Genomic DNA, 144,179 nt, shown 5'->3' on the forward strand with positions numbered 1-144,179 from the left:
GTTATGGGCTTACAATATTTTACAGGTAAACTGAGGTAAAATGAAAGCTGCTGAGTGATTGGTTGTTATGGGCTTACAGTATTCTACAGGTACGCTCTGAGGTAAAATGAAAGCTGCTCTGTGATTGGTTACTATAGGCTTACAGTATTCTACAGGTACACTCTGAGGTAAAATGAAAGCTGCTCAGTGATTGGTTGCTATGGGCTTACAGTATTCTACAGGTACACTCTAAGTAAAATGAAAGCTGCTCAGTGATTGGTTGTTATGGGCTTACAATATTTTACAGGTAAACTGAGGTAAAATGAAAGCTGCTCAGTGATTGGTTGCTATGGGCTTACACTTTTCACAAAATCCGTCCAAAATCTGGACGGAATAATCTATAGTGGATTTTTCCACAAGGATTCTGCCTCTATGCAAATAATATGGCTGCGGATCTCCACATGGATTTAGGAATTCCCTTTGCATTGGGAATTTCACACGCAAATTTGCCACGTGCAGAAATGGCACAGAATCCACATCAAGAAGTGACATATAATTTCTTTTCCTAATGTATGTGAATTTGGAATCTGCGTGCGGAAAACATCCGCGTTGTATAGACTACGGACATGCCGAAGATTTACTGCAGGTTTTTTTCACATTCGGCCAGCGCGGCTCCAGACGAGCGGATGCGTTTTGCTCCTCATTATTCAGTTCCGTTGTTTGCAAATACTTTTAGTTTTACTTACAAGGACAATTTCCCCGCTGAATATGCAGAGAAGCAGCATTAATTAGTCTTGGCCTGATTACAAGAGATTTTGACAAGGATACTGAGGAAGTGCCAGGATGAGATGGATGAGCGGCGGAGCCGCGCACAATGAAGATTTTGTCTCATTGTCGCGGTTAAATTGTTAGCACAATAAAGTGACAGGTTTTCCAAACATTCAGCGATGACGGCAGATAGAAATCAGTGTCACATTGTATCCCTGTGCAGCAGCGCGGCGTACAGTTATCGCATTTGTGCCGCGCTCGATTGGCCAATGTCTTACTGAAAGAGCATTTGTTCTTCAAGTAAATCACTGAGTTGGAAGCTGCTGCATGAAAAACCCATCCGAACATCATTTCTATCTGATTCGGGGAAAGCTGTGTAGCAACCAATATGGCGGCTATTACAGCTCCCTATGTGGACCCAGACAGTACTAGTCTCCTGCTTTATTATGTGGTGATACGGTGATGTACACAAAGTGGCCACTTTATTAGAGACCCCGGCTCTTCCACAATTGGAGCTCCCTGTATGAAAATTCTCCCGTGACCCTGGAGTGCAGCATAAAATCACATGACAAGTTTTCCGTGGATCAGATTCCGTGTGAATCCACATTAGATGGGAAAATCCTGCGATCGTATTGACTTCCAACAAGGCCTGGCCATCGGTGCTAGACTAGCCGGGGCCGGGATTTCACTGCCAACCGCGCGGGATTTTCTCATGCATTGATGTGGAGAGTACTGTGGTGCTTGAAAGTTTGTGAACCCTTCAGGATTTTCCATATTCCTGCTTATATTTGACCTAAAAGTACATCAGATTTTCATACGAGTCCTTAAAAGTAAATAAAGAGAACCAACTTAAAATTAGTTAAAAATATTAAACATGGTTATAAATTTGTTAAGGAAAATGAAGTGGCAAAAGTATGTGAACCTTTAGAATTAGCAGATAATTTGAAGATGGCACGAACAAAGGACCCTTTCCTTCTTCTTTGTCCTACATCTTCCTTCTTTTCCCTTCTTTTTCTCCTTTTTCTTTTTCATTTTGTCCTTCATTCCTCTTCTCATTCTTCTTCTTATTCTCTTTCTTCTCATTCTTTTTCTCATTTTTTTATTCTTCTCATTCTTTTTTCTTCTTCTTCTTCTCGTTCTTTTTCTTCTCATTCATAGCGCTCTTTCCTACGATCTATACACGACAACTGCATTTTTATATTTTCACACCTGCTCCGTATAAGCACCTGAATGGCCGTTTTTCCGCAATCATGGCGTTTTCTCCACCATTCACATGACCGCGAGCATTGTTTTTAGTGAAAACCCTCGCTCTGCCAAAAATCCTCGGAATGCCTTCCAGTGCCTATATAGAGGGACCTGTAAGGTGTTCGCAGCGTTGGACGCTGCAAAAAAGCCTCCCCCTCCCTTCTCTTTCCCTGCTCCCATAGGAGTCTATAGGACCCACCAGCGTATATTGGCCAAAACATAGTTCCAGAACTATGTTTTGGCTGAGTGTATAAGCGCCGGCCACATATATCTTCTATTTTTCACGCTGGCAGCGTATTTACGCGCCATATTTTCACCCATGTGAACGGCTGCATTGGAAACTAATTCTTCACATAGGTACCGTATATGTGTGTGGGCGTGAAAACGTAGTGTATGCGCTCGTGGAATAAAGCATTATTCTTCCCATTTTTTTTTTCTTCTCATTCTTCTTCCTTTCTTCTCCTCCTTTTTCTTCTTATTCTCCTCCTTCTTTTCCTTCTTCTTTTAACAGTTTCGGACAAGATAAACCACAAACTTTCAGCAAAGCTTGACCTGAAACAGGGTTCTACTATTTCGGTTCACTCAGCACTGTCAGTCAATTATAATCTAAATGGGAATAGCTGTGTAAAGGAGGCAGTCGGAAGTAAAGTAAACAGCCGGACAGGCACATACAGCTGGGCCGGGGGTGGTCAAGTGCAGTTCAGCAGCAATGTGTGGGTCCCAGTGATAATGCACTTCAGTCACACTTTTATGCCATGGGAATACCCCTTTAATGTCTTTAAGCCCTTAAGTTCCCCGTAATGGTGCCTTCATCTTCAGCACCTTGGGGTATGTACACACACTGGCATTAAAGATGACATCTATGTCACCCACAGGAATTCAGGGCTGACACCTGGATTTCTGCTGCAGACTGCCCAAAGTTTACATTGAATGCCCGTGAGGGCCAGATCCCGTTATCATTCAGTCCCTGACTTTCCCTTGTAGAATACGCAGAAATGAATGGCATACCACTTATTTCCGTGGCTGATTTTTTTTCCCCACAGTAGCGCGAAATATCCACCTGGAATGTTTCCTCTGTGCGTGATCGGAGTTATGGAAGCCACATTCACAGGCATGGGATGTGGATTGTCCTTGGATGTGACAGGGATTTCGGTGTAGATGAAACAGGCAGTTCCATGACAAAATACCCGTAGACTCCTCGCACCTTAGGTGTGAAGGGTACATCAAAACAGCAGTACATCATAGTTTCTCTTTGGCGCATACTGCCTCTGTAAAGTACCTTGCCATTCCGGTACATGTCCATCATACATCCCCGCATAACCAATACACATCCATAACCCCTGAGTGCCCTGTACAAGATAATGGTGATGTGCATCTTTCACAGTCTGCAAAAAGTCCATAAAAGGTTTGCAGGTGCCTGGCATCTTTGCATCCGGGTCCAATATGCTGTCCTCTTCCGGAAACCAAGTCCCGTGTGTGAAGGGAGCCTCCCTCTTCTTCCACACGGTCTGTGTCTTTCTCCGAATCATGACGTGTTCCTATACTCTGTGACCTCTTGGTGAACAAAGTCCTTCTAGTGTCCACAATAGTTTATTAATCAGGGGCAATGTGCCATGGGAACCAACACATGTAGAAACACTCCTCCAAGGGGTCGTGGGAGCCAAGCCCACTTCATACACTGTGGGTGTTGGCCAAAATCAGAGATAACACTGATTGCGACTGTTAACCTTTTAAATGCCCTGATCGGCATTAACGGTCCGTCCACAAAAAGATCGCAGGAAGCCGTCCCAGCTGTCGTGTCAGCCAGGGTTCTTCTGAAGGCCCCCAAGGCTGACATGAGTTGGCACCTATTAAGTCATGCCTGTGGCACGTCTTGATAGACTGCTATTCAGAATACAATATAATGCAATAGTATAGTATTGCATTAAATTGTCTGATTGTTCAAATTATCAGAAGTTCAAGAAAAAACGTAAAAAGTAAAATAAAGGATTTTTTTTTGTAAATGATCATAAAAAATATTAAAAGTGCTATCACTGTACCTGTAAAAGTTTGGTTTATTAAAATATCACATTAATAATCCTTCACGTTGAATGCCATCAGGAAAAAAAAAGCAATGCCAGAATTGCGCTATTTTTGTCTCCAAAAGAATTGAACAAAAACAAATCAAAACGTTATACGCAATCCAAAATGCAATCAATGAAAACCAAAGGTCACCTCGCAAAAGCTGATTGACGAAAAAATAAAAAATTTATGGGGGTGAAAAGATGGCAACAACCCCACCCCCAAATTGTGTTTTCTTTTCCATTTCACCTCATTTAGAATATCTGCTTCAACAGCAAGGGGTTAAAAATGGACCTTATAAACAAAGCTTCACACTTCACGAAATCACTGTCAGCATTCTGCACCGCAATACCCGCAGCAGTTTTGCATGAAATCCACATTGGCCCAAGGCAGATTTGGACGCATTTTTAATTGCGGAGCAGCTGCATAATTTAATCTTTGTATTACAAGGGTTGAATCTCGCAGCATAACTAAACATGCTGTGGATTTAAGAAAAAACTTCTGCATCGCGTGAGATCTCTGAAATCTCCCTACATGCCTTGCACTGTAAACACTGCGGAATTTCCGCTGTGATTCCACTAGAAGAAACTCTGCAGCGTTTACTGCCTGTGTGAAGGTGGCCTAAGGGCGCTTCAATACGGGCAGACTTTTTACATATTTGAACTGTAAACCTCAGTAAATTCCGCACCAATATCGGCACAGCGCCATGCCGAATTTGATGCGTCTTGAAAATTGGTTAATTCTGCCAGCAATTGCGAATCAAAATTCTCAATGAGATTTACAGATTTTGGTGTAGATCCTCACAACGGAGTGTGGAAAAATTCCGCCCATGTGAAAAGTCCCTATAAAAAAATGACTGAGCTATAAAACACCACCTGACCCATAAAAGATTCGCTACTGACACCCCAGCGTCGTGATATTAACCCTTTCCAATCCAATTTGTATCCTGGTTTTCCTAGGGGGCTTACTCTTTTTCTGCTGTTATACAACGGCGCTATCTGCTGGCTAAAGCCAGTACTACATGAGGTGACACGTTGCATAGGCTCCCACAGCAGAAAGGCTGGCAATATACAGTAAGAGAACCCCGACGGACGTCTTCCAACATCAGAGCTGTACAGCCTTAAATCATAATGTCTTCAGATGTCAGACAGTGGATTGGAAAGGGTTAAGGCCGCTTTCACACGAATGTATTTGTGTGCATTTTTGCCTGAAAAAAATACGCATGTAATACGCAGAAAATAGAACCCATAGATTTCAATAGCTTCGTTGACATGTGCATATTTAGCGTGCACAATTCCATCATGCAAAGAAGCGCAGCATGACCTCATTAAACTAAATGGCCATTCCAATGGCTGCCAGCATTGGTTTGTGTTTTTTCCCGTGCTCATTTGAACACACAAAATAGTAAAAAAAAAAACAAAACGCTGTTCCGCACGCAAATATGCAACACCCGAAGCGCAAAAACGCAGAACAAATGTGTATTTGCTCGTGCGAATCCAGCTAACTCGCATTTCTCTTTGAAGAACATTACGAGATTGAGACCAAAGTATCCGTAATTTATTGACTGTCTCCTACAACTCAAGGAGTCAATTCCTCTATGTTGCTGCCTCTAATTAATTATACTTATTGACCTTGCGTCTCGCGCTGTACGGGATCCGGTGAACTCGGCGACCCAATTTCTTGTATGTACATAATAATGAGGCAGTAAAATTGGAGAACAGGAAAGAGGGGTGGGGGTGGGGATGGGAAGATCGGGATTTTTAAATAATCAGTCAATGTGGCTAGAGCTGAGTCCTGCAGGCGGTGAAGGGTTAACCCGGTAACCTGCTGATAGGGTACAATTATGCAGGGTAAACAGTAAATTCAGAAAGACGAATTAAGTCCAGGAGGCTCCGTTCTGCTGCGGGTATAACATTCCTGTGGACCGCGGCCAACATCGCTTCATCAAGGCAGGTGTCTGAGGAATACAAATGAGATGTGTATAATAAGGGCGCACATTGCAGCACGGAACGCGCTCTACGGGTGTTTATTTCTAATAGGAAAATAAGAGGTCAGCTGCGTCTGCTTATCACACGCCAATTATTCCCGGTGTCTGCGGAGGAAGAGCGGCAAGGTCAGCGCGCATCTGTAACGCATTCACCAGATACTTCTATTAATGAAAACCATAAATTCCCACATTCAGAAACAGATACCGCGTAAAATATCTGCAGCTGCAGCCGTCATTCAGGACTCAGGACTGGTTTTAGGGGTGGATGGGGACCCCCAGGATATATCTTCCCCTCTACTATCAGTTCCAGTAATGCGGAGGTATTGTGTGTCCTGTGCACAGAGAGGCCACTTCATTAGAGACCCCGCTCTTTTCATAATTATCGCTTCCCTATATGGAAATTAGAGCCCGGAGTGCAGCATAGAATCACGTGACAAGTTTTCCGTGGATCAGTTTTAGTGTGAATCCACATTAGATGGGAAAATCCAGCGATCTGAGGGACTCCATTGAGGTCTGGTCATCGATGCCGGACTAGCCGGGGCCAGGATGTCACTGCCGACCGCGTGGGGTTTTCTCATCTAATGGTGTGGAGAGTATACCAAGAATGGCGCGATTGAGGAAAAAACATCCAGCAAAACAGGATCCTGTGGACAGAAACAACTCATCGCCAAAAGGGGTCAGAGGAGGATGTCAGAAATTGTTCTGATGAACAGCCGAATAAAACGTTGGTGCTTCAACTAGCGTGTCAAAACGCATAACGTAACATTCCTTAGCATGAATGGGCAATAACAACAGATGACTGGTCCCTGTGCCATTAAGAGCAACAGAGAGGCAATGCATTAGGGGGCAAAAGAGTGCAAAATTTGTATCACTGAGTGGAAAATATCACCCAGTCAGATGAAGGGAGGTCAGACATTGGCACGAGCAGCATGAATCGATGACCCCTTCCTGTCAGCTGGTCGGAACATGTCAGCATCGCCATCCAATGTGTAGCAATACAAGAAGCTTCCTGTCCGCAGGGGCCGATATTCCTTCAGAATGATTTAATCACCTGCCACAATGAATTGCTGCAGTTCTGAAGGCCAAAGGAAGGTCCAAGGCAGTACTACATGGGGGTCTTTAATAAAGAGGCCATTCAGTGTATTATTTGGACACATAATGGCAGTATTGGGTGGATGCTGTAGAGCAATATCTTGCATACCTTATAGAGATATTATTTTTTTTATATGCAGCTTTTTAATTATGCAAAAGCCTGAGAATGATGAGAGGGGGTTTTGTTTGATGTGCAAATAAAAAAACATTTACCTATTAGAACAAAGGTGATAAATATATGATCGTTGGGTCCCCCAGGGATCACGAAAACACTGCACCCAGAGACCCCCTAGTGAATGGAGCTGTACTGCATGGGCATGGCTGGCGTTCCATTCACTTTTATTGGATTCAGAGAGATAGCTGGGCGCATAGAAACGGCCACTCCAATCACTAAGGAGAACTGAGGGTGCCATTCTCATGATCCCTGGGGTGCCAGCAGTTACACCCCTAGAGATCAGACATTTATCACCTGTCCTGTGGCAGTAAATGATTATTTTTTTGTGTGGCATGACCCCTTTAAAATAGAAGGCCCCCTTATTTTTAACCCATCTAGAATTTTCGGTAAAACAGCATTGTAGCAGCTCAGCGTGCACAGCAAATAAATGGAATTCTGCAATTGAGGAAATTGCATTTCATCTCCTCTCTCCGGCTTCATAATTTCCTATGTTGATGGAGAGGTAATTGATGCCGGTGACATGGAGATTTGTAGTGCAAGACAAATAGCAGAAGAGGCTGCATTAAGTTCTTTCCAGCAGCTCGGGACTGACGCAGGTGAATGTAATGCTGTTGCACCCCCAGAGCTGCGGTTAGATGACCGTAATGCTGCTGCACCCCCAGAGCTGCGCTTAGATGACTGTAATGCTGCTGCACCCCCAGAGCTGCGCTTAGATGACCGTAATGCTGCTGCACCCCCAGAGCTGCGCTTAGATGACCGTAATGCTGCTGCACCCCCAGAGCTGCGCTTAGACGACCGTGATGCTGCGGTTAGATGATTGATGCTGCTACACGATCACTGTGATACTGCTGCATCCTCAGAGCTTCAAATAGACTATTGTGATGCCGCTGCACCCTCAGAGCTGTCATCTATGATGGACCCTGGATAAAGTGAACCCCTCACTAAATATCACCTGCCTAAGGCAGGAGAAAATGCAGAAGCTGGCTCAAAACCCCCCCATTAAAATCAATAAATCACCGGGCCCAGATGGAATACACACAAGGGTTCTAACAGTACTAAGTGATGTGATAGACAGACCGCTATTTCTTATATTTAGGGACTCTATTGAAACCGAGGTTGTACCACTGGATTGGCACATTGCCAATGTGGTTCCAATATAAAAATAAGGGGTCAAGAAGAGGGCCTGGTAACTACAGGCTGGTAAGTCCCACTTCAATAATCGGTAAAATATTTTTAGGGATTTCTGAGAGACGCCATCCTAGAATACCTCAAGGAAAACAACAGCATGAGTCCTCATCAGCATGGGTTCATGAGGGGTCGATCATGTCAGACCAATTTGATCAGCTTCTACGATGAAGTAAGCTCTAGGCTGGACCTGGGAGACTCTATTGATCTCATATATCTGGATTTCTCTTAAGCATTTGACACCGTGCCGCATAATAGGTTAATATATAAAAGGAGACAGCTCGTTCTGGGTGAAAAACGTGTGTATCTGGGTAAAGAACTGGCTCGTAGATAGAAAGCCGAGGGTGGTAATAAATGGTTTGTACTCTGATTGGGCCACCGTCGCTAGTGGGGTGCCACAGGGCTCAGTACTAGGCCCCATTCTGTTCAATATATTTATCAACGACCTGATAGAGGGACTACACAGTAAAATATCAATATTTGCAGATGATACAAAATTATACAAGACAATTAATACAATAGAGGACAATGTACGACTACAGAAGGACCTAGATAAGCTGGGGGCTTGGGTAGGAAAATGGCAAATGAAGTTCAATGTGGATAAATGTAAGGTTATGCACATGGGCAGGAGAAACGGATGTCACCAATATACACTAAATGGGGTACTGCTAGGGAAAAGTGAGATGGAAAAAGACCTGGGGGTACTAGTGGACTGTAGACTTAACTGGAGCAATCAATGCCAGTCATCTGCTGCAAAAGCAATTAAAGTCTTGGGGTGCATTAAAAAAGGTATAGGGGCGACAGACGAGAACATTATTCTTCCACTATATAAGGCACTTGTTGCAGCGTTTTAAGGGGTTGAAAGAATGGCAACTAAACTAATAAACGGAATGGGAGGACTGGAATACCCAAAGAGGCTATCAAAATTGGGATTATTTTCCCTGGAAAAGAGACGGCTAAGGGGCGATCAAATAACTATGTATAAATACATGGCGGGACAATACAGAGATCTCTCCCATGATCTGTTTATACCCAGGACTGCGTTGGTAACAAGAGGGCATACGCTATGTCTAGAAGAAAGCAGGTTTTATCACCAACATAAAAGGGGGTTCTTCACCATAAGAACAGTGAGACTGTGGAACTCTCTACCTGAGGATGTGGTGATGGAAAAATCCATAGAGGAGTTTAAGAGGGGACTAGACATCATCTGAGAACGCTATAATATTTTTTTTGTGATATAGACATTAAATAGAAGGGTTGCTGATCGGGATCTTCCGAATGCTGGACATGGAGTAAGGAAGGAACCTTCTCTGAAGAGTGTTGATGCAGGGATTATTCTGACTGTCATTATGGAGTTGGAAAGGAATTTTTTCCCTCAGGTTGGGGTAATTAGCTTCTGTCTCATTGGGGTTGTTTTGCCTTCCTCTGGCTCAACACGGGGGTGGTGGAAACAGGCTGAACTGGATGACATTGTCTTTTTTCGGCTTAGTATACTACATTACTATGTAAGGCGTTTCGTCTTTAAACAAATTGCTTCCTCAGGCCTGACGTCTTGCTTGGACGTTGCACCCTGGGCTCCAGATTTCTTCTCTGCATCAGTCTAAAGATGCACTAGATTTATTGAGCCACTGTGATAAACTGGTGCGTTTTAAAGTTTTCTCTATTAGAGATGGTAATAGTAAATCTAATATTAGGGTTGTCCAGTTGTAAACTATTGATGGCCTATCAGCAGGATAGGTCATCAATAGTAGAACAGGGTTCTGTTGCCTGGGACCTCCAGCAATCAGTTCTTCACTGGGCTTAGGTGCTAATGCACTGAGCTAATTTCTGCAGGAAGCATATGGCTCCATGCACACTGCATTGGTCAGGTTTGGTATTACAGGCCCTGCGCGCTCACAGAAACGTGGATACAGCAGTCTGACACGGCCTCCCCTGCAGCAGTCTTATAATGGCCTGCAGTTCTCCCATACCCCAAGACCAGATGACAGGCGTGGTGGAGGAGTAGATGCTCTTCTCTCCCCAGCGGTGCTCTGGAAGTGCTGAACGGCTGTGGAGGAAGTAGCAAATGTCCGTGGACTTTCTCCACTACAAGTTCATGCTCAGAACATACAACCTCGGCCTCCACCAGGACAAACAAGTCTACTTCACCTCTCTAGTCTCCTCATTATCGCACAACCCTAAACGGCTCTTTGATACTTTTCACTCCCTTCTCAGCCCTGAACCGCAGCCCCCGGTGATGGATCTTGGTGCTGAAGAGCTGGCTGCTTACTTCAAAAAGAAAATTGATGACAACCGTCAGGAAATAACTTCGCAATCCCAGACTAGCCCTGACCCTAGTCTTGTCAGCACTGCATCTAGCTCCTGCTCACTGTCTGTACTCAGACCAACGACAGAGGTCTCCAAATTGCTCTTCTCTGCTCGCCCCACCAGCTGCGCTAGCGACCCTCTCCCCTCACATCTCCTCCGATCCCTCTCCCCAGTGGTCATCTCCCATCTCACCAGTATATTCAACCTTTCTCTGACCTCTGGCATCTTTCCCTCTTCTTTCAAACACGCGATCATATCCCTACTGCTAAAGAAGCCGACTCTTGATGCGACTGATGCTGCCAACTACCCACCCATCTCTAATCTTCCCTTCAACTCCAAACTACTAGAATGCCTGGTTTACTCCCGCCTTGTAAGCTATCTATCAGAGAACTCTCTCCTAGACACCTTACAGTCTGGCTTCCGACCCCAACACTTGACAGAAACTGCCCTTAAAAGGGTATCCAATGACCTACTGACAGCCAAATCGAGGGGCAATTACTCCCTACTGATCTTCCTCGACTACTCCGCAGCATTTGACACCATTGACACACAAACTCCTTGTCAGTATGCTTCGCCCAATCGGCCTAAAGGACACTGCTCTCTCCTGGTTCATCTCCTACCTGACAGATCTTTCAGCGTCTCCTTTGCTGGCTCTACCTCTACTCTTCCTGTTGGGGTTCCCCAGGGCTCGGTCCTTGGCCCCCTCCTTTTCTCCATCTACACAGCCCCTATTGGACAAACCATCAAGAGATTTGGCCTCCAACACCACCTGTATGCTGACGACACCAAGCTATACACCTCTTCCTGTTACATCTCTGCACCTTTCCTCCAAAACATCACAGACTGTCTGTCCACTGTCTCTAACACTATGTCCTCTCTCTACCGAAAATGAAACTTCTCTAAAACTGACTTATTGGTATTTCCACCCTCCACTAACCGACCTCATCCTGACATCTCCATCTTAGCATGCCCGCTGCCTTGGGGTCATATTCGACTGTGATCTATCATTTACCCTCTACATCCAATCTCTGGCTCGAACATGTCAGCTGCACCTCAAGTACATCGCAAGAATCCGCTCTTTTCTCACTGTAGACATGCTAAAAACGCTTATTGTTGCCCTCATCCACTCACGGCTTGATTATTGCAACTCGTTGCTGATCGGCCTCCCCTGCACCAGACTCTACCCTCTCCAAACCATCCTGAATGTGGCAGCCAGGCGCATCTTCCTGTCCAACAGCTAATCGGACGCCTCTTCCCTGTGCCGGTCACTGCACTGGCTGCCCGTTAAATACAGAATTCAGTTTAAACGTGCTACCTTCATCCACAAAGCCCTTCACAGCGCAGCGCCACCCTATATTGCCTCCCTCATCTCAATCCATCACCCAGCCCGGGCTCTCCGGTCTGCTAACGAAACTAGACTGCGCACCCTTTTAATTCGAACTTCTCATTCCCTTCTCCAAGACTTTTCTAGAGCAGCACCGGTCCTCTGGAACGCACTACCAAAGGCTACCCGAGCAATCCAGGACTCGCAGAACTTCAGACGTGCTCTAAAAACGCACCTCTTCAGGGTGCGGGCAGACGAGCGTAGGCGTATTTACGTTCGCACGAGTGCAACGTATAATCGCCCGAGCGATCGTTTTTCACCAATCACGACCAGAGCTAGAAAGCGTATTTTCGTTTGTTCCTACTTTGCAAATGGTCTTTTCAGCCATCGAATATGCGCTGGCGCGTATTTCGGTCGCATATGTTCCGTTTTTTTTCGAATTGCCGTTTTTACGCGCTGTAAAATCGCCCATGTGAACGAATACATTCGAAATTATTGCCTCAGATGGTCACGTATATACGTTTAGTCGCAAAAACGCGCCGTTTATGCGCTCGTCTGCCCGCACCCTCAGGGAGGCATACCGCATTCCCTAAACAAACCCCTCTGTACTCCGCCTGATAACATGCTCCCTGACCTATTGACTGCAATCCCTGCTAGCCATCCCGTTTCTGCCATCACATGGCCAAATGTCTGACTATTGTCTGTGTATAGCATCCCTCACTCTCCACCCCGCCATACCGTGCACATCTCCAGCCCCTTTACCTTCTGCATCACCCCACCATTCGTAGAATGTAAGCTCGTTGGAGCAGGACCCTCACCCCTATTGTTTCCATCAACTGATTACTATGTAACCGTGGTTCTGTAATTTTTGTATACTTTGTCTTTCTGTATTCCCCGTCTATGTAAGCGCTGTGGAATATGTTGGTGCTATACAAAAAGATTATTATTCTTCAAGTGAATGGGAACTTGGTCTGCATTACCAAGCCTGGCCCTTGCAGTGGGAATGGAGCTGTCTGCTTACTGTAGAAATCTGCTCATTATATGTGTGCCCTGATTAGTGGGGTTCCTAGGTAGCAAACCCCCACCAGTCTACATTTGATTGTCTATCCTGTTGATAAACCATAAATAGTTTAAAATTGTACAACCCCTTTAATGGTGGAATTGTTCTTAAAGCCCATTAAAACAACAGGTCTTTCTTCTAGGAAGAGCACCACACCTGTCTATGGGTTATGGTCTGGTATTGCAGCTCAGTTTTATTGCACATACAACCTATAGACTGGTGTGGTGTTGTTTCTGTACAAAAGGAACCATGTTCTTCTAATCTTGTACAACCCCTTTAACCTAAAACCAGTTCCACAGAACTCCGCAATGTATTCCTACCAGTTATCGGTATGTACATTTCATGGGCTGAATGTGATCCTGCCGTCCCTAGAATGGCTACCTGCTGGGATAAGCTCATATTGCACTGCAGCTAAGTATATTGATTAAAGGATTCCCGGTTGATGCCGGGAGGTTTTGCACATTATTGAATTAAATGCCTGGTAAGCCTTAACGCATTTGTTCTAGTTTTTGGGTGTAGAAGACCGATCGCGTTTCAGTTAGGCACATAAGATACAACATGAAACCAGAGAAGGTGGAGAAACCAGCAGCTCCAATCTACCAACCACGAAGCATTTTCTGTTTTTTTTTCCCCACTAAGACAATGCAATACATTAAAGTGGTATGGCTGCCATAAAACTGCGAAGAGGCGAAACAGGACCCCTGTGTTCTCCTGATAAGTGAAGGTGTAAGGGGCGTCAGCCACACCTTTCGGGCATTTATGGCATATACTGTGAATATGATGTAAAGTTTAAGATGGAAACACTCCTTTAAGTTGGATGCTACTAATATTAGAAAGCACATGAGGTACCCACACACTAGGGGGTGCCATTTTATGAAATGAGCAACCCAGACTTCTACCATTATGTAATACAGGGGTTATGTAACCAGAGCTTGAAGGGGTAGTCCACTTGTAAACTACTGATGGCCTAACCTCAGAATAGGCCATCAGTAATAGATTGGCTATAGTCCGCCTTCCGGAATCCCAACCAATGAGAGGTTTATCATTTGTGGACCAAGCTGATTTCTACAGAATGCAGACAGCTCCGTTCCTACCAGTGCCGTTCCACTGAAGTGAAGGGAAATTTTGCAATACCAAGCACAGCCACTACAGTGAAAACAGAGCTGTCTGCTTCCTGCAGAAATCAGCTCAGCGCATGAACACAATAGTCTGGCAAACAACTAATCATCAGAGTTCCTAAACGGCAAATCTTAGCCAATCCACTATTGATGGCCTATTCCGAGGACAGGTCAGAGAGGTGCAGTGAGTTCACAGTCAGACTTATCACCTATTCTATGAATAGGTGATAAGTCAATTTTGGTAAAACCCCACTTGAAAGGCGATAGCCAGAAAGTTATGACTATCCGATTTGGATCCAGCATCTGCACTTTCAAACCGGTTTTGATACTGCCTCACGTGGTATGAAGTCTTCCTCCCCCCACTCATTTTCAGTGATGCCATCACACGGGTCTGGCTGTTTGGGTCTTTTCTTCGTTATTGATATAAGCCAGTTGGCCACACTCCTGACAACATCACCGACAAGATAGCCATACCACACGACCTATTGAATGAGTCAGGCCAGGTTATACGATTTTGCCGGGAAAACCTCTTTATAATGGGTTGGTTCAAGATGGAATCCCCTGTTTTTATGCCTTATCAAGCCATAGGAACATTAAAGTAGGGTCACCCGTTCACAGTGCCCCCTACGCTCGGGCCCTGGTGGACCTTCTGCCATCCTGAACTGCATTTTTTCTGGAAGAGCTTCCCCTAGCAAAATCAGCCATTTGTCAGTTGCAGAACTTGTGTCGATCAGCTAATTGCACCAAACCTCGCACAAGCTCATTAATGACAGTGTAATACAACAGTATCTTTTAATCCTTGTAATTTCTAATAGTAAGAAATGCAATTCAATAAAAACGTGGAAATTTAAATTCATTTTTACTATTTTATTTGTGAAAAAAACTACAAGCAAGAGATTCATAAATAGACATTTCTAATTAAAGCGGGAAACAAAAAGAGAAAATTAAAAAAAATAAAATAAAAAAAATAAAAAAAAAGATAAAGAGGCTTCTAGGACAGCCGTGCACATGCTAGCAACAGTAATATATTAACATCTTTTTATTTTGCTAGACAAAAAGCAGTGTTTAATAAAAATTTTCCGAAAACATTTAGAGACCTGTGAATTTTTGACCATTTCACAAAAAACCACCAATTGACACTTTAAGCGTGAAAAAGAAAAAAACAAATACCGTAAAATAAAAAAAAAAATAAAAAAACTGAAAACAAAACGAAATCCTAAAATGCTTCAAAGACTGTACAGTAGTAACTGTCAAAAGCAGAATACAAGCCAAAAGGTTTACAAAGATCATGTTTGACATAAACAAGCATTCTATAGGACTTGCCGGAAAAGAAACAAAAAACAAAAAAACTACAAAACCCAAAAAAAAAAAAAAAAAATTAAAATAAAGACAAAATGTAACCAGCTTTACACAGTAAATAAAGGTTACAAGTCATACGTAACAACAAAATTGATTGTGCACTGAAAACCTCTAAGTTCCAATGTCTTATCTAAATGTTGGCTCTGAAACCATGTTTGGTTACATACACACAAAGAACAAAAAAAGAAAATAAAAAAGTTCATATTATATAGTCAGCAATTATTAAAATTTTCAATAATTTAAGATACAATAAGCTTAAAAAGAAACAAAAAAAAATAAAATAAAATAGTAAGGCAGGTGATAAAGTTTCACACTCGGTGGGGTCAATTATTTAAAGTGCACCCAAAGCCGAAGCAACAGAGGCGGGTGTGATACTGCAACCTATCCATTCACTATAAACTAGCTCATTGCCTAAATTCTAAGTGAACGGACGGGCCAAGTATTAAAAGGAAACGCCATCTTGGAGACATTTGATTATAATGTGAAAACAATTCCCATACTATATCCGTGGAATTGCGGCTTATGCATTGTTAAGTGACTCCAAGGTGGAAAATGTACAGAATGAAGGCAACGGGTAAACTTTAAAGATATTTGGACCTAACCAAGTGTTCTGATGGAGGGGGGAGGAAAGGAGAAAAGATTGTTGAATGCTTTACTATTTTATGATGTGATGCCTCAACTTGCACGAAAATTGTTATCATCTGTGATACTTGAAGAAAAAAAAAAATTTAAACACTGTGCTCTGTGGTGTAGCCCTGTGCCAGCAAACCCTTCTATAGCCATAAGCACCCAGAAATACATGGTTCTGTTACCAGCTTTAATTATTATCAACCAGGGAAGGAAGGAGGAGGGGAGTGATCTTGACAGAAGGTCTTAAACCGGTCATCGAGAAAATGAGTTTCATGTTATAAAGTTTACAAAAGTTACCACACAAGAAACAATTTAGAATATAAACAGGTTATTGAGTTGTACAGGCCATTAAAAGGGTTGTCTAGTTCTTAACTATTCATGGTCTATCCTCAGAATAAGCTATCAATAGTAGATTGGCAGTGGTCCGCTGCCAGGGACTAACGATCAGCTGTTTGCTAGGCCGGCATGCTTGTGCACAGAGTCATTTTCTACAGGAAGCAGACTGCGCCATTGCTACTGCTGCAGCAAAGCTTGGTACTACAGGCAAAGTTCTCATTCATTTCATTGGGAACTTGGCATGCAATACCAATCCTGGCAACTACAGTCAGAATGGAGCTGCTGCTTCCTGCAGAATTCAGTTCAGCACACTGGCCTGATGAACAGCTGATCAGCAGAGGGCCTAGGCAACAAACCCCTGCAAGTCTACTATCGATAACTTAGGATAGACCATCAATAGTTTACAACCAGACACCCTCTTTAAATATAATGAGGATTAGTTAGTTGCCTTACTTAATACATGTTCAACCAAGAAAAAACACATTCATTGGCTTGTGCAGATACTACAATGGTCTAGATTCCTTCTAGAAGTTGATCAATCATATAAGTATATGCAAACAAAAGAACAATGTGGACCTAAGGCGTAACCTAGACTCAGAATAGTTTGAGGGATTTTCTGGGCGAATATTCTTGATAACCTATCCTTGGGAGCAAAGCCACCTATTACACTTCTGGCACCGCATTGGGATGAGAACAGAGAGTCTCAGAAGCAGCTTTGCTCTCATTGATTTCAATAGAAGTAAAACTTGCTTCAAGACCTCCTGCTCCTACCCCCTTGGCAATGTCCGGCCACTCTGTACTGACAGCAGGCCAGATCTGCTGATCGCCAGGGATCCTGAGCGGTGGATCCCCAGCAAGCAACAAAACTTGCCCAGAAAACCTCTAAGGTCCATGCTTGGATATTTACTTTGGAAGCTATCCAAATCATTCTATGCTTGTGGACGATTCAATCTTGTCCATTTTCAGTGTCCAAACACAACTATAAACCTAGTCTTAAAGTGTGGAAGGCCCCCCCTTTCACTTTAAAGAGGACCTGTCATGTCCTCTGATCATAGAGACCAGTTGCATATCGTACCTTTGCAGCCGTAGCCTCACTGACTATCGCACCTTTTGTTCCTTAGCACAGCCCTCTTTCCCCCCCACACCGAAATCCTTTAGATTTAACGCCAGGCACTCTGAATTTGTCAAGTGGGTGGTCTCCTCTGCTCACTGTTAATGGGTGACGTTAGTGGGCAGAGGAGACCTGATGTCACCCACATGACAATGAGCAGAGGAAACTGCCCACTTGAAAGATCAAAAGCACCTGAGCCATATCTAAAACAGGTCGATGTGGGGAAAGAGGGGTATAAAGAAAAGAGATGCAATAAAGTCAGTGGGGCCATCTCTGCAAAAATGTACAGCTGGCCCCACTAATTAGAGAACATGACAGGTTGTTTTTAAAGTTCAATGCAGTCATATCCAAGGCCTCTATTCCCCTCCAATTTTGTACTATTGGCCAAAAATGGGCATTTAAAAAAACCCTTGATTTAGAAAATAACATTAGTGTTTCATTTAGATTCAAGGATCCCAGTGCAGATGGGCACTTTCTCACAGTTAAACTAGTATGAAGTAGTAAAAACGTCTAGGCTGTTTGTTTACACGGACACGGTTTCCGATAGTACATGATCAATACTATACAAACTTTTTGAGTATCAAAAAGTTTACTTTATTGAAATGTAGATGTGGTTTAAAAGGTGTCCATATGCAGATGTAAGATAACCAAACCTGCCAATTTTCACTTGACCGATCCTACGATCTAATGTATTTGGGAGTGTCCTGACTCTTCCCCAAGCAGATGTCGTTGAAAAGTATCACGCATGTTGGACTTGAGCATGTCTCATCCTTTATTCCTACAGGAAATAAGTCGCTGCCAATGGACTCTGGCAGTGGCTTGCTCCCCATCGAAAACACATGCATACTTGGAAATGCTCAGTGTACATGTGTATGGGAGAGTTGGAATGGCTGAACAAGTGTTTTGCCCAAACGTATAATTTACCTTTATCTGAACTGATGGTATATTGAACATGGCTAAGGGCTTATTATTTAATTATAAACTAGAATTTATCCTCCACTCTGAGGGGAAAATAACTGTAGGGTGCACAAGCCAATAAAATTAAAGTTAATCTAAAAAGGTGGACAACCCTTTAGGTATATTTAGGAAATTACGAGGCAAATACTCTCAATGTTACGCAGAGTCCATCATCAGAACATCCTTTATCAGAATACAAGTTGGACAATTAAGTTTGCTTTTACAGTTCAATAAGTTTGTCATAGATGTGATGAGTTAGCAGCACACAGATGTGGGGAATTAAAAGGGTTTTGCAGATTGTGCTTAACCAGGATGTATGGTTCCATCAAAGCCTATAAGGTGACTTTTGACATGGAACTAAAGTCAAATTCAGGGTAGAGAAACACTCAAAGACTTAAGGAACGCTACCACAGCTTAAGTCACCTATCCATAAATTATTAACTAGTGTTGCTTGTTGCGAAATCGAAATGGCTAGAAAAAAAACCCATAAAATACAAGACGTTCCGAGAAAAGGCATTTCGGAACATTCAAAAAAGTTGAAGTCTCTCAATCCAAAATAAAAGCCAACTGGAAAAATCGGTTAATTAGGCAGATCGATCAGCTCACCTCTGGTACAAACTAGGAAGAATGGAAGCCTTGTGAATAAAGGAGTATTTTCCTCTTAATGATGATGTTTTTCATCGTCCAATCTGAAAAGTTCCTGGAACTTCAAAAATCAGTGATCTCCAACTTGTGGCCCTCCAGCTCCTGCAGAGCTCCAACTCTCAGCATTTGAAATTTCTCAACATCTGGAGATCCACAATGGACAACCTTTCGAAGGCTCTACCAACACAGAAGTCCACTGCAGTGAATAATGTCAAGTTATAACCACTATTTGTCAAGATATATATTAACTTGGTCTGAGCACTAAAGCCATTGAGATTTAGTTGGAGCCTCTGGCTTGGGCGGACCATGTGGCACCTTATTTAAACCCTATGCTCACACTGTGTTACTGATGGAACCAAGAACGAACACTTTGCTGGACGAACCACGCAATCACTATTGATTGCTAATCCCTTGTTGGAAAAACCCGTTGTTCCTATAGTGAACAGCTACAGGGCACCAATGATATTTAGGTGTTTGGAGCAAACAAGGTCATCCATATACCGTAAGATATGGTCATGACTGTGATAGGAAAACTATGACTTTTTGGTAGAGGCTAAGTTGGATGGACTGGTTGTTTTGGGCTTGAGGAAGTTTACAAGACAAGGACATCGTAGGGATGTGTTGCATTTCACTGTCCAAGAACATGGCCCAAACTCTTTCTATAACCTAGAGTGATCTATGCTGACAAATACCTTCACATCAAAATTCTTACCAGCAAGATGAATACAAAATATAGATACTTTCTGAATGTTACAAGCCAGCTTTTCTTTGTCTGGTAATGGCATTTTCCAAGGACAAGACATGACTTGCAATGGACCCAGTAAAGCTATGACAGTGGAGTATCTCGAGACCTCAGTCATATTGTAGTTTGCAGTGACAGCAAACACTGAATGCCAGATCTAAACATGGCTTCCTCCCTTCTCTGCATGTGACGAGCCCAATCCAAATAATTGAATGTTCAATAACTTAGGTCATGTCCTAGTTATAATTCACATGAAGTCTTCGGTCAAGTTACGACTTCCGACTAACAAGCAGATAAAGGATTTTAATCCTGTTACCATACTCATAAGTCTAGATCTAATATTCTAGTGACTTTTTTACAACTTGAGATGGGTTTCTATAGTGGCTTGATACTTCTATATAATTATTCATTATTAATTCAAATATCTACCAATAATAAAATTGGGTTGCTCTAGACTCAGGACTCAAACTCCATTTACACGCAACAGTTATCGCTCAAAATTTGCCCAATGTCTTGAGCGATAATCGTTGCATGTAAATGCTACCATCGTTTGCTTTTCGTCCAAACAACGATTTTTAGTTGAGTTTAAAATCCATCCAGAGAGTAGATAGCAGGGAACACACTGCGATTCTCCATGGGAGCGCTGATATTATATTCAGCTGCAGTCCCCTGGCAGAACAAAGGGGCTGTATGCAGGTAACAGACCACCTGCTGTTCCCTGCATACAGCTCAGGGAGGCTCATTTACATGCAAATGAAGCCAATAAGCTGCTAATGAGCATTAGTGCTAAAGAGCATCAGTGCCCATTAGCAGCTTATGCAAAATGATCGCTCAAACTGTCATTCTCCCTATCTTTAGAAACGAATTTTAAGCAATCATCTTTGTGTGTAAATAGGGCTTTAGATGAATAGGCCATTAATGCAGCATGACCCAATTTTGAGTCATTTTGTAATAGTCACAAATATATATGAAGTTTTGGTACATCTCCAGGACTTATAACTTACACCGGCACCAGCACTGGAATAGTCTGTCTCATGAAGAGACTACAGCAGATAGCAGCGACATCGAGTGCACTCAGCTGTTCGAGGTTGGGGATTGGCCACCTGTGACAAACGGCACTGATGCCGATCATGTGACCTTCTTTTGACTGGAGGAGAGTCAGGGACAGGTGGCCAATCCTGAACCACAAACAGAAGACTGATGCAAACAATAGCAGCAGCATTGAGTGTATTCTCTTAGCGAGTTAGGCTATAGTAAAACGTTGCTGATTATACCATACAAAGACTTTACAGTATGCAAAATCTGGTAAGTCTTTGTTGTACCACTTCTAGCTGTTTTGCTGCAGGAAGCAGACAGCTCTACTGACGTAGCCAGCAGTTCCAACCCGCACCACTGCACAGAGTTTCATTAACTTCACTATGACTCAGCCTGCTGTACTAGCCTGAGCCACTGAGCAATGTACGGAGGGGTCTTCCTGCAACAAAACAGACGGAAGTGGGACAGCCCCATTAAATCACAGGTAATAGATCCAAATGGCAATCTAGAAAATTATTGTACCACAACCAGACATTTCCCAATGCAATGCAACTAGAGAGCCCAATATTCATTAAAAGAATTGTTCTAACCTCAATTAGACCTGTGTTCTTAACCATGAGGTTGATTGGGTATTCCCCATTCAGCCACCTGGGCCCCATTTATTGACTTGGCCTACAAGCAATATAATATTGAAACCATAGTCAACAGCAACACTTTTATGCCAAAACGCTGCACCAACCCAGGTTTTCGATCCTCTTGGGATATGCTGTTGCCATTGCGTGGCTCAGAAGTATATTTCTAGCCACTAACCGCATAAGATTAGTACATGTAGGTCACTAGCTTCCGAAACACACTGCATAACTGTATATAGATAAAAAAAGAAAAAAAGTACATAAGTGGAAAACCAGCAACCCAACAGATGACCATGCCACCAAATAGAGTCTACAAGGATTGCCAATCCTACAAAAGTCTGTGCCACCGCATCACAGTATAAAGGTCTCTAGACTGATCAGGTAACATAGGGCAATTTTTCAAGCTTTCCACATACATATTTGTGAATATTGCAAGCTACCCTTCTATCTAAAACTCACATTTCCTGCTTAAATGGGTTATCCCGCTACTTTTTGAAAATTTCAGGTGCAGATGTGCTAAACAAAAAACCAGTAGTACTTACCCATTTTCTGCCCTGGCAATCCAGGGCTGTAGCCGTGCTGTTCACCCAGTCTGTTAACAATGGAAGTCAGGTGACTAAAAACTTTCAATCAGTGGCTAAAGCGTCACCACATTCACATCCTGGAAGCCATGATGCCAGGAGATCCCAATAGTGATGCTACAGCATTTGATTGGCAGACAACACCCCCCTAACTTCCACTGGGTGAAAATCGGGGCTGCAGCGCTGAACCGCCAGAGCAGAGAACAGGCAAGTACTACTTATTTTAGCACATCTGCACCTAAAACTTTTTAAAAAGTAACTAGACTACCTCTTTAAAAGAATTATAATTAATATAAGCCATAAACAGTTAAAATAACCAAGATCTAAGTGGACAACCTGGGTAACAGAAGTTGGTATAGCGGTTGGAACAAAACAGAAGGTTCACACTTTATTATCGCCATCTTTTTGCACCCTCCATTCTAAAGCGAGTAACACAAACTGCTGGCACCAAAAAGAGTTAATGTTCTAGTTTGCGGGCCTGTATTCAAATTTTCACTTCACAGTGTATCAAGCACCAGTGTTTTTTCTATGTATTGGTTTTAAATAACCATTTATTTATATATATTTATATATATTTTATATATATATAGATTGATGTATAAAAATTGATAATATGTTGTATTACAGGAAAGTAGCCGGGGAGTGGGCAAAACACATAGGGGGAGAAAAGAAAAGAAAAAAAATGTAAGAGCTCGGCAAAAAGCAAATAAAGGAGTCGTCAATGCAATAAATAACTTCAAAAATAAAGAAAAATAATAAAAACAGTAGATCTGTATAAAAAAGTAGATTTAGGTGCACATCCAATTACAAATGATCGCTAGGGAAATGCTATAAAATAATGGAATACGCAATTGTTAAGGGTCATTCTTGACGGTACGATGGTTACCAGGTTCCCAAGTCGAGCGGAAATGGTCCTGGGGAGGAGCACTCGTTAGGGTCCAGGAAAGGAACAAACCAAAGAAATTCAGTCTGAACGAAAAAAAAAATAATCCAGGAATATAAAGAGACGAGGCAGGCGGGCGTCCGGGAATTCCTGACCGCGATTCAGAGTCTCTTCTGCCCAATGTATTTGCAATATTTTGTGTTCCTTTCAGAAAGACTCGTCATTCACTACAGACATGTCGCCCTTAGGGGTTGAGGAACGGGAGGAACCCTTGTCTGTAAATTCTGAGCCAGAGCCGCTCTGGTTCTGCTGTTCTGAGCCCGCGCTGGAGGTGACTGTGGAGGACGAGGTGGAGGAAGAACGAGTCTTTTCTTTAAAGTCTGTGATAATTACGGTCACATTGCCCACCGTTACTGCGAGCTGTTGTGCAGTACTTCTGTCCACGTTCTTCAGCCTGGGCCTGGAATAAGGAGAAAAACTCTGAATGTACAGATTGATTATGTAACCCTCAAAAACTTCCCAAACTTAGACCAAATAGGAAAATGCGGACTCCACTGACCTCCACTCTCAATGGACATGTGAAGAGCATACCAAGAAGGGATCTTTGGGTCACTATGCCCTTTTAGGACAGGGTCACCCATCATACCGACTCTCCAGCTGTTGCAAAATTAAAAACTTGCATTGGGCTTATGAGAGTTAGGCCAAATGTACATGGGCGTATTTGCATTGTGTCCACCTCTGGATTCTTCAGCAAATACTGCCTTTAAACATGCATCCTTTAAAAATCACTTTTCCATGTCCACGAATGGAAATCCATTGCGATTTTCCGCTTACAGAGGGGAAAAAAAATTGCAGCATGTTCTATTCCAGCTCAGGATTCCACACAGAAGGCTTCCATTGCAGTTAATGGAAGCTGTCCGATTCACGGCCCTTCCGCAATCATTATTGCAGAAAGGTCGCGGAATCCACGTCACCGCCTAGCAAAGATGCGGCGTAATCTGTACTGTGCATGTCCACCAGCCGCACATCCGCAATACAGAACCGGAGAGGTACGCAGGGGTCCCTGGCTGGGCACAGGGTCAGGTTCCGCTGCAGGATCCGACCCGGCCGTGTGCATTCAGCCTAAAGGATGTCAAAGAATACTGGAAATTTTAGTTTTGCAACAGCTGGAAAGAAAGTTGTGAGGAGGGGTGCATGATGCTGCCTTGAGATGGAATACATGGCTGTACCGAACTTATATACATCTTAGCTTCCGAGGGCTTTCAGCTAAAACCTAGCACAGTAAAATTCAATTTACTGCCATGCTAAAAAACACAAAAATAATGCTAGGAAAACTCATGTAGCCAGTAGTTACAATGGTGACAACGAAGTAGCAGTCCCCTCTACGTTAAATAGTACTAATTTAAAATGTTTAGTGCAAGAGCAGCCAATTTTTGCAGTAGCACATCTTTGCTAGATGGCACTGTTGTTACATCATACAATTTACTCAGAGAGCAACAGCACCACATCTGCCGTAACACAATAGTATAAAGTAGCATAGTGCAGTGGTCTCATCATTAGCGATGAACAAACTTTTCAAAGTTTGTTGATGAGTTTAGTCAAAAAGTTTAGTTTGGTCCGAATATGTTCAAACCAAAACTTCACCAACAGCCCTGAAACTGGTGTATAACACTGTCTAAGAGCCATAAAAGCCCCGCATAACACTCTTAGGTCACCTAGGAGTTTAGTCAAGCACTTTTCAGCTGTTTTGAAGGCAAATTTAATGAAGGGAGGAAGAAGGCAAAAGGAGAATTATTTTAGTGGGTTGGCCAAGTTGAACCACCCAAGGTTTGGATTCACGCAGAATTTTTAGCAAATTTTGACCCAAAGAAGGCTTTGATTCACTCAACACTACTCATTATATATAAAATGGCGATTTGTCACTACTTCACCACAGATAGGGAGGATTCAAGTACTTGCCAAAACTTATCACATGCTGATGAGTTTGACAAGTGTTGAGCTTATTTTCACTAACAGTGAAAATAATGCTGCAGAATAATGTGGGGTGGAATTTAATACCATAATATGTCATTTGTAGCAGTGGATTAGTGGTGCGGATTCAGATAAGGGGGTGAATGCCACGTCACCGTTCGCACCAAATGGTGTGGATTTTGCGCTGCAGAAAATCTGCTATAAATCCAACCTATGTGGTCGTAACTTTATAGTGATGGCGGCTTCTGAAATGAGGGAAATTAATGCTTTGAACACATGATAGGTCTTTAAAAGGACTGTCAAAAAGTCATTTTTGTAGTTACAATTAGTAGGGACAAGATTTGGCCCGTTTACCTGGCCCGTTCCTCCAACTCACCTTGAAGTGTGGTTAAAGTTACTGATCTTTGTTGCATTTGCAGACTGAATACTGTTCATTTCGTTTTCAGGGTTTCTGTGTATATCCGGCTTTGGTCTGTTGGGACACAACCAACAACATTGTGTATTTAGAATCTGACAGTACAGCTTAATGTGCCAAGCTATCAGTATGACTAATGGAAGCTGGAAAGAGCCAACTGCTACCGTCATCACTGGGCGCAGTAACTAGTGTGCCCCATCTACATCACAGGAAATGTAGTAACTGCAGAAGGTCCTTTTATCTTACGGTACACCATGGCAACAAAGTCAACTCAGGTAAAAAAATAAATAAAATCACCCAGGGTTAACGCTGTCTGCTTATTGCTAAGGGTCCTTTTCAACAAGCTGATTGTTTGAACGACTGATGTTACCGCTAGATCGAAGTTCCAGACAACCCCCTTAAAAGGTGCCGTTTCAGAGACAACCCCCTTTTGCACCCATGGGAAATAGCTGATTACTGAGGGATCAGCTATTTCCGCCGAAATGGGCAAGTAGTATTACATGGTGGTCATGTCATAAATGGACATCTTGTAATACAACGACAGCGTGCATCTACCGGAACGGGAGGCACTGAAGAATAAAATAAATAAATAATTGGCTTTCCATTTTGGCTCAGGGGACCTCCCTGTATGTTGTCTATATGCCCTAATAGGGTGTATGGACAGGGATTGTCTTTATGAAACAACCCCTTTAAACCCCTTAAAGCGAGGGTGGAGGGGTATCTTAACTGTACTTTATCTTCTCTTCTTGGCCCTTCATTCATTGGTTCTGGTGGCCAGGATGTCTGAAGCCATTTTTAGACTACCAGAGCAGTCAGTGCATTGGTTGCGTTAGGACTAAACATGCACTGTAGCTGCTCTGTGACTGGCCAGTGCTGCTCACATGATCAGCACTGGCCGATAGAGTAGGTCACAATGTCTAATAAATCATTAGAAAGTGGAAGTGGCCATAATGGGTGCCCAAAAATGAAGCACCAAACCAGCGGAGCAGAGGGACCAGAAAGAGAAAAAGTACACATAAGTACATAAGTACACCCCCTCCAGTCTCAGGACAAAATTTGGTCCCGCAATTGTAGGCACTAACACTGGAATCAATGGGGGCCACTATTACTGATGGGGGCACCAAGAGGAGGCAAGATTACTATTGGGGCTGCTGCAGCCATCCCAAGTCCACTTAAAACTAAAGCCTTCACTTCTGTAGCCAATTAGCGAACTTTTAATTAGTTTAAAATTTTTTTTACTAGGTGTGTCTTGTAATCCGAAAAATACGGTACACCCCCTTTCAACCCTCATCGGAAGCTCTACGTTGGCTGATCGTTTCAGAAAACATGAGAAACGTCTATTATTTTCGATATATTTATAAAATCCTGGAAAACCCCTTTAAGAGTGCCTTCTTTATCTTTCCCTTTACACTCCCACTACTAATAATCCCAATTAGGCTGTCGCTCAATAACAATTTTTTCAGTGATGCCTCACGGGCCTGTGAAATGGGATTTAAAACACAAACTCCGAGCCAAGCACATTCTCCGAACGCACAAAAGAATCCTTCTTGTCAACATACAAATATCTTGTGGCCAATATATCCCACAATTCCCTGGCCCCTCTGTTTTGGAATGTAAATTAGCTATTGAAACCGTGGCAACAAATACACAGCCTCCAATATAAAGTAATTACGGGCTCCTCAGCCCCAAATTCAGAGCGTTTCTCACATGCGAGTGCAAACAATGAGACACTTTTATTCCCGAACAATAAGGGTTTTCACTCCCCGTCCTAATTCATACAGCTGCTCGGCCCGCCATGTTTACAATGATGCAATTTGCACTTATAGAAAATTGGAAGTTTGTTGTCAGTGATGTAAGCGGGGCCCCGTTTTCTGTTCCCAGCTGTTTATGTAATAATAAAAGGCTTCTAAATAAACCTGGACCAGAATTCAGACGATCAACCTCTTGGGACTAAGGAGAAAATTATAGTCTAGCAATTCTAAGAGTCACTGAACCATGAAATACACACATACACACGCTCTGTGGTCTCGGCCCGGGCTCATGTACGTGACAGAAGAGGCCACTCCATAGGAGGCTCTCTCCTGTGGAGAACACAATTTCCCAGTTATTTCCTATCCCTTGGATTACGGGGCCTACCAGACTCGTGTAGCTCATCGCATAGAAACCACATAAAACATTCAATATGATCCAACTTCTTTTTGAAAAAGTCTACCAAAAATATCTAACCTACCAAAGTGGTCCTTACAGCCAGGAACTTAACTCAAACCTCTCCAGTTTTGGAATGAAATTCTGTCTTAGGAATAGGGTTGCCAACGAGCCAGTAAACCGCCGGCCCACCTGGTAGTTTACTCTAGGGACCGGTTCTGGTATTCATTTACCGGCCATAAAAAAAATAATTACTTTGTATGAGCACCTCTGGCGGGGCAGCTACCATATCGAGGGCTACAAACTTACTCTCCCGTTCCGGACAGGACGCTGCTGCAGCTGTCACAGAAGATGCTCACTCCTCCCTTTGGAGTCTGCGTTCTTGTATCTACAGTATATACCGCAAAAGGCAGAAGGTGGAGGGAGGGGAAGAGTCATCTTCGAGCGCTGTAGCAGCGTCCAGACCGGAACTTCAAAGCGTTCTAGCACTAGAGGGTTCCTTATTACTGCTGGGGCCACTGAAGGAGATCCTACTGCTGCCACCATACCCCTAAAACCACTCATCCCTTTTACCCTGGCCTGTATTTTTTGGTGATAAAAGTGGTAACCCTAACCGGGTTGGGACAGAAGCAGCATGGGGCATGCCTACAGATTTCTTTCTCTGCCGCACCTCCAATCTGCCATCTTGTATGACTGAAAACCGCGTCTGAAACCAGCAGAGGCAATTTTCGATCAGGATATTGCAAACTGCACTGTTCTCCGATTTGCCAGCACTGATCACATGAGCAGTGGCCAGAGAGCAGGTGTAGTGCAATAATCTAAACACTACCAATGCACAGAGGGGACTGGGTAGTCTGAAGACTGTGTCAGCCATCTTGGATGGCTGAAAATAGGACCCAAGACAGAGATCAGAGGGACAGCAGAGAACAACTGAGAGAATACACACTCAGGCCCTCGGCGCTGAAACCAGAGAATCACTTTAAATATTCAGGCTGGTACTGGTGCTTCCAGCAAATCTTCATGGAAGCCCAGCAGCTCCTCAGACATCTTGCTGCCAACTGGGAGATAAGGGTGTGACAGGGGCATTCCTCCATGTGATCACTGTCAAACCCCTAGCTTCTGGTGGAGTCAAGATACACCAGTACCATTCAGTACCTATGTCCCTCACAGCATGCTGGTGGAGAGATGCTGTGTGTCTACAGTGACCCATCATTAGTAGGGTTCACCGGCCCCTATGAAACAAAGTGAATTTACATTGTAACACAAATTTTTAGGTCCAATATGTGCTCATTAATACAGTACTATGTATTTCTGGTCAGAACCTGTTTTTTCTGATATACAACTCCAAATCCCCTGCAGAAATAGGTAAAGGAGTTTTCCGACTAGTTTACCCCACCACAAACTTTTTTTAATTTCACTAAGGCCTCCCTTATACAGATGTTTTTGTACAGCGTTTAGCGCTGCCTTTTCAGCACTGCACTAAATACTGTACAACGCTCCAATTCATGTCAATGGGGCTGTTCACACAAGCGTCAAAACGCAGCATCTTCAATGCTGTGCTTTAACAGCGATGCAGGTTCTATCTTTGGCAGTTTTCAGCCCTGCGTTGCCTATTAAAACGAATAGGCAGCATAGGCAGCAGTTTCAGCGCAGCTAAAAACATGGCACAACTTGGTGCCACGTTTTTGGCAGCGCTAAACACCAGTGCTAGCTGCACTACCAAAAAAAAAAAAAAAAGAAATACCCACCCCAGCTGGTGCTGTCTGGGACTCTTCGGAGCTCCGTGTAGGCTGCTGGGCATCTGTCAAGCCAACAGGATCTTTTTCTGCTGAATGGGATTGAAATCCCCCGCCTCCAGAAAGAGATTGCTCTGATTGGCTCAGCGCTGCTGAGTGTCAGCTGGCCCCGACAATCACAGCCATGCATCCAGCGCTGGCTGTGATTGGCAAAGCCATCTGACACTCAGCGGCGCGCATCCAATCAGAGCAATCTCTTGCTGGAGCCACAGTCATCAATCTTTGTCACTAGCAGAAGACCCTCTTTCGGCGATGACCAGTGCCAGGAGCACCAGAGACCAGCGGCAGGGACCCGGACAACGCCAGCTAGGAGAATATTGATTTTTTTTCCCAGCATCTTTGGCTGAGTTTTCAGCTGTGCTGAAAAGTCAAAAAGTTATAAATAAATTTTTAAAAAAAGCATAACAAGGCTGTTAAAACCGCAGTAAACGCTGCGTTTTTCAACAAACACCTGTGTGAAGGAGGCCTTACAATAGCACCACGGTGTGTAACTTGCAACGTCACCAGATTACATGAGCTTCTAATGTAGAGGCCCTGGAATGTTTATGGGACGTAACTGATGACATCGCGGTTTGGGGCCTCTTATTGGCTGAAGCGGTCACATGACTAAACAACCACATGACACTATTGCAGTGAATGTAAACAATCTGGCTGGAAAATGATGGCGGAGGAAAAGGAGATCCACGGAAAGCAGAGTAATTTGGGGTTTTCCAGGCATTTACTATTGATGACTAGAGATGAGCGAATTACTCGATCGAGCGCCGCGATTTTCGAGTACTTCAGTACTCGGGTGAAAAGATTCGGGGGGCGCCGGGGGTCGGGGGGAGGCGTGGCGGCACAGGGGGTAGCAGCGGGGAACAGGGGGGAGCCCTCTCTCTCCCTCTCCCCACCACTCCCCGCTGCAACCCCCCACTCACCCACGCCCCCCCCCCCCATCTTTTCGCCCGAGTACGGAAGTACTCGAAAATCGCGGTACTCGGTCGAAAAAGGGGTGTGGCCGAGTAGGCTCACTCATCTCTATTGATGACCTATCCTCATAATAGGTCATCAATAGTAAATGCCTGGAAAACCCCTGGTTCCAGACCGGCAACCAATCGGAAGTGGCTGGTTGTCGGTCTGAAAGTGTAATAGACTGCTTCACTCACACTTCCGGCTCCTCATTAGAGCCCGAGCCAAAAGTTTGATGAAAGGCATTGCTCCTATTAATTTCAATGGGAGCAAAGCTTTTATATTACTTTCGGCTCTGACTACCGATGCGTACGTCCAGCATGGCGGCATTGACAGGCTAGAGGATCAATTGATGGGTAGGGGTTCTGAGCGGCAGTCCCCAACAAATCAAGTACTTATGATCTACCCGGAGGATAAATAATCAATAGTAAATGCCCAAAAAACTCCTTTAATTAGAGATTCAGAGTTGAATTCTAACCTTATTTTGAAATTTAATTAAAAAAAAATAGTAAAACGACATTCAAATCCTAAAGAACCAGAAAAAAAAAAAAAAAAAAAAAAAAATGTTCCAATATTCTTGTATTAACCCAGTGTGTCAAATTTCAAGCAGAATATTTGCCCTTCCACTCAAGGAGCAAAAAATAAACATCCACCAAGTTCCACCCATATCCACATGCAGCAAGTCAGGCAGCATGATTGAAAGAGATAGGTCGCCTGCAGACAACCGGGTCGGATCCGGCAGCGAGAATTCTCGCCGCGGGACCCGACCCGAGCGCCTACAGAGAGCAGCGCGTACTCACTCGCGCCGCAGCTCCAGATCTTTTCATGTGCCGGCTGCCGGCGCATGCGCAGATCGGAGACAGCGGCCGGTGAGTGACGTATGCTAACGCAATCCTATGGCAGCTTCCAAGGGCGGAAATTCCGCGGGAAGTCCCGCCGCGGAATTTCCGCCCGTCTGCAGGCGGCCAAAGTTTGTTCTTGGGCGATTAGCCCCAAATATATATTTGGTTGGTAGTGAAACACAGGAGAACTAGAAAAGTGATTGAGTGACTACTTTAGGACAAAATTATACAGTCGAGTCACATTATTATGACCACCAGCTAATATCCAGAGTAAGCGCCGTGTGCTGCATGGACAGCAGCTATACGGGCTGGGAGTAACTCAATAAGGTGCTGGTAGGTGGTCTCAGGTATCTGGAGCCATGCTGACTGCAGTGCATCCCACAGCTGTTGGAAGGTGCGTGGGGGTGGATCCATAGAGTAAACGTGACGATCGAGGTGATCCCACAGATGCTTAATTGGGTTCAAGCCTGGGGAATTAGAGGGCCAAGGAAGTACTTTGAAGTCTTGGTCATACTCTTCCAACCACTGTCAAATATTTCTAGCCATGTGACATGTCGAATTGTCAGATGAAATCTGCCCCAGGGAAGACAAAACCACATGTATCGGTGTATGTAAAATGAAAGGATGAAGTCATAATCAAATCTGATCAGAGTGCCTTCCACATGGGAGAGCGGGCCCAGAGAATACCACCAAAAAAATTCTGCAGACCGTAGCGCTGATGCTGTCACCAGCTTGTGTTCTTCAGCAATGGTTGCAGGGTGTTTGTTCTCTAATGTTTCTTGCCTGACACGCCAATGACTATCCGTTCAATAAAGCAAAAAACATGAGTCATAAGAGAAGGCAACCCCTCGCTAAGCAACGGTGATCAAATTCCAACACAGCTATGCAAATTGAAGCCTTTTCTTCAGATGCACCTTTGCTGGCATAGGTGCAGTTCTACTTTGGAGCCCCATATGCAGGAGGCTTCGCTGAACTTTTTGACACACACATCTAGTAGCCCTCTGGTTCATTTTCATGGTGAGCTGCTCCCCTATAGCGTATCGATCAGCCCTTGTGCACCTTTGTAGTTGACGTTCACCTCGCATATCATTGGCACATGGTGCTCCGCTGTTTCCACGTTGGTTATTTCCAATGGTGCCATTTCTTCACTCATGATACACTTTCACCACAGCAGCACATGAACGGTTCACAAACTGCACGGTTTAAGAAATAGCGACACCCTTGGTCCAAAAGCCAATAATCATCCCTTTTCGTAACTCTGATAAATCATCCCTTTTACTTGTCACAACGAGAGATGTGAGCATACAGCCTACCGCACACCTTATATACCCACCAAGTAGGCTAACCACGTCACTTCATTCATGGGCTAATGCTGCCGACATCTAAAGTAGGAAGTGGTCATAATAATGTGACTCAACTATGTATGTACTTACTAGCTACAAAGAGTTGCATATGTCGCATCTAACCAACCTATTTTGGAGCAAAGTCGTACGTACCTGAACCTATCCATACATTGCAAAATGCGCTCCAGCGGAAACCAAAGAATGGAAAGTCAGTTGAGAAGTGATCACCACTTCAAGAACCCCAGACACAAGAAGCAATCTTATATGCTGATAGCTTCCTCACAATTAGATTTCCCTGCTTCCAAAACCATCCATTATCTTTAATATATACTGTAGGTAGAAGACGGGACACTGTGCAAAAATAAGGCTTTAGCAGCAAGAGCTCCAGAAGAAGCTGTAAAGCGAAACTCGAGTTAGGTAGAGGAGGACTCTGCATGTTGGGTTGCTTTTTAACTTTGTTGCCTGAGTATAATAGAAGGGAGTGTCCCATATTTCTCTTGTTCTGGTCTTTGGTTTCCAATGAAGTGCATTCCGTAATGTATGAATACTGACTGAAAGTTTGAGACACTGTTTGCTGCACCCAGTAAACTTTAGCCAGCTGTGGAGAAACATTTTTTGTATATATGTACCTGAACCTGCTATTGGAAACAGACAGGGACCCAGTATAAGTTGGCCATTTCCCCTTGGGTGATGTTAACCTACACAAGGCTAACTAGTCTGCTTCATAACAGGATGGCAACTGGGCAAAAAGTTATGCAATCCTTCTCTCCTAAGAGGTCTTGTCAAAATACAGTAGGGTGTGACAGTAAAGCTTCCACCACCAAATGGAGGGAACCTATTAATTAGCGCTGTAAAGCCTCCCATTCTCTATGTAGGACTCTGTTGCATAGAAACACACAGTAAAATAAATGTTTTTGAGAAGCTGTAAAGTAATACCATATCAGATGTTCTGAAGGTGGTTTTGTGGGCATCATAACCACCAGTTTTTGATGACTGAAACTGGTGGTCGTATAATGCCCTGCACCTACCGTGTCTTTTTGTAAGTTGTCTTCTTGACAACACTTGTACTAATGTCCCGTTCTGGCTTTTCCTTTTCATGCCTCTCTCTTTCAACTTTCTGTTCCTTTTCAGGTTTCTCTTTATCAGTCTTATCCTTTTCAGTTTTTTCTCTGTCCATCTTTTCCTTGTCCAGCTTCTCGCGGTCTAGCCTTTCACGATCCAGTTTCTCCCGGTCCATTTTTTCCCTGTCTATCTTCTCACGATCTAGTCTCTCTCGGTCTAGCTTTTCCATTTTTTCTCTGTCCAGCTTATCCCTGTCCAGTTTCTCTCGGTCCAGCTTGTCCTTTTCAGGCTTTTCCTTTTCTAGTTTTTCTCTGTCCATTTTTTCCTTTTCGGGTTTTTCAATTTTCTCTTTTTTCTCCTTCTTTGGAGGTGGCGGGGTGGCATACTGCTGGGCAACTTGCTGTGCCACCAACTGCGAGTTTATTCTAGGCTTCCTAAAAAGAAACACAAAAAGGAAATATTAAAGACTCAAACAGGCATAGACAGATTATATTATGGGTTCACCAAGTTATAGGATTCATAATTAATGTAAAAGACTTAAAGAGGACCTGTCATGTCCTCATGCAAGTGGGGCTAGCTGCATAGCTTTGGTACCATGGTCCCACTGACTCAAACAAGGTCTTCTTACTTAAATTCCTCCCTCCCCGTTCCTATGTGAGCTCTTCTTTGATTGGGTTCATGATGCTTATATGTCAAGTGGGCGGTCCTCACCACTTACAGCACTTGATTGATGGAGAGCAGTCATGAACCACCCCACCTGACACATTCACAGCACTGGACGATTAATCCAAGAGCCCACACAGGGGAAAACAAAGCTAAACATGAATAAAAAGGCTGCGATAGAGTTTGCGGGGCCATGATTGCAAAGCTATGCAGCAAGTCCCCTGACATGAGAACATAACAGGTCCTCTAAGTCATGTTCCAAAATTTTATAATGGGCAAAACATTAATCCAAAAGGTGTCATGTGGCATTTCCATATAAACCGATTATGGACAACCACTTGCATACATTTCGCATGGAACATTGCCTAAGGTCTCCCTAAATTTATGACTTTCAAGAGGGACGCTCAAGAATGCTCAAAACACAAAATTCCTCAAAAATATATTGCAAGAGCTGCTAAGCATCCAAATACAAAAAGTTATCCTACAATAAACTATGAACTGCAAGCTAATGTGAATCTTCATACATGCCAAAGACAAATGCATCGAACTACAGTGCATACTCCACCACATTCACAACTCTGCCTGTCGTCACTGGAAACAGTCAACCACCCTCCAACAGCTTAGCAGAGATGCTATAATGCAATGGTACAAGTTACTGAAAAGTCCTAAAAGTCATCCTAGAATGCAAAATCAACAGTGGAGACAGGAGTGGACAAGGAATGCTGGGAGAATTAAAGGGGTATTCCCATCTCAGCACTTCCTGGCTGAGTGGAGAAACCTGCGGCTACTTTCCAAACCACTTTGCTGGGTGTTACGAAAGCAGTTGAGCGTGGTAGTCTTACAGTTTCCACAACTCCCATTGAAGTGAACACAGGAGTTGGGCAAACAGAGTAGCACACTGTGCTACATTGTTTCCATAACACCCTTTCACTTCAAAAAGGGAGTTATGAAAACAACGCAAGGCTTCCGCGCTCAACTGTATCCGTAACACCCGGCGACGTGGTTGGGAAAGTAGCCGCAGGTTTCTAATCTCAAAACAGGATGTACTTAGATGGGAATACCCCTTTAAATTCTAAATTCTGGTTATTTGTGAACACTGGATGTAACTACAAAAGGTTAATATAACGCGTTACTTAAAGCATAATTCCATATGTTGAAGGCAGTGGTAAGCATATATACCAACCTATGTGCCTACAATCTACATTTGGTTAGGTTTCATTGACAGTAATTCCAGGCAATTAAGAGTCCTCCTTGAATGGTTTAGCTTGGTATCACAAAGTCTAAGGTATTCCCCTGCCCCATATATTTATCGTTATATGTGGACACAAAAATATATATTTCCGCCATGCATCAAGCCCCGAATTCTTCGGATCACCAGGGTGATACGGTTTTGAAAAGATTCCAAGGATTCATATGGCTATTTGCGTCGGCAGCACATTACCCGGCAGCACCGGGCATCAGGAGCAGCTATAAAAGTATCAGCGGCGTTGTGCTACTTTCCAGCAGGGGAACAATTGAAAGAAGATACTTCAAGTCTGAGAGGAGGTGAAGGCGTCCAAAGCTAATCTACGATTCAGAGCACGTTGGTTTCGAGCAGTGCCTTCATCGCAGCACAGTATTACTCTACACAACAATAGCTGCTGTCGCTCGTCTCCAAGGAGTCGGAATGATTATTTTGTCTCGGGAATGACAGTTTCATACTTATTGACTAAAATTGTGAGAATGGAGAGCGCAAGGACTGGTATAACTGCGATGGATCTTAGAGGATTAGATCATTCATTTGAAACCCCCCCTCCCATGCAATGAACCCAAAAAGCATTCAGCATTCCCCTCCCCGTTTCAGCCATTTTTTCTCATTTAGATAGTAGTGTTTAATTGATGGGTGGTACTGATCTGAACCATTCTTTAATCTGGCGGTCTTCAAAAGCGGAGTCGTTAACCCAGAGGATATTCAATTAATTCACCGACTTTATGTTCCAGGAGATTTGAGGACAGTAAAGACTGAGCCTAAATAATCTCCACATGTAGTTTTAACGTGGCTAAAAGAGAACATGTGTAGCTCTGCGAGAACAAAGAAATTAATGGACATGCTGACATTGCCGTTTCCTCTTTGTTTTAAAGGGCAACAGACACCTAAAACACAGGAAAACGGCCATTTTGTTTGACTGATCTATTACTTCTACATTGAACGGAAGAAATTTAGATATTGGGAAAGTCCGTCTATTAACACATTAGCAGTAAACAAAAAACTCATGTTGATCAAACCAGCCAGATATTCAAAGGTGTTGTTGATGATCAGAAAAACATGGCTGCTCTCTTCCAAAAAACAAACACCAATCTATCGATGGGCTCTATTCGGTATTACGGCTCAGCTCCACCGAAGTGAAAGCTGAGCTGTAATACCATCGTAATACCATAGCCGGGTCGAGTTGCAATACCCCATATAACAGCAACAAGCCTATGAAAAATCTTCTCGACCTTGGGCAATTATATGCCACTAGAGACACCTTGGATAGTAGGCGAGCAATAGCAGACATTTGCAACATTTACCTCCACCATACATGACCCGACTTGTTGGACTGGTCAAGACTGCAAGAGTAAGCTGTTCCTTACAACACCCAGGGTCAGGGAGTCCATGGCAGGTCATATAACCTTTCTCACACCTGTGTATTTATCACCAGGGGGCGATTTCAGACAATGGAGATGAATGATCTATTGTGTGCACTACTGAGAAGAATGCAAATATGTCCTTGCTGATATAGTAAAAGTGAATTACAACCCCTCTTTTGGGCTATCTGTATAGGGTGGCCGTGTTCCCTCAAGGATAGGTGTTCTGTAATCGTAAACTGCCCAAGGGTCAAAGTGTAAGGGTTTGTTGACCTTTGACTAGACTGTGTGGGAGTCAGAAGTAAAGAAATTAGACTGCAAGCTTGACTGGGTGCCCCATGCTCTGAATACCTGTCTAGCTAATAAAGAAGTAATGGCCATCATGTGGTTGACTTTTAGGGCCTGTTTGTTCCCATTTTCATTGTTTTTGTTTCCTGAAATGGTCTAATGTCTTTATAGCGCCACCTATTAGATGGTAGAACTCCTGCAAGTTAAATGTCTGACCTCTTAACAGCTCTCATAACATGACTGGGAATATAAACCAAAGCCAGAGTCTTCTCCGGAAGAAAGAAGATAACCATGTATAGACAGCTGTTTCAGGGTTTTGGCCCCTCATCAGTGTACAGTAGGTTTCTGGCTTGACTAGAGAGAGGTCTATGATGTGGGTCAGGAAGGCTATAGTTTCTCCTTAGGGAGAGCAACTAGTAAGTGTGAGGAGACTTAAAAGGCCATGCATGCTCCTCTGGGAAATGTATGCATATTAGGCTGGGTTCTCAATCACCGGATTCCCGGCGGAAGTCTTGCGAAAAACCGCAAGATTTCTGCCGGGAGAAACCCCGCTTTAAAACCCACGGCACTTAGCCGCGGGTTTTGAAGCGGCCTGGCGGCTCGCTCTTCCGCTGTGGCCAGTGCTCCCATATAGGAAAAATGAACATGCTGTGGCCGGCGAATCCGCGCCGCAATGCCGGCTTTTGTCAGCCAATATTTATGAGAAATCTCAGCCACATGGCTGGCCAACCCAGGGATGAGCGGCCGCAGGCGGATTTGACCGTGGCGGAATTTCCGCCCAGTGTGAACCCAGCCTTAAAATGTCTTTAATGCAAAATAAACTTCCACAAACAAACAAACTTTCCAATAAGTTTAGTGCCTCGCTCCTAGGATTTGTGTCAACACAAACACCAGACATCATTTTCGGATGCGATGCTGACACAAAATTGTATCCCAAGTCCTTAGATTGCTTCCCCACCTTAAATGAAATAAGCATTAGTAGTCCATCACTACCAATGCACTGTGGGGATTAGGTAGCCTGAATATTTCATCTGCCATCTTGCACAGCTGAAAACGGGACCCGGAAACAGCAGACTGGAAGGGCATCAGCAGAAAATGCCAACAGCAATGTTGTCCTGAAACTGGAGGGTCACTTTAAAGCATAGTGGTTCACTACATAATTAAAGGGGTATTCCAGTCTATTTGAACTGATGACCTATCTCCTGGTTAGGTCATCAGTAGTTGTTCAGGGTTTGACACTTGGCACTCCTATCCATCATTGATCTCTCAGCCTACTACAATCTGCATCAGACGTAGTCAATGGTCGAAGGAAGCTAGGGAAGGCCCTGTTTCACTGTCACTGAAATCAATGGGAGTGCCTAGCTGCCCCTAAACTTCCTGCTACAAACAGGACGGTGACGTCCTGATAATCAGACGAGTGGGAAGTAGCGTAGAGCTCCTGTTGATTTCAATGGGTGTGAAGCCGGGTGCAGCGGCCCGGACAATCAGCTGATGAACGGGGTCGAGGCAGCGGTCTTCCATCTATCTATCTATCAACTATTGATGACCTATTCTCTCAATAGGTCATCAGTTAAAATACACAGGAGTACCTCTTTAAAAGATGTACCCAGCCCAATACATTGTAAGCATCTCGGGGAAGTCTATAATTGTGACAACCCCAATTAAAGCAAATTTCCAACCAAAAAACATAAGTCATTATCTATGCCTCAGTAAATTAGAAGCTAGAGTAGCAGCTAAAGTTTAACAATTAGGTTGTCAGAAATTAATGTATTTTTTATAGTGGTGGCCATTCTTCCATAAAGTGACAACAGGAAGTACAGCCATATTGTTTATCACATCATTTGAATCATCTTGTCAGGGCCCAACAATAAAACAGTTACCTTGTTATTGACTGAGCATACTGAGACATTTACCAGTATTTAAAAAGTTAATTGACAGACAACCAAAACGTCCGCATTTCCTGTTGCCAAATTTTTACAAAAATGGCTACATCAGACAAAATAGAAGAATGACAACACAGAAAAGTAAAGGAAATAATTAGGAAACTTTGGTTATTACCATGCCATCTTATTTACAGATATGACCAATGGGGTTTTGGGCAAATATCCTGAAGATGACAGTGTGCGAGTAAGCGCACATCAGCAGTTATTTCAGGTAAATCGATAACTATAAGTTAACTACCTATAAGGGAAACTTTCTCCCATGCAGTAAACTGATATCTTCCTGGGGAAGTTTCCAAATACTGACATCTGTAGTATAACACCCGCTGTTCCAAGGTCTGGATGAAGTACTGCACATTGGTTCCACCATATAGCGTCCAAGATGAACAGTCCAAAAAAATGTGTCACCCCTCAATTTACAGTAATGACATCTTATTTCATTACTTTCACTTCCCACTCGAAGCCTTTGTGTGTACAGTCACGAGTCACGACAACCCTACGTTCTTCTTTATCTGTCACAGTTTTATCTTAATATCAGTCATTTTGAAGTTGGATGCCGATTCATGTTCAAGTGTGCAGCGTATGTGGCACTTGGGGGAAATCTCTTCATTACATGCATAGCATGGATGTAAACCTTCCACATCTGACAAATTAGTCATCACTTTGAATAAAATGCATGATCTTATGTTTATCGCATATTTGGTTTTTGTGGTTTCCTTGTTTTTGTCAATAAAATATGGTATACCGAGAACCAGAAATACAGTAACAGTGTCGAGCAGCACGAGATATCTGAGCCATCGAAAAGGCATCTACATCATTAAAGGGGCTTTCCCAAAACTTTAAATCGCTTCATGACACCTCTGTCCTTCCAGATTGCTGACCAGGACATGTGACTGCTGCAGCCAATCACTGGCCACACTAGTGACCTTCTCGAAATAGGTCTAATCTCACAGGTTTTGGTCAGCAGCAACCAGGAAGAACACAGTGATGGTTAAGCAATTTTAAATTGTGGAACAACCCCTTTAAGTAAGGTTCTCATGGATGATGTGATAAAAGATTAATATATACAGTCTACCCATAGTGATGCATAGACTTAAAGTCTGAGCAGATATCAGGGAAAGACCCAATGCTTGATAATGCATCTAATTGACGCAACCATCAGCGCTACTTTAAAGTGAACCTAAGTTTTTAACAAGTTTTCTAAAATACACCAATTTCTCCTTACCCACTCATTTGCTGTTTGCACCTGGTTTCATATATTTAAGTTCTGTTTGCAATCCACTAATAGTGAAGGAGCATGTAGCAAGCCTAGCATTCTGCCAGCAGCTCACTATCCTGTACTTCCTTGCCCTCACTTTCGATGCTGCACTGCACAGTCTTCAGTCCAATCAGCAGAGGGAAAAGTATCTGAATGCCTACCCCTCTGCTCTCCCAAGAGGATTCAGGAAATGCAGCCAAATGGTGAGTAAAATCAATCAAGTGTTTACAAACACACACACACAAACCCTGGGAGAGAGAGAAATGGTGAAACTTGTTATCACAGTGTCTGTAGATCTGTCAGTCTGCAGTCTGTGAGTGCACAGGAACGACCTGTGGAGATAGAAATCAGAGGAGGGGCGGGGAGCAGCTAAGGAAACGTCCCTTTGTCCTTAGTACTACAGAAGCTCTATAGCTGACAGACAGCGTATTGCAGAGAAGCTGGATGGAAGACCCCTAGTGGCAGCCACTTCAAGCATGATTTACAGTGGTAAAAGCAATAATATTTTTAATGCAAGTGTATTACAGAAAGCTAGTAGATGAGCAGAAGCTGTCTGAAAAGTCAGTGTCCCTTCAACCATACAGAAAATAGCACATCTGTACCGAGCGCGCTGACAGTAGCACCACCTTCAACTGTATCAACGTCCTCAGAATGCAAAAAAAATAAAAACAAAAAACTTCTGAGTTCAGCGGTCACTTACCTGGTCACGCATCTGTTGATGCCGGTAATTGATCAGAGGTGATGTGCTTCAACAGGCAAGTGACCACTGGACCAAGAAGTGAACAGGGATACCACAGAGTAATTCACTCTGCTAGACTAGGTATTAGACTCCGTTCACACTACACCCTTTTTGCTTCTTTCTGGCTGCTCTGTTGTGGGTGCAGCTAAACGGAGAGAAAACGTTTGTTTTTGTGGCTATAGACATGCACTGAAACGGATGCTCGGTTTAAATCAGTTTCTCAATTTTCTGTCGCCATTCAGTTCTTAAAACTGCAGCAAAAGTGTAGATTGCTGAGCTTTTGTTACCAATGGGGAAAAAAACGGCTTTCGATTTTGTTTTTTTCTAAGCCCTTAGTGACGGCTAATGCACCTTTTTACTAACCTCACTAATGGGCTTTAAATCTGTACAACACAACAGTGGCTTTGCTGACTGACAGCCAGACTCCTGCTCCAACAGCCAGATGTGGAGAAACCTCAGATCCTATCAGTTTAACCCCTCACGTCACAATCAATAGCAATTGCAACATTTAGGCCCCCTGTCCACGGCCGTTGCGGAATATCGCCAGTGATATTCCGCCGTGGGGGACAAGGGGGGAGCGCCGACAGTTCTCAGCGGTGAGCCCATCTGACAGATAGGCATTGCGACATGCCACGATTTAGATGCCGCGAGCGGAGAATCGCTATGATTCTCCGCTCATGGACACCGTGGCTGTGCTTTCCATAGCAACGCTATGGAAAGCTTCACACAGAGTGATCCCCTGGCAGATTTACGCCCGCGGACATGCAGCCTTAAGATGACATGACAAGGAAAAGGAAGAGGTTGCTTCTGCCACCCATTGGCACTACAGTGTGATCACAAGGTCATGGCAACAGGAAGCCTGACAAAGGCCTCCATGTCTGCCATGGAAAGCCATCCGTTTGCTTCAGTTTTCTTTACGTTTAACTGTTCCCACAGTGGAACAGATAGATGGAAACAAAAAGGCACTACTGTGAATTGGCCCCATATTTTTATTTTTGTAGAGGGGGGCAAGGAGATTGTGTAGTGGGGCATCCCATTTTAATACATGCATAAAACCCACTCAGGTATTAAAAACATCCTTGCAGCCACCACTGAGATATGCCCTGCCCATCATCTGGGAGAACCTCCATAGATGGCTGTACATACAAGAGAACAGCCAGCTCCTCTGTTCCTTCCATTAACAGGCTGACAGGAGAAGAAAGGAGTCCAAGTACTGTCAAAAAAATTATGACAAAAGAATCATGCACACTGAAATTAAACATGCTTTCCAACATGCTTGATTAGATATTAGGAAAAAAAAAAACAACAACTTTCAGACAGTGAGGGGGATCAATGAGTGGAACAGGTTGCCACGGGAGGTGGTGAGTTCTTCTATGGAAGTGTTCAAACAAAGGCTGGACAAATATCTGTCTGGGATGATTTAGTGAATCCTGCTCTGAGCAGGGGGTTGAACCCGATGACCCAGGAGGTTCCTTCCAACTCTACCAGTCTATGATCCTCATCTTCCCATCATTAGGGGACAATCGAGTAGTCCTCATACGCTGACTGTCTTTCTCAGTCTCTTCTAATTTACATGTCCCCCCCCCCAATCTACACGATCAGGGGATTTGGACAACATTGCCCTCTAATGGGGACCACACACATTGCAGCAATTTACCCCTATGGGCAACTCAAGATTCAGGTGGCTCAACCTGGTGGGAATGCATGCTTAACGATTCCATGCACTTCTGACCTAAAAATGTCCATACAAGGTCCAAATTTACAGCAATGATCAGATCGAGATGAATGGATTACACCAACATGTCCTATGATTGGAAATAGTTGGTAACCCTCAAGTTGGCATTGCAACATTTTGGAAAACCTGTTATGTTTGAACACTGAAGGAGAACGTTTGTCACCCTGAGAAGGATACAATTTACCATTCTTCAATGGAAAAAGATGTACATTCTGTCTTTGCTTGATACTCCAGAAGGTTTGATAATCCAGCACCTATGCCGTTGATGCCAAATTGAAGGAATTCTGCTGTATAAATGAAAAGCTCTTCAAAAGTGGCAGAGTGTTTATAGACTCAAAAGTTCTCTCTGCTACCATTTGTAAGCCTCAGATCACCGCCATCTAGTCTACGGTATGAGGAGTGCTTTTAAGCAGAGCCCCTACGATTCAACGTTAAAAGAAAGGAAACATGGAGTCAAGGGTAATTGTCACTGAGTGCTTAGCAACTCGCTGCAGAAGAATCTTGTTACAATGGCCTATGCACTTGACCCTACATTTTTAATTAGTGCTTTCCTATAGATACAGATAAGGACTGGAACAAAGAACGTCTCTGGAAAAGAAACTACATCTGTGACATTCTTCCTGGAGCAAAGTGCGTTCTCTGAGCCGTTGAGACTCCGCGTTATAGCTTGTCATCAGAAAACCAGAAACGTCTCGCTTTAACTCAGTAGGGAAAATGCTGGAATTCTCTAATTGGAAAAGATTTCCAAAACTGTGGAGGCAAAAATGAAAATTGGAAAAATATTACTACTATTTACACAGCTCAAAAAAAATTTGGGGAACAATTTAGCATCGCAGTATAACCCCAAGTCAGTTACTGGCCTACACGGGCCGAATTCTCATGCTGATGTAACAAGTACTGATTGGCGCTTGTTTCTTTCCCTTATAAATGGGTTACGGGGGGTTGAACCCCTTGCCCGGGCCGGCTGTGCCCCCTTGCCCGGGCCGGCTGTGCCCCCTTGCCCGGGCCGGCTGTGCCCCCTTGCCCGGGCCGGCTGTGCCCCCTTGCCCGGGCCGGCTGTGCCCCCTTGCCCGGGCCGGCTGTGCCCCCTTGCCCGGGCCGGCTGTGCCCCCTTGCCCGGGCCGGCTGTGCCCCCATCTGTTCAAACAAGCAATTTCAGGTTTGCATAAATCTGCTGCTTAGCCAATGAGCAACTGTTTGCTCAATGATTTTTGATCCCTTTAAATGGCCTGACTGTTGGTCGAACAAATGTTTGGAGGAAAGCTTGGACCCAAAAAACTGGTCCACGTAAGAAGGCGCTCCACGGGTATCACTGCCTAATTAGGAAGCAGAAACGATTGTGAAACCATTTCACCTGCTTTGGTGCAAATTAAAGTGACACCAGGTGCCCTGGAGAGAAACCCCCAGAAGAAGGAGATGGAGACAATTCCTCTCTCTTCATCCTACAGCCCCATCAGGTTACACAGGTAGTCCTGGCCCTCCATGACAGCACACCCATACATACGGTATTGTCACAAGGTTTGCCTGGACTCCCAGCACAGTCCCAAGAGCATGGAGCAGATACCAGGACACGGGCAGTTACATGAGGAGAGCTAGACAGGGCGGTAGAGGAGCATCAACCCAACAGCAGGACCGTAGGAACACTGCCGAAGCGCTACAAAATTACCTCCAGCGGTTTACTGGTCTGCATGTTTCTGGTCCAAACAGTCAGAAGGACTTCATAAGGTGGCATCAGGGCCCAACATCTTCTTGAGGGACCTGTGCCAACAGCCCAGCACCGGGCAGGTGGATTGGCACTAGTCAGAGACACCAGAATTGGCAACTCCGCCATTGGCGCCCTCTACTCTTTACAAAGAAGAGCGTGGTCACACAGAGAACATGTGACAGATGTGAAAAAGTCTGGAGATTCATCTCTCGTAGTTCATCGAGATCCAATGTGTGATTTAAGTGTTCTCTTAATGTTTTTGAGGAGTCTATAAATGCCCGATACAAATGGCATAGCAGCTGTAAGGATCATCTTAATGGGAATGACAATCGGAGTCTGGTAAATGGGCCTTTAATTGTATAATTCACCTGGATCTTGTGATATATCATGTAGACGTTCTATATATAAAGAGAGCAGATGTTCTAGAAAACCATTAAGATAGCGGTCAGCGAACGGAACATTTGACTTCTGGCAATGCAGGTTATGGCTGAGGCAGTCCTCGTGTTCAGTCCCTCAGCCGTACCCTGGTAACCACCGTGCCCCATCGCTCGGAGCGCAGCTGCCAGATTCCTGCAGGGGATGGATTACTTAAAAATAATTCAGATTCTTTATGCATCTGGGTTAAGAGGATTAGCTGGGAAACCGTCAGACCGCACGTAAAATGTAAATGCTACAGGTAGGAACAGACTCGCAGGTCACTTCATAAGCGATGTCAAGCTGCTGGCTGCAATCTACTAGGTTTGCGGAGGATGTGTGGAGTGGGGGCTGGTGACTATTGAGGGCGAAATTGAAGATTTTCAAGTATTGGTAGAAGCCCTGCACCAAAGCAGGCGGGGACATAATTTTGGTTATGCTATAGTGTAGTACCTTCTCTGTACTGTGAGGGGCTCCATACAATAATGACAATTAATGGAAAATATGGCCTCTAACATGTAGTTACCGTTGCCGGTCATGTTCCTTCGTCGCAACACAAACTGGTTAGCTGAACTGAAGCAGCCTTTGCTTGATAAGTCATAAGCACGAGCATCATGACTTCTTTCCTGCCATTAGATTGTAACTCAAGCAGAGACGTTAATATCCAGTGCTAATCTGGTCCGCTGGTCTGGCGCCCACCCAAAAAGAGATCGTTGGCTGTCAGGTGCCAGAATTCTGTTTTTCCATGTATGAGACCGCAGACTCTTCTAGACTCCTGCAAACCATCTACACAAAGCCAGAAGCCCTAAAAGTCAGTCCATTGGATTGTCGACTATTGGAGCTTTGTTGTATGAAACTCACAGAAGTCGTAGAGATTTGAGGCCCATTGATGCCACTTATACCATTGGATCAGTCTATGAGTAATTGTTTGCTAATAGCAAAACAAGACTGCTTTAAATACATTAAAAAAAACAAAAAAAAAAAACACAACAGCGTCACACTTGCTGAAAGGTTGTGTATGGTATTGCAGCTCAGCCTATTCACTTTGATAAACACTTCAATAGAGCTTAAAGGGGTTTTGTCATTAAAACAAAAATCACGCTGAAGTGGTCATACCTGGAGAAATAGTCTTAAAATGTTCTTGCGCTATACGCAAATTAAGCAGAGCCTGCTGGCCGGAGTTTGCTTGATAAACACACCCCTTTTTCCTGGTGTGCCACGACGACATCTCATCCACGAAGCGCTCCCAGTCTCGTGCTGGTGCATGCGCAGATCTGTCCCTTTTGAGGGCATAGTCAACGCTCATCTGTGCATGCGCCAATTATCACCCCACTTCCAGGAGATTGGTAGGATTATCAACATCACACCAGTACAGATGCCAAGCAGAGATCTACAAGGGTGGCCACGGAAATGCAACCCAGCAGCACACTCCTATGAAAGCAGTCAAAGAAAATCTGTCTATGCCAATAGCAACCAATCATAGCGCAGCTTTCCTTTTTCCCTCCGCAGTATAAAAGCTTATTTAGACAATGATTATTGCTCAAAAGATGTATTTTGAGCGACTTCTAAGCGATAATCGTTGTATGCATTCAGCGCAAGGCGATCACAAACCTTGAGCGATCACCTTGCGCTGCGAGCGGGGAATGCAGAAGACAAGCGTAGCATCCAGCTGTTCCCTGCACGCAGCGCCCGGCTGTTATGTCTTCTGCATCCAGCTGTTCTCTGCTTGGAGTGCCCAGCTGTTATACAGCAGAGCACTCCGAGCAAGGTATGCAGAACACAGCTGGACCGCTCTGTTCTTCATGCCCCGCCTGCCATAAGGAAGTGGTATACAACTGAACCAATAGTATCAGCTGTATCCCGCTGTAAATCCCTGATCAGGCTCATCATTGTCTTTCAGCATGCTGAAAGACAACGATCAGCGACGGCATAACGAAAACTGCACGATGTCAGGGCAGTTACGATTATCGCTTAAAAAGACGGCTTTTGAGCGATTATCATTGTGTCTAAATGGAGCATACGAAATTAAAATTGCGCTGTGATTTGTGGTGCTGACTTACTTCTGTGGCCCACTTGTATTATGGCAATTGCTATAACTTGATTACTGATTACTCTAATGGACAGAGAACTACTGATAGGTCATCAGTGAAAAAGGCGGCAGACAACCCCTTTAAAAAGATTTAAAAGCATTTAACCCATTGCAATATTTATGACCAATCCTAAGGATAGTTAATCAACAGTTGATTGAAGGGTCTGCCGCTCAGGACCCCCAGAGATCAGCTCACTGCAGTAGGCCAGATATTGACAGCTCTGTCAGAGCCAGAAGTGCAATACAAGGATTGATTTCTATGGCAGCAATACCGTCTATTAAGCTTCCGGCTTCTACTCTAATGCAGAGGTCTAGCCCTGCTACAGTGAATGCGGGGCCTGAGATAAGCTGATCGCTAGAGGCCTCGCGAGGTGGATCCCTGCCAATCAACTATCAATGACCTATACTCCAGATAGAACATCAATACTGTATGGGGTTAAATGTCCAGAATACCCCTTTAAAATGGTTGGACAGAAAGACATGGCTGCTTTCTTCTGAAAACAGTGCCACAGCTGTCCACAGGTTGTGTCTGGTACTGCAGCTAAACCCTTTTTATTTAATACAGGTTGGGCCACTGAAAAGCAGTCTCAACACCAAATTCCTGTCTAAAAGAAAGTCCGTTTTTCTATTCCACGGCACTTTATAAATCAGTGGATACATGTATAAAATCAGACATTACATACATTATTAAATTAAATTTCAATGGGGGCTTTCGGTACTCCTATGTGACCTATCCTCAGGATAGGTCATCAATATCGCACCGCTTGGGCCCCCACTGATCATCTGACTGAAGAGGAAGTTGGTCTTGGGCGAGTGCCAGGGCCTCTTAGCGGCATACCAGGCACAGTGCCATACATGGTATAGCAGATAAGTCCCATTCAAATGAATGGGACTGAACTGCTCTCGGGCCATGTGACCGATGAATGCGACATCACGTGTCTGAGATGAGGCCACAATGCTCGAACAATTGCCGTGGCCTCTTCGAACAGCACATCAGTGGGGGTCACAAACAGTGGACCATCACTCATCGAATACTGATGACTTATCCTTCGGATAGGTCAATCAATACAGTCTCGGAAACCCCTTTTAAGAAGTTGAATAATAGGGGTGGAAGGCTCTGCTCGCAATAGCTACAATTATTTAATCTAGCAGAACCACCAGACAACCTATGGAAAAAAGTGTGTTGCTGTGTCTGGAAGTAAAAGCCCTGAATAATACTCTGACAGAACTATACACCAGTTTAAAGGTATTGGTGAAGTTTTGGTTTGGTTCGTACCAAGCTAGTTGCCCAAATAAGGTGTACAAGCTGAATCAAACTTCTGAAAAAAGTTCAACATTACTCCTCATGTGCATAGCCTCATAGGATATAATGGGCCAGGGTGCTGTACGCAGAATGCACGGAAAAAAATGTAATTGCGAATCTGAGTGGGTCCCAAACCAGAATTGTATCCACCTACGACATAGAATGGGCATTCTGTCATTGTCCTATAATATCCCTATGCGACTGGTGGAAGGGTTGAATAGAAATTAGAATTAAACTACTTGTCTACCAGTTTTCGCGTTTGCAGACAAAACACCAAATGCAACCTCTTGGGACAAGTAGGTTAACCAAACAAACGTGGCCTTCACCTGCAGAGACCACAAGCGCTCACAGCGCCTACCCCGCTGCATGTGTCACCATGTAAAGACCACGCACACGGTTTTGGCATGTGTAGAGTTTATGGTTCCTGAACTTTGTCACCAGCACATCAGTAAAGCACGCTGACAGCAGTGTGCAAACAGCCAACACAACAAGTCTTTCATGGATTCGTGAAAATGAAAACCCGGCAGGAGAGTTCCCCTCCAACCTAACAGAGTCTGGGCAGACAGAGGTAACTACACATCTGCAGATGCACCAACCCGCAGCGTCGGCCCGCGGGCGTAGAGCCAGAACAGGGATATTGGAATAGTGGTGCCCGTACCATTGTGCTCGCCTCACAGAAGTCACTCAGAATTGTACTGGCAACACAGCAGTGCCATAAAATAGCTCCAATCACACAGCAGTGCCAACAGTGTAGAAACTGCCACAACAGTGCACATAAAAAGTCTGCCAGCCTGTACAGAGCCAATACAAAGTGCCAGCCACAAGCCGCTCATCTCCTCCATGTGAGCTGCCAATTAGCAACTACTAAAATGCAGCCATCTCTCTGCGCCAGTCTGCCGTCAAAGACCAGAAAAGGATCACGGGTGCTCCATGTCAGTTTTCAAAAAAGTAAGAACACTTGTTAGGTGTAGGGCTGGGTAACCACAAGCTACATGAAAGAGGTATTCCAAAGTTGGATCATGGTCCGCAAGGCGGAACAGAGTCCCTTTGTATCGGTATTGTGAACCTGTAGAAACTCAAAGTACCGCTATACGATGCCTAGGTTGATCCATATTACACTAGGACTACATGACGACTATATGCGACACAAAAGATGTGGGTTAAATTCTGGTTGGACTTGGGGCTCATTCACATGAGGGTATACAATTTGTCTGTGAAAAGCTGACAGATTTCACTGCAAGGGTATGCACACGTTACATGAATGGATTTTTCATGCACGCAAAAAAAAAACAAAAAAAAAAACACGCAAGACGATCCGAATGTCGTCGCATTTTAGTCTTACCATTTTCTGGCAACATGTATAAAACAGTGTTCGGTGCAGTTTTTTACGCTCCAATAGACATTCATAGGCAATTTCAGTCCATGAATATAAACCAAAGCAAGACGCATGGATGGCCTTATAAAGTCCCATTTACACAGGACAAATGTCAGACAAATGATGCCCGACACTCCTCCCTCTGTCTTCGCGCTCTTGTGCTCCTGCACGGGAGCTAGCAGAGCTGGCTGGGTCACGAAACAGCCAGCAGGGGGACGGGGCAGTGCAGGAGATTTCTCTCCTCTCGCTCCCCCGCCCCTCTCCATTCACATAACACAGCGGCCGTTCACTACCGCTGTTTCAACTGAACGATGAGCTTCATCGCTGACCTTTCATGCTGCATAAACGATCAGCAATGAAGCTCATCGGGCAGTTTAAACAGCCGCCGTTCAGTAGTGAACGGCTGCTGCATTATCTCAATGGAGAGGGGCGGGAGAGCGAGAGGAGAGAAATCTCCTGCACTGCTCTGCCAGCTCGATGAACCAGCCCTGCTCTGCTAGCTCCTGTGCAGGAGCACAGGAACATGGAGACGCAGGGATAAGTGTTGGGCATCGTTTGCCAGACATTCGTCCTGTGTAAATGGGGTTTAAGTCTCCTCACTCACCTTCTACGAGCTCTCCTTAAAGAAGTTTTTTTTAAATGACAGGTCAGTCCACTTAACTCATCATCTCCTCGCTGATTTTCTCCTGTCTCCTGCAGTCCCAGGGAAACGGGGAGGAGGGGGTTCACCTCACCTTCTGCTGGCTGCTTCCTTTGACAAAGCGTCCATTCACAGGCATCTTCTACCTGCCCAGCAATGTACACTAGCTCACTAGTGATGTACTGCATCTTTCACAGTCTAGCAGGGAGTGCCAAACTGTTGCAGAGACTGCGCATGTGCGCTGTCTCTGTAATAGATTAGCATTCCTTCCTACCTTTACTGACCTGCCGGAAGAAGAATGCGAGGAATGCCGGCTTCATAACAAGGAGAAAAGGATTCAGTGAACTGACCTGCGGGACTGGAGAAGAACAGTAAAGGAGAAGATGTGGTAAGGAGTCTGTCCAGGGAGGAATAGGAGAGTATAGAACTTTTTAATGACAGAACCCCTTTACAGACAAACGATACCCTTCCTGACCCACGTCACAGGCCTCTCACTAGCCAAACCAGAAACCTACTGCACACTGATGAGGGGGGCAAATACCCCCAAACAGCGGTCTATATGGATTTTGGCTTGGTTTTCAATTCGCAGTCATTGTTATAAGGCTTGTATAAAATGTCTGACATTGACTTGCATAAATGTTGCATTCCAACGGGTGGCGCTTCCATCTTCCCTATTTACACATTTCCCAGAGGAGCATGGATTTTTGATTTGACCAATACATTTAAAGCAAATCTTACACTAGGATTTGTGGACCATCTATAAGCTCCCCAAGCCCTTCATGAACAGTACAGCTATGGAACGAAACCCAAGACTACCGCGCTCTGTAGAAAAGTTTAATGAGCTCCATACTGTATACTACGATGTAAAATATGTGCTAGATGTTATAGAACAAACACACCAACCGGATCGGAGCAGCTTTCACATAGTCTCCGGCAGAACAGTAAAATCTTTGGTTATTTTAATAACTTCAAGTCCGTCGCAGAAGTTTCTAACAACGCAATTTGTAGAGTATTTCTCCTTAACCAAACACAATCTGCTTTCAATAACCATCCACATGTGCGATGTAACAAAACCCACTGCATTATATGTGGGGATTATGTTGTCCTCGTATATTGTTTTTGTAGTGTAAGTGACTGACTGCATACGGAAGACGTTCACTTGGGTAATGGTTTACATGTGCCGGCTATAGCATATGACTGCTATGTAGCACAATTCATGACTTTCTAGACCATGAAAGGGCTTTTCTGGTTACCAGACAACTTTCCCGCTACAGCATCAAGTGTCTAAAACTAACAATAAGGGCAGCATTCACCAGTCCTCTGGCATGGAGATCCAGCAACATTACCCGGTTGTCCTCCCGGTGATTGTTGAGAAGAGGACATTACAGGAAGTCATCCTACCACTGCAGCCAGAAGCTGCAGGGTCACGGTTCTAAACACCCGACATCGTGACGCCCAGGATATAGGTGCTGATGCCAGAAGAACGAGTGGTGATACCGCAACAGTCAAGCAACTTCCTATGATGTCATCACAACAATCTCCGGGAATTGGCAGAGCAATGGTGCTGGCTCCCAAGGCAGAAGACTGGCAATTACTATTTTTATATTTTTTATTTTAAGACATTTGAAGTTATAGCAGGAAAGTTTTTTTAGTAAGTGGACAACACCTTTAAGGGTGGCCATACAGATTGGCCAAATTTGTTGATATCAGTGGGAGTGTACAATCAGCTTAAGTGTATGGAGACCTCCCGACTCTCCCATATTGGCAGATGCTTGTTGAAAAATAAGGATGGTACACTTGAATTTCAACTGTATGATCCTTTTATTCGCGGGAGGTAAGCCGCTGCCTTCCTCCCCTTTCATCCTTCTGAACACATGCAGGCTTGGCAAAGCCAAGTGTGCATGTGTATACGAGTTGGGAGAGATAGCTGTAGGCAGAACATGAGTTTGTCCGACAACTATCTACCGTGTATGGGCAGCTTAAGGCCCCCATACCCACTGATTTCAGTTGGCTGGATGACTATCATGTGTATGGGGGCCACTGACTCTCCCCGTTAGAGGATATGAGAGGAAAGAAGAATAGGTCATGCTTAATTTCAAAGTCCAATCCTCTTCTTCTCCCCAGAGAGAAGTCGCTGCCAGAGCTGTAGCCCTCTACACTCTACCCATGGAAAACACAAGAACTCTCGGCTGAACAAGTAATGAAGGTGTATGTGCACCTTTAGGCATCCACATACTGGCATTTGGAGAGTGGAAAGGCTAAAAAAAAACCAAAAAAAAAAAAAACCGGTTAATCACCTGGATTTATCGGTGGCAGCGACCACTGGTGCTGGACTATGGACTTCTAAGATACACTTAACAGTATAACTGTACGTATACCAATGTTGAATGTTCTATAGGGTAGGAAAAGTTTAGCTCCTTAGTAAACCTGTCACACAAACGCTAGTTTGGTAGAAGATCTTCATAGCTTAAGAGATAAATCATAACGTGGTAGGATCACAAAATATACCTTTTTCCAACTAGGAAAGCAACATGTAAAGACCCATTTACAAGCAAAGATAATCTTTCAAACGATTGAAAGTTTTAGCGATCTTTTTGCATTAAGTGTTAATGGATACTAATGTCCATTAACAGTTTGTCTTCATTTGCATGTAAAAGCCTCCAGGAGCTGTTTGCAGAGCCCAGCGTGTGATTAATCACACATGCAGCTGTGCACACAGCTGCATTCTTCTCCACGGGAGCCGGAGATTACATTGTATTCTGCCAGCATCATCCCAAGGCAAACACAGCATGCGGGCTGTTGAGAGATATTTTATCTCTCTGCGGCTGAAGGATTTATTTTAAGTTCACCTTAAAATCATTCAGACGAAAAGTGCACAATGCTTGCGTTTACAGGTAACGATTATCGCTCATTTGCGGTCCTTTGAATGAATTTTGAGCGATAATCGTTACGTGTAAGGCCTTAAGCAGAAGATTGTAATTATACTCAGAAGATGGTCAGCAAAGTTGGCCATATACTTTGAATAGCTGTTGGTCAAACGCTTGTTCATATGACAGCTATTCATTCCGACAACTGCCCGCCCCCTTATATACATATACACTGGGCTCGGCTAAGCATGTATGTGTTCTCAAAAGGAGAGTAAGTCAACGTCAGGATCCTCTGGTGGTGGCTTACCTCCGATGAGACCAATATGATCAGGCATATTGAAACTCGCTCCCTGTCAGCTGCCGCTCTCTGGTCCGACGTGCTGCCATGAAAACTGCTGCCGCCGCTGTCTAGGTCCCGCATGCTGCCATGAAAGCCACTGTCGCCGCTGGGGGAGGCGGAGAACAAGCCGCTGTGCCTCCAGGGAAGAGCCGCTCTTAGTGAGTAGCAGGACCTGAGAGCCTGAGCAGGGGGAGGCAGCGCTGCAGCCAATCAAGTACTGGGGGTGTGCCCAGGCTGTCAACCAGACTGTATCTTGTCACCCACCCACACTTCCGGTGGAAACAAGATACAATATTACCTTGAAACTAAACATTCCCGGCACCCCCCCCCCCCCCCTCAAACATCTGCTATCAGAAGGCAAATTGGGACCATCACGTACACAGATGGTCAGCTGGTCTCAACAAAATTGTCAGGTTCGGCCAACATTCATCTAAATTTGTATTACCACCTTAAGTCTCCCATCATATGGGTATACTGCTTAGTGTATGGTTCTGATAGGAGTGAGGGTACTTTATCATGGCATGTGGACACAATTTCATCAAAACTATACGAATTTACAAGAATATCTCATGTTTGCATACATCTATCTTAATGCCTTCAGGATGCAGCTGCAACATCTTGGTGTTTATTTTCGAGTCAGAAACAGACGGTGGTTACCAATTCTTTGGGAAAAACTACAGAGTGCATTCTATCTTCACACATATTCGAGTCTTCAGATTGTACAGAGATGAGAAAACCGCTGAATTTTTTATCCTATAATTTATATTACTTACAATAGCCCATTTGGGTCCATAATTACCGCTGTACTGTCAGTGCAAACATCTCAAGTTGATTGACGTAAGGGGAATGGGGAATGAGGGAGGGGGGGGGGGGACTGAATGCGCACAAGAGCAGCACTGTGGACAGACACTTGAAGAGGACTTTCACCAGAGTCATTCTAAGAGCAGTCTTGACTATAATCTGTTTCACAAAGGCAATGCAGCCATTAGCTGCGTCGCTGAGTGTATCACTCTGCAGCTTCTGGTTGGGGACTGGCCACCTAGCCTCTCCTCTAGTCAACAGACGGTCCAGTAATGTTTGTCACAGGTGGTCAACCCCTAGCCAATGGTACACTCAACGCCACCGCTATCCGCTGCATTCTCTTCACGAGACAAAGTAACGTGCAGGGTGAATCGGAGAAGTTACTTCCAACTCCTCAATTTAACTGCCTCACAACCTCCTTACTCTTCGGGGAAGAATAAACAAAATACACGGAGTCAGAAATAACAATCCTGAGACGGTTGTAACCAACATAACCAAACAAACTCCATACTGCCATCATCCATATAGACAACATAAATTATACTGAACGAGAGACTGGACAACAGAGGAAGTCCTTGGAGCTACAAACTGGTGATAAGCCGCACTAAATTAGTTTACCTCCAGCCTTAACCCAGTGTGGAGGCACCAAAGAGACCTCTTGCAGCCACAACAAAATACCACCCTAAAGAGACCCAACATCCAGCAAGATAATGCAGACCACCTCCAATCATCTTAGGGGGGAATGCATAGCCAAGAAGCATCCCCTCACCCAATTTGGCCACCAACTCCAAGGACTACTCCCACAGTTGCCATGACAAGAACACTACATATATGCCACACCACTATCACACCCAATCTCCCTGTGGCCTCACAGCTATCCTTTAGTCCAAAATAACTAGTGATGAAGGGCACAGGCAGCGGTGAAGACAACTCCGGGGAGGACAGGTGGGGCTATGCCTCACTAGCTGCCACCAGTGGTCAGAAGCTCACAGCTGGATTAGCCAAGTTACCAATACGACTGCCCCAGCCTATGACCTATCACCACCTCTCCCACTACATCTTCTAGCCTCCTCTAGAACATTCCCTCTCCACAGCTCTGTTCCAGCCATGGAGGCTTCTTCTACACTGCACCATGGTGGCCCGGTCTCTCCTATGTATCCAGGAAGCCCAAAACCCAAAAATGTTCACCACACTGCAAAATTATTGCTCATCTTATTCTCATCAGCCAGATAGCACATGGACATACGCTGTGCAATCCAAGTTGCGTCCAGGTTTTTCCAGCACAAGTCACAGACGGCTGCAAGAATCCAGCCTTAAGCAGCCGTCCATCAGAAGAACTTGTAGTATCTGCTCACCTGCAGATAATTCAGGAATACCAATTACGGAGAGATCTCTGCAGCCTCCATTGTTTCCGTACAATTAGGTTACCACTGCTTTCACTGGAAGTACTCCAATAGCAAAATAAAATGGATGCTCAGGGGAACGCTGTATTTTTCCAGATGGAAAATAAGTCTTCAGAAACCCTTCACGTACCAAAGACATTCAGAGCATAGATAAGAGGACATCTACACAAGGAGGAGGTTTGTTTCACACACAGGGACATTTTTGGGGGAGTCGTAGAAATACTCAAGACTATAAAATCTACACAAAAAATTCACCGATCTGATCACTGTTCGCGCTGTGGGGCAATTATGTTGATTTTATTTTTGCTGAAACGGGAAGGGATATCTCTGCATACATGGTGCTCAGTCTGATGACCCTCTAACTGGTTATAATGGAAGTACTGGAACGTCCACCATATTTGATCTGGTTTTACATGAAGTCAATCATGCACCACTGATCAACAATTAGTGTGCATGTCTATTCATTAAGACTTTGGATTATACCCAATGAACGGAACAAGAAGCCTTCATGGGTGCAAAGTAGATCCGTTTTGTTTTTCTCTATGGATGATCAGTTTCACGATCGAGTGTGATAAAATGTACAGTAAATGAAGTTTACAAGTCAGTTAAAAAAAAAAAAAAAAGGCCTCTATGGTGCTTACTTTTTGTTTGGTGGCCACGCGTCTATTGCAGGTGACAGTACTCAAAGGAAACACATTGTAAACCTTATATGGGTTTTCGAGGATGTTCTATTGATGGTCTTTAAGGCAAGATAGGTGGGGAGATCCTATCCTTCGGCTCCTCACGGATGAAAACAAAGGGGCAGCATCTCCTCGACAGCAGTACTTCGTTCAGAGAAGTCCATACAATTGCGGCCGTGTCTGATACTGCAGCTCAACAAAGTATGGTCATGCCAAGCATAGACCATCAATGTAATATCTAAGAAAACCCCTTTAAAAGAGGACCTGTCAGCAGGACTGGCTGCATCACTCTGCAGCCATACCCCCATTGACTATCCCCCTTTTTTTTTCTCCAGTACTACCTCCTCCTTCGCCGGGATGGGCTCCTCTTAGGTCTAGCTTCTTGGGGTCTCAAAGTGTCAAGCAGGTGATCCCTGCTGCTCACTCTCAACGGGCGACAGATTGTTAGTCAAGTCAAACGCCACCACCTTTGTCACCCAAAAATACTGGCCAAAGTAAAAGGGGACACAATGTGGGTGTGTGGCTTACCACAAAGTAAGATTTTACCTCTGTTCTTCCATTGGCCACAATAGTAATAGTACTCCCTCTTGGTGATCCCTAGAGTAACAGTGCCTCCTCTCAGTGACCCAGTAGTAACAGTGCATTCTTTAGTGGCCCTTGCAGTAACAGTGCCCCCAGTAGTAATAGTGACCCCCATTAATAATTCTCTGTGTCCCACCACTGTACCTCCATACGGGCAGAAACCACACCATGAAGTACTTTAACTCACTCTGTAGCTCGGGTCCAGCCACAGCATATGTAATCAGAGCCTCTGTCCCCACCCCCCAACATCTGCACTAAGTGCAGGAACGCAGAGGCTGGGTGGAGGGGTCAGAAGTCAGTCTTTAATTACATCAGCTGTGGCCAGACCGGCGTTAGAGAAGGAGTTAAATACTTCATGGCTTGGTTGCTGCTCGGCCATGCTCACAGCCAACACTTGTCACCTGGCCTTTCGACTTAATTACTGGGCAGGTGACAACTCAGTGAGCGGTGCTAACTGTCTAGCGGATACATTGAGAGCAGCGGGAGACAGACCTAAGAAGAGCTCGTCTGGGAGAAAAAAGGGACAGTCAGCAAGGCCCATGTAGCCATCTCACGACAGGTCCTCTTTAAGGTCAGCTTCACGAGTGTAAACATATTTCCATGCCTCTTAGCGTAGAGTTGTTGGGGAATGAACGCTTTTTTGTGTGCATGCATCGGCATATTTTACTGTAGTTTTTGTGGCCGCAAAGCATGCTCATTTGCGCATGGCAAACAAAGGCACACTGACTGAAAAGCCCAATTAGCCTTAACGCGTTCCGGAGGTGCTTTTGCCTGTCAGTTATGCAGAGCCTCATGCATCTTCACGTGCATTTCCGCACCTCCAACATTAACTTCTATGGGGACCTTTGGTGCGCAAATTCGCAGTGTAGAATATATATTTTTTTGGAACGACTGACATGCATTCGCATAATACAGAAATGTGAACGAACCCATTGAAATCAATGTGTTCTATTCTCTGCGTATTGCATGCACAAGTTTTGCGAGTGTAAACACGTCCGTGTGAAGCCGGCCTAAGAGTAAGAAAAGGAAAACGTGGAGCCATTAATAGCTATAGTAAGATTGATTGCGATGGGCAACACCACAGATCACATGTTCTCATCTTAAAGGGATACATGAATTCGTAAAGACAAGGAAAGCCCCCCCCCCTCAGCAAACCCCAGGCCATCTGAGTGAAGGTGCGGACGTATATTACATGGATGCCCCATTGCTTACCAAATGTCAAGCAAGAAGCTACGCCAATGGTCTATTCAGTTAGGTTGCGGTTTTTGCTGTTTTCTTCTCAAAAAGGAGCTAAAAGTTTTGCTAAATTGCTCAGGACCAATATACATGATGGCTACCACTAGTGCGCAGTTTTACTCCACTAGCCCATAACCCAAGTAAAACCCCCTGCTTTAGATCCCAGCTACACCGAGCGCCTGCTTCACAACTATTAACTTTTTTTTTGGATTGGCGCCCACGTTAAAAGATAAACAATTAGTGAACCCAATAAAAATGTTCTTTCAATGTTACAGCACAGAAGGTGAAATTGTACAGTTCACATTAAACTGCATTTATGGAACAGACTTTAATATTCTTAGTAGTAGCCCATAAATTCCCTCTAGAGAATAGTCAATAAAGTTTATTGAAAATAGGCACAGGACATGCTCACACTTTATAAAATATTACGTGCCCCAGTGCAGTCTAAATACTGTGACAGCAGGCAGCGCGGAATACATGGAGTACACGTGTAGGGGACCATACATTCATCATCTGGTCACCAAGATCAGAACTCGACGTAGTCCTGGACAATCCCTTTAAAGGGGTTGCCCAGTTTTAAACTATTGATGGCTTTTTCTCAGGAGAGGTCATCAATAGTGGACTGGTGGGCGTTTTTTGGGGCTGATCAACAGTTCTGAGTCGATACGTTTATGCAGCAAGAAGATTTCTGCAGGAAGCAGACAGCTCCGTCCTCTCTGCAGTGGCCAAGTTTGGTATTACGGGCAAAGTGCCTATTCACTTTAACAGGAGCTTTGCCTATAATACCAAGCCTGGCCACTGCAGAGGGGATGGAGCTGTCAGTTTTCTGCAGAAATCTGCTCGCTTCATGAGCGTATTAGTCCAGAGAATAGTCGATTGGTGGAGGTTCCGGGGCAACTGATGCCTACTAATCAACTACTGATGACCTACCCTGAGGGTAGGCCTTCAGAAGCTAACAATGGACAACGCCTTCAAGGAGGATATGTTACCTCTGGACAAGTCTGTTTAAGTTAATACTTGTGTTGGGAGTATCTTTGCTTAGATTTCTACATTGTACTGTTCCTCTGTTACTCTTCCTGGAAAGCAAATTGCAGATGGCAACTATTGGAAGGCGACTTTCCTATAAAAGGTGGTACTGCAGAGGTATTTTGTATACCAAAACTTCCCAGATGAGCATTGCACAGCCTGTCAGTCTCCTCATACCACAAGGAGAGACTGTACAAACCAACTGTCAAATTTATTCATACATTTTCAGGCGTAGCAACAGAGGCACATCACAACACAGTTCTAAGACAAGACGCCCCGGGCAGAGCCGCAGAGAGTTGCAGCATGTAGTTTGTAAAGGTGACACCGACTGACTCAAACTTACACTCCTTGCCAATAGGATACAAAGTTCAGGCTGATGGGCGGATTTCACTGTTTACAATTCACTTTCAACTCAAACATAGTAAAACGATTTGCTCAATATATGGATCGCTTTTTAAAAACATTTAGCAGCACTTCAAGATTACTATAACAATGATTTAGTTACCGCGTGATGTACAGATTGATGCCAGCACACATTCATCTTCACGGTTTCTAGTAAACGGAAAAACACTTCACGAGGGGAAAGAACGGACAAAACATTTAGCATGCTTAAAAGAATTGGCCAAAAATGAAAAACAGTGCCCCTCTTATCCACAGACTAAGTCTGGTATTGCACCTTTCAAGTGATTGTGACTCCGCTACAATACCAGACATGGCCATTAGGCAAGAGTGGCGCCATTTCTGAAGAGAAAGGAGGTGGGGGGAATTTTGTCTCCCGAATCCCTATAATCAGATTAATATGCGTCAGATCAGAGTTGGGCAAAAAATATAAATTTGGTTGGGGGGGGGGGGGGGGGGGGGGCTACATATAGAGGTGGCCACACACATGCAGGGTCCTACACTGCAGTCAGAGTAATCAAAAATCGATGAATACATAAGATAGGCGATAACTTGCTGATCGGTGGGGGTCTCACTGCAGAGACCCCCAACAACCCCAAGAACCAGGGTCCGGTATCTCCAGTCCGCCTCACTTTGGGCTTACCGCCCCCCTGCAGTGATGAGGAGACTGGATAGAAAGCTGGCCGCCCAAGCGCTCCATTTATTTTCTGCATGACTGCCGGAGATAGTGGAGTACAAGCACTCTGGGATTTTTAGCAGCCCCATTGAAATTAATGGAGTGCCAATTGCGTACGCTTGGCCAGTGCAATGTCACTGTGAGGGGATGAAGTGACCCTGCAGTGACAAAAAGAGGGGCACAGAGGACCCTCTTTCTCAAATAAGTTCTCAGCAGTGAGACCCCCACTGATCACCAAGTTATCCCCTATCCTGTGGAACATAAACGGGGCCTTTAACTCCAAAAATGTTTTGTGCGCACGTGTTAGCCGCTCTATCCTCCAGTGGATAGAATCACCGAACCGCGGTCAGGGAGGGTAAAGCCTCTAGTCAATTGCCCCATGTGCCCGACCTATATAAGGGTCTTATCTTTAAAGAGGTTGTCCCAGAATTAACTTTTCCTATGGATAGGTGATAAAAGTCTGAGTGTTGAGGGTCTTCCCGCTGAGACCCCCACAAGCCCTGAGAATTAGGGACCTTCTCTATTCGTCACTGTGGGGATGATTCTCCCACCCACAGCGACGTCACATTGAATGGAGCAATGCCTCCGCATGTCCGGCCGCCACTCCGTTCATTTCAAGCTGGACGCTTGTATTTGATGTCTGGCAATCCTTTAGAAAATGAATGGAGCGGCACCGCGGATGCGGAACCTCCTCTCCAATCTCCTCACTGCGAGGGGTGCAGTGAGCCCACAGCGAGGATAACCAGGAAAATGGGATCGGTGAGGGTCTCAGTGCTAACTCCCACAGATAGGGGATTATAATTAATTCTGTCCCAACCCCTTTAATGGAGGATTATGTCAAATGATTGTGTTAAAAAGGGTCATGCAGTTTAGAAAACCCATTTCCGTATACCTAATTTGTGATCCTGAGTCAGTCAAGGGGTTCTTCTTCGTGCAGGATCTTTGGGCAAAGTGAAGAGTAGTTGCAAACAAAAAAAAAAAAAACCATCTCCTGCTCCTGTCCTGCATAGAAAACCCTATGATATGTATATACAATGTGTAATGCTTCATTTCTCCTGTGGAGGCACTGTAGGGAAACTGATCACTTACTGCCAGGCTCTGAACAGATCGCAGCTGATCAATTGCCTTTTTTGTGATTGAGTTGTCAATGGACCCTTTAACAAGTAGGAATTGTCCAAAGTGGAGAACCCCTTTTAAAAAAAAAAAAGGTAGTATACAGCAATTAGCTGGTCACTTTATACATGCAGGGATATTTTTAGGCAAATACGGAATTTTTACTCAGAACGTTGTAGTATTTCTACGCCAATCTTCAGTTCTCCCAACCTGTATTACGCTGTGTGCTGCATATGCTTAGTACGTGCTACAGAAGGCGTGGGGGAGGGGATGTGGCTGCTAGCACTTTACGAGCGAGCGTGCTGCAGTGAACAATACATGCAAGCACTGGGAGAATGCAGGCCGTGTACACAGTCCAGGCTTCTTGCTGCACCCTGCACACAGGGAGGCTGCGTGTGAAACCTCTTAGTATTCTCCGCCTGTCCTCGGCTGACCCTTACCCAGAGAGAGAATTTCCTGTTACACGATCTGCTCTCCGGCTTATTAGATGAGCGCTGCTCCGGGGCCGAGGAAGGCTGGCTAATCATTGAGAACCTCTAGTATTAGAAAGGACAAAGAACACGGGCCGCAGGAACCAGCGGACACAGCGGTCGCTTCACTGAACCCTGATTGTATCATACGCCATTTGTACAGTACCCATTAAAAAAATGACAAGGGGCAATCTGTAATTAAGGCGGCCATAGATACAGAAAGATATACCTAGCAATCCCTTCTCTATATTTATATAAGAACGTCTAGAAGAAAAATTCTCTATGGCCCATTTCAGCTAGCAGTGTCTGATGCTGCAGAGTGAAGTTTGTTATTAGGTTCAGTTATTGGCAGGGGCGTAGCTAAAGGCTCATGGGCCGGGGTGCAAAAGTTTATCTTGGGGCCCCCCAGCTTCTCTTAACTCCTTAACACAGAGGCGTAACTTGAAGCTCCTGGGTCCCAATGCATAATCTGTAACAGGGCCCCCAACTATAATGCTTTATTCATAGTACTGGGCTCACTATATGGAGAAGAGAGGCCTTATGGGCCCCCTAAGGCTCCTGGGTCTCAATGCATAATCTGTAACAGGGCCCCCCAAGTATAATGCTTTATTCATAGTATTGGGCTCCCTATATGGAGGAGGGAGGCCTTTTGAGCATCCTAAGGCCCCTGGGCCCGGGTGCAACCGCATCCCATATAGTTACGCCAGAGGTTATTGGTGATATAATCAGGGATTTCAACAAAAATGCATGAAAAGGGTTATTTATTCCCATCTCAGCAAGTTATCACCCATCCTAAGGGGTAAAGACTCCTGCACACTGACGGTTGCGATATTGCTGCGGGTTTTTTTTTGTTTGTTTGTTTTTTTAACGCGAATGCCAATAGGACTTTATCATGTTAAAAACGCATGGCACAAAAATCACAAAGCACAAACATGCGATTTTTGGGTGATGCATTTTTAACATTAGAAAGTCCTATTGACATTTGAGTTAAAAAAACGTAGTGACATCGCAATTGTCAGCGTGCAGGAGCCCTAAGGCCGGCTTCACAAAGGTGTATTTGCGCTCGCAATACCCAGAGAATAGAACCGATTGTTTCAATGGGTTCATTGACATTTTCGTATTTTGTGCATGCATTTCGGTCACGTAAAAAAAAATTAAATTATAATATATTACACATACATACACGCTCTATGTTTCATGCATGAAAATGTCCCCATAGAAGTGAATGGGGAGGGTGCGCAAATGCACATGCAATATGCAAGGAGATGCATGAAACATTGCATAATTGTGCAGGGACACATCTGGAACTCATTAGGCTAATTAGCCATTTCCACCAGTGTGTTTGTTTACTGCAGGCACATAAACATGCCTTGCAAGGGCAAAAAACTACAGTAAAATACACCAATGCGTGCAAAAAACCCCCCCCAAAAAAATAGTTCATTGCGCGATAACTTCGCACTTAGGCGCACACAAATGCAAGGTGACCCAACTTGGTCAGTGAGGGTCCAACCACGGGGACCATTATCAAGCCAGAAAAAAACATGTTCACGGCACAAATGTTCTGAAGTCAGTATCGCACGTGCGTGCCATTACAATGGGAATTGCTGGAGATTGCCGAACGCTTGTACAAAGCCATCTCCAGTGGTTTATTGAAGTGAATGGTGCACATGTGTGACCACTGCCGTCAAAATTTCTGGACACAACGGGGAAGATTACTCTAGATTGGTAGAGGTCCCAGCGGTCGGACCCCAACTGCTCAGCAAGTTATCTCCTACCCACAGGATAGGGTAGTAAATAGCGGAGATGGGAATACCTCTTTAAGGGGTTACTCTGAGCTCTATACTGAGTCCACCAATGACAGCCCCTACACTTTCCACACCAGTTTACATGGTTTGGACCTCTTGTTGAGGAGGTCAACGCATGGGGCTAGCTGTCTGGCTCATTTCAATAATTAAGCTAGCCTCGTCTTTTTAAAAGACTTGTTTAAAGGCTCTGACATTGATTTGAAGAAATGTCATCCCATAGGTGGCGCTGCAGAGGTCTTGTTCCATCTTCCTTATTTGCATATCCAGAGGAGCATGCATGACCTTATGTGTCCTCACTCACCTAGGTGCTTTCCTTAAGGAGAGATGATACCCCTGCTGAGCCTACATCAGCTGTAACAGAGGGTTACATTATTGAAATGAGATACTTCTGAAACATCCCAAGCGTGAACCGGTGTCAAAACACTGTAGGAAGTGGGAGTTTTCAGCAACCCTGGTCACCGGGTACGTACACTATCTTACCAAAAGTATTTGGACCCCCCCTTATCAGTAGAATGGACCATGTCTTCTTAGCAGCTCACGTGTCCTAAATCATGCTACATAAGATGCCGACCCTTGGAGGCGTCAGCCATAGCTTGTGATGGGAACTACACACAATTGAATATATGGGTTATGCCGCTGCACACGTGCCGTCCATCATGAAGCGCAATGCATCATCCCGTCTACAATGGTGCAAGGAGCTTCGTCATTGGACCGTTGAGCAAGTGAAGAACGTTCTATGAAATGAATCCCACTACTCCATCTTCACATCAGATGGAGGTACCTGGGTGTGGAGGATGTTGGGAACACCGCCTGCCTGAGTGTGTTGTGCCAACAGGTAAGTACGGCGGAGGTTCTGTTATGGTCTGGGGATGTGTTACATGGCATGGTCTCAGTCCATAGGTTGTAGTAACAAGAACCATGAACACGGAGTTGAACCCTGACATTCTACACAATGTGCTGCCAGCAATGTGACAATACTCTGGGAATAGTCAGCCATACGTCCAACAAGACAACGCACCTTGTCTCAAATCCAATGCCGTATTCCATTTGAGGATACAGATGCCCAACGATTGGATCACACAGAGTCCTGACCTGAACCTTACTGGACATCTTTGGGACAAACTGGAATGCCAGGTCAAGAAATATGAACAGCGTCTATCTTCTTTGTGAGAATTCGCCAAACGTTTGCAGAATGAATGGAGGGAAACACCGACTCAGACATTAGTAGAAAGTATGTCACGGAGAGTGTCCGATGTCATTAGGGCCAAAAGAGGCACCACTAAGTATTACCATATGGAAATAAAGAAGTTATCTGATGCTTGCTCAGGTTTTAGTAGAATAGTGTATATCTCTCAGGATATCACCTTTAAGGCAACAACAATTTTCCATATGCTCCATTAGGGCAAATAGACATAGAAGATGGTCCTCCAGCTTGGCTTGTCCATGTATTACAGAACTCCCATGTAATACTACATTTGACCTGTAGTGGCCACTGCAGAAAAAACCTATGGCAAGACGCTGCATCTCAGTAATCAGAAGCAATCAAATGATCACTGGAACAACTGCTATATACAGTGGGGTTGTCTTCAAGAGACAAGCCCCGTAGGCCACATTCAGTCATGGACTTTTCTGCACTGAATTGTAGCACAATAAATGTGAACGGAGTTCTCACAATTCCGATCCGTTGGGACTCCATGAACACAGACAGATATACCATGTGCATGAGCCCCTATACAACAAGAGGTACACATTAAACTCTGCTACATCTAAATACATCTTCCCACAGCATGTTAAACCAATTCCTATAAAAAAAGTCTCAGCATTTTTGGACCGGAGGGGTACAGGATGGGCCACCATACCGGGGCTCCTTCCCTACTGCTTTTATAGTAAATCTCCTCTGTTGATTTCTCGGTCTTACACTTTTTCGTTCACTATAAAATCTAATTAGTAAAGAAAGATTCATCTTTAAGCTGCTAAAAAGTCACCAGAGAATAAATCAAAGCTTTATAATTTCAGGATAAACGATAATGCAACGCTTGATTAACCCCTACTGGCCCATTACTAATCAGTCACCGAAAAGTTGTAAAGTAATTACGGATTAACCCATTATTGGCTTGTAAAATGTAAAATTATTATATCCCCTGACTCTGTCCTTAGAGACCAGGTGAACACAGGAGTTTATCTACTAAATCTGACTAATAGTTGACTAGACGGTCTTAAAATGCGCCAGTTCTATCACAGTAGCTCTCCTGAATTAGAAATCTGTCGAATTTGAATACGGTCTCACCTACATTCAGACCACCTATTAGTTGGCCTAGCTTATGCCAAAAACTAACGAAAATTCTGCCACAATTTAGGCCACGCCCCTTTTAGTGACGGTATGCTTTTTTTTTGTTGGACACCGCAAACAAAATTAAAAAAAATTCCAAGCATATAAAAGCTCCAATATACAGCGAGCTCGGCACAAAGGTATGGTAGATAGTTTTCTGGTATAATTTGCGCCAGGCAGCTGTCGTAATTTCAAAAATCGCACATTATTTTTATATGTGGTTTAGGGCCCCCTGCACACAGCAGAGCCATATTCCACATGTGGAATCCGGTTTTAGCAGCAGCAGTGTCCGTGCATACTTGCAGTGTCGCCGTCTTTTGTACTGCGGATGGACCTAGGGGCTCGCCGATGCACATGCACAGTACAGATTTTTTTTTCTTCAAAATTTCTTTACCCCGCGTCGCTGTAGAATACGCGACCTGTCCACAATAATTATTGCAGACGGGACTGCTTCCACAGACTTAAATGAAAGCTGTCCGTGTGGAGTCCACATGAAAATGGAGCATGCTGCGATTTTTTTTCTCCGTGAGCGGAAATCGCAATTGATTTCCGCTTGTGTGTAGGAAGCAGCGGATCTCCATAGGAAGTAACGGTCGTAATATATGGAGGAGTGTCAGACATAAGACATACACACTCTTCGCCCTAATGCAGGTTCAAAAGACCAGCTTCAGGCCTGAGGGTCCTGGCACTTCCTTGCCCTCAAAGTGCCTCCTCACCCGCTTGCTAATGCTGGGCAGTCTATAAGTGTCACTCACAACCCTATGGTGGGAGGTAGGTCACTTGGACCTCATTTAGGCCCCATCTCTCCCTGCAAGCCCTTAGGCAGCTGCAGGGACTGCATTCGATATCCTCCTAGTTGCCATTTAACAAAACGCCCCTATAAACACGGCCTGCCGCACGTTCCCTCTGCTGTGTTACAGACGGCCGTCGCGCTGCAGAGAGAACACAAGAGAGCCCCTCGTACCGGCATTTAAAGTGATTTTCAATCTAAAGAAAAAAAGGAAAAAAAATTGACACATTGAAGCCAAGGAAACCTCTCATTACCCATCCCACTTAATACCGGCAATCTCCCCGCAGTTCACTCGCTCGGGCGGCTCTGACCGTGAGGCGCGCACAGACGGATGTGCGGCTTACTGGGAATCCTAATGCTTATTTTTTCCTGCTGGCTAAACACAGAACTCCTGGCTGTTTGCCTGACCCACAACATGTGTGGAATTGTACAGCCAGCACAGCGTGTCATCTGGAAGGGGAAGCTGGAGTCGATCTTAGGCATTGTCGTTTTTATAACAGCCCCGGGGCTCGAGAGTCTGCAGCCACTAACAATTTAAATGTCACTCACAAGAGAATAAAAAGGGAGTCATGGTGGCACGGTGGTTAATATTACCGCCATGCAGTGCTGGGGCTGCGGGTTCAGCGCCGACCTTGGCACATTATCCATGGATTTTCTGTATGATAGCAACATTTGCATTCACTTCCTGCAGATTTCTCCTAAAGGCAGACTGGCGGAGTACTTGGCTTACAGAGTACCAACACTGCTGAAAAAAAAACATAGAGGTTGTTCTGTTGTAAACTATTGATGTCCCTATCCTCCGGATAAGTCATCAATAGTAGATTGGCAGGGGTCCACCGCCTGGCAACCCTGCTGATGTACTTGTGCACAGAGCCAATTTCTACAGGAAGCAGGCAGCACTGTTCTCATTGCAGTGCTCAGGCAAAGTTCCTATTGAAATGAATGGGTGCAATACCAAGCCTGGCCACTGCAGAGAGAACGGAGCCGTCTGCTTTCTGCAGAAAACAGCTCAGTGCATAAATGCAGCACAGCAACAGCCAGCTTATCAGTAGGGGTGTCATGGCAGTAGATCCATGCCAATCTACTATTACTGGCTTATCCTGAGGGCAGGCGATCAATAGTTTGTAACTAGACAACCCCTTTAAGGGAACACACGAGATATCAGTTAACGAACTTGAGGCAGGGTGGGGAGGCTGTGTTCACACATGATGTTTTACTGTTTTTGAAACCAAGGGAGGGGCATGGAGGAGTTCCAAAACGTATGGAGATTTTAAATAAGCATGCGTTTTTTGACAAATGCATATTGCTTTTGAGAATTTTTTTTGAATAGGTTTATTTTGCTGCGTTTAATTTGCAGCTGTGAGACACTGGGCGTTAACGGTCTTGAGGCGCAACAATACTTTGGGTCCTTTCATACAGAGTAACTGCCAGGGACTTAAGAGCCCAACAGCCCTCCCAGCAATAAATCGCTCCAGTGCTTTCCCATGGGAGGGGATCACTCAGTGAACGGAGGTGGAGCGGGCCAGAAAGTTTCGGCTGCCCGCTCAGTTTACAGTAAACAGGCAGTCGTTCAGAGATAAATGACTGCCTGTTTACGTCGGTCGATCATAGTTTGATTTTTATGCCTGTAGAAGACAAATTATGGTTGGCTAGTCACTACCAGCATGTACACACTGAACGATCCAGCGAGAATGTGAAGATTATTGTTCAATGTAAAAAGGCAGCCAAGGTTATAAGACACCCCATTGTGCAAAGTTGCAACCTCATGCGTAAGACTGTCGCCTAAAGGTGGCCCTAGAAGTGTCCGTGGGCAGAAACATGCAATTTGGTGGTAACTGTTGGCTCTGCGGGTCCATGGTAGGCCATAGATGGAAGACCAGCCAAAAACCTGCTGGATCAGCCAACAATCATCGATATCTATGGCCACCTTTGGCCCAAAAGGACAACTATTGCCATCAGTGCTTGCTTAATGAAACAGTCTTCAACAAGACAGCAAACTTTCTTTCTTGCTTCTTCATATGACAACCTACTTCCAGCCCCTAGAATGAGTTGCCGTTTTGCATCAAAGTTCGGTATGCCTTTACATCTCAGGCAGATAGGAGTTGTGGCGTGATTAGATGAACGGTCTTGCCACCTGAAGCCCTAAAAGTGGTTCCCCCTTAATGTACAGCTAACATGAACTCACAGTAACCAGCCAACAAGCTATACACACAGTGCTGCTAGGACTTTTGAGAAGTCACCAAATCGTGAGCTAGGGGTGTTCCTGCATCCAACACCTGTCACACCCTTAGCTTCCTGGTGGCATCAAGATACACTAATAGCGGCCTATAAAAGGCTCTCAGAGGCTCCTTGTGTTGAGCTTGTTGACCACTAGACTCCTCTACGACACAAACCAAAAGATTTCATCCAGTTAACAGTCTGAGAGGGGCGCATTATTGGAATGCGAGAAGCCGAATGGTCATATCGACAAATAGCCTGCCACCTGGGTAGTTCTATCCAGACTGTGTTGGGATCAGTGGATGTGTGAGGGCACACAAGGTGACTGGGATCAGGACGCCCTCAACAGACCACCAGTAGAGGGGATAGTCTGCTGGTCCGACAAGCAGCTCCAACTGTTCCATTCTCCGCCATCCAGAGACAGATGGCGCCATCGTTACACCCCTGGGTCTGTCAGAACCGTTTCCAGGTGTTTGGCTAAAGGACATTTGATCACACTGCACCCATTATGTGTTCTGCCTTTGCCATAAACATACTGTCACCTCCGTTGGTGTCATGAATGACAAAACTGAACTGCTATGGAGTGGAACATCTTCAGTGATTAATCTAGTCCCTCTCATTTACTTATACAGTGAATGTGAAATATTGCGCAATTCTCGTTTGAAGGAGCCAATGATGCATTTGCGCGTATTGATTACACGAGAGTGAACGAGCTAGCGGTTACATCGCTTGCTTGTTCGTTCAAATGAGAATAGTCTCATCTAGAAGGACCCAATTGCTCAGCTGCGCACACAAGGCTGTCATAGGAATGCCTCCACAACATTGTCACACTGCCGTGGCGGTCCGGTCGCCAGATCTAATGCCAGTAGAACACGTATGGGACCATCTGGGACGCCAGCTTCAACTGCCTACGGGTTTATATGACCTAGAGGCTCCATTACAGCAAATGTGGATGGTACTATAGCCTCCATGCCCACCTGTATCACATCTTGTATTCAAGCTAGAGGCGGTACAACAGGGTACTAGAGCCTCCATGCCTGCTTGTATCACATCTTGTATCCAAGCTAGAGGTGGTACAACAGAGTACTAGAGCCTCCATGCCTGCTCGTATCACATCTTGTATCCAAGCTAGAGGTGGTACAACAGTACTAGAGCCTCCATGCCTGCATGAATCACATCTTGTATTCAAGATAGAGGCGGTACAACAGGGTACTAGAACCTCCATGCCTACATGAATCACATCTTGTATACAAGCTAGAGATGGTACTACAGTGTAAAAGAGCTTCCATGCCCACCCATATCACATCTTGTATCCAAGCAGGAGGCAGCCCAACACAGTACTAGAGCCTCCCTGCCCACCTGCACCACATTTTGTATCTAAGCCTGTGTCGGCCCAACAGGGTACTAGAACCTCCATGCCCACCTGTACCACATCTTGTATCCAAGCTACAGGTGGTACAACAGGGTACTAGAGCCTGTATGCCCCCCATATTACATCTTGTATTCCAAGCTAAAGGCGGTACAACAGGGTACTAGAACCTCCGAAGGAGTCAGTTTTCCACAATAAGTTCTCCTTTTGCTCTCATATTGCAATCACTTACATCAACGTTACAATCACACAGAGAAAGTTCTATTAGATTCCGACAACTTCTGGGGGAGGGATTGGTTTTGACAATGAATGTATAAAGCTTCTCCATTACAGAGCGTGGTGAAACAGCGAGCAAAGCCTATTAGTCAAGACATTCCTGCCTGTCGCCTCCATCAGTCCATCCAAGTACTCAAACTCGTAAAGTAATATCACTTACTCTAGTTTCATATGGACTTTGTCCAATAGGCTGGCTCCATCCCAACAATAACCATAACTATAAGTGGCGGTTGGAGACGCTGACCACAACTTAGTGGCTGATGTTAAACCAAAGCCTATTTTTATATTCTGTGAATTTCCCAAAGTATGACAATAGCAGAGGAGCCCTGACAATGCGGAGGTCCTCCTCCCATCAGTCTCTCCGGCTGCTGCTGGGTGATGACAGTCCTGAACATCTGAGACCATCACTTCATATAACACAGATCCTTTATGCTCCTTTACAACATCTCCAGTAAATTCATTCAATCCTCAAACTTTTGCAGGAATTAAAGAAACCATTATGTCTATTGCAGTTTGTGAGGGGATGGAAATAACAGTTTCTAACATGAGGCTTTCAAGTCAAGTCATTAGACATTGACGGGGTAAGCTACCTATAGATGTCACTATAAACCAGTTTTGCTCTTCCTGGAGAGCTAATTTACATATTTTTCCCATAAAGCATTGCTTGTAAGTTTTCAGACTTCAGCTGGATCTCCTCAATGAGAGTCCGTACCCTCCAAAGCTGAATGAAAGATAGCCAGTCTTCACTAACCTTTTTTATTCTTTTTAAGGGGATTGTCAAGAAATTCAATAAAATGACTAGCATGTGTGGAGCCTGTGGAAACCCAACAGGTGCAAGCATGTCTAGACAAAGAAGAGAAAGGGGCAGAATCCCTGGCAGAGCCAAAGGGTCCTTTTACACGGGACGACTGTTGGGCAATTAAGTAGCTGACTGTGGTCCCAGCCATTATCACTCCTCTGCCTGATTGCTCAGTAAACGAGTTTACGCTATCCGCCCACCTCCATTCACAGTAAACAGGTAGTTATTCATAGATTACTGACTGTCTGTCTACATGGGCCGATCATTTGATTTCTGTGCCTGCAATAACTGAAGAACTAATTATCGTTTGTTGTTCAGTCACTGCTGGCATTTAGATTGAACGATCATCAGATTCCCGCGATCCAGTGAAAACCTGAATGATCATTCAGTGTAAAACGGTCCTTTGACTACACGGTTCCTGCTAGGCTGAATGGGAAACATGACAGGAACCAACCATGTGGCATTAGGCTCCACCCAGAACTAATCCCCACCCACTGCTCCATTCCTCCGTTCCTGACCCATCCTATACTACAATCTACATTTTTGGACCGTCAGATTCTGTATCAGCGGAGTTTACCGTATTTCATAAAAAAAACACAGGCTAAAAGGAGACACCCCAAAATTAATAATTGGACCATTACAACCAAAAACTACAGTGACTCAGGGTTACATTCTGTAGTATGATGGGGATAAAACACCTGTCATCATCCAATTAAAAGTCATCTCGCCTGGCCTCTTTTACCCCGACCATATTGTAAAGTAGTCCCTGCATGAACCCACTTAACTATTCCTGTATCTCTCATTCACGACATGGTCTATGCCAAGAAACCCCTTGCTCCTGGCATCAGTGGATTATACCAATGGAAATCCCCTTAAATATATTCATGGTACTGAACGAATTGCACATAGTAGCTCACAAGACGAGGCATTAAGAGGGTCCATTACATCTATAAACACCAGGATATAGAGTAGTGATGGTTGAGGGGCTCCCTTAATAGTTCACAACTAGCCCGCATTCAGATTATGACTTGAGAAGTGCTTCAGGAAGTTTGGGGAATGCGAATGAACTCTTGGTACTCCATATAAAGGCGGCTTGGAGATGTTCTTCCGTTTACCCAGAGGATGTTCTGCTGCAGCAGGTAGAGCGATGATTCTGCGGCTTCCATGGAAAGTGACAGACGGCTGTCAGGATAAGCCCCTGGTGACCTGTTACAAGTCTGCTGTTCTGCCGGAGATCAGAGGAGACGTGGAGGGGAGGATTGCTGTTTGACTCCTCATCTGGGAGAAGATACACATTTGTTTGAATTTCAGGATGCTTCCCTGACCGCCTGGAGGAACGGCTTCTATCAGACGGAGATGTTTACAGCTGTCAACAAGGCGGCACAGTCGCGTCCGCGTTATTGCCTCCAATTTCATAAACGTCATGTCCTCTGTGATCAGATGCGCTCTGTTGTCATGCAAAACCTAGAATCTGATCCGTTCGGAGAGCATCAAATGAGCGAACGCCGACAGCTCAGACTTTTATTCCCTCTTCTCCTCCAAATCAATAGTTTTTATGGAGACTTATATTAGAGGAAAGCTAACATACTTCATCGTAGTGGCAAACGGCCAAAGATCATCCATCCACAATGCCCGCCAAGCCGTTTTTTTGGAAAATCGGCCATTAGGTTGGTCACAGTACAGTAAAGCAGGTGGCCAAAATCTACCCCATATACCTTATAAGGTCAACCTATGCCACATAAGGGATAACTAGCTGATCATTGGAGGTCTAACCGCTAGGACCTCTGCTGATTGGAACAGGGGTCCAGGGCATCCTTGAGTTGAGCTATAGTCAGACATGCACACCACCCCTCCATTAAAGGGGTTTTAAACTATTGATGGTCTATCCTCAGGGCAAGTCATCAATAATAGTTCAGCAAGGGACCCCCGCTGATCAGCTGTTTGCCAGGCTGGCATGCTTGTGCTCTGCAGGAAGCATATTGCCTGCAGTGGGAACAGAGCTAAGTTCCCATTCATTTCAATAACAATTTAGAATGCAATACCAATCCTCGCTACTACAATGGCCTGGCAAACAGCTGATCGGCAGAGGGCCTGGGCAACAAACCTACTACTGGTAACTTATCCTGAGGATAGAACGTCAATAGTTTACAACCAGAAAACTCCTTTAATTTCAATAGGATCGCCAGAGATGGCTGAGCACTTGAACTGCATTCATTTCGGGATGCTCTGGACTGCTGTTCTCATGATTGGCTGCGTTATTGTTTTAATCCCACAACAATCGGCTAATTATCCCTTAAACTGTGGACAGGAGACACATTTTATTTCAAGGAACAATCAATATTAGGGAGTTGTCCAGGATTATAAAGAATTGACCCCTTCCCCCTCAGACAGTGCCACTCCACAGAATAATGTACGACACTGTGCCTGCACCAGCAGAATAGTGAGTGCAGCTCTGCAGTATAATACAGGATGTAACTCAGGATCAGTACAGGATAAGTAATGTATGTACACAGTGACACCACCAGCAGAGTAGTGAGTGCAGCTCTGGAGTATAATACAGGATGTAACTCAGGAGCAGTACAGGATAAGTAATGTATGTACACAGTGACTCCACCAGCAGAATAGTGAGTGCAGCTCTGGAGTATAATATAGGATGTAACTCAGGATCAGTACAGGATAAGTAATGTATGTACACAGTGACTCCACAAGCAGAATAGTGAGTGCAGCTCTGGTGTATAATACAGGCTGTAACTCAGGATCAGTACAGGATAAGTAATGTATGTACACAGTGACTCCACCAGCAGAATAGTGAGTGCAGCTCTGGAGTATAATATAGGATGTAACTCAGGATCAGTACAGGATAAGTAATGTATGTACACAGTGACTCCACAAGCAGAATAGTGAGTGCAGCTCTGGTGTATAATACAGGCTGTAACTCAGGATCAGTACAGGATAAGTAATGTATGTACACAGTGACTCCACCAGCTGAATAGTGAGTGCAGCTCTGGAGTATAATACAGGATGTAACTAAGAAGCCGTAAAAGATCAGTAAACAGGTTTTGAAAGAATGAAGTCATTTAATACACTAGCTTTTATTGAAACTCAGAAAAACTTGCAATGTGAAAAATGTAAACTTTACTGGGTGATTCACTTTGTTTAGATCCAGTGGGGGCAGAGAGTACTAGAAATATAACAGAGTACATAGAGTTCTGCATCGGTGTCCAAAAATGTTTAATATATTTTCTAAAAATAAACTGGAAAAGGCCAGCGCTGCCTGTAATCTGCATATCAGAGGCAATTAAGACAAGGAGGATACAACATGGGGGCTCCTCTTACAAAAGGAGTCCCCAACTTTCATATCTCCAAATTGCCACCTGTGACAGGAGAGTCTTTGTGAAAGCTAAGTTGACTTATCTACCATCCCAACTGTAAGAAATCCTGCCATCTCCATTGCATTCAGTATATTCCCTATAAAACAATTCAAGGGCCTCTTTATTCCTAGAAATGTATCACGAAATTGACAGTCGACTGTAAGGCCTCCTTCCCACGAACGGATTTCCGCCGCGTAATTCGCGGCGAAAATCCGCTGCGTTGCCCGCAGCTATTAGGTTCTATTGAACCTAATAGCACAATGCTCACGATGCGTAATTCCACCGCGGAATTACGCACCGCGATTTCTCCCGTCCTCACCCGCAGCATGCTCTATTTTCTGCGGGTGAGGACGGGCTGTACGCACTGACGGCTTCCATTGCAGTCAATGGAAGCCGTCCGTTCACGCTATCTCCCGCTGTAGCGTGAAAAAACGCTTTCCCGCCCACCGCCGCGCGTCATATGACGCCATATGACGCGCACGGCCGCGTCACGTGACACGGCCGGTGACGCGCGGCGGTGGGCGGTGACGGGCGGTGAGCGGGGAAGCGATTTCACGCTATCTCCCGCAGGTAAGTATAGGGGCTCTGGGGGGCGCCGTGACGGGCTTCGCAGCGGAATATTACGCGGCGGAGCCCGTCACGCTCGTGGGAAGGAGGCCTAACTATTCACCTTGTTAATAGCAAGTCTCTCCCTACACAGTTTTGCACAGTGAGCGCTTACTGGACGATGTCAGACTGTAGGAACACAGGTCATACCAGCAACAATTAGTTTTCAATTTATTTGTACATTTCCAGGAGGAGTAATAGAGGAACAGTATAATGCAGAGTTCTAGGAATAGATGCTGCAGAATTATTTCATGGTATTGCATAATATTTACTCAGACACGAGAATGGACAAGTCCTCTTAAAAGGGGTTTTATGGCAATAACACAGTGAGACTTAAACTTGTGGTTCTGCAGATACTGGGTGGGACTACAATTCTCAGCAAGCCATGAGATCCATAGGGTCCGCTGACAAAAATTATACATTTATTACACCATGCATATACAATGCAATTAGTGATGTCCTGGGAAACCCTTTGGTGACTGATAAGTACCAGTTTGGTGCCACAAATTTAATGAATGATTTGAAGCCAACCGGTTGCCCATTCAGTGCCCTGCTGTTTTGACCAGGGAAGCAGAGGTGACATCTTGGCCCTGGTGCTTGAGGGAATGGCACATTAGAAACCAGCATTGGAAATGGTACGTGGTAGGCGTAGTGGGGTCGTATTACAGATTTTGCATCTGGTTCAAGACACCTTAAGCAGCAGAGTTGCACCGGTATTTGCCCACAAAAGTGATTCTTCAATCTCTGGTGCTGTCACTGAAGTGGATGGCACAGCAGCCCCCGCGCCATTCAATCAGGGACCGACCAGTCCCCTGCTCTCTAGATCAGTGGGTGTCCCAGTGGTTAATTCCCTACTGATCACAAAGCCATCCCCTATTCTATGGATAGGGAAAACTTTATGACTTGGCATGACCCCTTTTTAATGGGGCACTTCCACCACACATCTACTCCAAGAGTATGCTGTGTGAGCATACAGAGATTTTCCTAAAAGTTGGTAACCCTCTGTGTGACACAGTGGTTCCTGTGTGGGAGGTGGTTTGGGGTCAAAGTTGGTAAAGCAGCGTTAGTTGAGGGGTCTCCAGGGCAGACAACCATCTTCAGTCTTCATGGCCAATGCAGTTTTGAACTGGGAGCAGCCTGGACAACAAGATGTTAATCTGAAAACAGGAGGAAACTAGACTGGCATTTAGTGAAATGGCATCAGTGAAACTGTGCGTCACGATGACAGCTGTCACCGCAAGGAGTTATTACAACTCACTACGTTTCTGGTGATAGACAAGGTGGAGAGTAGAGAGGTGCCAGCGTTACCGGCATCCGCGTCAGCCAACTTCATGAAACCTTACAATTTAGAACAGCGTGATGACATATCCCAACCAGTCAGTAATACTGCGGGTCATAAAGGGGGTTTTGGGGAGTCAGTGAAACTACATTTGCATCACAATAAATAGAAAACGACAACCCAAGGCACTTTGTCACACTTTGCCCCTATTTCTAATCGACCGGTCAAGAGACCAGATGAACATCTGGATAAACAAGTCCAAATCGGACTGATCACTTGCTACATATGAGCTTTTGGAGTCTTGTAGATTTGATTGGGAGGTTTTTAAAGGGATATGACATACATGCCAGATAGGTGGGAGACAGGATATTGGCAGTCCTGGCGTAGGGGTTTCTGCATAGACTATGTATGGTATTGCAGCTCATCCCCATTCACTTAAGAAAAAAAAAAATTTGCTAAGAGAAAGCATCGCTGATTTACAAGCCTGCCATATTCTTCCTGTCTGGAGAAGCACACAGGGTCACAGGGCAAAATATACCCATAAATAAAGTGCTGACCCTGTGACTGCCCCTCTTTAAATTTTACCTATGCAGTCTTAAAAGTCCAATCAAAGGCTATGGTAAACAAGCGCGCCAATGACACGCACCTCAATCCATTTCTGCTGTAGCGGCGTAAAGGCCCCACTTTATACTTCTACACCAGGAATGGATTGAAGTCGGCATCATTAGCGCGCTTGTTGTTTACCATCTTTTTTTTTTTAAAAGAAGCTATCTTTTTGTCTAAAAGATGGACAGTTGTTGAAGACGTATGGGGCAACTCGAAAAGAGTGCAATTATAACCAAAAGTTCAGCAACTTTCAAAATAGGCTCAGTTTAAAAATCTCTGCTTATTGCCAATGAATTGAAACAATGTTCATTATGTCTGAATAGGCCCAGATTAGACCGCATTCAAACAGCTGTATGCGAGTTGCACACAAGAATCTTAAATCTAACTCGCATCGGACAGTCCATAGACACCTCATCCATGTGCAGGGACAATGCAGCAAAAGATGCCCATATAGAATAGATGGAAATTGGCACGACTGGCCAGCTATCAAATGTGCACCTACCCTCATGCGATGAAAAGTGTTGCAGAAAACAAGGAAAGGACATGTTTTTTGCCATGAAGAATAAGTAACATAGTATGTTAGGCTGAATGAATGAATGGAGATAATATCCATCTAGTTAAGCCTCTTTCAACCCCCACCCACCCCTCTTGGTCCAGAGGAAGGCAAAAAAAAAAGCCAATTGAGCTCATTTGGGGGGAAAAAAATTCCTTTCCGACTCTGTATGGCTGTCAGAATAATCCCTGGATCAACGTTTGAGTTCCTACCCAACTCCAAGACCCGAATCAACAACCCCGCTGGTCACCTAATAGGTATATCCTGTAATATCGTAGCACTCTAAAAGAAGTCTAGTCCCCTCAAACTCCTCTATGGATTTTGCCATCACCACGTCTTCAGGCAGAGAGTTCCACAGTCTCACTGCTGTTACAGGAAAGAACTCCCTTCTGTGTTGATGATGAAACCACATCGTGGCACCACATATCCATGGTTGTACTGATCTCCTGGTTGAACATTGAATATGGTATATTAAAATCCATCAAGTCAAATTTTGGTTTCCTCATTTGGGAGTTATCGTCATACACATTAGATGTTTGCAACATCATGATGCCATCAACAAAAATCCTTCATGCATTATATGGCACTGTTATGCAGGACAGCATCCCTACTGATCGATCATGCACTGTATCTGGATCCAATACAGAACATTAGGAAGACCTATGCAATAACAGGTTGGTCCACATTTTTGGGCAATCACGGCTTTCAGATTTCAGGGGAACAGGTTCCATAAGGTGGCGAATATCCTCCACACTAAACTCAACCCATGCCCGCTGCACCAGCTCCGTCAGTTGGTGTACATTCAGTGGGAGTAGATCTCACAGCCCTTTCCAGCAAATCCTAGAGATGTTCAATGGGGTCACAGTCCGGTGAGTTTGGGGGCCAAGGCAGTGTGAACAATTCATTGATTCATTCCTCCAACCACTCCCTAGTGATTCGAGCTTGATGACAAGGAGCATTGTCCTCATGAAAGATGGCACTGTGGTCGTGAAAATTTCTGGAAGATATGGGGGCAGAAGGTCAGCTAACAGACCACGACAACACCACCAGCTTGTTGAACCTTAATTGTGCACCTGCAGAATATGGTTTCATGCTGCTTATGCCAGATGCTGACCCGATCATCTGTATGGTTCAGCAGAAAATGGGACATTCTGTATGTGTCCATGGTCCAATGAACTCTTTACTGCACCGATGTGAGGCAGCGTTGTTGATAACCTGGGTTCCTCAAGGGTACCCTTGTTGATTTTCAGCTACTGAACCCCAGTCAACGCAAGGTACACCGCATGGTCATTGTGGAAATTTAACTTCTCCACTGTTGTATGCTAGGTCAGCTGGCACATCATTGCTGTGCTACCAGATGTGCCAAACCAATGCTCGCCTCTAGATCAATCACACGTGGCCTGCCGTTGAATGATCTTCTGACAGATCTCGGTCCATGGTTCAACCAGTATTGGTAGACGCTTGATACAGTGGTTCGGAATCACCAACAAGTGCAACAGTTTCAGAAATACTGGCATAGCACCTCTGGGAACCAATCTGCCCGCGGTCAAAGTCACCAAGTTTAACCATGACTACCAATTGTTGGCTTCTGCTCCGCATAGGAGAGCTCACCATGATACAACCGTCACGTGGTACCGCATTACTGGTCACAAGATGTCACGTGCCAGCTGTTTCTAATGCAGAGATCAATGTAATATGGTTTGTTACAATTGTATCCAGCCAATGTAACATCTGGGACTCCTGACTCCCATGCTACAATGTATCCATGAAGCTACACACACGTTTCAGAAGTCCAGTAATGATTACGTCCTTTAGTTTCCTGGCAAATATAAATGCCGACAACCCCTCTGCGAAGTATTAGCCCCATGACAGTAATAATGTGCCCTCTAACTGCTGTGGAAGACTAAACCCTTCTTCACCTAGTCTGCACTCCATCACCCATCTGAAAGCAGATGCTCACGTTTACATAGAAGGAAGGGTGGGGGGGGTTAGGAAAATCTAAGATATTTCCATCCCATTTCCTCAGCATTTCAGCCTAATTCTTGACGCGGCCTCTTTCTAATAAAATCAAAGTGCATTTCATTTCATGGTTCGACTTCACGCTTAGAATTATTGTAACCGGGCCCTGTGGGGAAACTCGCCACAAATAATTACGCTGATTTTTGAAAGTGCTCTCTAAATTATCTTTTCCCTGCACTTAGGATATGGAGCCGCCACACTCGCTATGGTGGGGGGAAGGGAGGGAAGAAAAAAATATATAAAAAATAAGAATGATATTGTAATTTGGCTGATCTATGGATTTGGCCGGTAATTGAACAGATCGTGCCACTAATGTAATAGTTTAAGAGTAGTGAGATTGTCTCCTAGTAATATGTGACATGAGCCAAATGGAATTATCTGCTATTGTAGATGAGAACAGCGAGCGTGGGGCCTCTGGAAACACTACATGGTAAGAGAGGCACTTTACAGACTAATAATATGCTGCGCCTCAGTCCTCCTGAGATGGAGAGCGGGAGAAATGACTCCGACAGACTGTTAACTCCTTCAGCACACTGGAGTCACCGTCAGCCTCTGTGCGGAGCAGACAACAATACGGTAATTAACCACTAAAGTTAGTGAATAGGGTTGTGTGTGTGTTTGTGTGTGGGGTGGGGGTAACACATAGGTTACACTGTGCTCAGAAAATTAAGGAAACACTTAATTCATGTTCTGGATCTGAAGAAAAAGATGTCACTCTGCCAATTCTGGTGAATGCTATAAAAGCTGCGGGTGCTGGGCTGTGAGCACAGGTCCTACTACAGGACGTTGGACCCTCATGGAGTCCATTTATGACAGTTTGAGAAGACGCAGAAAACATGTGCTGTATAAAAGCATCATTTCTACTTCAATCGTTAAAAATAGAAAAAAAAAAAAAAAAAAAGCTCATTATACCCAGTTTACATCTTATGTACTAATCAAAAGGTATTGAATATGCGGGGTAGCCATCCTGAAAAGGACGACCCCGCCAGGAACCTAGGTCCTAATCATCCTTTTCACCCTAATTTCATGGGGAAAGGTTAGAAGAAAAGGACCTAGTTATATTAATACCTACAAACCGTACCAAAGATACCACAAACATATGTATCCTACATGGATATATTATACAACATATGACCAAAAAAACTCTATTGTACAGATATACCCATCAATTCACATAGTTTCTTATTAAATAAACTGAAGACAATGACATCTTAGGGTAATGTTATGATAACGTTCATACTAAATAGTCCGTAAAAATAGTGACACTCCAAAAGATCATATCAATTCTCCATATCAACGCGTTTTGCACTACCAATCGCAAAGGCCGATCAGCGACCAAACTAGTCCAGCTCTTCTCGTCTTATGGCCCATGTCCTGGGAGACACAGCAAACCTCCTTGTGATGGGTCATCCAGGAGGAGCGGGACGACCTGTACAACCTGATGCGGCTTCAGGTACCCGTCGTATACCAGTAGTGACAAGGACACCACCAGCAAAACACAGAACTAGAGACGAGTCAGTCAGGATGGAGACAGGAGAGGAATGGTCTCCAGTCCCTTTTCGGGGTGTCTTGCTGTCACCTCTTTGGTGCTCCTGGTCCCCTTTTTATTTGCACTAAAGAAGGTGAAATGGATTTACAATTGCTTCTGCTTCCCAACTATACCACAAGAAAGTGAACGGACCCAATTATAGACAATGGGGTCGATTCGGTGCTGTTTGGTTCCGTTTTGAGATGAAGTTGCTCGACCTTGGGGATTCCCCTTTCCTGCTCTCCGAACGGAGCAGAAAGCGGGTCACTAGATGAAGGTGTGAAACCACCCTAATTGCTGCGCTTAAACTGAACAATTGAGAAACCTACAGTTCTCGTTCCTCAAGTCTTGCACAGTGGAATTTGCCTGTGCAAATCTAGTAAAATCCAAAGCAATCCTGTCCTGTGTGGACCTATCCTAAAACAAACATCTAAATCCACTCTGATGATAACTTCCTTGTAAGAAGATCTGCATCCACATGATTAGCACAGACAGTCTCATCCTCTACAATGAAGGGTGACATCCAATGACTACAAGCAGAGGTTTTGCAACCCATGAGGAACTGATATAAGAGGTACTGAAAGGTACATAATATTCCATTATAAGCTTTACTTGGAAGTAGCATCTTAAAAAATATACTCAACTGGCTCCTAAAGTCTCCAGTATGTGAGTATCCCTTGTTTAAGACCCCTTAAGAGTCCTGTCCAGGTCAGGCTCTCCACAGCCATTTTTTATTCTCACACCCAATACTCAGGCTTTCTTCCTCAAAATCTCAAGACCAAATAACCACTTCAAGTCCAAACTCAATGTAGATATATTGTTCAAGGGGTCCAACCTTCAACATTTATAGCACTTCTGTGACGAGTAAACCGATGTCTGGTACCGCCATTGGTCAATCACCATCGCAGTCTCCAAAAAACTCGATGGAGAGGAGGTCAAGCATCTGGTTTTCTACAACTTCCTACACATTAAAATTGGAAAGGGGGAACCCTTTTAAATTCTATGGAGATTGAAGTGGCCATGAATGAACGAATGTGGCCTCTGTATTGTGAACTTCCAGAGCTAGTGCTCGCCCCAATCAAGGATTTATGGTATGTCCTGTGTGAATGGTGTAAGTGGTTTTGACGATTTAAATAATCCTTTAGAATCAATGATGGGCCAAAGGTTGCCAAACCCGTGTAAGAGCCCGCTTAACTTATCGTTCAATTAATCGTTAAATCGTGCAAAAATGAATACTCATTCAGTGTAAAGACAGCCAACTATTGAATGGTGAGCGATAAGGTGTTTACTTCTAATTCACAGTTCGTTTTATGCAGGCATAAAAGTCATTATTCGTCATTTGCCAGTCGTTGTGTAAAAGATGATCCTTCAGTCGTTACCAGACTCCCCTGGTTGCATTTTCCTAAAACAGCACCACACTTGTCTACAGGTTGTGTCTGGTATTGCAGCTCAGCTCCATTGATGTGAATAAAGCAAAGCTACCAAACCACACACAACCTATGGTCAAGTATGGAGTGGATTTTGAAATCTAGCAGCCATGGACAACCCCTTTAAATTCTCTTACAGAGCCAAGTTTGCTTGGCCTGATAGCAGTTGGGAACCTTCAGCAATTATTTATTTCCCATGACTTAAAGCAGCTCTCCAGTTGCAGGACAAAACTGTGTTGCGGGCCCGGAGGGGCAGGGGTATATATTACCTGCAGCTATTCATCTGTGCCGCACCTCCTATCCACCATCCACCAGTTTCAAGCTCCATTTTCACCTGTCCAAGATGGCTGCAGCAATTTTCCAACTAACTGTGCGCTGCCCTTTGCTTATGTGATCAGTGTTAGCCAATCAGACAGCAGGTATATATTCATTGGTAGACCAACACTATCAATGCACTGAATAGATTAGGTAGTCCGACGGTTACGTTGGCCATCTTGGATGCCCAAAAACAGAACCAGGAAACAGTGGATCGGAGGGACAGGGAAAAAAGCACTATAGGCAATTACCCTCCTCTTCCAGTCCCAGGACAGAATTTTGTTGCTTTAATCTATAGTAGTGCTGTATAATATTCACCCCAATTCCCAAATAGTATCCTGAATGTTATTGTTCTACGCATGCATTAATTCTCTTGACAGCGCTTCAACTTTCTGTCCCTTTTCCTTCACGGCCTGCTCGTCCGCCTTCAAGCTGTGCAGCGTCTGGATAAACAACGCTTTTGACAGGAAAGGAAAGAACGCCACCGTGGTGTGAAAGCAAATCTACAAGGGACAATGGAAGAGCACAGAATATATAGTCCTGCTCATCCAGAGCTTCCCAGTTCATGGAGATGACTTATCAACAGTTTAAATCAACTCTATTAGTTTTTTTTATATATTTTTGATCACAATAGCAGCCCAGTATGTAGCACTACTTTTAGAGCCCTGACGGACCCAAATAATGTGTGGAGTCCATAGTCATCATCAGCCCATTGGGGTTAAGGGCACTTATCTAGGGCAGGTTCAGTGCAAGACACCAAGAAGCAAGAACCTCCATCGTCCACCGCCCCTCATCAGACCTTACGCAACTCATTAAGCCTGGACAGCTCCTTTAAACCGTCCCAAATCCCAGACATCCCTTTAAAGGAGAACAGTTTTATTTCTTAACCAGCTGCTTTAGAAGTTATTGGCACGCGACACGCATCCATCATTGAGTAGATTTATAGGGATGCTCAATCTACACTTCTCAAGCTGTGCATATATTTAAATGTAATCCAGATGAATGATCGGAAGGTTGTGGAAAATGTAATATAGTGTGCATTAGAGACTGCAAACATAACCACAGATAAATGAGCCGAACGTGCTGCGGAGGTGAGAATTTGTCACCATTCTAATTGCTCTATACAGTGCAAATGTATCTCAGTTACGCCGTGCGGTGCAGGCTCCGGGAACACGCGGCTAGAGTGCTGTATACATTTTTATGGAGACAGATTAAACCGGTTGCAGGGGTATACTCAAAAATCATGGCAAATTCCCCAGCTCTCTATACAGCTACTGAACCTGAAACCTTACAACAAACATCTCTGTACATTCTACCAAATTTACTTTAGCATGGTGCAACTTGATAAACCCTTTAAAATCCTGCCCACCTTCACATAAAACCAATGCCACTAAGCCAGGGCTTTTACCCATGTACTTTTAGTTTATTCACATGTTCCCTACTGTTGTCCACCGGTTGTTGGCTTTGTTTACAGTCACGACCTCAAGTCTCAGTTATTTATGCTTGCACATCCTGCCTGGCATGCGCGGTTGCAACTCTAAAGTAGGCTTGCAAAATCCACTCTCACTACCAATGCAACATGAAGGGAATGAGTGGATGGGAAGATGGCCTGAGACATGACATCAACAGAAAAAAAGGCCCTGAAAGAGGTGTTACATGACCAGCATGGAGTGGATCCCTGCATATTTCCAAGTATATATTACAAATTATCTTAAAGTTTAAAGCAACCCTCCAGTTTTGGGGCAAAATTCTATCCTGGGACAGGAGGGAGCAACGGGTATATTATGTGCAGTAATTCATTCTAGCCGCTGATCCTAGCCACCAGATCTGAGTCCTGTTTACAGCCATCGGAGATGACCAACAATTTTCGAACTACCTAATGCAAACTCTGCACTCTTATTGGCTAGTGCTGATCACGTGAGCAGCTCTGGCCAATCAGAAAGCAGGTATAATGCATTAGAAGTCTAACTGTCAATGCACTGTGGGGATTAGGTAGTCTGAAGATTGTATTGGCCATCTTGGATGGCTGAAAATGGGAACTGGAACTGTGGCATTAGAGGGACTGCAAAAAAGAAAACTGCCGCTAAAACACCCTGTCCCTGTACTGGGACAGAATTACATCCCAAAACCAAAGGGTCGCTTTAGTCTATAGCAGCATTAATAAATACATACTTTTATATGGCTCAGATAACCCCTTTAAGAATGGATCAAGAAAAGGGTCTTATACAACAACTGTTGAAGAAACTACAACTGTTTTCCCCGGCTTCTCCATAGACACGAACATTCAGATCGGCCGAGCATTTACGAAGTTAATTGACTGGGAAGCAACAGGATTGGTTGTTGAAATGCAATGTCCCTGATCCTGCTTTCCCTCGACATGATCACTCAGGGGAATGTTTATCCACCAACATACACAGTCGTTGGATCGTTACTGGCGAGGTTAGATAACTTAAGTCTGAAAAGTGTACAACTGCTTAAATTTACACAAGCCCCACCTTCTTTGCAGTAGTCTCCTAGGACTGTCAACTATGCATTGGAGATCTTCGTCCATCACCTGCACAAGTCCTAATAGGGCAAGAGAGTGTTTATATCAGACAACACCTACTCGAAGCCAAAAATCAGGGAAGTCTAGACTAATTCTCCTTTTTTAAAATTCATTTCTTCTTGGATCAATATGTCTCTGGCAAGGAATGTGTTCAAAGCACAATTAGAGAAATGTACGATGCTGATCTACGGCGTCTGGCAATGAGTGTAATGGTTATGTGCCATCTGGGGACACATTGGTGAAAGAGTCCTAAAAGAGAAGATTCGGGATAATGAGTTCATATTTAGTGTTTTGTTTTTTTTCTTCTGTCGGAAAAGCAAGCAAATGTCTCAAAAAATTCATTAAAAAGTAACAGACAGCCATTAGCCAAGGGCAGCCCCGCCACCATTAAGAGCCGGTGGCCCATGGCCATGAGAGCGTAGCCAAATCGAATGTGAAAAAAGTTCTTCCCCAGTGTAATGCTCAAGAAAATGACAAGTAGTAAGCCCAATATATAAGCAGAATGTACTGTGAAGTACATTGGTCAGCTTCCACCAAGCGCGTATACTTACCACAGAGGTAAGCCATTGTGCTGCTATGGGGCCCATGAAGAGAGGGACTCCAGGGATACTTGGATCTACCCGGTTTTCTACCGGACGTCTGGAACCAATGTAGGACTCCCCTCTCCAAAAGGAAATTAATTGCTCAAAAAACAAGGTGGTTAGGAAAAAAAAGTCTTAAGGGTCACGGAAAAGCAGTGGAAAGAGGAGGGGCATTTTGATCTTTGTCATGTGACCTATATAATCACCACGGGCCTCCACAAGGCTGCATTTATTTCAGGATGTTTATATGGAGCCAATCTCATAGATCTCCAAATCCATTGGTATGTTTTTGGTGTGTAGGAAGAAAGCAGAGAACCTGAGTACACCTACAGAAATAAAATCATGCAGATATTGCCCCTAATCAAATTTGAACCCAGAACCCCAATGCCACAGCAGAGCTAACCACTGAGCCACCACATTTTTTTTTCAAACATTAAGGGGTTGTCCCGTTGTAAATCACTGATGGCCTATCCTAAGGAGAAGCCATCAATAGTAGATCAGTAGGGGTCTTCCACTCTGGACCCCTGCTGATCAGTTCTTCACTGGGCCAGTGTGCTCATGCACGGAGCTGATTTCTACAGGAAGCAGACAGCCAGTGGCTACACTTTGTATTGCAGGACCTTTGCGTCAATAGGAACTTTGCCTGTAATACCAAGCCTGGCCACTGCAGAGAAAACCAAGCTGTTTGCTTCCTGCAGAAATCCACAAGTGCAACGACCTGGCAAAAAAAGTGATTGGCACAAGGGCCGGCTGGTAGACGCCTGCTGATCTATTATTGATGGTCTATACGAATGCTAGATCATAAATAGTTTACAACTGCACAACCGCTTTAACTATTAAGCATTCTAGTTAGGTCTTTAATTACTCTTGATAAGACATATGGAGTAGAAATATAAAGGTTACAGTTTGTCCACATGCTTATAGGATTCAACAAAAAGCAAGAACAAGATTCTATCACCAGTCAATCATTGAGGATTATGGCAGGAGATGCAACCATCGGATGAACATATAAAAAAGGTCATTACATATTACTTCCTGGGGTTCTGATACAGAAGCATGGGGCATATGTACTTCACATTTTGCACCAGAATTCTTGCACAAAGAAAGTTACAATTGTGATGCAAATGCCAAAATTGCAACTTTTTGGGAGGTCTACTCCAGGCCCTGCCATTTTGACAAAAAAGTGGAGTTGAGCCTAAAGTGAAAGGGCATCAGATTTACTATAATTTTTGCCAGAAGCTGATGTAAATTATAGCTGAAACCTACACCAGCTCGTAGCTGGCATAGGTTTGTTTGGCGCACAGTGATGTCACAAGATGCAGTAAACACAAGGGTTTGTGACAAGTCAAAGTTTTCCCCTATCCAGATGATAAAAGTATACCCTATTATTGGGGATATGGGGGGGGGGGGGGGGCGCCTGACAGGCGGAACACCCACCAATCCCAAGAATGAGGATACGGTTAGTCCCCACGTGAATGGAAAAGTTGCGCGGCCGTGCTACTGCTTCATTCACTTCAACAACCGCTCTGGAGATTGCCGAAATGCTTGAAATCTAATCTCCAGCAGTTGTGCGTCTACACGACCTCCATTTACTCAAGAAAAGACCAAACCCTATTCTCAGGATTGGTGGCTGTCCCAGCAGTTAGACCAAATCAAAGTTAGCCCCTATCCTGTGGAAAGGGATAACTTTATAATTCAACACAACCCCTTAAGTTTTCCTTCAACATTTTGAAGACTTCCTTGCAAGGATTTCCTTGACAGAGCAGAAGAAAGTCTTCAAAATGTTGAAGGAAAAGAAATGTCCAGTGTACTTGCAGAAGCCGAGGAATGGAAGCATGTGACCCAAAGCAGCAGAAAGATCAGGAGTCAGCCAGCACCCATACTGCTTGGGAACTAGTACCTGGTTGTCACACAGGGGAACCTAGTACTGGTTGCGGAGCAGAAGGAGAAAGTTACAGCAAGAAAGGACACTATCCACAAAGAACTGCGTAGTAAGCACACAGAGTCCTCTTGTTAACGTGTTGTTGTGAAGAAGAAAAGGAGAGTGGTGGTTGTGGGGGATTCCCTATTGAGAGGAACAGAAGCCTCTGTCTGCAGACCTGACACCTCACGACAGGTGTGCTGTCTTCCAGGTGCACAAATCAAAGATGTGTTCAAGAGGCTGTCAAGACGCTTCAGTCCTACAGAACACCACCGATTCCTACTAATACATGTAGGACCAATGACGCTGCAAAAAAGGACCTTGCAACTATCTGCAGAGACTTTGAAGACCTTGGAAAGAAGGTGAAGGAACTAGGAGCACAGGTGGTCTTCTCATCCATCCTCCCAGTGGATGGCTATAGAATAAGAAGATGAAACAGGATTCTAGAGGTGAACTGGCTCTACGATAATGTCGTCAGCAAAGATTTAGATTTAGATTTCTGAACCATGGAGTGAATTACCTATACAATGGACTGCTTGCTAGAGATGAGTTACACCTTACAAAAACAGGTAAGCAAATGTGTGTTGGGCGCCTGGCTTCTGAGAGCTTTAAACTAGAACAAGGAAGTGAAGGGAAGGGAAGTGAAAGGCCAGGTAAAAATATACAGCTAATGAATACATTTCAGAACTTTGCTATTAGAAGTGGGAAGAAAAAACAAAAAGGCAACCACAATTCAGGGATGTATTAAGAGAAACGGAGTCTAGATCACGTGAGGCAATTATCCCCCTCTATTCTTCCTTAGGCCACCTGCAGACGGCCGGGTCGGATCTCGCTGCGAGAATTCTCCCAGCAGGACACGACCCGGGCCCCTGCAGGGACCAGTGTGGCACTCACCTCTCCCGCAGCTTCGTGATGTGACGGCTGCCCGCCAGCCGGCATAAGCGCAGAGCAGAGCCGGGGTGCGGGAGTGACATTTCTGTGCAGGCCTCTGCGAGACCCGCACAGAAATAGAGCATGCCAGGATTTGTTTTCCGCTTGCATTTTCACGCGGACAAATTGCGACCGTCTGCATAGGATTGCGTATTGTAATGCAATCCTATGCAGGCAGGGGCGTAAATTCTGCGGGGAAACCCCGCCCCAGAATTTCCACCCATGTGCAGCGGGCCAGTGTCAGACCTCATCTGGAATACTGTGTCCAATTCTGGGCCCCAACTTTAAAAAAGACAAATTGGAGCAAGTTCAGAGATGAGCTACCAAGATGGTGAGCGGTCTGCAAATCATGTCCTATGAGGAACAGTTCAAGGATCTGGGAATGTTTAACTTTCAGAAGAGAAGACTGAGAGGAGACTTATTAGCTGTCTACAAATATCTGAAGGGCTGTCACAGTGCAGAGGGATCAGCTCTATTCTTATTTGTACAAGGAAAGGCTAGAAGCAATGGGATGAAACTGAAAGGGAGGAGGCATAGATTAGATATTAGACAGGGAGGGTGATCAATGAGTGGAACAGGTTACCACAGGAGGAGGCGAGTTCTCCTTTAATGGAAGTGTCCAAACAATGGCTGGACAAATACCTGTCTGGGATGATTTAGTGAATCCTGCACCGAGTAGGGGGTTGGACCCGATGACCCTGGAGGTCCCTTCCAACTCTTCCAGTCTATGATACACCACACTTACACCCCTGGTCCAAGTAAATAGGTCTCAAAAAAGAACCATATGTTATGGAGGGTCATTAAAATGAACTATCTAAAGGAGACCCAGGAAGACAAGACCGGACTCCATCTGTAGCAAACAGCAGTTTAGGCTGTAAAAAGGATGTCATAACATTGCTTTTATCTTTCCTCTATTCCTTCCTGCTCCATTTGCCATTTCCTTGATCTTATCTGACTTTTCTCCTGACCTTTCAACCCGACCTGGAAGGTCAAGGACCTCAGAGATGAAATTGCCCACCGAGCCAGAAAGCCATAAATCTAGGTTCATAAGAACAGCTTTGGATGTGATAAATGAAGCAGAGCGTTGATAATCATCAGTGGGAGATCGGGTGTGGGGCATAAAGTGCACCATCATATGGTAGTAGGAACAAGACCTAAAGCAAATCTTTATTACTGTTCTGCACGGTTAGCCACAGGAGCATGAAAGGAACAATTTACTTATAGAATTGTTCTGCTCCCCCAGTCTAAAAACTAAACTAGAGGCCATGTACATCGGCATATTGCAGGACGCATAACATGGCAATCTAAACAAACCCATGCACATTAGATGAATACGGGTCAAACTCGCCAATTTTAGGCAGGACTGGCCGACCATCTAAAATATTTGAGGTGTTTCAAAACTATCCAGAAGTAACTCAGGAAAAAAAGTAAAGGACACGATGGGTTTAAAGAGGACTTGACACGTCAAGGCAGCGGGGCTTGCTGCATAGCTTTGCAACCACGACCCAGTATCGCTGTTTTTTTCCATCACATGTAAGAGAGATGTATTTTTTTTATTGTACCAGTCAGCGCCTTTTCCTTGGTTTATTTATATAGTAGACTGAATTGTATTGTATTATGGGCTATTGGCGCCTTAAAGACATGGTGGGGTGATGCCCGGGGAACTAAGGAAGTATTGCAAGAGGAGGAGTCTGGTTATGAAAATGGAGTTCATGGATTATACTTGTGAGGAAGTAGTGAAGAGTAGACAGTAGTATGGATAATAACATTGCCCAGAGACTTTGCGAGACCTGAAAGCTTCAGCTATTGGGGGGGAAATCGCGCCCCATCACTCCTGCCAATTTGCAAAGTTGTAGCGACTAAGGTCAGATTGCTTAATAAAGTTAGTATGTTATGGAGTCATGTGGTCCTGTTCGATGCGCCCCATCACCATGCCGCTACTTGTTCTCTACACAACATGTGTGCCCTAAGGAGTAAACCTGGTGGTACCTTTGCCGTGCGCACTATTGTTCCTACTCCCATACCCATCTGGTTTCTCATACCTTCCACCCACACATACTCGCCCCTGTTCTCCCGTACAGGCCCCTCTTAGATGCAGGTCCTGGTGCTGCAAATCTATCAAGTGGCTTGTCCCCACCGCTCATTACCAATGGGTGACATCAGACTTGGCTGTCCACAGGAGAGGAGCTTGTACAGGAGAATAGGGCTGAACAGACAGGTTTATCGGCAAACATGCCCGACTGTTTGTTCTCATGGGAGGTAAGCCACCACCAGAGCGGTCCTGAAGCAGCTTATTCTCCTTCCCATTTTGAGGATAAAGTGTATGCGTTCATGGTAAGAAACAGCCACCGGTCAACAGCTTTAAGGTGTATGATCACCTTTAAGAGCACATCGACCCATACTGTAGTGCTGATCTCCTGGTCTATTCGAATGCATGCTCTTTAATAGTTGTATTGCCTATGGTCCATAAAAGAACAACCCAAGGACTCCTTGAAGCACTTTACAGATTCCATGCGAACGCTGAATGACGGAAAGAGTGGAAACGCAAGAAGATACCTCGTCGGTCATCATCTCAACAAAGTGCATGGTTTTTGTTTGAAATGTTATATATCGTAAGCGCTTTTGGGGTGGGAGCATGGATTGGTGTAATGATACCACGAACCAGAGGGGTGGTAACAGGTGTCACTAGAGAAGGCCTTCAGAGTTCATATAAAAAGTGCTAATTGAATGAGGGACCAGAAGTGTGGAGGCCAAGAAGTGGGCTCTGCCCTTCGCAGGCTAGGATGGTAAGAGTGGCTACCCTATAAAAGGAAAGATGAACATTGGAATTGTGCTTCTGAATATTCCTCTGGAGTGGAAAAAGTTTGCCTTTACTGTTGTGGCATTCTAAGCCTTTCCATGCCGCAGTTCCTGAGAGAAGAAGCCCAACTTGTTGAAGTTCCTGCTCCGCTGAATCATAACATGGAGCGACTTCCTCCCCTAAACATTATGCACAAAACCAGGGCCATTGAAGCCATTCGATTTTATGTTCGCACACAGGTCCCCAGTAACCAGTCATTCCATGCCTGCAATGACCATTTCATCCATTCCATCTACCGATCCAGCGAATGCTGCATCTACTGCCGTCAACCCTAGAATGCCGAGAAACTGTTCTGTCTCAACCTTTGCCTACCGGCATCCCCGTTGCAGTAGAAAAGTAAAAGGTAGATCACTGGGGGGGGGGGGGGGGGGGGTCATGGTAGAGGCCAAATCATGTCCGAAGGTCACTTGCCACTGAATGTGGTTATGATGGAGACAAGTTCAATTCTAGGTTTTGCCATCAGGGTTGCTGACAGTAATCACATGGATAACTACTTTAATTTACAAACCCATTCCAGAAAAACTGGAATCTGATAAATGACATGAAGACCCATGGGTGGAACCCATTAGGCCTGCAAAGTTATTTTTGAGTACAAGTAATAAACACTAATGAGACAAACTCCATAGAGCAAGTCAAAAATGCATGAAACAAAGCTAGATCAAGACCCAAAAATTTGAGTAGATTTCTCACTCCTGGCGCAAACCAATACAGCATAATATCTTGGTTACGGAACTCTTCAATCCTTGTAGATACAGACATCACTAATAAAAGGGATACGATCCCTGGCTTGTATCAGCCAGATCACAATTCCCAAATAAGACATCTGAGGTCTTAGTCACGTTTCCTTCAAGTCTTTTCCTACATAGGCTCTTGAACTGAATTTGGGCTTCATGAGGCTTGTAGGCCCCCAGGCACATGAAAACATCACAAGGTAAAGAAGCTTCCTGATAACTACACAAGTCAAGAAAGGGAAAGTGATGCACCGGAGTGTGAAGAGGACAGTGGGGATTTAGGGGCTATGCTGCTCTTGCCAGGGGCTAGATAAAACGGAGTTGAGAAACAGAAGATGGAAATCTAGGAACCAACGAGATTTTCTTAAGTTACAAGAACAGCCCATGCGCTGACTAAGGAAGTAGACTGAGTATTTTATTTAAAACTTATATAAGAAGCCAAAATACACTAGAAAGATGAGGACGTACCTTGCCTGGAGGAATCTTACAGTTACGAAACTTAAAGGTTCATAAAGCATGTAGCTCCAGATATTACAACTTTATATTCCCACGGTTAGGGCTTAGGGGTGGTACAGGTAAGAAAGACATGGCTGCTTTCTTCTAGAAACACACTTGTCCATGGGGTGTGTCAGTTCCATTGAGGCGAGTCAAGAGGGGTGTGTCTCTCTCCTTAAAGAGAGCACCCAAGAAGTGTGTGGAAACACTTAGAGGGCGAGTGGGTTAGGGGGATGGCATAATCTCTCCCCAAGGAGAGCACCCAGAAGGGGTATGAGAAGACCCCCCCCCCCGAGAGGCGAGTGAGGAAACTTATACGGCCATACGTGCTCCTCTGGGTAATTTATGCAAATAAGGAAGATGGAACAATACCTCTGCAGCGCTACCTATTGGATGCCAGCATTCCTTCAAATCAATGTTACCAACTTGTTTAAAAGTCGTAAACAATTATTGGGAATAGGAAACGAAGCCAGAAAACCATTCATAAAGGTGAATAACGCAAACAACCTATACAGAGGTGTAGCGCTTTTTTTTTTGAGGCTATGAGTTAGGGGATTCAGTTTTCCTGCTTCGTTATAGGAACAGAAAAGGGGATTCCGCTGGCCAAAGCGATCCGTTTTAGGACAGAACTAAACTGACCCCACTGACTAGAGGGGTCCTGCTTGGTTTCTGTTGAGTCTGGCATATTACTGGACGCAATAGTCCTGTATGCTGGACTTTTTCTCCCAGCATTCCCCGAATGTAGATACAAGCATAGCATAAGACAATACCAATGTTTTTCTAATCCTGGGCAACATATAGGAAACCACCTTGAACATATATAAACAGTAAACTAATCCAACATCACACAAAGTCAATGTTTTCCCGAGAGAAGAGTCCTCAGGAGATTATACTCCGAAGAGCGAAAAGAAAATCCAGAAAACATGGAGTTGCAACAACTCGATGGAGACGACACACGCTGCGTCCACAGATCAATTAACGAGCGGAGTCCTCGACTGGAGCAAACTAAAGTGATTTTCTATAAGAATGGTTTGAGAGTCTCACCCAATGCATCATCTTTTCGTCACCTTGTTTGCCCTTGTCATGCAGTGTTCACTGCCAGCCCCTGACAGTGCGAAGCGACTGCGTACAGCTGGCTTTACGTGGGTGATTGAAAAGGTAAAAAAAAGCAAAAATAAATAGCCCAAAAACGCGCCATAAGAAAAAGACCGGCTTCAGTGGTAGAAATTAATATAGACATTTACATAGATGTTAACAATGCCCTTTGGTAACGACGGCAGCATTTAATTAAAATTGGATTTAAAAGCTAAGTAACAAGGAAAATTTCACACGCCTACAGAAGGTTTTTATTTTGACTACACCTAAAATCATAGGAGGGTATGCCAGTATCGCTTCTGCATGGTATAGTAAATACCTCATTTGTATCTGCTTTGCAAGTACTTGAATGGGACATATCCAATGGAAGACAATAGTTTAAAGAGGTAGCGTCATGTACCATATTCTTAGATTTGGCTTTCAAAACTGTAAATGTATCACGTGGGCAGTGCTCACTGCTCAGCATCAATTGGTGATGTCAGACTTGATTGACAGTAAGCAATTGGGACCGCCCACTTGACACGGTCGAGTCAGCGGGGCTGCAGCTGCAAAGTGCTGCAAAGCTACGTAGTCGAGCCCGCTGACATGGGGACATGACAGGTCCCTCCAACCCCCCCTTAAAGTGGTAATCCGGAAATTTTTGCATTGACCCAACCTCAGGAGGCAACCAGCTGATCCCCAGGCCCCATATCAGTGAGGACAGCATTGTCTGCTTTCAGTGCCGTCGGTACTGCAGTGACCCAGGTTGGTATTGTAAGCACAGTCTTCATTGAATTCAATGCAATACCAGCCCAGGCCACTACAATGTTGACAGCGATATCTGCACAGATGGCGGCCCAGTGATCAAGTGTTTGGAGGGGTTCCCGAGTGGCAGACCACTGCCGATCAACTCTAAGTTGTAAGAATAGATCATTAATAATTAAACTCCCGGCAAAGTCCTTTAAAAGGGGGGGGGGGGGGGGGGGCTGCCCGGGTCTTAGCTACTGATGAACTATTCTCAGGATAGGTTATCGATAGTCAATCTGTGGAGGTCTGCCCCTCAGAACCCCCAGTGATCAGTTATTATTGAGCCCACTCATTGTGGACAGAGCTGAAAGCAGATCATTGCAATGGCCAGGACTGGTATTGATTTAATTAAATTCAATGGAAGCTGTGTCTGCATTACCAGCCCAGGCCACTGCAATTTGCACAGAGCTGTCAGCTTCTGACTCAGTCCACACTGACAGCGGGCCAGATAACTGATCGCCAGGGATCCCAAGCTGCTGACACCTCCAACTAAGCATTGATGAGGGTCATCAATAGTTAAGCCCCAACCAACCCCTGCGTTATACCAAGTCCAGGACCTGAGGGTGTGCAGCATGGCAGAAGGATTCACAGACTAGAGAATCCCTGTGCCATGAAAGCATCTCCTCCGGGCCCACACTGGGCGTAACAGTGTACCAGTACTGGCAGAACCCATTTCTCACATTTGTTAAGGTAGCAGGAGAATGGAAGGACTGCAGAATCAGCCTAGACAGGATTTACTTGTAGCCTGTAGCCATGGAAACACATAGATCTGCATAGGAGCTGTATAGCCGTAATAGTAGAATAGGTTTAATCAAGACTAGTTATTGCTCCCGGAGCGCTAACCGAAAGGCAGCCACCTCTGCATTCAGATTAATACTCATACATAATATAATTGGACAGGGAGACAAAGTGTTAACAAGATGAGTACAGCATCAGCCAAACGCCGAACGAGTCGGATCATCTTACTCAAACACCGAGAACCCAACAAGCAACATCATCTGAATAAAACATACAGGTGTCTCCGGCTTGACATCTTAGACGTAATGTTCATCAATCATCATGACAACAATGAAAATACCGAAATAAAAAAACAACGAGAAAAAAAAAAGTTCTAAAAATAAAGATCGGCGAGCGGAGGCAAAAATCATTAGCCGACGCAGGGCTATGCGAGACGGAGGAAGGAAACGCAGGAGCCGCTTCGTGCATTATCATATATATCAGCAGGTTGGCGGTTTTACGTTACATTAGGCCAGCTGCGCACTTACTGCGTGTGTTGCGCCCAAAAGGCTGGGGGCACAATTCCCATTGACAGCACATGGACACCTGTCGGTGTGTAGTCCGGTTTACACGGACAGAGGTCATACACATGCATTGGCATGTCTTATTTGTTGTCCGTGATACAGACAGGAATAGGATGTGCCAGGAGTTTTCACACGGGACCAACGGTCTGCATTAAAAATCGCCAATCTGTATAGCCCAAGAGGCCATAATGGGCCATGGAATCAACATGGACAGAACACGGCCCCAACTACAGCGTGTGCCAGAGGCATTACCGTGGATAAACCCTGAGATTACCGAGCTCAACACGTTGAAATCAAGGTGTTAACACGTGCAAGCTCTGTCCGTATTGCTATGGGACAGAACCCATGTCTGAAACTCTCCGGTGTACCGTTATGGGCCTTTTACACGGGCCGGCAGTCGTTTAATGACTGCACAAGTCCTGACGTCACTGCTACGGTCCTCAGCGCTCGTGCAGAGAGTTTACACAAAGACTTGCCGCCGGCTCCTCTCTCAGCGCTTCACCTCCTAAGGGAAACGCTAAGTAGGGAGCGTTTACACGCGACAAGGCACCAGCGAGCCAATGAGGCTTTTTAAGCTGACTGAAGAGTCAGCATAAACCATTGTGAACGACAAGTGAGTGATTGTTTCACACGCTGAACGATAATCGCTCAAGTTTGTGTGTTTGTATTAATTTTGAGCGATAATCGTTAAGTGTAAGAGGGCCTTTACTGTTAGGCTGTTACGGTAAGGGTCAATTTAAGCCAAACGATTTATTATGCAGTCCATTTATACAAGCACATAGTCGGCTCGTTCGGTCATTCACATTCGCCGTATAAGTGAAAGTGACTGAACACGCGGTATTTAAACCGAACGATTAGCGAACGCTAAGCCGACGATTATTAATATGCCTGCATACACTAAACGATTTCTCGGTCATCGTTCGTTCGCTGCATCTACACCGAGCAATTAGCTTTCATTTTCACTTGTTTGAACGATTATCGTTCCATGTAAAAGGGCCTTAAATGAGGCGCAGCATGCGCAAAGTAATCTTTCCATAAAACGTCCTATAAGCGGCACTGTACATATCACCTGCGTCCACAGTGTCACCGAGAAACGAAGGAAAGCCTGGCACTCGCATTACCGACGGAACCAGCAGTAAGATGTAATTCATGACTGGACCGTCGGACGCCTCGCGGGGGAACAATTTCCTCTTTTACCCGACAGCTCACACAGGCATACAGACACCAAGGCATTAAAGAGTTAATGATGGCTGACCTGAAATCCTGCTGGCGTACAGACTGCAGTGAATTGTGACATGTAAGGCCCCTTTCAGCCTTTTTAGTCGCACTCCATTTTTTTTTTCTTCTGAAACCCCATTGAAATCAATGGAGGGGGGGAGGGGGATTTTTTTTCCGTTTTATTTCAGTTTCTCTTCTCCAAATACTTACAATAGAGAGAGACGGAAACCCCGACCTGACCCTAACGCAGGTGTGAGAGGGGCTGAATACACCTGTACAGTAAGTCTTAACCTGGAGGACAACGCATCCTGCTGAATAACCCAAAACCCTGTTAACGCATTCTTTGCCAGTGTTTTCTCAAAACCACTTGAAAAACCGTGACATACCCCTGACACATGAGAAGACCCCCAGAGGCTTTCACACCTGTCATGAGGCAAATGTCTGAGAATGCTTTACCCTCCGAGCATGACATCATGAGAACAAACGCCATTTACTGGGAGCCATTACGAATCGCCTTGGGCTGATCAGTCAGGGGAGGGGGTTATTCAGCAAGCGAAAGACAATTAAGATCACATGGGATTTACACTAGCCGCTGCTTAAAGGGATAGTTTATCTTTTACAGCCCAAGCCAGCTATTCAGGGAGAGAGGAGAGGAACTGTCATGTTGTCCTTCAACACACTATGACAACTCTCTTCTTGGGTGGCAACTTGCATCATAGAAAAGAACAACGACCCCCAATTCCTCTACTTAAAACGCGTTTAGACAGAATGATAAGTGTAAAAAAAAAAAATTCTATCTATATATATATATTCAAACCAGCGAATGTAAGTTTTTGGACATCCTGCTTTTTTTAGTGCTCCCTATGCTAAAATCAGAGAAGGAGCATTACTTGATCCCTATCGCCGTGATCCAGCACTGCCGTCCCACCAAGGTCCCTGCGTTTGTTGTGACAGATTATGTCTCCGGAAGTCACATTCCCAAACTCTTGGCATAGGAGCGCTTTAGGATGCGAGTGCTGATGCCAGGACAATGATGGACTGCAGCGCTGGATTGAGGCGTCAGGGAAAAGGCAAGTACTACTTTTATTTTAGCACAGGGACCATGCTGTCCAAAAACTGGACAACTCCATTAAGTCAATGGATCAGTTTGCAGTTTGAACTCAAAATAGAGACCTGTGGATTTTGGTGTGGAATTCCACAGCTGCGGATTTGGCGTCATCCTGTGAAGCAATTCAGTCCCACATAAACGGTCCCTTAGGTTGGGCTCACACGGTGCAGAATTGACGCATTTTGAGTTAAAGGGGTTGTCCCGCGGCAGCAAGTGGGTCTATACGCTTCTGTATGGCCATATTAATGCACTTTGTAATGTACATTGTGCATTAATTATGAGCCATACAGAAGTTATAAGAAGTTTTTCACTTACCTGCTCCGTTGCTAGCGTCCTCGTTTCCATGGAGCCCGCCTAATTTTCGGCGTCTAATGGCCAAATTAGACGCGCTTGCGCAGTCCGGGTCTTCTTTTCTCAATGGGGCCGCTCGTGCAGGATGCCGTCTCCGTGTAGCTCCGCCCCGTCACGTGCCGATTCCAGCCAATCAGGAGGCTGGAATCAGCAACGGACAGCACAGAAGCCCTGCGGTCCACCGAGGGAGAAGATCCCGGCGGCCATCTTCAGCAGGTAAGTAAGAAGTCACTGGAGCGCGGGGATTCAGGTAAGCGCTGTGCGGATCTTTCTTTAGGTCCCTGCATCGGGGTTGTCTCGCGCCGAACGAGGGGGGGGGGTTTGAAAAAAGAAAAAAAAAAAACGTTTCGGCGCGGGACAACCCCTTTAACTTGCAGACCCTCTGCACGGAAATTCCACTAAATTTACAGTAGCAGCAAATTGGACAAGATTTTGAAAATGTCGTCCACATGCTGCGGAAATAATCCGCACGAAACCTGTGCAGAAGCTTCCTTGCAGCGCAGAATTCAAATCCGCGACATGACAATCATGTACCGCTTCCGCTGCAGAACTCACCGCCTCTCAATGTGGGGGTTAATTCTGCTCAGGAATTCGCGATGAAACCCGCTTCAAAACCTGCACGAAATGCTGCGGAATTGAAGGCAGATATTCCGCAGAGGGATTTCGGCAGCGGACATTCCGCTGGCAATTCTACCCTGTGTGAACTGAGCCTCCAGATGCAACTCCTATAGTTACACCTCTGCCCCCCTCTATGTTGTCCATTTACCATGCCACGGGTCAACTTGGCAGTGACGTCTTACTAACCAACCAGCGATACCCAAGAATAGATGAGGCACTCCTATTCAGCTTCACCTGCCGTGGAATGAGCGGTGCCCGCCAGTCCCCATTCCTGGTGAGTAGATTGCCCGACAGTGAAACTTGCGTTTTTGTGGGAGTTTTTTGGTAACTTTTTAGATCTCATAACAAAAATTTCCAAATCATTCACAAATGTGCAAAACTATAAAGGACAAAACAATTCTGCAGTTCTGTCATCGCACCGCACAAACACCGACACTTTCGGTATTGCTTCTCTGAGTCGACGAACGCTCACAAAATAGCGCCTTGTTTATTATTAACTGTCAATCACGTGCAGGAAATACTCGCAGTACATTCAAAACAGGAACCGTCGGCCGCACGCTGGAAGTTTTACATTAAGAGATGAATCATTCGATTCGTGAAGAATGCCAAATGTCTACTCCAGCGACGTCAAGGTATTAATATGCAGATTCAGCATGAAAAGTGCAGAAGACGCACGGTGACGGCGAGGAGCGAGCGGCCCTCAGTGGATTCAACTGTCCCCCACGCAGGACTCTTGAGTACACTGTACAGACTGTTGACAGAAGTTCCTCAAAGGGTAATTTCATGTTCATTTATCTTAGGTCATAGATACGTGTCAAAAGCCAACATGAGCGGAGACCTGTGAACTTAGGCCCCCACGAATATCCAGGTCGAAGGTGTCCGACCCCTGTGGTGCCGGTTAGAGACTTCTGTAACTCAATCCCCAACACGAAGCGCCAATGGTTATGTATGATGTGTGCATGAAAAACACAATGGGCCACATTTATCAAAACTGTCTAACAGAAAGACTATTCTTGTTGCCACTAGCAACCAATCAGAGCCCAGCTTCCCATTTACCACAGCAGTTTTAGAAACAAAAGCGGAGTTCCGATTGGTTGCTAGGGGCAACAAGGAGTCTCGCTGTGAAGACAGTCTTGATAAAGGAGGCCAAATGTGTGTTAATCACCCAAGGAATGTCTAAGGGCCCTTTTACACTCAACAATAATCATTTAGATTCTCGCTAGATCGGGGGAATCTGAACGAGAATTGTTTCGTGCTGGCAGCGACTTAATGAGGAATGATAATTAGTTCAGTGTTCAGTTTCCGCAGACAGATCATCTACTGCATGAACTGTCTATCGTGAACGGAGGCGGACAGCTGAAGCGATCTTTGGCGCGCTTCACCTCCATTTACTGAGCGATCCTCACTCCGGCGTGAAATCACCCGTTCGATTATCGCTGGTACGGCTGAAGCGCCCAACAGTTGTCCCATGCAAAAGGACCTTAAGAGACTTGAACACGGAAACGAGTGCAGACAAATTAAAGGGATTTTCCAGTTGTAAACTATTGATGGACTGGAGCAGATTTCTGAAATGGATAGCTCCGTCCCTAGGCCGCTCTCACACTCGTCGCAGTAGCGTGGCATCCCGAGCGCCACATGAACCGCAGTACAATGCCCCATTTTAATGGGGCTTTGCAGACCTGTGCTCAAATGTTGCAATTACTGAGCGCTGTCTGTCCTGCATCTTCGCGTTTAAAGTGCCTCATCATCCATCACAATTATGGGGTATGGTAAAGAGCACTGTCAAACGCTGAGACATGCGTTGGAAAACGCCACTCGAAATTGCAGTAAAAATGCCGATTGATTTTTCATGCTTTTTTTTTATATATATATATAATTTTGTGATGTTCCACTTTATTTTCCTCAATTTTGCATTAGATTTTTTACGCAAGTTTTAAAGGGAAAAAAAAAACATGATAGGCCCAATAATGTAATTAAAGGTTCAGCAGCACTTTATGGTTACATACAATAAAAACGGTACACAATCACTTTAAAAAAAAGCGCAATCTGTGTTTTTACTTTTAAATCACCCCAATAGACTTGAATAGGCGATTTTCATCTGAAATCAAAACAAGATAGGGCAAAAAAAAAAAAACACATGCGCAAATATAGCCATTATATATTATTATGCTTTATTTCCGTCCAGTCCGAAAATTGGACAGAGAATTTGTGCAATTATACCCTAAGGAATGCGTAAGGGTCTGAGCACTTCATCAATCCCCCTTTAATATAACCATAGAGAGATATTGATCGTTATGACCAATTCTAATCAAATATCGAAACTCCCATCAGTAAACCAACCCTAGCCGTAGTGTGGCAACATTTTGGCACTGGTATTATGCACACAACAATCAACCCTCTTCTGTAGAAAAGAGCTTGGATCATGGTTGGGTTGGAAACCATCATTCTCTTCCCACAGATGCTCCAATTTTTGCCTCAGCCAACTCTCTTAGGTCACATCAATCCATTTTTCTATGGCCAATATTGAAATCTAATGCCAACATCTAAAGCAATATAAGAATATTTATGTACCCATCAAGTGACAAAGCAAGAACCATCCACAAGTGCATCAGGGATCTCCTACTGTGAAGCTCTGACTGGTGAACTACAACTCCCAGCATATTCCACAGCGTACATAGTAATGCACTGTAATCCATCATTTTCCTTTATAGATGAGCCACTTGCAATGTGTGCTTCATTCAGCAGCATTAACCCTTTAAAAGCACACACACATCATGAGGCATAAATCAGGCATAAAACAAATAATGATTATATACATAAGAGTTACATTTTGCAAAACCATAACAGAATGAAAGCCCTTGCACAAGCCATTTTGCAGCAAATCCTCCTACAGAAAGGTCAGGAAGGAGTTAAATCGGCAGTTCAGACAGGTTTACCTGCTATCAAATTGTACATTTCACATAAGCTATAGATATATACAGTATTAGTCATCACTCATGATGGTCAGCCTATGTACACACACAAATTCCCTTGAAAAAAACACTCCAAATCAAGCACTGATGTAGCAGAGCCAAGTTTCAGCGATGCAGTAGAGTCGAATTTGTCACGTGACACAACCCATAATGATATCACAGCTGGGATCTACATACGGTAACTATGCAGCAAACCAACTCCATTGCTCAGAATGCCATCACAAATAGCCGAGTTAAAGGACACATTCAACTCTGCTACATTTATGCCATCATTAGATCAAGAACTTTATAGGTATGCAGTAATGGCACTTTATAGGAAGGCACTGATCACAATGTGTGCGACTTCACCAAGAGTTGGCTAACATTTGCGTAATGCAAGAAAACCAAAAAAAGTCTTGGACAGTCACACTTCATGGAAATCAAGGGCTGTCTGACATCTACAAGTCACACAATGGCATAAAAGAAGGAATTCAGGCTGGGCGACACAATGGCACAGTTTGTCTCCAGCCTTATATGAAGCATACAATAAGGGTCCGTCCACACTGGCACTTTCACGTATGCGAAAAACGTACATAGAAAAACGAGTACATTTTTTAAATCGCATGCACGGTATACCCATCGATCACTCATGGATAGGAGAAATGTTTACGTTTTTTCACTATTAACTTTTTTTTTTCTTAAAAAAGTTTTGCAGTTCAACTTTTTTTCTTTAAGGCATTTGAGCGCAAAAGCTTTAAAAGGGGTATTCTGAGACTTTTTACATTTTCTTTCTATTGATGACCGATCAACAATCTATTGATGACCTGAGGGGACTGGCGGACGATCAGCTGATTCCTGTCAATGAGATCAGCATTGGAAGTTTTGGAAATTAGCTGATCGACAGAAATCCGAAAGACGGATCCCTCAGTCAAAAAAAAAAAAAGTTTAAAAGTCCCGCAATACCCCTATATGCCATACATTTCCATACTTTATTTCCCCCATCAACTGCAATGTTAAAAAACAAAAAATAAAGTATATCCGTTTCCATACTTTTTTTTTGGGGGGGGGGGGGGGAAGCAGCAAACGACTAAGCTTTACAATCAAACGAGAACATAAACACTCGGAACCGTAAGCCTTGCTAAACGTAATCACTAACTACGTTTAACCCATTATAGACAAGATACACCAGTATCACCTACAGGTCCGTTGAATGTTATGTTCTCATCCGTTTTAAGTAAAAACGTATGCCTTTGACACACGACCACATGGACGAGCCCTAACAGGCACAAACACTAAACAAATGTATCAGCAAAAAGTAAACAAAAAAAAATGTATCACATAAAATGTTTACATACGATAAATGCAACATTTCCAGAGTGTAAGAAGGGCTGCAGCCCAGCAGCGGGTACCGTACCTTGTGGACGTTCCTTTCCGGACATCACATATACTGCATTTAAAGGCTTCTGCACTGTTCCTAAAAGTGCACACACTACAATCCCAATATCCCTCATCCGCTGAAGGCTTCGCTTGCCGTTTTGGCCTGTAAAGCAAAGACAAAAACATATCAGTATGAAGTCATGCACCTGTCAATCATGACCCCCTTGCCTGTCCTATGCGCAAAAGCTATGGAAATCCTAAAACTTTTCCTCCCAGCGAGAATATTAAACTCCCTGCCCTTGAAATTAACCTTTCGTACCCAAATGCCTCCATGCCTGCGAGAGGCAGGAAGAAGTTAAACATCCGTAATGCCTAGGAAGAGCGAACGGATCCACTACACATAACCTTGCAGCCTTCTGCCAATGCGAACAACTATGCCCTCACCTCACCCCCACCACCTTGTGCCAGCAGCACCCTGCCACAGAAGACACCCACAGCATCTCCGCCAATGAACTGCCCCCCCATTATGACATGCAGCCATTCCAACAACAGTACCCCCCCCCCCCCTCCTTCTCCTCCTCTAGCCGTCACCATCGTCTTTAACCCTTGATGCTCTATAGGGCCCTGACATATAGCAAGGAGATGACGGTCACGGAAAGGAAAAGAAAAAAGGGGGGGGGGGGGGAAGAAAAAGGGGGGTGCAAGGCATAAAAAAAAGCATAATAAACACACACCCCACTGTGAAAATAACACACAAAAGACAAAGAAGCCATCGCCAACACAAGACATTCCTGCCACCCACCGTCTCCCATTCCCTCCCCGTTCACCTATCGATAATGAAATCATCCTAAAGGATATTGGGGGGGGGGGGGGGGGGGGGGAGTAATGACTTATTCCGATTTTTTAAAGGTTAGCGGAGGCGTCTCTCTCCCTCTTTTCTCCACCCTGCCCTCTTTTTTTTGCTCGCTCTCTCCTGGTAAATATTCTCTTTGTCTGAGGCTCTGTGCAGGGAGTGTGTGTGTTATGTGTCTGCGAGAGGATCAGCCGCCATAGTAGAGCTGTGCACTTCCTCCCCAGCACACACACAGCTCCCTATATACATCCTATAGAATGGGGAGGGGGCAACAGGGTGGTGGTACTGCAGCCTCCACTTGCAAGGACATGATTGGGGAGGAGGTGGGGGGGATTATGTCTCCATCTGTCTACATGGTAATGGGGGTATATAAATAAACTACCCCCTCCCCTTTAAGGCTTATTATTCTCCCCCTCCCCCACCCATCCCCTGCTGCACTGTACCTGGTCGGGCTCTTCTTGTCGCCCATAATCATGAAGGTAAGAATCCTGCACGCCTGGTGCACCCTCCCCCCTCTTGTGTTCTGCAGGGAACCCCCCCAACACCTATAAATAAATAGGGATTTAAAGGGAGGGTCCAGGGGGGGAGGTGGATGCAGTGGAGGTGAGGGGGTCTAGGCTGTGGTCTGGGGGAGGGGGGCTGGCGGACGGGCTGGTCCTCCTCGGTGGCTCCGGGAGCAGCCCCAGCCGTGCTCTCTCTCCTTCGCCGATCCGCTTCCAGACTGCACAGACACTCAGGGACGGAAGGAAGGGCGGGGCGCAGCCGACGTGACGTCACATCGCCCGGCAGCCAATCGCGGCCAGTGGGGGATTTAAAAGTCCAGCAAGTGGGGAAGGTGAAATATTCTTAGGGTGTAATGGATGGAGGTCACAGCTGGAGGGTGAAGGCCAGGGGATCGGCAACATAGGACCCTGTACTGATCGCTTAAAGCTGGGGTGGTAGCAGCTGCTGCAGAACATCTTGGGACTAGAGCGGTGCCAGTTCGTAGTGTTCCTAAAGCATATGCGTTCCGGTAGAGCAGAGGTATGGGTGATAGCTTAGTTATGATGGCTAAGCAGTTCTGCAGCAGCTACAGGTGGTTTGTGAGTGATTGTCAGACTTCCAGTTTCTGTACACTTGTTGCTGGTTTTAATCAAGTTTGTGTAGGACTGCAAGTCCCAGCATCCTTTATATAAACTTGGGATGTAAGTTTCATACAAATTCTCAGTCCCTTTTTTAAATGAGAGAGGTTGGATATAATTTGTCTTTCTAAAAGGAGGAAAATATGGTGTATGAGCTGCTGCAGAACCTCTTGGAAGCAGAGGAGAACTGCTTTGTGACCCAGGAACTATAAGGGCTGTAGAACCTGCTAGAAGAAGCTCAGCTAGGATGGCAAAGAAGTTCTGCAGTGGCTACAGGTGGTTTGTGTCTCTGTCAAAGCCCTCTTGTAAGACTGCTCTCTCTACACCTGTTGCTAGTTTAGTCTGTCTCTGGTTTGGGTAGCTTGTACTGTAGGGCTACAAGTCCCAGCATTCTCATATGAACTGAGGATGTAAGTTTCACAAAGTACTCAGTCCTGTAAATGTAGGAAGGTTGGGCATATACTCAGTGTAAAGGAGGGGGTATCGGGTGCTGCAGAACCTCTTAGAAGCATAGTAGAACTAGTTTGTGACCTGGAATGTTCACAGAACTATGAGGTCCTTAGCACTTGATAGAAGAATGGGTAAATAGTTGAGCTGTGATGACAAAGATGTTCTGCAGCAGCTACAAATGGTTTGTGACTGATTGTCAGAACTCTCCTGACTAGTCTCGGAACACTTGTGGCTAGTTAAGGAAAGTTTGGGTAGTCTGTGCTGTAGGACTACAATTCTCAGCATTCCTATATAAACATAGGCCTCCAGCACACTAGGGATTTTTGCTTTTAAAGATGCAGAAAAAATATAATTTTTTTTAATATTTTGTAGATGTGAGAAACTGATGACACATGGAAGAAAAGGACACACGGACCAAATACTGAGGCCACATGGAACTGCACACTTGAGAAAAAAGTCTGTTTTTTGGGGGGGATACAACATTCCCCTTTTTTTTTTTTTTTTTTTAAATCTCCTTAAAGTACAAGTTTTATACGAGTGCTCAGTCCCCTTAAATATTCTTGTAAATGTAGCAAGGCTGGGCATGTCCTGTCATCAAAATAGGTATCAGCTGCTGCAGAACCTCTTGGGACTAAAGCTGAACTGTGAAGTCCATAGAACTTGACAGACCAGAGGAATGGGTGATGGCTTAGCTGTGATGGCTAAGAGGTTCTGCAGCTACAGGTGGTTTGTGACCGGCTGTCATAACTTTCCAGTCTCTCTACATTTCCTGCAAACCTAGGAAAGGTTGTCTCAGGTTTTGGTAGTCTTGTTTTATAAAGTTAGGAAGCAAGTTTAACAGTTGTGGTCTGTCCCCTTATTAGATGCTCTGAAATTTAGGAAAGCTGGGTATACCTTGTTCTAAATAGGTGGAAATATGGGGTATCAGCTGCTGCAGAACCTCTTGGAACCAGAGAAGAGCCATTCGCGTTTGTGACCTATAATGTTCCTGGAACTGAGGTCCATTGAACATTATAAACCATAGGAATGGTTGATGGCTTAGCTGTGATGGCAAAGAAGTTTAGCAGCAGCTACAGGTGGTTTGTGACTGATGGCCAGAACTTTCCAGTCTCTGAACACTTGTTGCTAGTTTAGGAAAGTTTGTCTCAGGTTTGCGTAGTCTGTGCTGTAGGACTACAAGTCACAGCATTCTTTATAGAATCTTGGGGCGCAAGATTCATAGTTGTGGTCAGCCCCTTTAGATGTTTTCAACGTAAGGAAGGTTGGGTTTACTCTGTCATTCTAAAATAGGGGGTTATCAGCTGCTGCAGAACCTCTTGAGCCCAGAGCAGAGTTGATTCATCACCTGGAATGTTTCTGGAACTGTGAGCTCCATAAAACATGATAGAAGAGAGAGAGAGAGATGGTTTCTGGCTCAACTATCATTGCAAAGAAGTTCTGCAGCAGCTACAGGTGATTTGTGTTATTGTCAGAGTTCTCAAGTCTCTGTACTTGGTACACTTGTTACTTGGTTAGGAAAGTTTATCTTGGCTTTAGTGTGTTCTGTAAGACTACAAGTCCCAGCAGTCTCATTTAATCTTTCAGTACAGCTACAATAGAACTGTTCAGTCCCTTTTAAATGTTCTAGTTGAAATTTAGGAAGGTTGGCCATGAAATGTCCTTCTAAGAGCCAGCATTGCGAAGTGTCGGGGTCCCCAAACCAGGTTAGAAAGTGTGCTAAGTGTATTGTAGAACTACTGGTTCCAGCATACAAAGGCAATCTCTAGTTTCAAATCCCCCGAGTACTGGCCTCTTGTCTCATCATCTCTATAAAGATTCTTAGTGCTAATTTCGGAAGCTCTGTATTAGACCGGTCACCCTTTTGGTGTTCCAGTTGAGGTAGAACCACAGGTCCCAGCATACACTGTCAATTGTCTTAGTGTTCTTATTGGCAGTTTATGAAGTTGTGAATCAGTCATGGGAAGTTGGTGGCTATAAAAAATGGTAGAACTAGACCTCCTAGCAACAAAAGACAGTCTTAGTAGGGTGCAAAGATAAAGATATCAGCTGCTGCTGAACCTCTTCAGTAGGAAGGCGCTCATCTGCACTGTCGGAGAACATACAGCTTGGTAAGATTACACAATGCAGTTTTGTGCTATATAAGCTTTTCCAGAAGCTGTAGAACTACAAGTCTCAGTGCAGCCATACACTCTCCTAATGGGACTAGGCATGTTCAGACATGTTTCTTCCAAACCAGAGGTGGAGCTGCCACCAGGGCCAACTCCAGGTTTATGTGGGCCCTCGGCTGATAGTCTCAGTGGACCCCTCTTTCTACCTCTGTATTGGCCATGATCGTAGGGTGCTGGCTTAGTTATTATAATGAGCCGACATCACAATACCAAGGGACCCCTCTTGCCACCCTTTACATACGATGTCACCATTTGCCCCCTTTCACATATAGTGCCGCCTTTTAAATATGTAATGAAACTAGCGGGGGCCAATGTGTCTGGGAGGGCCCCCACTGCACAGGTCCAGGCGGGGAGGGGGCCAACGCTACTGGGTCAACAGCAGTCGGCCCCATGATTTTAACCTAATTTTCCGCTGTGCGGAAGATAGCGTGAACGGACGGCTTCCATTGACTGCAATGGAAGCCGTCCGCACGTACACCCGCGGCAAATAGAGCATGCCGCGGGTGAGGACGGGAGATTTCACGTTGCAGAATTCCGCAGTGGAATTCCGCACCGTGAGCCCAGAGCTATTAGGTTCAATAGAAGCTAATAGCTGCGGGCAACGCAGCGGATTTCCGCCGGGAATTACGCGGCGGAAATCCGTCCGTGGGAAGGAGCCCAAATGCGAAATGATGGGCTATTTTATCCAGGATTATGTGCCGTATCTGTGCTGCAGCCTCTGGCACAGATCTGAACAAAGCCTTAAAGCTCATTTACACATAGCCTATCTTTCAAATGATTGAAAGACTGGCAGTTCTAGCCATCATTTTGCATAACGTGCTAATGGACACTAATGCCTAATAGAACTGTATTCGCTTTATTTGCATGTAAATGAGCCTCCAGGAGCTGCTTGCAGAACACAGCTGGTGGTCTGGGCTCTGCAATCAGCTCCTTTGTTCTCGCATGGGCCTTTAGCTGAATACAATGCAATCAGCTGCTCCTGTGCAGAACACAGTGTGCTATCTACTCTCTGGCTGAACGATGGATTTTGAGCTCACCTTAAAATCATCATTCAGCTGAGGAGTGAACGATGGTAGCATTTACACACAACAATTGTCACCCATATGCCATCATTTAAATGAGTTTTGAGTAATAATCGTTGTGTGTAAATGGGGCTTTAAGGACAGTGGTGTCTGGTGTTGGGGTCAGTGTCAAGGAGAGTGTTAGGGAAAGATGTAGAGAGAGCTAGCTTGGTGAATGACATTTCTCTGGCTATTTCAGTTTCTTTACCCCCTCCCAGCTCTAAGAATTGAGGTCTAGTCACTATGGGCTCACTACCTCCCCCCCCCCCCCTCCCCCTCCCCCTTTGCAGTGACCTAGAGAGTGAAGGAAGCAGCAGTCGAACATGCCTGGTGTCACTCTACTAATTTCACTGTGGCTGATGGAAATAGCTGTGTACAAGTGCTTTCCTATCTCCGACTCTCCAATTGAAGATTAACGGAGCAGCACTGCACATGCTTGACTCCATTGAAGCGCCTCCCCAGTGTTGGGCAGTGAGGGAGGGAGGGAACATGGGACCTCCATTCTCAGGATCAGACTTTTTTCACCTATTCTATGGGACAGGTGATAAAGGTCAGTCTTGGGATAACTCCTTTAATGCAATGATCTAATTGATTGCTATGGGGTTTCCCTTCCTCCCCATGTAGAGCAAGGGTTTCCCTTCCTCCCTATGAAATATAAAATTATCATGTTTGAGGAAAGCCTCTAAAAACATGGCAAACAACATACAAATAAATAAATTAAACAATTAAAAAGGATGCTGGAGGGCTGCAGATATGGGGAGTATAGGAAGTTACAGGGGATACACAGAGAAAGAGGAAGTAACTGAGCAGATGGGGCAGGAACCGGGGATAGATAGAGGAAGAGGTGAGAGGTGCAGAGTTTAAATGGATAAGATGATGAGAAGAGGATACAGATATCAGAGCTGGGGGAGGCCACGCACCAGGACAGGAAGAGGACGTGGAGCTAGCGATTCCAATTACATAGTGGAAGTAAAGAGAAAAGTTTTAAAGAAGTTGTCCACGTTGGAAAACCCCATTTTCTTGGACGGTGTTTCAGAAAATAATCTGATTGTTTAGTATCTCACTCTGGGATCTTCGGTGATCAACTGAAGATGACAGCTAGTATTCAGTTTACCTGCAGCACCTCCACAGGGGAGATGAAGCATTACACAATTCCCATTAAAATCAATGTACTGCACAGACGCATTGGGTCCTCCAGAGAGAAAATCTAACTAATTTAACTAATCGAATTCAAGGGAAATAGAAGACATGAAGCGAATTAGCTATTTCAATGTACGGGTCCGTGGCTGATGGGTTCTTCTGCACACACAAATACATGGCGCCCGATGCGCAAAGATGTGCAAATACGCACAGAAATGTGCTTACACCCGTGTGAAGCCAGCCTAAGTGATGGCAGATTACTAGCACTTGCTGATCATGGCAGTTTGACTGTCGGGACCGCGGATGAAGTGGCTGATCCTTTATGCAGGATATGTATTCCTTTGTTTTGCGGACCAGCGAAGATCCCAGAGGTTGGATGTTTCAGATCATTGGGGGTCATTTACAAATGCTTTTATGCCAGAATTCTGCCGTAAAAAATGTCAAAAATATTTGCTGAAGTCCCACTTTCGTGCCACCCTTGCAAATGGTCCAAAAAGTGGGTGGGGCTTGTCAAAGGGGGCATGGTCACCCTCCAAATTTATTATTGACCTGTCCCATTTTTTCAATCAACATACGAGTGTAATTATACAAGAGTTATGAGGCAGCGCATCTACAGTATGTCATGAATTGCACCAACTGTACAATGTGGCAACTGCCTTTTTTACTGCCCTTCTAAAGTGTTGTAGGCCCAAAGTCAATTAGCAAGCTGCATACACACTACATAATGCTGTATCATATAGTGCGGGTTCCTAAATGGCACCACGTGGATGTAGCAATAATGTTAGGTTGTACTCGAATATCCATATGCGAGTTGCATCCAAGATTTTCGGGCACAACTTGCATCAGACAGGAAGAGGACACACATCTGCCAGTGGACATTACATATCGGATCCTGGTCACATATAGCCGAATTAATGCAGATATTCCGCAGCAAAATTTGCACCATTTATACGAAATTTGACACGGAATTTGCCGCAGATCCGCAGCAGACCTTACCCCTTCAAATAAAATGATTTTAATGCAGATCCGCAACAAAATACATAGCGTGTAAACGCAGCCCTATAAGAATTCTAACTGTAAATTTAGGCCCCCTTCACACGGGCGTTTTTGTGCGCATAATATGCGGAGAGCAGCACCCATTGATTGCAACAGGTTCGTTTACATTTGTGTATTTTTGGTGAAACCGCAGTTCTAAAACGCTGTACAATTCCTGCGTGGGAGTGGCCTAATTACCGATTTCTATCGGCGTGTCATTGTTTGCTGCGCGCAAGTGAACTTGATGACTTGCAAAAAGTACAATAAAATATACCGATGCCCGTGCAAAAAAAAACATTGTTAGTTCCGCAAATACGCAGTCCTCGGCCACATGCAAATACGCATACGCTGGTGTGAAGGGGATCTTTAGTGTGAGGGGTGTAATACAAGACTTACCTGGACCCTCTCATGGTGGGAGGATATATGATGCAGGGATTTTACCATTTATAGTCGGTTTATCTCGTACCCTGATAGCGCACTGACGCGGCGGTCCTTATTCGACCGTATACAAATACATATATGTGGGATTATCTACATGTATCTTGTTCCTCGTGTATAAAAACAGTGCAAACAAACTTGAAATGTTTCCCGTAGCAACCTATCTGATCACATCCTAACCTGCACTGGAAGAACAAGCTGCAATCTGATTGGTCACTCTGTGGTCCGCCCCTTGTCTGCTTCACTGTCTAGAATGGAGGATGATTTATGAAAAGTGGAACAGTTGCTCGTAGCAACCAATCAGATTATACGTTTTATTTTCTATCTTGTGCTGGAAAGATCAAAGCTGTAATGTGATTGGTTGGTTTTGGCTCCATGACTTGTTTATACGTGAGGTTAATGCCCTGTGCACATCATGTTTTGTGAACATGGGGCGTTTGTGCCGTGGTAAGGGGGTGCTCCGTACCCTCCCTTACAATAGAAGCGGGTCAGTGAGTCTGCGGCCAACAGCACCATCTTGTAGAAGCCACCCAGAGGTCGTGTGTGCCTTTCAGTAACCCCCTGCTATAGGGAATAATGCAGTACTTAGCCGAAGTGGGCTGCCAAGAGGACACGAGAGAAGCATGTACACCGCAGTACCCATAGAGGCCTAAGACCACATGGCGGCGGCCATTTAACAGCTTTGACCAGAGCGCTGTCACCATGCTTTGGGAGCAGCTCAGTAATCAGAGGCAATGAAAGACCCTGGATGATGGGGGCCGAAGCTGGAGACCTGAGAGGGCCGAAATAGACACAGACCACATGGAAGGAGAGGAAGACTTCCAACTAGATCTCGAAATAGATGACTGCAAAATGGATCCAGAACTTTATAAGTTGACAGATATATGAGGTGGCCTTGAATGAGTGACTTAAGTCGGTTTCACATGACATTTGAGTGTTGCATTGGGAAAAAAATCACAGCATGGCCTATCTTATTGTGTTCCTTGGAACGCATTGCCCATTGATTTCAATGGGACCTTTAATGCATTGCATGGCCTTCGCATGCCGTATGATGTGCATGCAAATACAATGCATGGTTTCCCGTTGAAATCAATGGGAAACACTTCCAATCCTCTATCGTGCATGAACCTCGCGCGAGAGCTTTAGAACTTGCCATATGTGAGGCGTTATTACATGTAAACGCGAGATTCTTTGTATTATGGTGTCTTGAGGCAATGATGTTAGTGTGTGCCGTGGACCTCTGGAAATGAAGCATGCAGCAGTGAGAAGGACAGTAACTAGAAAGATGGAAGTGCCTTACCATTCCGCGAATTTTTGTTAACATGGAATGCTGGTACAAATGTATGCAATGTGCAAATACTGAGCCTATAGAGCGAAAATATACCGGTTATCTTCGTCTGTCCGCTCCTGAAGCAGTTGTCGCACCAACAACCACAACACTGTGAAAGCCATAGGCCTTCGTTCACCCGACAGTGGCTAAAACATTGTGTCTTTATGGCCTTTATCAAGGTATTGGCATACGTCTTTTCTTCGGACAGCTTCACGTGAGCGGATCATATTCCGCGTACGGATATCCGCAGTGGAAGACCTAAATAATTGCGGAAGTGAATTGCATATGGTCGTGTATGGTGCAGTTTTCCTCACGGATGTACTGCGTATGATAGCGTATTGTCCGTGTGGAAAAACTAATGCAAGCCAGGAATGACATCAGAAAGTTTGACAACCACCTGGAAACGCCCTGCTATCGCTCAGGCGACATTCTTTTGTACTTTCATGGTGAGAGCGGTTCTGAGAGCCTTCAGGATGGGGTGCTGCTCTCCAGGCTTGGTTGATGTTATACTACTTTTTTGAAAGTAGTATAAACCACTTTCAGAAAAAAAACTCCTTCTTTTGGAGGAAGAGCCCAGAAGAACAAGTGGAGTTTGCAGTCAGCAGTCTGCATGGTGTGTTCCTACCCAGACTCTGTCCTGCATTGTCTGCCCACAAATTCCTGCTTTTTTAAATATCATTTGTTATCTGGTCTCCTAGCAACGTGCGTATGAATCTGCATCCATTTTAATTGTATATGCACTGCGGATCGAATGCATCCATAGAGATCGATGGGGCTCATACACGTGGAATCAGATTTAAAATAGAGCATGCTGTGATTTTTCTTCCACTCGCGGAATCCGTAATTCCTACCCGCAAGTGTGAGTGAAACTTCAAAAGTCAATGCCCGTGTATTACCACATATCATATGCGCGGATGGCGATCACGAAATCCGCTCGTGTGAGACCGGCCTTACAGTACGCTGTGCTGTTCTATACAGTAAACCACACAAAAAAACCACGAAAACCACAACCTGTGCCACTGTAGTGGTATACTTAGGAGACATGCATCACACGTATTGTCAGGGAATACTCCTAGTTTGTATAGCTCTGATGTGATCACAAGTTATCTATGGGATAGGGGATAACTTGGTGATCGGTTGGGGCCTCACAGATGAGTAGGGTTGCCAACAGGCCAGTCAATTGCTGGCCAATACTAGCAAAAACTGTGCAGTGTATATAGAGCAGGTACTGTATAGTTTATCGGCAGAGATATACACTATGTGTGTATTTAGGATAGCTGTATAGTGGAACTATGTGCTGAGAAACAGTCAAATCGAACTTTGTTAACCCACACCCCAAACCATGACGCTTTTTTTTTTTTTTTTTTTTAGCTTGGCTGGTATATTTTTGCAAGAAAGGTGGCAACCCTACCGCTGAGACCAATTCCAGTCTCGATAACGAGGGTGCAGTGTTCCCTGCCCTCCTCACTGTGGGATCGCTTCTTCCCCCGCAGTGCCAGAATGAATGCAGTACCGGCTTAGCTTGCGCGGTTGGTGCTTCATTCATTTCAGTGGAGCTGACGGAAATACCAAAGTGCCTGCTAGTCAGCTATCTCAGCAGTCCCACTGAAAGTGCATGGAGTGTCAGTGCACTTGCGCGAACAGCGCTCCATTCAGTCTCCTCCCTCACACAAGACTCCCGTCCTTGAGATTGGTGGGTTCTCAATGGTGAGTCACCTTTTTTCCCAATTGGAGGAGTGTTATCCAACCTAGAGAAGGAAAAGTGGAACACTTGCCTGTTCCAACCAATCAGATCATGGCTCGCATTTTTCAAAGGAACTTAGAACAATGAGAGGTGAAGTCTGATTGGCTGCTCTGAACTATTGCATCCCATAGATGTGACTGCAGGAACTCGCCTGGAGCAAAAGTGAAATGTGCCATCCAGGCCTTTACAATGGACCACTGTTGGCTGAATAATTGCTTTAAAAAGCTAATTCTAGTTGTTTAGTGTAAACATGGCCTCTGACTGGATGACAAGTGATAATTCGTCACTAGTCGTTTCATCTCAGTTTACCAAAAAAAATAGTCACTGGTTGATCAAAAGTCATTTGGTGTAAAGTCACAGTCGCTTGTATTATAACAACTTGTGAACGGATTTACATGGAGATCCCCTCCATGAATGATCTCTTGGAAACAACTAATCATTCTGCTTAAAAGCAAACCATGTACAGTCATCGGTACGCTTCACTGGATTTTCGGAGCAAATATCTGAACAAGAGTTGTTCTGTGAGAATGTACATGTATTCTCCTCATGTGCAGAGCATTATGCTTAGTAGGCTATATAAAGCAGGAAAATGTAGGATTTGCACCCATAACCTACTGTCTATTTTTCAGTGCTCCAGTGAAAGTCACCGGCTCCGTTTATCTGAAACAGTGTCGGTCGCAGTGCGCCATATGTAGCAACTGTAGTGTTCTCATACGTATCAGCTAATATCCCCCCATATGTATCAGCTAGAATCCCCCCATATATACCAACTATAGTGCTCCCGTATGCACCAAGTGTAGTATTCTCATATGTACCAGCTGTAGTGTCCCCATATGTACCAACTATAGTGTCCCCATATGCACCAAGTGTAGTAATCTCATACGTATCAGCTGTAGTGCCCCCATATGCACCAAGTGTAGTATTCTCAGAGATATTAGCTGGAATCCCTCCATATGTACTAGCTGTGGTGTCCCCCGATTGTACCAGCTGTAGTATTCGTATATATGTATCAGCTGTGGTGTCCCTATAGGTATCAATTATAATGCTCCTAAATGCACAAAGTGTAGTACTCTCATATGTATCAGCTGGAATATCCCCATCTGTACCAACTGCAATGTCCCATATGTACCAGCTGTAGTGCCCCCATATGTACCAGGTGTAGTATTCTCATATGCAGCAGCTTGAATATCCCCATATGTACCAGCTGTAGTGTCCCCATCTGTACCAACTGGGGTGTCACCATATGTACCAGCTGTAGTATTCTTATATGTATATCAGCTGAAATCTCCCCATATGTACCAACGGCAGTATTGTCATATGTACCAGCTACAATTTTTTCATATATACTAGTTGTAGTTTCCGAGCCCATATCTACCAGCTGCTGTGTTCTCGTACATATCAGCTGCAATCTCCCCCATACGTACCATGTGTACCAATGGCAGTGCCAACATATATGCCAGCTATAGTGCTCTCATGTGTATACCAGCTGAAATCTCCCCATATGTACCAACTGCTGAGTCCTCATATGTACCAGCTGAAATCTCATATGAGCCAGCTGTGGTGTCCTCATGTTCCAACTGCAGTGCCCCACATGTACCAGTCTCAGTCCTCTCATGTGCGCCAGCTGAATTCCCCACCCCCCACCCATATGGACCTTCTGCAGTGTCCCCATATGTACTATCTGTAATGTCCATTCCCATATGTATCTGCTATGGTGTTCTTATATGTATTAGCTGAAATCTCCCTGTATGTACCAGCTGTAGTGCCCTATGCACTAGCTGCAATGTCCCTGCTATGATTGGCAGTTGTAGTATCCTCATAAGTGTCAACAACTGTATCTCTGGCATGAGTGCCGTTAGCATTATCCTCATAAGTGCCAGCCTCAGAATGCCCATGAGTTTCAGTTGGCGTTCTTCCCATGAGTGCTGACCTCAGTGTCCCCATGAGTGCTGACCTCAGTGTCCCCATGAGTGCTGACCTCAGTGTCCCCATGAGAGCTGACCTCCGTGTCCCCTTGTGTGCCAGTCACAGTATTCCCATAAAAGTGATGGACACTATGTTCCTGTAGGTGCCAGCCAACCTTATGCATGGTTAGAAGGGTAACACATGACAAGGAGATGTTCTTCGACTCACTATGACATGTTCTCTCCTATGACGCTCTAGTTGGCATAGCACCATGTACATATTTTGCCCAAGGGCTCTAAATGAATGTGGCATACCAAGTCAGGGATCTACCTACATATAGCAGTGGCGCTGTACTTGGTATAAGCCATCGGTCTATTGTACTCCGCAGTAACCTACAATGTCGGCCCATAGCGACATTGCATCCAGTCCGTAAAGCCTTCATCAAGTTCCGTCTGATTGCAATATGGATGGCACTCACACATGAGAAGAACCTATTAATTTCTATCTGTTTGTTAACACAAGTAATTTTTCTCTCATGTCGATGGTCCGAGATATCGAAATTGCTGCATGTCTGATTTTTGGGTGATTCTTGTTCAAGAATTGCCAATTATTTCCTATGGAAGCGGGAAAAAAATTGTAGCATCACATTCGTATGCCATACGATTTACATGGGAGTTTGATGTGATTTTTTTTTTTTTATGCTTTTATTATAAGCGCTTGCAATTTTTTTTTTCATGCGCATCAAAATATCATGTACATTGATCAATGTTTTTTTACACCAAAATGCATAGCTATCTCAGAAAAATCAGCCAGCGTTAAAAAAAATGTAATGAAGGTCCGATTTTCTCAAGTCTATATCACACTTGCCCATGTGAATACACCCTTAGGGCTCATGTCCACAAGCGTGATTTCACAGCGCATTACGGATGCGATGTATGCCTGCATAGTACATAGTGAATGGAGTCAATGAAAGTACATTGATTTGTGCGTGAGATACTCTGCCATGCTCAATGCACAATTGTCACCATACTCGGCAATAGCTGGGTCACCACCGGCTCCCAAGGCGGTAAAACGCTGCGTGATTCATGGAGCGTTTTACGCATACGCTCTCGGGAATGTGCCCGTGGGTGTGCTACAAAGTTATCGTCCGAGATCGTTAGGTCTGATTCATTAAACAGATTATAATCTGATTTAATCAGCTAAAGCCTCATTTACACAGGCAAGTGCAATATCCGCTATCGCACTCTTAAACCTGCACGAGAAAACCAGCTGTGTAAATAAGCCCTCAATACTACCAAATAAATCGCACTTGCAAATTTTTCCCCAGGGGCAGTTAAAGGGCTACATGAGAATTGGCATTTCACTAGTCCAAAAAAATGGCAATTGCCCAACAATGAAAACACTAAAGGACCTTTTACGGAAAAGGACACATGACGCACCGCAAGCCACTGTAAATTCTGCATCAAAATCCCCAGACTACCTGCAGATTTTGATATGGAATTGTAAATGTCTTAAAACCTGCCTGCAATTCCGCATCAAAATCCACAGTTAAACCTACATATTTCAATATGGAATTCCACAGCTGCAGCTTTGGCTGCGTCCTGCGGCGTAATTCCGTCCTGCGTGAAAGGTCCCTTAAGGTTCTTGAAAAGTGTTGCAGCGCTCCTCACCCATCCACTTATCAGACACAAGAGAATGGTACGGCGGAGCGCCTATTGAGCACGCTAAATACACAGATCAGCACTTAGAGGGATAAGCATCTTAGCTAGGGAGCTCTTGAAGAACCAGAGCAGGTTCTGCCATAGTATTGGTTGTCTCTGTGGCAACCAGACAGGCTACCAGCGTGTGTGTCAGACACATTCTCTTCTTTCGCCTCCGTCCTTCTGCGGGCGAAAGAAAAGAAAAGAGAAAAAAGCTTTTTATTTAGCAGGTTTAATTGTGCCTCCGCTTTATGAGCGCCGGAGAGCAGGGAGTCTGAATGCTTTAACCTTGATCGGAAATGTATTTCCTATGCCCAATGCAATAACGTGAATATGTTAAGTGGTGCGCGGCTCTTGGGCCACATGTTGACTGACTGCCTGCTTTTTTAGATTGTTTGTAGCATTTATAATAGAGAATTTTAGAGTTATTTTGGTAACCGTTCAGTAGAAGTACGTGGCCGGTTATGTCATAAATTGTTGCGAAAAAGAGTACATCAAGCGACATTGTCTGCAATCTGCCGCAGCGCGAAAAACATGGTCATCATTTTATGAAAAGTCCTGGATTAGCTTTAATGGCGGGGACAGAGGAAGGGCCCATATCCACGATGATCGAACGCGAACGTTCTTACGAACCTTTATTTGCCCAATTGTCAGCCAATACGTATATGCGCACAATCAGCTGACGAACAACCAAATGCTCATTTCTCACCGCTCGTATCGTTTATGTGGCATAAATGTCTTCATTTGTCAACCATGCGTTCCCCCATGTGCTGCCAACTAATGCAATCTGTATGGGAAGGAACAACCGTATTACTGACTGTTCATCCGCATACTAATAATTAAAGGGGTTTTCTGGACATTTACATATTTTTTTTAAACTTTAAAGGGTTAAAATGATTCGCATCCCACAGAACATGGACACCGCATGCGTGTTCTGCGCGATTGGCATCTCTGCATGTTCTATTTTCATGCGAGAGAAAAATCGCACGTGTAAATAGTCCCATTGCAAACAATGGGTTCTATTTTTGTGTGTCTTTCTACACACAAAACTTGTTCGAGAATATTGGCCATGTAAATACGGCCTAAAGGTGGTTATTATTATGAAGAAGAAACCCGCACAAACACAGGGAGAACATACAAAAACTGCATGCAGATGTTGTCCTTGGTCAGATCTGGACCTATGGTAGGACCCCAGTGCAACAAAGGTAACAGTGCTACCCACTGAGCCACCATGCTGCTTCTTCCTCCTTCATCGGTGGTGGAGGCTTCTGATTGTATACTGCAGCATTCAAGTACAGGGCCAGATCGGGGGCTCTAAGGGAAGGCCCTACATGACAGGGTTGCTAGGGAGCCAGAAGGGGTGAAAGAGTTAATATGAGAGAGAGTAGGAGGTAAAGGGGGGGGGGGGGGGGGTGGAGGTTTTATGTGTGAAACGCTTGAGCTTTTTGTTGTGGCTCCTAGGATCTCCTCTCCGTAGGCTAAAGAGAGTTAACATGTATTTCTATTTTGGTAAATAAAATGGCTGCTGTGGCCAAAATATCCATCGAATATACTATAGTCTCAGTGTATCATTGGGGGGGGGGGGGGGGGAGTAAAGTAGCAAGGTGGTCAGGTTACAGTGGTGGTGGCTCTAGCATGCCCAGATCATGTGTTTTATTAGTGGAAGATTGGAGAAAGCCGAAGCCAGACAGTTCTGGCAACGCCTCATCTTTGAGGAGAAAAAAAGAATTGGGTGTTTAAGTCCAATCCTTTCCCCCAACATCGGCTATTGGGGAAAAATCAGGAGGCCCCTAAAAACACATGAGAGTTGTCCAGTCCCACAGAAATTAGCAGGGTTGGACAACAGGTGGCAAATGTGCATGGGGGCCTTAAGATATCATAACTGTACATGACTTTTACCAGCTGGTGCAGTCCTCTCAAGTCGGGCAATGGGTCTTCACCTAAGCAACACCATAAAGTAATGCAAAAAATGAGAATAATCCAGCACAATCATTTCACCATGGAGGAACCCCTGGAAAATTACCAAGAACTGCAACATCCCTAGGGTAACGGAGTCTACTTGAGAGCTCCTAGTAAGGTTCTAATAAACTCCAGAGGGCCACAGATCATTGATTGGAATACCCATTGATCTATATATCATGAAACACCTCTTTTCTGAACACTTGAGGATCACAAACAAAACTCAGTAGCAAAACTCATTCCAAAGATCCCTACATGAATGGAGTGGCGGTCAAAGCATGCGTCCCATGCTCCATTTATTTCAATGGAAGTGCTGTAGATATCCCAGTTCAAGCTGTGATGTTCCCATTAAAATTAATTGAGTGATGGTATGCAAGTTCGACCTCCACTCCATACATGCAGGGACCTTCAGGACCACGTTCTCAGGATCAGTGGGATCCCAGAAAATTGATTCCCACCGATCTGAAAGTTGTCACCTATCCACAGAATAAGAGACAGCCTTCAAATCAGTGAGGGTCAACTGCTGGGATCCTCCACCTATCCTGAGATTTGGAATAGGAAATAACTTTCTATCTTGGCACAGCCCTTTACACCATAAATTTCCTCAAATCTATAAATTTTGTGTTATGTCTGTACAACTAGTTTGCACAACTTGAGGTACAAGTTACGGAGAACCAGACTATATCGAACTGGTAGCAGATGATACAGGGCTTTATGAACTAACTACGACTATTGAAAACTGTTGAAAAAGTATGAGGTATAGTACAAGATAATGTCATATTTGGGTGCCATAGGCTCCTAGGAAATGGTAAACCCAAATCTATTAGCAGTAGCCAGAATAATAACTGCTACCACTGAATAGCGAAATGTCACACTCTTGTTAACGATGGAGTCTTCATGCATGGATAGAGAGATGTAACCTTGATGTTTTGAGTGACAGCAGCACTTATGACAGGTCTCAAAGGATCCTTTGAAACTCATTCTTCACGCTCAGGCTGCACCATTCAACACAACAACCATTTATAATTCTCTTTGTGGTACATCTTGGCTTGTATACAGGAATCTCCTCTAAACAAAGATGGTTGGGGTGTTCTAATGGCCCTTGTCACGGAGTTGATGTTTTTTGCATTTGTGTTGAGTTTCTCTGTTTTGCACAGTTTACTAGGAGGAACCCTGAAAATGTCACTGGTGACATAACTAAATATCACCATGCATGACTTATCAGCCATATGAAGGTAAAATACTGATGTTCGTATCTATGAGTTCTGGTCAGGAGTTGTACAGGTGTAGAAGAACATGTCTACCTTTTTCCAAAAACAGCGCCACTCCTGTGCATGGGTTATGTTTGGTATTGCCACTCAGCCTTATCTACTTCAATGGAGGTGAGTTATAATACCAGATCCAACCTGTACACAGGTGTGGTGCTGTTTATGGAAGAAAGCAGCCATGTTTTCCTGATCATCGGGTCATGTGAGTGTGCAGCAGATCACCCAACGAATAAACAAATGCTTGTTCGTCAAATGGTCACATCTTTTATGTTATACAGAAAATAATTGTTGGCAGCACATCTCCTTATGTGAATGAGGAATGTGTTTCTGACAGTGCTGGTCTTAGTATAGATGGCACACTGTGCTGATTTTTTTGGTGCCCCATTGTAAGAAACTATACAAATCTACACCAGAACCAGAACAGCTAAAGAAAAAAAATACAGAACCAGAACCAAGCTCCTAATCTAACTACTGTGCCATAAACCAAACTTGGGACATAAATACAGTACCAAAATCAAACTCATATCATAACTACAGCCCACAGAACCAAGCTCAAGACCTAAATATAGCACCAAAACTTTGCTCATAACATAAATACAGAACCCAGCTCATAACATAAATAGAGCACAAACCAAAATCAGTGCAGAAATATAATACTAGAGCCAAGCTCATGACATAAATACAGCACCGGAATCAAGTTCAGTACATAACTACAGCCCCAAAATCAAACTTTGAACAAGCTCATAACATAAATGCAGCACAAATGAAGCTCCGTGCATACATACAATACCAGAACCAAGCTCATAGCATAAATACAGGAGCAGAACTAAGCAGTTTTGTTGTGGGGTGCCAATGGACTGACAGAGGTGCCTCAGAATATCGGAGAGGAGGGTACAGAGTCAGGAGGAGGATGACTCGCATAGCTCCACAAGATCATCTGGCCAGGCAGACCTAAGGAGGGAAGATCACCTTCATTCTACATCCTCTTGGTGCCAGCCAACAGCCATGGTGGTTGACAATGATAAAGCTCTACGGGGATGAATGATCATATGAATGACTGTTCATCTCCTACTAGAGTCTGAATCCACCCATATAAAGGCCTGATAGAGGAACACTAATCTCGGTAATCGGAACTCGTTATTGCTGGCACGTTGATTAATGTAACAGGACTCTTTGATGGCAGTTGCTGAAAATTTTATGACCCCCAAATATTTAATATTAAGGGAAGCAATCCTATTGTTTCTTCAGAGATAAATGGCATCAACTCATTACATACCTCCCTTAATGGAGTAACACTGAACATGCACATTTAAGGGGTCAAGTTAAAGAGTCCAAGAGTCAAGGTTGATAGATATCAATGAGCAGAAGGGGGGCAGAAATAACTGTGGTGCCTCGTCCCTAAAGTGGTCCAAAGGCCATAAGATAACACAAGTATAAATTGCAAATGACTAGTGATGAGCGAGCATACTCGCTAAGGGCAATTGCCCGAGCGAGCATTCCCCCTAGCGAGTACCTGCCGGCTCGAGGCAAAAGGTTCAGGTGCCGGCGGCGGGCAGGGAGCTGTGGGGAAGAGCGGGGAGGAACGGAGGGGAGAACTCTCTCTCTCCCCCGCTACCCCTTGCTGACTGCCGCTACTCACAGCCCCCTCTGCATCGGCACCCGAACCTTCTGTCTCGAGCGGGCAGGTACTCGCTAAGGGCAATGCTCGCTCGAGCAATTGCCCTTAGCGAGTATGCTCGCTCATCTCTACAAGTGACGCTTTTTGCAGAGGAGCCCGAAACCCACCAGATCATAGACAATCACATTACATTACAACAACCGAACTCCACTTCAAGCAGAAGAAAAAAGAAACATTTTGGCAAAGATAATCTTCTTATCCCAAAAGCGATATTGTAGGACGGTGTCTGCCGCTATGCAAACTCCATTGATTTTCTTAATCTTGAGGAACTATATAATGCCCTCAGTCATACGATCCTTACCTTAACTGCCTTGCTGTACGTTAAGTTAAATCACCCACTACTGGCTAAGCCTAATTAAGTTACGTTGCTGTTAGCAATTTCAGTTAATTAGGTAATTAGACGAATTAGCTAATTAAGTGTGACTGCTGTTACACAAAAGCAGGTAGTACTACGGAGGTGATAAGAAAACAAAAGCACCGGGACCAATAACAGGAGATTATAGATCTCTTTTTATTATCTGCAAGGAGAACGGATAGGAAGATTCTCTACTGTATGTGATTACTTGACTGATGCTGTAGGCCGATCTCACACCTGGAAGAGGTGTTCAGGTCACGGACATATGTGCTCAATCATCTGACATCTCATTACTCATCTATCAGGCTTCCTTAGCTGAGTGGTACTTTCTGTAGCATTGATATCCTTATGAATAGTTCTATCCCTTTAAAGGGGTTGTCCACTTTAGTGGACAGGTTCTTTCCATGTTGTAGGTCCATTAGCAATGGCTGATCATTGGGAGTCTAGGAGTTTTTTATTAGGCTGCTATTTTACAAGTGTTAGAGGCAGAATAACTTTGGGGGCATTATCAGTATTGGGGTTCAAGCCCCCATACATATTACTATGTTTGATGTGTGAATCACGTTAAAGACCAAGTAACTGCAGAGGTACCCCACAGAGCCATCAGTACAAGCCAGCCTTGCCGTGAGTTACCATTAGTAGTAGCCGTTCCTTGCAAGATGTCAAATGGAACTGAAAATTAAGCACCAAATAGAACCTATAGCACGGCTTCCAGCCAATACTTTTTATGGCCTTGTGGCCAAAATGACCCCACCGGCCATCCAGTTGCTGAGTCCTGCAGAAAACACACTGTCAAAGATGATCTAGTGGAGGCTTCTGTATGGTCCATTCTTCATTCCAGCAAGGTTTTCCCTGCAGCCTTGAGCCCTGTTAAACTGGGACCAATCAAAAATTAGAACTTATTGCAGGATGGGAGTTGGGTATTATATGGCCAATGCCAATGGTTGTTCAAGATAAGAGTTGCTCTTTGCATTGGCTTTTTGCTACATTAGTGGTGGAACTCTTTTTCATCCTCCATAGGAACCTTAATAGGATACATGGAAAGGGTTTTTGTAAGTAGATTACTCATTTAATCCAACCACCAATGTGGCATGAACCTAAGGGTAGCCATACATATTGGACTGTTTTGTCGACCGTTATCTTGCCCAACACAACAATACACCCGCACGCTCTGCTCGGCTGATTATGCATGTGTTCTGAAATTAAAAAAGGGAGAATACCTCTGCCAGATACCTCTGACGATGGCTTATCTTTTCAAGAACAAAGGAATTGGGCAATTGAAATCAGACCACCCCATCTTTCGCTCCTCCCCTGACTTGGAGATTGTTGGGTGGCTACCATATGCATTAGATGATCAGCAGGTTTTACCTATATGGCCAATGTGTATGGCTGCTTTTAGGCTCAAGCATACTGACAGTTTATGGATCTGTGTTGTACATACTGTATGTTCATAACATAGTGCCTATGGACTGCTATAGGCTGATTTTATACCTGACATGCTCCATTGCATGCAATATTATAGAGTTATTCTCTCTAGAAACATTGCATCTAGGGAAATATATGATGCCTTATGTACCTGATTTTCAGGTGACTTTCCAGAATAAGTTGCCATGTGTATGTACATTATACAACACTATATCTGCCCATTATATGACTTGTATCCTGCATTTGTCACCAGTTTTCCCCTCTGCAGGCTCAATCTCCAATTCTCAGTTGTCCCTGAGCTGGTGGGTGTAGGCTGCTATATGATGTTTTCATGCACTACACACATAGGGGAGCAGGATCTCTTCTTCTCTATCTTTGAGCTGGTGGGTATATACTGTTGTTATGATATCTCCATACACTGCACACATAGGGGACCAGGATCTCTTGTGGCACACCCTCTTAAGAAACAGCCTCAGTGTACAGTAGTATTGAGCAGTGTAGATGTGAATCCAGCACTGAAGTGAGATAAATGACTCACTGAAAGCTTTAATTCTTCTCCTCCCTTTTTCTCTCCATAGACTTCTATGGGCAATATGAGTCATCATCTTCCTCTACTTCCTGTGATCCCTCTTAATATCTCTGTTACTAGAGATGGGCTTCACTTGACAACAGGCAGTGGACAATAAATTATAAGGAAGGGAAACCCCTAGCATCCAGCACTTTAAAGTGAATTTTCAGCAGAAAAATATAATTTTAGGTAAATAAAGTGATTTGCGCCTTCGCTGGTTATCACATTGGCTATCAAATAAGCACAAACTTGTTGAAAAGTTATGTATGCACAAATGGCACCTATACAAGATCCAGTTGCTGCATCATTTCTGGTCACCATGTTGAATTTATGGAATGGGTGTCAAAGCAGTTGCAACGAGGGCCACATGTCACAGAGACGGTACTGTTCAGTGATGAAGCAAACTTTTACACGAACAGATAGGTGATGAAAGAAAACCTTTGCTACTGGTCCGACACAAATCCGCACTGGATAGATCCCTCCAAGATCGTTGGCATTCAAAGCCGTAGTGTGGTGTGGTCTGTGAGATACGAAGATAGTGGGCCCATTCTTCATCGACTGTAACCTTACTGCTGCCAAGTATCTGCAAATGCTACATGACGAGGTGTTCCCATCACTATGCAACGAAGATGGTGCATTTCCAGTGTTTTTCTAGCGGAATGATGTCACCCCCACATTCTCGACATGATGTCTGTTAGTTTTTGGATGAGCAGTTTCCGCAGAAGTGCATTGGACATCATAGTCTGGTGGAGTTGCTCCCGCGCTCGCTAGATCTCACCCATTTGGACTTCTACCTGTAGGGTGATGGACTTTGGACGTTATGTGTTAAGACATTAGTCCTGTGTGGTAGACAGGACTACAAATCCTATGTTATTTAGGCCTCTTTCACACGGGCTATAAAATCGCGAGATTTTGTAGTGATGCAACATTGCTACAAAACACATGTATGTGAAGCCCATGGTGTCCAATGGGTTCTTTCACACAAGAATGTTTTGCAGTCTGAAAGAACCCATTGGAAACCATGGGCTTCACATATATGTGTTTTGTAGCAATGTTGCATCACTACAAAATCTTGCGATTTTATAGCCCGTATGTCAAAGGCCTTAGTGGCCAGACGGCCAGAGTCTTGTTTGTAATGAGTACACTATAATGATTAACAACAGTGTCAAGACTTTGTTGCTGATGCTGATTTACCACAATAAAAGGCCTGATTTGCCAAGTTTTACTAAACTTCTGGCCTGGACATGGGGTGCGACCATCCATCTGGTGGAGGAAGGATAGCGATCCGCTGAGCTCAATATCCACAAACTGTTACATATGGTGTTTTGGATCTGGGTAAGAAAGGCCTGATGTCTTGTGGTGAGGGGAAAGAGCTGGATAAATGTGCTGTAGTTAGGCCTCATTCACACGAGCGTTTTTACGTGGCTAATTTAGCCGCAATTAAAAATTGTGACCATGTGAAGCATTGGATTTCAATACATTCATTCACATGGGCGATTATTAGCCACATAAACATGTTCGGCCACTGAAAATAGTAGATTGGCGGCATAATACGCCAGCTGATGTTTTGACGTGGCTGAAAAAAAGATAGGTCTTGTCCTATCTTTTGGCCGCGATGAGCTGGCAACTCCCATAGGCTTCTATGGGAGCTGCCAGCAAAGCGAGGGGGAGGGCGTTTAGCAGCGGCTAGCGCTGTTTAACTATGTCTGCTGGCTCTATTGAGCCAGTTGAAGTATTCATGATGGCTGAAGGAATTCTGGGCTGCGGCATATATAGTCCACACCCGACTGTGTGAATTAGCAAGAAAATGCAAGATTTATCCGTGACTTGGTCATGTGTTTTTGGCCACAATACAGGTGGCTGAAAATCGTAACGCTTGTGTGAATGAGGCCTTAGAGCCACCATAGCTGAAAGCTGTAAAAACCTGTGAAAAGTCTGCTGCTCGGATGGCAAAGATTTAAAGGGCCAGCAGCCCAATGAGACTGTCTTTGCTCTAGGTGAAAGACGGTTGCTACTGTGGAGTGTTACAATGGAAGAACTCCTCAAGAAGGCAATAGAATTTAATGCGAAGTGCTCAGTCAAGTTGGACCCCAGCCAGGCGGTCTCACAAATGCTACCGTACATACTCTTCTTCATCGAGAAGGGACCAGACACTTGTGAGATTGCTCTGCTTATTTTTGTAACTGATTAGGGAAGTGTACTGCGTGACCTGGTCAAGAGTACACAAATGAACGCCATGTTTGTGTTGGGCAAAGACTTTCCATATTTCTGGCAGTTGTGGGAGAGGATCATGTACAACCTCCTACAAAGACTGCTGTCCAGGTGCCTAGTCAGGTAAAACAGAAAGAAGTCTCTGAGCAGATGGTGGTTGGAGTTCCACTATCTGATAATGTGAACTGTGTCCAAGGTCCTACATCAATGTGTCCTGAGAAGCAAGGGCGTAACTATAGGGGATGCAGTTGCACCCTGGCCCAGGAGCCTTAGGGGGCCCATAAGGCTTCTCTTCTCCACATAGGGAGCCCAGTACTATGAATAAACCATTATAGTTGGGGGCCCTGTTACAGATTTTGCATTAGGGCCTAGGAGCTTCAAGTTACGCCACTAAGGAGCACTAGTCCCGCAAGACAAGCCTGAAGGGTTGTTAGACCATCCCAAGAACTGGTAACAGGGTGCAGCATAGAAAAGTGTATATATGGGGAATAGCTCAAATGCACCCCTAGTGGTCAGGTTAATTAGAAACAATGAATGTGTGATGCATAGAAAATTACTGAGGTTAATGCAATAAATGCTGATGCAATGTGTATCTTGGGTGAAAGTGTGATTACCAATAGGAACCAGCTGGTTCCTGCACCTACAAAATAGCTGTGAGTGTTGGTGAACACTGTGAGCCGGTGATTAAACAGAATGCCGAGTCTACTTCAGTAAGGGTGCTTTTAGACGGAACGATTATCGCTCAAAGGACCGAAAGTCAACAATAATCGTTCGGTCTAAACGCGCATCAACGACCAAACAACAGATGAGAATCGTTCGCTTCTTGCCCATCATTCATTTTATGCAGGCATAAAAATCATTGTTAGCTCGTTCACTTCCCGTTCGCTCAGACTTTCACAATCCTTTATGTGAAAGACTGAATGATACTTAACAATTCTCGTTGCACTTGTCAGTGATGAGTCTGCCTGCCTAAACAGGGTGTACGAGCGCGAACAAGCTAGTGGTGAAGTCACTGGCTCCTTCGCTGGTGCAAACGAGAGTCATTCAGTGTAAAAGCAGCTTACGTGAAGAGGTTCCATGTGCAGTGAAAGCCTCCACTAATAAACGTAACCCTGACGTGGCTTAAAGGGCTTCTGTCATTTGGAAAAAAATTCTATACTTACCTATTCCTCTCCCGTAAGTCTTCTTAATGCATCTTCTCCTCGCCGATCTTCGCCTGGCAGTCCCCCGGGTTACCTCACGTCCAGCCGGATGATTCTTCTTCCTGTGACGAAGCGTACATTCACAGGCAGTCTCCTTCCTGCAGATCAATGTACCTTACTTCACTAGTGACATAACGTTTACAGTCTAGCAGAGAATGCCGAGCTATTGCCGAGACTACAGCGACAATACTATATGAACACTCGCGGCGAGACAGCGCGCATGTGCCGTCTCAGTAAAGCTCGGCATTTCTTGATAGGCAGTGAACATTACGCCACTAGTGATGTAACCTACACCGACCTGCCAGAAGGAGAATGACGAGAATGTATGCAACATAACAAGAAGAAGAGGATCCGTCTGGCTTGCGATGAGGTGACCCGGGGGACTGGAGAAGATACGGTAAGGAGACTACCTGGGGAGGAATAGGTAAGTATTGATGACAAAACCTCTTTAAATGTGTGCTGGGACATTTTTGATAGCTGACCAGACTAGGTATATAGCTGCTGAGCTAAACTGCCCCATGGCAGGTGATTCTGTGTGCACTCTGTATTCAATGATGGTAACTTCAGTACTGTTGTCTACAGTTGCTGGAGTGGTAGTGCCTCAAAAGGGGGAAGAAATGTAAAAGTTACATAGGATGAAATTAATGTGATTGCTGGTCAATCAAGGATTGATTTAGCCAGTGCAGTTTTGGGTGAAACTGGTATTGTTCCAATGTAAAGTAATAAAAATATGTGGGTTACTGAAAGTGTTAATTCTCCCTGCCCAGGCTGTGGTGCAGTAACTGTAAGGGATAGTGAAATTAACCTTGCAAGTAGAGGAGGCAGATAGGAAAACAGAGAAAAGCTATGTGTCCCTAGGTTCTGTGGGAGGTGGAGAACAACAAGGGGATGGGGGAAAAAGACATTCATGTCAAGAGTGAAACATGTGATTGTTCTCAGTAACGGTACCAGATCTTTGTTTTCATTAAGAGTGAAACAGTGATAGCTAGGCTTCAGGAGGAGCTAGCTTTAATTTGTTTCCCACAAACTATGGGCTGACCAAGAAATTATAGGGCTGAAGACAATGGTAAGTAATGTTGAGCAGCAGTGCATGGTGCTGGAGAGGAGTGTGCAGACCTCAAATGTGAAGTTGTGAAGGTATGTGCTGATGCAAAAGAGAAGTGTGGCTCAGTGAAAGAAGAGTCTAACCAGAAGATACTGGAAGCAGAAGGAAAGATATGAGAACGTGCAGGAGAAGGGGCGTAGCTAAAGGCTCTTGGACCCGGGTGCAAAAGTTCAACTTGGGCGCCCTACTGCTCCCCCTCCCCCGCAGCTACTTTGCCTGTGGTCTGTCCCCAAAAATACAAAATAAATAAATAAATATATATATATATATATATATATATATATATATATATATATACACATGTTTATATAGTTACAATGGCTCAGGTCTAGTACCCTTTAGGCCTCCTTCCCACGAACGGATTTCCGCCGCGTAATTCGCGGCGAAAATCCGCTGCGTTGCCCGCAGCTATTAGGTTCTATTGAACCTAATAGCACAATGCTCACGATGCGTAATTCCACCGCGGAATTACGCACCGCGATTTCTCCCGTCCTCACCCGCAGCATGCTCTATTTTCTGCGGGTGAGGACGGGCTGTACGCACTGACGGCTTCCATTGCAGTCAATGGAAGCCGTCCATTCACGCTATCTCCCGCTGTCACCAGCGGGAGATAGCGTGAAAAAACGCTTTCCCGCCCACCGCCGCGCGTCATATGACGCCATATGACGCGCACGGCCGCGTCACGTGACACGGCCGGTGACGCGCGGCGGTGGGCGGTGACGGGCGGCGGTGGGCGGGGAAGCGATTTCACGCTATCTCCCGCAGGTAAGTATAGGGGCTCTGGGGGGCGCCGTGACGGGCTTCACAGCGTAATATTACGCTGCGGAGCCCGTCACGCTCGTGGGAAGGAGGCCTTAGGCTGGGTTCACACAGGGCTGATTTGCCGCGGTTTTTCCGTTGCGGTTTTGCCGCAGAAGAACTGCTTCTGCGGCAAAACCGCTTCAGAGGTTAATTTGGGCTTGCGGATTTTCGTATTTGGTGCGGTTTTGGCTGCATCCATAGAGGTCTATGGACAAAAAAGCGCTGCGGAAAAGACAGTAGAATGAACATGCTGCATCTTTTAAAACCGCGCCGCAGTTGCATTTCCGCACTGCGGCTGTGCGGAAAAAATCCGTCCTGTGAGAACAGCTTTTTGGCAAATCTCAGTTGTGCTGCATTGCACTGCAAACGCAGCGGTTTTGCCGCAGTGCGTATATGCAACGGCAATCCGCGGCAAAACTGCGGCAAATCAGCCCTGTGTGAACCCAGCCTTAAATAGTGCAGTCACCAAATAGCAGTCAAATACCAATTCTATACATTGATAGTGATTACAGTGCAGTTACCTCTACTGATCACACATTGGTGTCATCTGCTTTCTCTTCCCCATTTGATGCAGACAGCCATGAAGATTTCCTTTATCTACAACTTGTCTCTGCACACTTTCCATCCTGCCACTACCCCCAATGCCCCTCACAATGTCTCCCACAGTAGAAGTACCCCCTCTTGTGCCCCACAAAGTAATACTGGTCGCACACAGTATTAATTCACCCAAATTGACCACCCCAAGAAATAATGCCTGCTTTCTACCCTCTCACTGTAAAAACACTTCTTTATGCCACACATAAAAATAATTATTCTCTGTGTTCCCTGCAAAGTAATAATGCCTATTCTGTGCTCCAGAAAAGTAATAAGCACCCCCACCACCACCACCCACAAAGCTCACAAAGTAATAGCAGTCTCTTTGTGCCCCTTAAAGGGAATGTCTGAGTTTGTTTTTTAATTCCTGCTCCCCATGTATAAATAATAAACAATCATATATTCACCTCTCCCTGCAGCTCCATTCTCTCCGCCAGAACTGTGTTGATAGGCTGCAGTTAGCCTTTTTCTGGGATGTCACAGACCGTTGCAGCCAATCACAGATGTCAGTGCTGGATAGTGCTATATCCTATACATACCACCGCCCCCCCCCCCCCCCCCCCCACACACACCCGGGCCCTTTTGAAGGTAATATAGCCTTCATGTGCCCTTTTAAAGGTGTATTTCAGGGCTTCTTTTCTTTTTGCTAACATCTGTGCCGCACACAGCAGCGCTACACACACACATACGATGCTTGCTGCTCGATTCCGGCTGCAGCGCTACACTTTCTCACGTGCTGCCCGTTGCTCGGTTCCATTAGAAAGTAGCACGACTCATTCTCCTGCTGTCCCAAAGTGACGAGGAAAAGGGAGAAAGAGTTGTGCTACTCTCTCTGATGGAACAGACCAATCGGCAGCACGTGAGAATGTGTAGCGCTGCAGCCGGAGAAGTTAAGCCACAAGCAGCGTGTGAGTGTGTGCGCTAATTGTTCGGCTGGACAAGTGGCTCAGTGCAAGCAAGATTATGAAGAAGAAATCTTGTGGTGGAAACATGGCTCTGAAGTTAAGAGGAAAAGCCAAAATCAGAAACTGGAAGCTTTCCTGAGAAAACCGGCGCTATTGGAAGGCAAAGTGCTCAAAATGGAAATGAAAAAGGTCTTGGATGAAAAGGCTGTGTTACAAGCGCCTGTTATGTAGGGCATGCAACAGCTTCCGGAGTGTGCTCCTGGACTGTGGGGTCGGTATGGGTCTGTTCTGTTCCCTATCGGCTCCTTTTTTCCCCTTTGCACCTGTCCTTTTTCCCACTACAGCACCAGCTGGCAGGGGGTTAATCTGTTCCAACCCCCCCCCCCCCCACCACCACCACCACCACCTTGAAGGAGATGGTGTAATGGGTGTCCCATTACTTCTCCCCTCCCCAAGGGATGGGATTTTCCTTCCTCTGTTTTTCTCTGTTCTTGTTAATGTATATGTCTGCTTGTACAACTTGTTCTAGTTGTATAATTTTATTCCATTAAAAAAATAAAATGATGAAAGATGTGAGTCCTTGGATGGAACGTTGGGTGCGGTAGTTCTTCTCTAATTGTGTCATTGTTTTTTTTCAGGTTGTTTCATTATTGTCTTATTTCAACTCACTGCTGGTGGTGTTTTCTGGCCATTGGTGAAGTGGTAACCTGGAAAGCGAACTTGCCCGGGAATTAGCCCCAGGTCGGGATACCAAAAGGTAGGTCATTAATAAAGTTCTGGTTGATGCTGTGACCATCTACCACCCAGCAAAAAAGCATATGGTTGTCATGTCCTTTATTTGCAGTTATAGGACGGGTGCATTGGTGATTTGGGGGAGTGGGGTTTTATACTGTCATACTGTGCTTCCCCGAAAACCATGTCTTATATTAATTTTTGCCCCAAAAGAGGCACAAGGTCTTATTTTCGGCTGATGTCTTATTATACTTACCTAGCAGGCTCGTTCCAGGTCCCTACCGCTGCTCTGACATGCTGAGCCACGGCAATTCATAAATCCTGCCTCCAAAACATGATGGCTCTGATTGGTTCTTTGACTGCTGCTTAGCCAATCAATGCAGTGCGCGGTGAACCAATAACAGCAATCATATTGGTTCATCAAGCGCTGCATTGATTGGTTCTCGAGCGCTATTCAGCCAATCAGAGCCATCATTTCCTGAAGGTGGAATTTATGAATCCTGTAACCAGGAAGGGATCTTCTGTGGGTGAACGAGGACTGCATGGCAGAGCTCCGGCCAGCAGCAGGAGGACCTGGACTAAGCCTGCTAAATATTTCTTTTTTTAAGGCAGCTAGGGCTTATATTTCAAGCTTCCCAAAAATCAGGGTATGGCTTATTTTTGGGGAAACTGGGTAGTATCCCAGCAGTCTGATGTTGAGCACTAAAGTAAAACACTTGGTATCAGTCATGTTGCTGTAAGGGCTCCTGTCCACGGACAATCTTGCATTGCGTTACTCGCGGCTATAATCCGTCCGCGAGTAACACAGTGCACGCTTTCTATAGCAACGCTCCCTGTCGTCGAGCGGAGAATCATAGCAATTCTCCACTCGGGGGACTCAAATCGCAGCATGCTGCAATTTGCCATGATTCTCCACGGTGAGCCTATCTGTCAGTTCTCTCCCCTGCTCCCAGTGGTGGAGTATCGCTAGCGATATTCCGCCTCGCCCATGGACAGGGGGGCTAAAGAAGGTTCAAAAACTAGAGAAGTCTAGAACCCTGTTCAGTCAGCAAGTAAAAGTTAAGAAGGCCTAGTTGAAGATGATGAGATGTGTGACAGTAGAGATGATCCGTATAAAGAGGCATAAGCTTTCTGTGAAGAGGAAGGCTTAACATGGCAATGGTCCTGAAAGGCTGACACCAAAAAGGTAAAGTCGAGCCATTAAGAAAGTATGTTGTCGTTCCTGAGCTGTATGAGGGTACAACAGTGTCTGCAAAGTCCATGTTGAAAATGGTGAAAGAAGATCTTGTACAGAGACCTAATGTGTTGCATACAGATGAAATTGATGGTGTTCTGAGAAGAGACTACAGTAAAGGTCAAGTCGCTGTTCAAATGTCTAGAAGACAGTAATTGTGTGCTGGTGTTGACAGGGCAATATGAGGTTGCCATGAAGAATGTGAGAAATCAAAATCCTACAGAAGCCGTTTGTCAGTTGACGAGTGACAGGTTGACCAGAGAAGACTTGACGGATGAGTCTAAGGTGACTTGCAAAGGGCTGCACTGGAAACCCCTGAGTCAAAAGGAAGCCTGGAAGTCACAAAGAGAAGAAAGAAGGCAGAATGTGTTCCAGTGATAGTACAGGGACAGAGTAGCTGGTGCTCTAGACAAGGAAAGGGCTTAAGTCTTCCAGACAATGTAGGTAGACAGAGACAGTTGAAACATAGGTCTCTTGGTACAACTCAGCTACTTGAATGTTTAGGACTGAGAATTGCCCAAAGTAGAAACTTTTACCCGGGAGGTGAGTGTACAGTGAAACGTCCTACAGCCTTTATCAGAAGGGGGATATGTAGCTACACAGTGTCAATGTTAGCCATTAGAGGGCTTATGGTCTGGTTGGATAAGGAGAACTGTGGCAGGGAAGGATTTTTGTGTATAATTAGTCAGCCAACACCTGGTTGGGTGTGACTGCCATACAGATATACCTCTAAGTTGATGAACTCAGTGTCCCTGAGAGGTCCATTGGAGAGACCTTAGAGAGTTCTAATGGGGACAAAGCATTGGTCTGCTGTGGAACTCCTGCGAGAATGCTACCTCGGAGAACCACAAACCTGACAAGGGTGGATGGCCCCTAGGTTGGCACCCTGGATGGGTATGTGCTGATAGACTTTGGTACTATATGTTCAGGCATTAGGCCTGTGTGGTACACAGGACTACAAGGCTTATGTTATTTAGTGGCCAGGCGGCCAGGATCTTTGCGAAAATTGTTTTATGGATGCTGATTTTCCACAGTAAAAGGACTGATTTACCAAGTTTTTCTTAACTTCTGGCTTGGATGTGGTTTTCTGGTGTGCAACCATCCCATCTGGTGGAGGATAGATAAATGAATAACTCTGGTAAGAATAAAGGTACATGACATTTATGGTATGTCACATTTAAGCACGGACTTGGATTCCTCATCAAATTCTCAAATAGATACATATATCACTTGTACCCCATCCCATTTGGAAATATCAACTTGGTTCCAAGATGGTGGCTTTCAAAATGGCTTCCATGTTGGACACCGCCCCTCTCAAATTTGTTTCCTTCCCCTTAGCAACATTGCACACACAGGATAGCGTTTCCAACCACCGTTTTCCATTTACTCAGGTGTCTCCATACCTTTGGACCACCCTTTACTGGAGGCTTCTTATGTAGGAATCTTTGCATGTTTGCTAGCTCTGCACCCTTTATCTACGCAATGATCATGGAGAGACCATATGGAGGCCCAATGTTTGCCTACGGGGTTTTACCTTTTATGGAAAGCAGTTATACTGGGTCACAATTCCAGTTGATTTTAACTTGGGCTTCTAGATGTTATTCCCCATACTAGGTAACACCTTAGCAAGCTGTTCTTTTTTGTCCATAAGACCGGTTTCAGATGAGCGTATTGTAACATGTCCATAATATGGATCTTTTTTACGGATGTGTTACAGATGGAATTACAACCATATGTCATCAGTATTTGATCCATGCTTGCCTGTGTATATTTTTTCTACTAGGCAAATACACATCCTTATTTGCACAATACAAAAGAATACAAATACAGAGGCAAAAACGGGAAAAACAGGTCATGATGCCATGTGAAAAGGGCCATGTGAATAGATAGATAAATTAATATTAAAAAAGTATATTTCCCATCTTGGCTTTTCAAGGCTGAGACTGGAAAAGCCGGCGCTCTATTTCCAACCACCTATCGGAAACAGTTGAGTGAATGAGCGCTACAGAAACAGCCTAGTGCATTGCGCAACATTGTTTCTGTAGCTCCAATTCACTTCAATGGGAGCTAGGCTAATGGCTGAAGTGTTCGGCTGTCTTCCAGCAGCCGCGTGGCCAGTAACTATAGCAGCAGATTCCCATTACTGCAATGAACAGCCAAGACGGAAATATATCTTTATCTCCATATTATGGTCTGCAAAATAGACAGAGCTAAAATACGCTTGTCTGAAATTGGCATAATGGGGAGTACGATCTATACTTTACTTTACACCACCATTTGCACTTCCTCTCCCTCTCACAATCTAACATACCAATCTCAAACACACACAGAGCCAATTTCATAGTACCCCAATTATGGGTTTTACTAGAAACAGCACCACTCTTGTTCATAGGCTCTGTTTGGTACTGCAGCTTAGCCTCATTTAAGGTTTACTATGTTGACAAAAGTATTGCACCCCCACCAGTCTTGTGCTGTCAGGCGAAGGGGATATACAAATCAGATGTGTGAGCATTAGGTATAAAGGAGGGTATCACACAGACATATCCCAGTACAGAAACCATCAGGATGTCACCAGGTGTCATCAGGGCTGGCAACTGATGGTGGGATGTCACCCAAGCAACCAAAACGTACGAGACATCGCAGCACTTTTGGACCTTCCAAAGTCCACTGTCATAAATGGAAACCATCTGGTGTGTTTGAACAGCGCAGCCATGTTTGAAGAGACCTTGTAAACTGACAGAACATGGACATCAAAGCCCTATAGAAGCTGTGAAGGCATCACACACATTGTCTACTGAAACACTCGCTCAGGAGGTCTCGCAAGCTATTGGAACATCCATGAGCACCAGAACAATCCATAGGAACTACATACAAAGGGTTACCATGGACAAGTGGTTGCACACAAGCCCAACATTACAGCAGTGAATGCGATAGTGCTTGGAGCATCGTTCTTCCATTGTAAATGAGTGTAAGCAAATGTTGTGGACAGTTGACTCACAGTACACCATCTTCCAAAGGGATGGCCACACTTGGTTGTGATGGTTGCCTGGAGATGCGACTGCATCATCCCAACAGTGAAGCACCATGTCATACAGCACCAGTGTTGAGGCTTGGTTTGAGGAGCAGAATGTCTGCAAACATCATTGGCCAGTCCAATGTCCGGATCTCAATCCCATCGAGGATCTTTGGAACGAAGTAGAACGCCATATCTGTGCATACCCAACACGTCCATCATCCCCAGCATCACTATCGGAAGCTCTCCTCAAGGAATGGAGGCAAATCTATGGGGATTTGGTGGAAAGCAGCCTAGGAGGGTTACTGCAGTCATTGAGGCCAAAGGTGACCCAACACCGGATTGAAAAATGTGAATAAAATCAAATGTCATCACCTTCTATGTGTGTCCCAATAATTTTGCCAACATAGTGTACATTTACACAAGACCACTATCAGTGAATAATTGCTCAAAACTGTAAATTCAAACAATAGTTGTTTAGTGTAAACATGGCCACCAACAAAGTGAATAGCAATAAGTCACTAGTCCTTTTGTTTCAGTTTACTAACAAATAGTCGCTGGCTGATCAAACGTCATCTGGTGTAAAGTCACAGTCTTTCGTATCTGAACGATTTGTGAGTGAATGTGTATGGAGATCTTTTATAAATGATATCTCGGCAAACAACTAATGAACAATCAGTGATCGCTTTGTGTAAAAGGAAACAAATGATTGTGGATCGTATGCTTCAACAAGTTTTCTGAGCGAGTATCTGATCGATAGTGGCACCATGTAAGGGTACTTATACTAGCAGCTGTAGTAGTTTGGCAACAGCTGGGAAGCCATGGGTCACAGACCACTGCTCTGGGAAACACAGTTGCACATTAATAGATGTGACAATGCGATTCATCACTTCAGTGACCTATTTATAATGCTAATTGTTTGACATTGCTAATCCATGAATCTGTCTCTTTTGTCTCATTCACTAATCCCGATGTCAATAATGGCAGTTTACAAAAATGATACCCATTTCGTTTAGCAAGATGTTTGGTTGTCCACCGGCTGGTAGTCTAACAAATCCTTACTGAAAGTTATTGATGTCTTGTCATTAATTTAAAATGATTTCTTCATGAAAATAAGTCCGGGATTATGTGGGATTAGGGTGGCTTTACACAGGACAACTAATAGACACTCAATAGAGAAGATCTAAGTGACAGTTGTTCCGTGCAACCATAGTCAGCAACCGGGTGATGAGTGAGAATCCTTTCACTGGACGCTTTATTTCAGCTCACCGAGTAATAGTCACTGGTTCATTAATGATCATCTGGTGTAAACAGGTAATCGCTGATTTTCAACGACTAGCCAATAACTTTTCAGGGAGGTGGGGTCTTGTTTGGCAATGCTGATTGGCTCCCGACTTATTCTGAGCATTTTTAAATTTTATTTACCTGGATGTGACTGAATACTCTATAGTTGTACCCAAATCCAGTGCTACTAAGCAGCAATGCAAACTACGTAACCATCCAGCAATTAAAGGGGTTTTCTTGAATCGGAAAAAAAGACTTATTTTCTAAAAATAATAGCACGACTTCTGTTCATTGGCAGAGCCTGGGACCACTGCTCTGCTCAATTTATAGGCTGCAATACCAGACACAACCAAAGGACAAGGGTGGCGCTCTTTCTTAAACAAAAAGTACAGACCATATTTTCTAAGGGTGGTTTTACATGGGACAGCTATCATATGAATAGTCGCTCAAAATAGTCCCTAAAGTGTACGAATGACTGTTTGTGTGCTGTTACAATTTTTGTTCACTTGTTCAAGTTCACAATTCCTGATCAAATTGTTGGGAGCGTTTACATGAACCCAAATATTGTACATCAGCTAGTGAGGTGGTGTGAGGTTCTATGGTGGGTGTGTGTTTGAAATTTCAACCCCTCCGCAGCACATGTTCATTTTTGCCAGGTCCATAAAAGGCCACAGCACCAAGGGTTCCATCGAAGGTCAACCTAGCAGAAGACCATAGCAGCGAGTATTCTTTCGAAGACTAGTATGGACTGTTCAGTATTTATGTGTTTTCAGGAACCAATAAGCGCTAAGTGGGAGGGCAAAATGTTAAAAAAAAGACGGGAGCTAATCATCGTTCAGTGGAAGGTGCACGCCTCCCTGTGAGGTTGCTGGCTAGTCAATGAAAGACAGCGATTACCTGTTTTCACCAGATGATAATTAATCAACCAGCAACTTTTTTTTAGGGGAGCTGAAACAAAGTGACTAGTGAACAAATTCTTGGTCGTGATCCGGTTGGTGGTCGTGTTTATATGGAACAGCTGTTACTAACACTCGTTCTATCAAGTGACTATTCGGATGAAAGTTGTCCCATGCAAAGACAGCTATGATCTTCCAGATATCACGACTGGTGCTCCCAATCCACCAAAATTCTCATCAAATGCCAAAGATTTATACCTTGGCAACTATAATAATCATGATGTGATCTACTGTAAGACTCCATATCGCACTTCACTAGCTTCATAGTCTGAATCTTCAGCAGGACCACCTTGGTAGGAGAACATAGTCTCCTGAAGTTTTCCACTTTCTCTCTGGCTTTCAACTTCTCCTTAAAGGCTCATCAACATATTTTATTGCCATGTATTTGTGATTCATCACATGTAAACTATTATGGAACAGATTTTTTTTGGCCTGCAGCCCAAAAATGATGTGTGTTGACTTAACCTGTTACTCCGTGTCATGAATAATCCACCTGTTGTAACAAGTTCAAGTTCATTCCTCTAACTCTACTACCTGATATGGGAGTAACACAAATAGATTTGATATCACTTCACTTTCACTTTGGTATAGCTATATTTATTACTTAAAGGGCCTTTGCTATTTATACATTATGTAGCTATCCCCCAGTATATATAAGTGGGCTAGTGTTACCTTAGTTAGGTGTTTATCTCTGTCTTTTTCTCAGATGGTCATGTGATCTCAGTACTTACCATCTCAGATCGACTTGGGGTTATGGATTCATCTTCTAGTCAGATTCTCAGTTTCTGTGATGCTGTTACATGATCCCTACCACAGAACCTGCATACAGGGACACACAGTCATTCCTGTCATAGTTACGGGTGATGATCACACAGCTCCTGTCACACAGGTATAATAGAGGAGATCACAGCTCACCCTCCTGACTGTATACTTATGGTCTGTAGCTTATCTAGGTGAATATAGAAGGTAATGATAATTACACTTTTCCTCCCTGCAGGCAAAAATGGTATAACCTCAGCTAATGCTGTGCTGATGCATTGAAGGATTGCTTGAAAGTGAAAGTAAAAAAATATCAGCCTTAAGATGGTGCTTGACAAGCATCAGACAGGGGGATGTACTGCAGGTAAGTGACTCAAATACACAGAGGAGGCCTTCAGAGTGTGATAGACAATCAGGTGAGGGGGCAGAAATAGAAAAATGTGTTTTCGCCGGAGTGGCCCTTTAAAGTTAATGCACGTTAAAAGATTTCCAAGGTCTTTTTCATAGGTACTTTTGTACAGCACTGGGGCAATAGACACATGGCCTCCACCCTCCTCCTTCAGCTATGGCCTCAGCTGCCCTAATGGCATAATGCTTTGCATTATTTAGGAGCTTACAGAGTTATTATATGAACACTACATTACAGTGTAATGTGTTCAATGTATTGTGCTATTATGTGCTTGTAGAATCAAGGTCCAGGGAATAGGCCTCGCCAACAGCATCAGCCCAACAATGGGTCGTTGGTTCCTTGGGGAGCAGATCCTTCATCATATAATACATGGGAATTTCAAGGACTGGGTGTCGCAGAGCAAACGCCTGGTCACAGGCCATACCGGATACCTGGCATCAGGGATTCTGTAAATGCCGGAAAGACAACATAGTCTTTTATTGCTGCTGGAACCTTTTTATTAACAATCCACACCTAGCTTGTGAGCTGCTGAATCTATGTCAGGAACACCACGCTTGCTGCTCCGCACTGCCACCGTTTAGCAGTCCGGATCTGTTCTCTGTATTGTTCTAGTTGGGACAGTCGTATCTTCAACAGGGAATCTGACAAAAGTTCCTCGGGACAACATAGCTGAACCCAAAGTCCTCTAAAGCACCAACTCCTGCAACTTTCTCACGAATGAAACCCTCCGCACATCTATATATGTCTGTACTGGAAATTCTTCCACCAAACAAAATGCAACTGGTACCCTCTTACATACTTACTGTATGGCAGCACTATATGTGCACTGTTTGTTTTTTGACACCAGATGAAGATTTAGCCACTACTGGTGGAATGTTTTGGCCATGTTACGCTTCATTTCACTCCTTCCACAAAAGACATGAGGTCCCAACATATTTTTGATTGTGGCCTCCACAGTCTTCGATCAAAAATATTGACTATCTGCAAAATAGTCTCTCGTATACAAATACACTAAATGGAGACCCCAATTTGTACCACGTTAGACCTCCTTAGACCTTCACAACCACAGCAATTTATTGTAGCATTGATTCCATTAGATGTTAATATCGTTCTGCAGGAATATCGGCCCCAGCGGACAGGAAGTTTCTTGTAGTTGCCGCCCCTTAGAAGGAGGTACTGACATGTGCTGACCGTCCCATCAACATGGAGCATCAGAAATCTGTATTTATCCGACCAGGTGATGTTTTTCCAGTGCTCAGTGATACAATCTTTTCAGGAGTCTCACCTTTTTCTGGAGTCTGTCCCCTGGAGTCTCACCTTTCTGTTTCCTAGATAGCGAACTGGAACTGGTCTCTTGCTGTTATAGCTGATCCGTGCTAAGGAACGGCGACTTGGCTAAGGAATGGCTACTTGTGTGTTCGAAGAAGAACCCCGAGAGGTTCAAAAGCTTGCTATAGCATCATCTGCTTTAGTTAGCCATTAAAAGGAATCATATCTACAAGATTGGTTTACTTGGTTTCTCTTGCTGGGAACAATCACATTTAACACGTTAGTTGGAGCACCCACATTGTATTCTGCTGTTTGCTGGATTGTGCAGCACCTCTTCAACAGAACAATTCTTGACCTCCTCCTCTGGATATTTTTTTCTTGATCACACCATTCTCTGTATACTCTCCACCCCTCTGCATAAGAAAACCCTGTGCAATTGGCCAGGAAATCTTGCCCCCGGCTATTCTAGCACTAATGACCAGGCTTGTTGAAAGTCACTCAGATTGCTGGATTTACCCATCTAATGTGGATTCACACTGAAATTGACCCACAAAAAACTTTTTATGTGATTATATGCTGCACTCTGGAGTCACAGCTCTAATTTCCATATAAGAAAGCGCCAATCGTGAACGCGTGAGTATCTCTAATAAACGGACCATTCGATGTATATGGGATAGAGAGGTTATGCTGTGTAACCGCTGAGGACAAGGAGTAATACACTGTGGAATATGCAAAGGCTAAACAAACAACTGTGTCATATATTAGTGCAAAATGGCAGCCACCGCTACGCTTTCCATGGCAAGTTGCCATTCTTCACGTTATATGATAGTTATTAATGCCTTGTTCTCAACAAGGCTGACAGGACTAGGTAGTCATTTTAAAGTGATAAAATAGTGTTGCTTTCCCTTTAATTGGTTAATTAGCCAATCATTAGTACGGCCTCTAAACTGTGCTGTGCCAGCGTCCCTGGAGGGTGTAACTCTACTCTGTCAGCCAAGTGATCTAAGCGCAGAATGAACTGGTTGTGCCGGAGACGCGCTGCTCCAAGTCTTGCTCTGGTTTCGATTACAAGAGAAGGGTGTCACCATACTCCGAGGAGAACGCATTGGCATGCAGGGAATGTCATCAGCTTGAATATTATATCAGCAGAAGGCTGCAGTGTGATTTCTTTTTCCTTTTCTACAGTTTTTTTTCAGTTCATTGGGAATCCTAAAGAAGATCTAGAAACTTCATACAGTGGAGGAAGCCATTGGTGGCCTAAAGGGGT

The 144,179-nt window shown here is 44.5% G+C and overlaps 1 protein-coding gene across 1 annotated transcript; it reads right to left on the bottom strand.

Moving 5' to 3' along the window:
* Nucleotides 1-15,153: 15,153 nt before the first annotated feature.
* RYBP (RING1 and YY1 binding protein) lies at nt 15,154-105,802 on the bottom strand. Its single transcript, XM_066596705.1, has 5 exons — nt 105,537-105,802; nt 104,278-104,403; nt 33,701-34,168; nt 25,560-25,655; nt 15,154-23,672 (listed from the first exon to the last, which is right to left on the bottom strand). The coding sequence occupies exons 1-5, from the start codon at nt 105,566-105,568 to the stop codon at nt 23,420-23,422; spliced, it is 975 nt and encodes a 324-aa protein (XP_066452802.1). The 5' UTR covers nt 105,569-105,802; the 3' UTR covers nt 15,154-23,419.
* Between the last annotated feature and the right edge of the window lie 38,377 nt (nt 105,803-144,179).

Source organism: Eleutherodactylus coqui, chromosome 3 (genome assembly GCF_035609145.1).
Source record: "Eleutherodactylus coqui strain aEleCoq1 chromosome 3, aEleCoq1.hap1, whole genome shotgun sequence".
Taxonomy (NCBI): Eukaryota; Metazoa; Chordata; class Amphibia; order Anura; family Eleutherodactylidae; genus Eleutherodactylus; species Eleutherodactylus coqui.

Bases quoted from the DNA above. Each gene is read 5' to 3' on its own strand.
- RYBP (XM_066596705.1), bottom strand. From the start codon at position 105,568: ATGATTATGGGCGACAAGAAGAGCCCGACCAG. The intron at 104,404-105,536 runs GTACAGTGCAGC...TTTGCTTTACAG, and splicing joins GACAAGAAGAGCCCGACCAG to GCCAAAACGGCAAGCGAAGC. The intron at 23,673-25,559 runs GTGAGTTGGAGG...TCCTTATTCCAG, and splicing joins AACTTTAACCACACTTCAAG to GCCCAGGCTGAAGAACGTGG.